Source organism: Hippichthys cyanospilos, chromosome 14 (genome assembly GCF_059441005.1).
Source record: "Hippichthys cyanospilos isolate Australia breed blue-spotted pipefish chromosome 14, RoL_Hcya_1.0, whole genome shotgun sequence".
NCBI lineage: Eukaryota > Metazoa > Chordata > Actinopteri > Syngnathiformes > Syngnathidae > Hippichthys > Hippichthys cyanospilos.
In genome coordinates, this window is record NC_142382.1 from 15,326,790 (window position 1) to 15,450,218 (window position 123,429).

Below are 123,429 nucleotides of genomic sequence, written 5' to 3' on the forward strand. Positions count from 1 at the left end.
AGCAGAGCTATTGATCAATATATTGATAAATATTGATCAATAAACAAAAAAAATCCTTAAAATTAGGCAGAGGGATTTATTTGAAAACCAGAGGTTGTAGCATAAGGGTAGGGATGTCACTAATGTGTTTGGTGAGTTTGGAGTCCCTAACCCAATCAACAGCAGCGCTATTGATCAATATATGGGTAATTATTGATCAATAACTATAAAAAATTCCTTAAAATTAGGCAGAGGGCTTTATTTGAAAACCAGAGGATGTAGCCTAAGGGTAAGGATGCCACTGATGTGTGTGGTGATTTTGGAGTCCCTAACCCAACCAACAGCAGAGCTATTGATCAATATATGGGTAATTATTGATCAATAATCATAAAAAAATCCTTAAAATTAGGCAGAGGGATTTATTTGAAAACCAGAGGTTGTAGCATAAGGGTAGGAATGTCACTAATGTGTTTGGTGAGTTTGGAGTCCCTAACCCAATCAACAGCAGAGCTATTGATCAATATATGGGTAATTATTGATCAATAACTATAAAAAATTCCTTAAAATTAGGCAGAGGGCTTTATTTGAAAACCAGAGGATGTAGCCTAAGGGTAAGGATGCCACTGATGTGTGTGGTGATTTTGGAGTCCCTAACCCAACCAACAGCAGAGCTATTGATCAATATATGGGTAATTATTGATCAATAATCATAAAAAACATCCTTAAAATTAGGCAGAGGGATTTTTTTGAAAACCAGAGGATGTAGCATAAGGGGAGGGGTGTCACTGATGTGTGGGGTGACTTTGGAGTCTTTAACCCAACCAAACTCAGAGCTATTGATCAATATATTGGTAAATATTGATCAGTAATCATAAAAAAATCCTTAAAATTTTGCAGAGGGATTTATTTGAAAACCAAAGAATGTAGCATAAGGCGAGGGGTGTCACTGTTGTCTGTGGTGATTTTGGAGTCCCTAACTCAACCAACAGCAGAGCTATTAATCAATATATTGGTAAATTATGGTCAATATGCATTTAAAATTAGGCAAAGGAATTTATTAGAAAACCAGCAGTTGTTGCATAATTGGGAGTACTTCATTAATGGTTGTAGTGATTTAGGAGGGTTTACCCCAACTCAAAAAGGGGAGCCACTGATTCTTTTTGAGGGTATAAATGATTAACAAGCATTTAAAATAAATCCCCCAAATTTATCAAAATAATTTATTTAAAAAACGAGTGTTGTAGTGTGATCATGAAAATGTCATGAATGCCCAGTGATTTTGGACTCCTTATATTAAACAATATTGGAGCTATAGATGAATATACAGTTTATTAATGATTTTTAAGTACACAAATTATCCAAAATTAAACAAACGCTTTTTTTATTCAAAAGCACTGTCCCAATATGATTATGTTAATGTCTTTGATTTGTTCGTTGAATTCATAATCACAAATTGTGGCGTTATTGTTTTTTTCCCCCTCCTCATCTAGTAATTTGCAGACTGTCCCTTGCGCGCTCGCCCAGCCTCTGCTGCTCATAGAGCTCAATTGCGTCTTTTCACCGAAAGAAACGGTTTAAATATTTTACAAATGTCTTTTTTTGACATTGTAGCTGGTAGTCTGTGTTACGAAGGAGGCATAAAGGCGACTTTGGTGTTTCGACGACGTTTTATCTGAGAGGTATTGATCGCGAAAGTCCGAATCTGCCAATATCTTGCCAACTTTACTTAAGTCACACACCTGACGATCATCTTCATTAGTCTAGTTCTTCTGTGCTGGTGAGAGGGCAGCTAGTTCCCGAAATATTTTTTGTCATTGCCAATGCTCTAGTGCTTTGTACGTTGTTGTTGCCGCACAAGATCTTAAGTAATTGTACACGAAAACGCCCCTAAAGCTCTAACCCAAGAAGCGATCCTATGAGGGAGTACTGTACAGTGTTGCTGTTCAGTTTAGCAACGTGCAAAGAATAGCGCGAACAAAATATAAATCAAGCGATTGAGTTAGTCGTTTGGTTTTGGTCGCCACGCAATAAAATGTGTCCTAACGTAAGGCTTACAAATTCATTTTTAAAGCGCAACAAAATTCTCGCCTTGCGCTCAACCCCCACGCGTCGAGAGCGCCGTAGCTTTAAGAAGGGAGGCGTGGTGCTGCTGTATTGACCAACCTGACAGTCCCTCTGCAGTTCACTATCATTCAGCTGAATGAGCAGCTCATTCCAAGCAGACGTCGCCACCTCCGGCTCACACTACATTTATCCGGTGACAACATTAAGGGATTATCAGCATCATCATCATCATCACACTGCAGATCAGAACCTGGTTTCTCCGTAAAGAATCGAGGCGGTAAGTATTGTATTCCATTTTACCTGGTGAACGAGCGTGAGGTGGTCGGGTTGTGATGGTGCTGCCTATCATCTCCCGGCCGTGCCTTCATCAGTTGATGTAGCAGCAATCGCTGTCGTCGGCATGGAGTTGGTACACGTTTGAGGGCTTTGTTGCAACTAAAGACTCGTTTGACAATGTTTTTACGTTTTCAAACCCCGTTCACACCACGTTTGTTTTGTTAAAAACCGGAAATGTGAGCATGGATGCCGGTACGTGACATGTCTTTGAAGCTTGTTGAGAGGATGCAGACGTTTGCTCGCTACGAGAACCGGCCGTTGAAAATAAAACGTTTTTTTTTTTCTTTCATGCCAGGGCTGGAGAACATAGCTGTTTAATACACTGGATTGTGTGCTCTTCATTAGTCACCGTGACATTCTATTCACATCAGATATGTGCTAAAATTGCAACGAGCTTCCTTTAGGCAGCTACTTATTGCATGTATGTTTTATTTCCCGGCAGAATATGCAAATATCAAAATCTGAGACTGGTACCGCCTAGCACCCATAGAGGGCACTCTACCTCCTTATTAACGGTCATGCGTGTAAGAACTGTGCAGCAATGAGTGAAGGTTGAGTAAAGTTGAGCAATCGTATCACGTCTTCCGGAGGATTGTTTTATACTAGCCTATCATTTATTGCTTTTATATTTGAATAAACGACAAATTGTGCTGAAAACACAATTTCTTGATCCACTAGAGGGCCTGCAGGCAAAAGAACGCCCAATAAATAAATACTGTAAATAAATTTGGGTAACGGATAAGTAAATTTAAAAAAAAAAACGGATAAGTGAAGACATTCCTAACATTCCTAATGTATACTCAACTTGCTTTGTCTGAACTAATACCAACTGATATAAATCGTTACAGTTCAACTATTCAATCAGTGGGTCTGCTGTTTCACGAAGTTGAGCTAATGTGCAATGAAGTTTTTTAATGCTTAGTTGAGATGAGGAAAAGTGCTGTCACTACTTTTCTCATGTTACTTACATGATAATTTACTGTGATCCATCGTTTTCTATTTATCCTCATTTTTTTTCTTTTGCATTGCGCCACAAATTCATTCAATTCTATTATAATATGGCTGAATTTCAGCTAGCCTGCAAGATAGCTAGCTAACAGACAGACAATTTATTTATCCTTGGTGGGGAAATTCAGGCCATTAGGGAGCTTTCCTAATCGCCCCATATTGTTGCGTTGTTGTCAACCTGACTGACAGACACCCTTTCTTGGGGCCCCCAAGCCATCAGCCAGCAACAGCTAGTTCGAGGCCCTATGTAGGGGATTCAAATAGTGACATGTTGTCGTTGCACTGAGCAATGCTTTGTCATTGATATGGGCCAATGTCATGGAGGGATGAGGCTGGGGGCCCCCATTTCATCTTAAGGCCCAAGACCTGGGGTACTTTCCCCGAGAGCCCTTTTGCGTTGAAGTTCTGAGATCTGGGGTTCTAATCTAGGATCTGTCCTTTTCATGCGACATTTGCAATTTCTCCCCCCACTTGCATGGGTTTTATCGTGGTACAACAGCTTTTTCCCATATTACAAAATCAAAATTTGTAGGTTAAGTAAAGACTAGATTTTTACAACTAAAATGATGCGTTCATGATATCTGCGGTTGCTGTTTACTTATTTGCAGGCCTCAATAGCTCTTAAAACTCAATCTGTAACTCAAAGAGGATGGGGAGGTATGGAGCCATTTAATCCTACTGAACATCTGGCAGTGATGCTGCAATGTGTCCTCTTACTCAGCTGACCAGGCTTTATAAGCAGTGCACATCGCCAAGCACACATTTGTCCCCTCCTCCCCATGGTCTGCCCCCTCCTCCTCCACACACAGCTTTCAGTCAGCATCTGCCACATTCTGCCTTATTTGTTGCTCACGAGCACCATACTAAGACCCGGTGATCCGCTGATATGTGCTAAGGCTGGAAAATGTCACGACACAGAAATGACTTTTTTTGTTTGTAATGCGGTAGTACTATTAGACGAGTCACCAAACACCACAGGTTTGTATTAGTGGACCCTGATGAGGGTGGATTTATTGGGGAGCTTTTGTTCTTGTTGGATATATGTATAATAAGTAGAATCAATTTCAAAAGTAAGGTTGTTCTTAAATTTTTTAATGAACAGATTTCTAAATTTCAATCTTGATCGCCTGAAGTTGAATGCTTGTAAATGAGATTTTCTCGTTAATTCTATCTTTTAGCTCCTCTAGATGTTTATAGGTTTGTACTCTTAAAACTCCATGCCATTTAAGGAATTCAAATTAATAACCCACAGTTGTAAGGATATATTTTGTGTGTGTGTGTTTTTAATTGTACTGCAGAATAGGAATATCACTGTTTTCTCACTAAATCTGTTCATGTGTGCATGTAAGCCACGTGAATATTTCAAGCTTTTAAACTATAAAAGCATACTATGAAAAAGGGGGCTTGCCTTCCAGTTCATCTGAAGCAGCTGTTACAGCAGTTTGGCAGGAGGTTTTTTTTTTTTACATCCAATGTTTTGATTAGCTAGCGCAATCCTCTTCCAGCTACCTGTGCGTTTCCGAAGGAATAGAGGAAAGAAAAATAAGTCTGGTCCAAGAGTAACAAAGCCCCTTGGCTGACATTTGCTGCTTCTGGCTGTACCCTTTCTGACTGAGAAGGATATAGAGAATTGGGTTGTGTTTATATTGCTGGGGGTAGAAAGATGACTTTTGGAGCCTTGCTCAGGTGACACGGTGGCATACATTAGCAGGTAACCAAGCAGTCTGCGCTTGACACTGGAGTGTGCAAAAGTATAAGCTTTTCTGCCACAATGCAGTGAGGGGTGGCACAGACTCATTTTTCAGCCATCTTTACGCAAAGTGGAGTAGTTCACTTCACCTTGGTTTTGGTCTTCAGGTACGATCAAGCCTGTGCGACATGAGCTAATCTGTTGATGATACTTAGAGATTCAAGAGTTTTATTGTCATATGCATAGTAGCGCCACACAATTAAATTCTTATTCTGTTCACTTCCCTGAGTAGACTAACATTCCTCAAAACAGCAAATAAGAAAGTAGGCAATTAAAAAGAAAAGTTCAAAGGCAATGAGGGCAGTGACAATGAAGCCATGTGATAATACTTCTTCACCAAATCGATCAGTTCTATCTTCCCATAAGAGAAGGATGACAAAACAACAGTATAGTACAAACAGGGTTGCCACTGGGCAGTCCAGTATAATTCAATTTACAATGCCCCTGTTTGGATTGGTAATCCTGATCAGTCTTATGTTTACTGCACTGTGTAGGCTTGGTGGGGCTGTTTTGGCTACTTCAGTTATGCGGACAGCATGACATGTAAACAGCAAGACCACCTGTAAAGACAAGTGTATATTTCTGTTGTAATCCATTTTATTATTGTTAATATAAAAAATAGGATTATTATATATTGACCAGCCCTATTAAATGTGTGTGTCATTAACATGTCACAGCACGTGGCTGCCTCCTCATGCTAATCACTGCTTCAGCCTGCTTTTCCTCTACAGTATGTAGTGGCATTGCAGACTGCTTGTATGCTTACTACAATTCCTGGCATACGGTTTAAGAAAGAGGTCTGGGAGTAATTAGCTGTTAAGGCATAATCTTATTCCAGACACCGCATGTTGTGTCTGTTAAAAGTGATCCCCCTACCCCCAATGCTCGCTAAAGCCCTCTCCTCTCAGTCCTTAGTCATAGATGGTGATGTTCCTGTCCAAACCTAACCCTTAAAACCCTGACTTGAGTATGTACAAAGATATAGAACACTGGATTTTGCTGAGCTTTAGTTTTGAAGCATGAGGCAACCATATTTTTGGCTTCATGAAGTACATTCCCATAATGTGCATTTGACCTTCCAACTATCTGAAGAGGAGTACATAATTTATGTCCTATTGCAAAATAGTCTGACCCAGCTGTCATGCAATAAGATTCACATTGAGGACCACAATGTAGATAGATCACAAGAAGCGACATAATGAAAAAGCATTTTCAATATCTTATGTTCAATTTTAGTGTATTATCAAAAACGTGTTGTTGTTTTTTTCTTTCATTTTTTTAATGAGAAGAGGTTAGAATAAATATACAGCTTCAACTACCAATAAAAGATTCACTGTCTAAAAAATGTTTGACCAAAACAGGCTAAAAAAAACACATTTTAGTCCTCTCTCATCTATTTTTACCAATTATATCAATTAGATCATTTCTTGTCATCAAACTGTTTTTGGATGAATGTCACTCTCAGAAAAGATGTTTTCTTTCACACACAAGTCATGGCCGTGTTGTGGATTGTGAGAGAGCACAGGAATGCATATGCGTACGGTATGTATAGATCGTGTCATGGTATCGAGTCCTGTCATCTTTTATTGGCAAAACATACTTCCATAACCAAAATGAAAATTTTGCTTTCATCAGTACACAAAAAAAACCCTACCACATCCAAATGTAAAAACATTTTGGGGAACATAGGCCTTTTTTATTTGTAGTGTTTCTAGAATTATTTTCACAATAGAAAAATAAACCAAAAATAAAAATAAGCCGATAGAACGGGCACCTAATAATGTACTGCTGCTCTTCTTGAGACTAGGCCTTGCTCCAAAAAGTGTGAGAGCCTTACTGTGCTCTCACACCTGTGTGCAGAGTTTCCTGAACAAACTTTGAACTGGTAGTGCCCCAATCCTGCCGCTAAATCATCTCTAGGAGACTCAATTGAACCGCTTCCCATGAATATTCTTGATTATGTAAATGGTGATGCATTTGATCCAATTTGTCAAGCCTACTCAGTCTGGATTGACCTGTAGAGATTGCCGATGGGTAGAGGGCTGCAATAGGTTCTGGTCTCTTTCTTCTAGACAGTTGTAAAGCTCTTGTTTGCACATACATACCTGACTTTGAGAGGAAGTGCGGCTCAACAGAAATGTGTCATAGGGCAACCTCTTGGCATTAGATGAGAATGTGGCCCAACCAGCTCTGAAGTTCATTCATAACATTTGTCATATGCCTGTTGTTGAATTGAGAAGCATTCTTTAGAATTTGTGATCCATTACGAAGGAGTCTTACCGGAATATGAACTCTTATCGCGCTTAATTTTTTTTGACCCTCAGTCTTCATTTGATTTCTTCTGAGTTCCTTCTTATTCTAGATGAGGTAAAACAATTTCTTGACTGTGACTGTGATTTAAAATCCAATTTATGCTATCATGGACAGAGACTTTGTTATGTGTTCTTTGTCATTCATGGCATTTCATTGTTAGCCATAGCACAGGCCTTTGTAGCTGCAGTAACAGGTTGGGAACAGGTGCACACCAAGTAATCATGTTTGTGGACTTCAGTTATGTGTTCACCACCATCCTCCCTGAACTCTCAGAGATTCCAGATCAATGTATCTTCTACTAGCTGCCAGTGGATCCACAACAAAATCAATGCAGGCCTTCTCAAGAATGTGTCCTCTGCCAACTGTTCTTCTAATTCAGACATGACTGCACTTCAATGCAACCAATTGTCAAACTTCTGAAGTTTTCAGATGACACCACAGTTGTCTGTCTCATCAAAGACGGCGACGAGTCTGCACATCGACAACAAGTCTGGTGGCACGTTCAACACTGTCGAGATGATAGTGGAATGACATAAACATTCTTCACAACAGCTTCCCCCCATGCTGTACAACAGCCCTGTGTCGACGGTCAAGACTAAATTCTTGGGAATTATAGACCCCAGGACTTGAAGTGGGAGACCAATATCAACTCCGTCCCCAAAAAGGCCTACTAAATGACATACTTCTTGTAGAGGCCTGGCCTACTACAGGGGCTGCTGATGTATTACTGCCAATACATGAAACAAATCTGACTGCAATGGACAATAAGGACTGGCCATGATCTTTGATACTCCTTTACCCAGTTTTGAGGCATTGCACGCTTAAACAACCAAGATTAAGGCTGTCTAAACTCTCATGGAACCACCACAGAAGGCTCTCCAGCACGTTCCCTAATGTAGGCTTTCTGCAATTATGAACACTGAAACCAGAAGACATTCCAAACACTTCTATTATTATTAACCCCCTAAACACGTCACGTGCCGATTTTACATTTGCTATATGACAGTATTACTGTATTCGTTATTGTACCTTCAGCATTCTGAATGTTTGCCAAATTGTTGTGCTCAAGGACTCTATTGTTTGCTGCACACATGTTGTCATAGTTGCCGCACTCTTGGTCACTTCATTTTGCCCTTTACTCTCAATATTATCGACATAGCTGTCATTGTTGGGACTGCTAAATCACCAAACCTCTGTACCTACTGTTTTAGTTGTAATACTCGAGTGACTGAAATGATCAGAGGCAAATTTCTTTAGTTTTTACATACAAAGATTAATAAATCGGATTCTGGTACTGGTAAATTGATTTCCATGTTTTGAGGAATTATTTTGGAGACTGCTTGTTGTAATTTGCATAGTATTAGTGATGATTAGGGCTTGCCAAAAGTATGTTGATATTCAACAGTCATTGCGATTTTAATCATTGAACCCAACAAACTTTTAAAGGTTTGAAAATAAATCCTGTGTAAAATTTTTTAACACTGATAATGTCTGTTGATTTTTTTAATCTGTTTTAAGGTAAACATGCATAGCTTGTGCATAACTTGCCTAAACGTCACAATGAACTTAATTTTTCCTTATCTTTTATGATTCTATACTGTAGGTTTCAATCTTTATTTATTTTCAAGTGTTGAGGCAAAGGGTGGTAGGAAAATGGCTGGTGCTGAATGAATTAAGTTAATATTTTACCAGCCTTGTTCCCAGCCTTGGTTCACTTAACCTTACACACTTTTTCAACCCCCTGCAGTTTACATGTGTTGTTGAGATTCTAAGTCTCCTTGCATTCAGTTTCCATCAGTAGGCTGCAGGATGATGGTTGAGAGGAGAGTGTCCAGTAATAGACCTCCTGCCTCCTTATACTGAGCTAATAATAGTCCATACTAAAGAGAAAGCACCACATTGGTTCTGTCAGATGAAGCAAGAGAACAGATTGGCTGGTGGAGGTGATTGTGGGGCTCCATTTGGGACATGTGCGCTTGAGCACAAAGCAGCTCTTTCACTTGGGATCTGGAGCACATATGGAATAGTTTATCAAAACTCCATAACGTCAACCCCACAGTGCTCTCCTGCCAACAGGTTCCCCTTCACCTACAGATCTCAAATTCGGCGTGCTGCTGAACTGAGCTCGTAGTGTTGAATTGGGCAGTGTACATGCACTCCTGCTTACTTTTCAGATGAGAAATATATTTGATTTTGAGGTCAACCCAAACTAATAATATTTTAAAGAGAAAAATGGGCCTACAACATGACATTTTTTACTTTGCACAGTGTAATATGTGCATATACTGTATATTACATTTGACACATTGACAATTTAATTTCTTATTGAATATAACTTTTAGCCTACATATTTCTAACCAGGGAGTAAAACGCCTTGTTTGCAGAGACCACACCTCTTACCCTGTGGCTGCCGCGCCTCCTTTGTGACGTTATTCAGTGCCAGGGGGCCATGAAAGATGAGTTCTTCCATCATCCAGACAGCTCATTCTCACAAGGCTCGCAGCTGACGGAGACTATTCGAACAGTGTGAATAACTGACGAAGTGTAAAATGGCATCAATACACCACTCTCACTAACATGCGTTTCTCCTATCAAATCAGTCCCCGCGGGAAACCAATAAGCATAACAATAGTTTAGACTGTCGGTGAATTATTTACTACTACTATTACTTAGAAATGCATCAATGACGTAAAATAACACTTATGGGACTGTTAGAGTGTGAGAAATCGACATTGGAACATGGTTAAAAGCTCCAAAAAGTTTACTTTTCAGGTGATGGCCCCTTTAATGCTCCAGTTTGATGCTGGTCTGTATTTACAAGTTATTTTGATAGATGTGCTTATATTTATTTATTTTACATGTAATTAGAACCTGTTTTCAAAGTGGACCTTTCCTGAGTAATGAACTTCACTTTGAAATTCAACATTTGTACTGTCGATACTTTTAGGAGCATGCATTTTGCATTACTGCCAATTACATTTGGCGCCTGATAACTATTGTAATTATTGTTATCCGGCTTTATATGTTTGCTCTGTGTCGAACGATTGGAAACCTATTTTAACTCTAACACTATGTGCCTCTATGACATCAGCTTGAAAAATTGTCCGCTAAACTGCACAGCTGGGTGTAGATAACAGCCCAGCATTGATGTTTATTTCTTGTCTTTCTGCATTCCTGCTTCATATTTATAATATCCAGCATGGGGGGATGAGGAGGGGGGTGTTACATCCATAAAAGGAAGTTTGAAGACTTTCGTTGACCCACTGGAAACAAGGCATGCATATCAAATTTTTCTCTCAAGATGTAATCTTACAGCAGTCAAAATGCAGAAATTAGGCTCTTATACACCTTATAGTCCCACTTCACACCCATTAATACAGAGTCATTGAGCAATGTGTTGGGTTCTGCAATTAGATTCCATGGGTTAGCTAAACTCTGCCACTACTTTGGCTCAGCTTCAAAATTTTAATGACAACATGGTAGGATAGGATATTTCAAAATCAAAACAAAATTTTGCTTGACTGCCAATTATAATCCATCAAGGAGATGTTCAACTCACCGTCTGTTTAATTATTATTTTTATTATTATTGCATGACTAAGCCTGAAATCTGCAACATTTAATGTCTGATAAATGATAGCCTAGTTTTATGCAGCTAATTTGCCAAAACGAAAATCTGTGCATGACCACTTTTGGTGTCGCTAAGAATGTTTGACAAGTTTTCAATTAGAAATTACACAATCAAAAAATAAAGTGTATCATGTAATGTAAATGTAATTCATGAATACTTGTTTGTAAAATTCATAGAAAATCACCAATGTTTTACCTCTTGTAAGCTATTTGCAAAACAGGCTGGTGGGCTACTCATGTGATATTTGGGGGTTACCTGGTGCCAGCGGGCACCACGTTGGTGACCCCCGAATGTTTAATGACATCGAGAAAGCATATCTGGCCAAATTTAAAATGAAAGTTCAGTCAACACAACCAGCTTGAGACAGCAATATTAAGCTATAACATCTTACTTTTAATTAATATATTATTTACTTACTTTACAGCACCAAGTAAACACTGCAAATAAGGAACTGATGCGACAGAAAACTTTTCTGTAAAGTAATGGTGCACCTCAAAATTTTGATAAAACATGATAAAGCACATCAAATGTATGCAAGGTCTATTTTTAATGTTTGCGTCCAACTAATTTTTTAAGTTACCCTAATAGTACATACCATCACCCTATTCATTTTGCACAGTTTACATAAAGCAGCAAGCAGTCTGACTGAGCATGAACCCGTTTGTTCCGTGTTATTGTAACTGTCAGATCTTCATTCCACTCCCTTCCGTTCTTCCTCCTTGGTCCTTTTTGCTGGCCTGCATGAATCTGTTTGTGTTTTTGATTGTGGGAAAATTTCCAGACACTCGTGAGAGTCCCCTGCTCTCAGGACCGTCTTTTCCCGGGAGGCCCCTTTGGCTTACAGAGACAGAGTCCCATCACTGCTCTGGGACCTTTCTCCTAGCAACCCATAGTGATAGCACAACTGGCAGAATTCTTTTTTGTTTGTTTGTTTGTTTGTTTTTTGTGGCCAATCACTTTCACTTGCTTCACTAACAAAAATGCAATTTTTTTTTCGGACAAACGAGATAAATTATGCCTCAACAATGCAGTAAAAGGTTTTGACATAAAAAAACAAATAACAATCCCTTTTTAATAATCACCTCAGTTGGTGATACCCAATGCAACCTGGGTTGTTATTGTGACATACTGTTTGGGAATTTGCCACACTTTTTTGGGGGGAGCAAGAGTGGACTAATCATTAAAAGAAAGTATCTCACCCACAGCTGGATTTTGAATCGGAAGTAAAAATCAGTGTAAAAATGTAAAAAGTACGCAATTTATTACATTTCTTTGAGTTGAATAGTTTATGGGTAGAGATCGACAATTTGCTTTTTTTCAGGCCCGGGGGGGCGGGATTATTCTCCTGGCCATATATGACTTTTACCACTGATTGGCTCTGGCTCCTGCGCGACGAACCAATCAGATGTGACTGGTGACACTACAGGAGCGAGGCTCTACTACACAGTCAGCGAAGTGCATGATCAGAGACACATAAAGATGAAGTTTATCATCTGTAAGATAATTAAAAATAGTCGATGCTGATATGCAACAATATGGCGGTATCAACTCTGATGATCTGCCAATAATTGGTCTATCCAAGTGTAGATGCATCTCACTTGCTAATATTATTTACAACCAAGCATTTTTTCTTAGATTGACTTTGTTTGAGCAATTTTAGGATATTAACTGTCAGGCTTACACGCCACATTTATTAAAGTAATATGATTATGTATAGTTTAAAGCTCGATTGTCGGATAAAAACCACTGCCAGTTACCTTTACTGTGCTCTACTGGCACGTGCCCAAATACTAATGCATCATTAGCTTTAACTGTCATCTCATTGTGTTTGAGCAATGAGATGGATGAGTGAACGCAGGTGGAGATCTCAAAAATGATGACGAACGGCTCTGTCTTTTGGCTATCGAGTAACAAAACAGATGAACATGGATCTGAATGCTGGACCTGAGCCATGGATCCTTCATCACTCGTACTTTTTTTTTTCCTCTCCAAGAGCTTCTTTTGACCAAGTGAAGGACCGTGTGGTTGGAAACAGCTAAAGCATTCACAGGCCGTATGAATAGAAGCCTGTCTCTAGAGAGCCTTTCTAAAATGGGTTCTTTTGCTTTTATCCTTTTGGAGAGGCAGATTGATCTCACACAGGCTCACTTCAAATGGACTGTTGAAAGGGAAGGTGTTTATTTGTACAGCATTATAACGCACCATTTACCAGTTTTAGCATCTGTTGGTGTTCATCATTTCTAACCACCATAAGGCCATTCTCTTTGCCTTATTTTCATGTGCAATAGAGCCTCTAACCATTGCTTGATTCCTCTCATTGCTTGTTGGCTTTGAGCTCCTCTTCCTTCTTCAGTCAATCTCAAATAATATTTTGATGTAGATTTTACATCCTGTTTTCATTTAAAAGCTTTTGTAGATAAAAGGAAAGTCAGAGCAAGGAAGCCTGTTAAAACAGTTTGTAGACATCAGGTGAACCTTGGCAATGTCCCCAAAGTTACTTAGAACCCCCTCTTTTGCTCATGAAAGAAGTCTGTTTGATTTGTGTTGTCTCCCCCTCAACTGTCCTTGAAATAATATAAGCGAGAAACTATTTGCTGTTGGAATTCAGGAAGTATGTGGGTAAATAAACACCAGTAGCAAATCGAGCACACAGAAATGACCCAACCATGTCTTGTCTTGGAAAAAAGGTAATAGGATATTTGTGGTCAATTTCTTAATTGTCTGTAAATGGTCATTTAGGATCATTAGGATCAGCGTTGGGCAAGTTACTTCAAAACTGTAATGCATTACTTATTGCCGCCATTTCAAAGTAATTAGTTACATTACAATGTTACTTTATTTGAAATGGAAGGCATTACACTACTACTGCGTTAGTATTATATTACTTCCACCAACGGAACTGGAGGGGGGCACCTCTAGGTTAACAATACATTGTAATGCATTGCATTACTCTCATTTGTACTAAATAAAATATTAAAATTTTTGTTGTGTGTAATGCATCACACTTGCGTGTTACAGCAAAAAGTAATGCATTACAGTAATAATATTATTTTTGGAATGCATTACTCCCAAAACTGATTAGGATTAAAGGCCCACAGCGCCATCCATAGTCCATGTCTGAATTTTGTTTGTTTTTTGTGGATAAGAGCTTCTCTATGCTAATGTGGTGGTGGCAATGGTTGCTGTTGCCTTTTGCTAATAAGGTTTTACGTCATCTAGAAAATTCCCTGTACCAGTGTAGCTAAAACAGCAAGCTTTGCATGTGTGCTGAGAAGTGCATTCTGCCAAAAATGGGATGATAGTGAGATGACTAATCCATGGGCCACTGTGTGCCAAACCATCTGAATCAGTGTAAGCCTGAAAGCTCCAAGAGGTGAATTTTTGGGGGGGGTCACTTCACCCCAAATAATCCATCTCTTGGAGCTTTGAAGCATGCACCAAGTCATTGAGATGGTTAATATTTTGTAAAGCTGTCCCAACCAAATACCATCACATTGTGTGGCAGCCGCATAGATTAGCAGTGCCATGTTGCATGAGCAGGCTGAAAGATATTTGGATTGTTGGAGAAAGCCGAAACGGATGAGAGACAGTGCAGTGGCAGGGATGTGCGCACTTGACCACATTTGTTTTAATTCATGCAAGCAAGGGGGGTTGGCTGAGCTGTATTAGGACAGACTACACCACCATTACAGACATTAATGCAACTTTTTTAAACATTCCCCCTTAAGAACCACTGCACAAACCAGTCAGTGACCCTTGCTACAGTACATGTTATTAAACATGTTATTAAGTCTTAAAGTCAAAATATCTAAGATTTAGCAACAATTGTGCACCAAAAATTCAATTCATTCATTAAAAAAAACGACAAATTCCAATTACTTTTTCATATAATCATAGGTTTCATGATCGATAATTATATTACACTAGTTACACCGAAGCTGACATGTTTTGTGAAAAGTCTTGTGAACTGTAGTCTCTCTAAGACACCGTAGTGTGCGTGCTTTGCAGACACCACTTGATGTTGATAAATCTTACACATTGTCCCTACACAGACTGAATGGAATTTATTCGATGAGAATCAATCAAGATTTTCTAGTTGGAGTGAGTTGCCTATTCATTTAAGTCCTTAAAATGACAAGTTATTTGCTATACCTCCAATAAGCTTCTTACTTGACAGTGAGCAATATACATTAAAAGGAAAACGAGATGAGAGCAAAAACACAATGACATTTTCACAATTTCGGTAATTCCTGAGGCATATTTGTTGTGAAAATAATCAAATACTTTTTCAAAATAAATCCAAATTGGACTCAACTGCTTGTATTTATTTTATATTTGTTGGATCAGCACAATGTGTATTGGTCTTGTATCTGCTGCCAGGTTGCCTTGGTAACAGATTGCAGACCTAGGAACGTTTTTTTGTGGAATACTGGATTGCAGTAGGACATTTAATGCATTCTTTATCCTGCTATTCCACCCAAACTCTTGCCCTGGTCCATGCAACAGAATGGAAGAAAAAGCTGTTTTTTTTTTTCCTCATTGTGCATGCTTACATGGAAGCAATGTTGATAGGAGTTTTGAATATTAGACACTGATCATAAATCTGCTACTTAGTGGTGTTTAATGCATTGCCATGCTCAAGAATCCATTTCAACTTATCCATTTCAAATTATTTTCTATTATACTGCATGCCTAACAGGCCTTAAGGTACAAGGAGACTAAATTTCCTTTATGAATTTGAGGAATTTTTAATATGTGTGTCTCTACTTTTCGTCAGTTCCTGCAATGTATGAGCAAAACAAAATAATGCATGCCTAACTGAGTTACAGTCTTCTAATTGGCACTTGCATGTGCTTACATATCCAGCCTAGTTTGGTCTGTTGGTTCAAACATTACATTCAATGAAACTAAATTGAGGTTAGTCTTGGTCGCCTTAAGGAGAGTTCTTTGATTTCTGCTGATGGATCCTTCTATTTCCAAATTCCACCCCTCCTTTCACCATTGAGGTAATGATTGATCATGACTATGAAAATAGCTGCTGACTTGGGTTTAACGATGAAAAATGTCTTCAAGAAAGGCCTCTACATCATAAAGTGCACCCGTGTTGGGTTTTATGATCATTATCGTGTCAACTCGCACTATTGTCTCGGGAAGGGAACAATGTCAAACATACGGAGGATGAGGAAGGAAACCTAGACACAAGAAAGAAAAGTGTGTTGGAGTGGGAAGTGGTGGTGTGTTGACCCACATTTTTGTTGCACCATGCAATGGGACAACAATAGTGTAGGCCTGAGCATTTAATTTAAATAGAATGTAATTGGGACCAGCTGGTGATTGTTTCAGCGAAATCATTTCTTTTTAGTCCTTTTGTTTTCATGTTCCTACTGTGATAAGGAATATAACATCAAAACATGTCTTGATATGACTAAACTAGGGTGTAATAAAAGGAGTATAGGTGTTACTTTTGCCTCCCTAGTAGAAATGTTTATGTGCAAGGGTTCTAATTCTGAATTGTGTAGTGCAAACTATATAAACAGTGACTTATAGTCTTATTGCTGTTTTCAAATTTGATATGGTAAACTTCCACATTGATTGAATTGATAGTATTAGCTGATCCCCTTGTAGATTCCTAAAAATTGAAATGATCTGATGTGGTCTGATTGCTTCCTCTTACTGTCTAGCATTTTAGAAATTCTTGTCCAGGAAGCATTGGCTTTAGTACAGCGTTGTTAAAAACACTTGCCTGTTGCCAGGACAAGAGCTCCGTGACTGAAGTGGATTTTGAGTGGAAAATTTCATCTTTGAGACAAAGGGCATTTTTAAAACAAACAAAAATCTAAAGTTTAACTGTTCTCAAGATTATCTTGATGAGGGGCCCTGGTTTTCCACCCCAGGCCTTCAATTACATCATAATTATTCCTAAATTAACATGCCTCATGATAAACTCATAATGATACCAGGGCTTGAGAATCCACACATATACATTTCCCTTAATACGTATATGCTAATCAAACAGCATTTACTATCCAGAGAATTTAAAATCCATAATTCTTAGTATTTTTGATATTGAATTGTTACCATTGAGTTAATAACTTAATTATTCAAACACGTTTTAAAAACACAAATGTTAGCCTTCTCCAATGTGGCACAGTGCCTTATTGTTTGAATATAAATTCTGTGCGTTTAAGGTCCATCATAACGTCTTTTTCTATGGACATAATGGAGGCTAATGCTGAAAGCCACGTTTGTCATGTTTCTGGCACAGGTTTTAAAGTGTACCTCTGGAGCTGGAGACTGAACTTTTATTCTTTTGGTTAATGCTGAATGCAATACCCTTTGCTGATCAAAACAGCTGTCTAGAGCAAGTTGTCTTTTACCAAGAGACAACCAGTAAAAGCAGTGAAAGCCACATGATCCACTTTTGCAAAGATAATAAAAAATGGATGCTGATGAACAGAATCTGACAGAGTGCTCCTTCATGTTAGAAGCTTGCAAATCAGATTGACGAATAGCATGGCTGACCCCTCTTGCCATGTATGACAGCTGCTTAAACTCTGTGTGGTTGTTAGGAACGCAAGACACGTGGGCCTGACTAATTGGTATGGGTCAAAGTTTAACTGGGTTTTGACCCTTTCAGTTGCTGGAGTTTTTGGACTTGCCATGTTTAGGTGTTTTCTCAGAGATGTGCAGATGTTGCTTATATTGGAATTGCAAAAAGTCAAGTATTTCTTAAACATTCTTGCTTTCAACGAAAATGTCCTCCCATCACTTGCATCTGTAGTCTCTGGTAATACAACCTTGACTCTTCTGACAGCTCGGTCTGTGTTCAATGGCAACATTGAGTTCATAGAGTTCATAGCCTCATACACTAGGCTAAAGGTGAAGGAAAAGGTCACAAAACTGTGAGCACAGTCTTGCACCTGTTCACTGGGGACCTACTTTAGCCAGGCAGATGATTCCCAGATGTTCTTGTGGCAGCTATTACTATGTGCAAGGAGCGAGTGGAATAAGACTACTGTATTTCTTGTCTGATATTTAGAACGGCATTCTTCAGACATGCTTCACCATACATGAACAAATGCAATACTTTGGAGAGGTTTAAACCTTTTTTTGATTCACAGCATTGTAAAGGAACAATTTACACCTGGATAGGTCCTGATGGAGAGTTTAAAATATTTTCGGGGTTCACTTTCCAGTCATCCCCTCAAATGGTTTGCGCTTCATTCTTTGACCAGAGGGATAAATGTCAACACTGAAAAGTAGTGACTGCTGTACAGCTGAAGTTGCACTTTGCAGATAGCTGTTCCCTTGTTGCCACTTAGAATAGCAAGTGGAATATGAAAACCATATTTTCAAGTGGAAGCATCTGGAAAAAGAACAAGACCCATTCACCTTGGGTTTGCCAGCAGTTCATTTTTTTAGTGTTGTCCAGTCAGCTTCCATCATTTAAATTTGCTCACCTGAATTCTGGTGTTTAAAGAAGCCCCTCATTTGGTATGTAAAAGGACTGTTTACTTTTTTTAAGCCGGCACACAATGAAACCTTGTGTACAACTACAGTTTTGTTTGCTTTTTGTTTTAGCTTATTGCTGAACATACATAATTTGAATCCATGAACTATAACAAACATTGTGCATCCATATAAGGATGTTAGATTGAATATACCACTGATATTATTGCCCCCTTGCCTACCAAAAACCATTTTATATGGGTGATCAGTTAATAGGCCTATAGATTATTCCCTGGTCTGCACAAATTTGCAAGATAATGGTTAACGTCCTGCACTATAAAAATAAATTGTTGGTATGATTTAAACCAACATTGTGGGTTATTTGTATGACTATCAAGGTAAATTAAATCGTTACTGTTCAAGACCACAAAAATGGCATGTCTGCAACAATTAGCATTGCAAGGTGAATGAAATTTTCAACACTTTTAATAGACTATAATTTGTCACAAAATACACACACACACACACACACACACACACACACACACACACACACACACACACACACACACACACATCTTGACTGACCACTCTTATAGATTTTGTAAACAAATATAAAATTCACCAGAATGTGACTCACAAGGTTATAGGTCAATCGATGACATCAGTGATTTTCATGGAGACACCATGAGTCAATCGAAGGAAACGTTGTATCACAGCGAGAAGATGACGACATTTAGCTAGCATAAGTTCAGGCAGACAGCAGAGGTACTGTGGAGCAAGCAGCTGGCTGACCTCTGACCCTGTCCAGTCTGCATCAGGACAAAAACACAGACCATCAGCACTTTTACAAAAGACAAAAAGGCAGTCCAGTGTGAGCTGGCCAGTACATGGCTTGAATAAATGCCTGTTTACGCTGAGTTAATGTGGCATAAAAACGGGTATTTGTGTTGGATGTAGAATGGGTGCAGAGCAAATTGGCCAGAAGGAAGATGGAGAAAGGTTATAAAGGCAGCAAAACATCAGCAGGAATTTTGATATAAACTCCGTAGTACAGTAACTGCAATTATATTGTGCTTTTTGGTTGTTTTCCTTTGTAAGGATTTTTGAAAGATGGGATTTCCATATTGTAATCTAGAATGAGAACAAAGAATAAAACATGGTCATTTGCCATGTTGGCACCACTCTGACCCTAACCTCCATTGGGGAGATTGTGTCCACTGCCAAGTTTATATCAAGTTTGTGTATAGTTTTTCATCCAGGCGCTCGGCTTAGACTCTAGCAGTGCATTTTTTTACCGAACTGACTGACAGTCAACCTGACAGCTTCTCACTGCACACCTCTGTGTTTGGGTTAGAACGTGGCTTATGCGATGAAACTGGTTGTCAGTCAGTTACAGTATTTGCCATGCAATCTAATTTTACGAGGGTCGACCCAAAAGTCCTTCCGTTTAAAGTAATTACACAACGAACACTGCAGGATTACCACAGTAAAGCTCATATCCTTGGGTCACACATCATGATCATGTGGACATACAAATAAGGATGAACTGACAATTTTCTTTAGTGAAAGATACTCTTGTTCAACTGGAGAGAAGAATCTTTTACCAGCAATGACACTATTTGTTGATTTTTGCATTGACTAGCAAAATTATTTTACAAAACGGTGTTAGGATTGATCACATATTTGGAGATTTCCTTTTTTCCCTTTTAAGGATAAGCATATTATCCTTGAGGAGATTCTAGACGCTTAATTACAATTGTGATGAAGTGCAATGTGGGGGAATTTTTGCATCTTGGTGAGCTGAAATCCAAAGGGCTCATAGCCTGCATTCAAACGTAACTGGCCAGCAACTTGTGTTTTTGTCTTGCTGACTCGCATGATTGATATTGCATCAGACAGTTGATTTTGCAGGCAAGGTGATGTATTTTATTTCAGGATGACCCATGCACTCGCAACAATGACAACTTTCTATTTGGCAACCTCATGCAACCCTGATCATATTGGCCAGTGCAAAGTGAATTTGACGTGACCTCCATTATCACCGCAAGCTACTGCGTCACAAAGATGACACCTGTCACCTGACCCCTGATTGCATGGAGTTACAGGAACATCATCAACCTCTTGTCTGATTAGACTTCAGGGAATTCTCTTTTCTTGTGAGTGATATGTTGTTCCTAATAAAATGCAATTGGTCATGTTGGCTTATGTGATTTTGAGTGTGTGCCAGGATTGAGATGCCATGTCAGGAAGAGGGATTTCCTTTTGGTGTTGTGAAGGCCCACCCACCAACTACAGGCCGTTTAATAAGGGAATGGGAAGCGTGGAGATGAATTGTGGGTGTAGGTGTAGTAGGCCATTGGCTCTAAAAGGTCATTTCCTGTTTATATGGGGATAAGAGGCTATAGAAAATGGATGGATGGATTTTTGACTCTCACACCAGACACAAGTGCACATACCATATGCTGTGTGATATATAATGTAAATGTCTTTTCCTGAGAACATTTGTATCATCCATGCAGTCACAGCCGAGGTGCTCATTGCTCCACTCAGTATGTTAACTGACGAGTTATAATTAGAAACTGAAATGACTAGATTTATCAGTCTGGGACAAAAATAATATTTTTAAAGTCCAGTTTTAAGCTAGCCAGTAAGCAGCGGTATGGTGTAAGAGCACTTCTCAATTCAGCCTTTACCATACTGGGACTTTTGATGACATATTATATTCATAAGATATATGAGTATGTATATGCGTTTAAGACACGAGGTGGTTAAAATGCATTCAAACTTTTCAAACTCAAGCAGGATAATTTATTAATTAGTTTAAAGCCATCTATCCGTTATCCAAGCCGCTTAGCCTCACGAGGTTCACGGGCATGCTGAAGCCTGTCGAGCAGTCATCGGGGTGAAGGTGGGGTTCACCTTGAATTGGTTACCAGCCAATTGTAGGGCGTACAAAAAAACATTTATTATTTCTTCATTATCACCTATTATTTAGTGTATATCCATCCATCATCTTAACAGCTTATCCTCACAAGGGTAACAGGAAACACACAAACAACCATTTACACACATATAATCACACATACGGACACTAGAGTGTCCAATATCAATGTGGGAGGAAACTGAAGTACCTGGAGAAAACCCACGCAAGGACAGGGAAAAACATCTAATCTGCAAAAGATAGCTGAAAACAAAAAGTGCTTCCTAGATGGTGTCACAACTTGTAGTTAGACTGTTTTTTTTTCATGGCCAGTGTAAAACAGAGAAACTGGAAAAATCTCAGCACCGGTTCAGAAAGGGTGACAAGGAAGCTTGTGGTTCAGGGCGTGGAAATATTTTCCCCCTCATATGCATGTACACTGGAAAAATCATAATATTACCTCATGAAATTTGCATGACTTATGGCATGTACTGTACTTTCTGCGGTCACTGTCAAATGGGTTAAATTTAGATTTCGAGTTTACATCTTTGTAATGGAAGTGAATCGCAATAACTGTATATGAATCTGCATATGGTTGTTGCAAAAAGGATGCAATACCAAAAATGGGAAATGATTATTGAGAGACCCATGGTGAGAGTGGGAGCTGGAAATGGGGGCGGGACAGAGAAGAAGCAGGGACGATGTCAGCAACTCAGCTCTCAGCTCTGTCAGCTGAGTGCCACATCTAAACTCAGAGGTTCAGTGAGGGAAAGCAGACTCAACACAGCAGTTTTGTCCAGAAGTCAAAGTGGAACCTAGAAATGTCTTGGAAATTCGACGCAAAGCTACAAAAGACAAAAAAAGCAGGAGTAACGGATGACCAACCAGTGATGATGTAGAATCTATAAGCCTTTTTTTTTCTTCATGATTCCATGTTAACAGGAATAATATATCTCTCGAAATTTGAAACGGGTGAGTGAGATACTTGATATTGACCTTTTTGAACTCAGTCGGTCATTGTGACTAATCGCTGTTGTAGTGCTGTTCATTCAGTAGGAGATTGCCAACGCTAAGGGCTACAGATGTCAAAACCTACGTTCTGTTTGTATTGCATCTCACTAATTATTCCAGTGAGGAAAAACTGACTGATGATATATTCAGCCATTATACAAATGCCTTTCAAGTAATAAAATCCTGCCTTTTTATGTTGCTGTGTTTAGAGGTGTGTGTAGCCTGGAGGTCATAAACAGTAGCAGTTGCACAGTAGTGAAACATGCATGTTCTTTATGTTGCACTCTCTCTCCAGAGGTGTTGACATATGAGTGCATTTACCTACGTGTGTGGTTGTGTTTGAAACCACAACGCTTTTATGGCTAACAGACTTCCATTTTCAGACAAGGTTATTTATATGGCCAGTGCTGTACAAAAGTAATTTAATTTTCACGTCTTGTTGTATAATAGAAGCAAGTAAAGGTCATTTAACTCCTTGAAACAATTAGTCTTTGTGACGTCAACTTAATAGTAATTTCAGTAAAAATGTTTCTGATCTCCTAATAATGACAAAACTACTAGAAAAAACATTTTCCTAATCCATTTAAATATTTATTAAACACTGATTCTTATGAACCATCATGAGTCCAATTTTACTATTTGAGGGGTCCGTTTGACAGTCTGCCACCCTCAGTTGTCAGTTAAACCATATAAACTATTGTTGCTACCAGAATCTATCAAATCCTACCCAGTATCACACAGCACAGTTCAACTTGTAAAAATCTGCTCTTGCTTTCACACTTGTTTTCCATGTTGAGTCCTTCCATGTTTCCCAAGGGTACCCAGTATACTCTACAATGGAAGTCGTGTTCACCAACATCAACAACACACTCAATGCTACCTCAATGTAAGATATTTTCAAGCGCATTTCGCAATTGCCTTCCCCAGTCAGGTTGTCATCTTAGTGCTAAAACCTCATTCTGTGTCAAATGCAGGCTGCTGAAAGTTTTATGCATCAGCACTCCAAATTTCCACACGTGAAACTGGTTATGGATACCCTTTGTAAGGTTTTCCTTAGTCTGATATTTTATGGATGGAAAACATTCCATACAGACACCTCAGGGGTTTTTTTCAGTTTACTTTTTTTTTTTTTTTTAACTATTGCTTTTACTAAAGCCTGGAAGTTGTACACATTTTACATATATAAAACAATACATGGCAGAAACAAACACTCTTGTAATTGATTGTTTGAAATAGTTTTTCAGATTCAACGAAAACATAAGTGCCAGTCACAAAGTCCTATGTCTTGTCCTCGTTACATGTTTGCTATATGATCAAGATAATATGAACATTTAAGCATTTGTTCTCTATTTTTGCTTGTTTTGCATGGGTTAAGCAAAGTGACAACGTCTAAAAGGTTCAACATGTTGAGAAAGGTTCACTTGAAGTTGATGACTCACGTTGAATACATACTCTGCTTTATCCCCTGCTGCCGTCAGCACTCTTGGGTCTTTTTCATATTTTATTGAGCATTATTGATGTATGAAGTGCTCTCTCAGAATTAGTTGGGAGTGAAACAGTCACTTAGCTACTGTGAGACACTGCTGTTGACTGACTGCTTAACAACCTTTTCATCAGAAGAGCTTAAACAATATTATTACTGTATGTCTGAAAAGCTACTTAATATTACTATCAGGTCAACTGATTGTGATTACCATCATGTTATATTTAACATAAAGTGATATGGATGATATGTACAGAACCAAACTCTGGGATGCTGGAAGAAATGATGCAGGCCCCTTCTGTCCTCTATGATCCCAATGTTGACTGCGACTATTGTACCAGTGACACACTTTCTGGGGCTGATGATGTGTAAGCATATCTCTTCTTTACAGTGCCTCAATTCAGTGTTATGTTACATTGGGCTATTTAAGAAACTGCTGGTCACCTCATCGGGTTTACCCCTATTTATGTGCCTATAATTGTCCTAGTAGAGAATTCCAGACATTACCCAGAAGGCCCTTGTACTCTGTGTTGCAGCTGTTGACCTCACACAAGCGATATTAATAGCCTGAATACAGAGTATATGGGAGTCTTCATTTCATGACGTGGAATAACACCGTTGTTTTTTTATGGAGGGCAAAGATCTTAGCAAGATGAGCAAGCTAATTTGTAAGGGAGAATGATTTAAAAATTGCAAGTTTCAGTCATAGTAAAAAAAGTAAAATGTGTAAGGTCAAAATTTGTAATGTATTTTCATTACATAGATTTTTTTTTTCTGAGGTCACTGATAAGTAGTTCATTTGCTTGACTTCCATGAAGGCAGAAAGGGTTCAGTTCCTACTGAGTCATTGGTTGTCAGTTTCTAAATGTGTCCCGTTGTTGATGAGCCACCAGGCTTCGGATTAGGTGGCATAGGAAAGGAATGGATGGATGGATGATTTCTATGTTGTTTGGCAGCAAGCTCAAAGGCTGTTTTTAAAGAACCTTAACTGGCAAGGGTTGTATAATTCTAGAGTTTAAACTTTAGGAAAAAAAAAATGCCAACAATTACATTTCATGAGCCTCCGGAATGTCGTGAATGTCGTGTCGTAATTCGGTTAATCTGGTTTGAATTATGAGCATTGATGTCAGTTGCAAAGATACAAGACAAAGAGTTCTGTTCATGAAGGCTTTTAACAGCTGTAGTGTTGGTTCATGTAAACCTCTGTTTTTCAACATGTGGATGAACTCAAGAATAATGATTATAAAACACAAGCTGAAGAGAGTGAACAGAAATGAACTATTTGCCAAAAGTGAAAATTCTTAACACAAGTTGATGGCTGTCAAACATTCACACAATCTTTCAACGTGCACGTGTGTTTTGTTGGTACAGCTTGTCAGTGGGTTTGAGCCACTGAAAGACTTTCCTGTAATCAGGTTCTTCAAACTGCAACTGTTCAAGCGAAGGGTCGTAATTCTGTTTTCAGCACATCAAAGCAAAACATCGAAAATGCACAACGCCGCAAATCCTTCTGCTTCATGTGGTGTATGCGATCATGACCACTCCACACACCAGGAAATTACTTCTTTTTCATGAATCAACCCCAAATGAAAGTACTATTAAAGACATCCCTTTAGGATTCAAAACATATCCACCCTCTTTTTTTTTTCCCAGTGGTTTGGTATGGAAATGTTCTTTTTATTAGTGAAGTGGGTTACAGTGCCCCTTGGCCCTGTTAAAATCAGCAGTGCTTGTTTGTTTTCATGTAGGCTTGAAGCCAACAAGACCTCAGAGAATTCTCAAAAGTTGGCTGTGAAACAGATGGGTAAAAGGGCATATTTGATGCTAACAGCAAATCCCAGTTTGCAGAGAGTTTACTCGTTTGTAAAAATAAATCTTTTTGAAACTAGGCAATATTCACATTTATTTAGCTTGAAGAAGTGTGTTAAATCAAATGGAACATGGCCTTGTGAACAGAAGTCTAGGTCGCTCATCGCGGGTACATGTGACTGATTTGGTACCACCAACTAACCACCAAAAAAACCATGCTTTTTGTGACCCACAAATTTGACACTCTGAATATTAGATACACTGCAGTCCAATATCATTTTGGAATACATACATGTAGCAAATTATGATTGAATCCCTTCTTTACTCTTACAACCCGGTGACACTATTGGAGGACATAGCTTCCAGATGAACAGCTGAACAGGTTTTCAGCTGTCTCATCTTCATACGTGCCCATATCTGATTGCAGAGGAAGCAATTGAAAGAGGCACTGTGATTAAGATGGTTACAAAGAATGGCAAAGAGGGGGGCTTGGGGTGGCTTAAGGAAAGGGTGGATTTCCGATCCTGCAAACTTCCTGGAAGATGCACGTAGGCACAAGATCGGCAAAGATGACACTTCTTTGATATGAAGCCTTTAAGATTAGTGTATTGTTTATGAAACGCTGTTGCTTGGCACAATGGTGATTCAATTTCCTATTAAATATGAGTTATTTTGGTGGCTATTTAGTAATCCCTCAATATCGAAGTTCGAATTTTTTGGCTTCACAACATCACAGTTTTATCAGTCCTCATTAACAGCAAAAAACGAGGGATCACTGTGTTTTAACCCAGAAGTAGGACTCCTGTCTCCTTTAAATCCTGTCTTTCAACTGTGCAGCTGCCACACTTCTGTCATGAAATAATCTCAGTGCACCGTTGGCTACTAGTTCAACGAGGGCCTGTGTTGAGTCTACATAGGCAGTACGGAGGCAGTGCTCAGTGACGTTAACAACGTTAGCAGGATGAGGACCTTTGCATTTTCTCTGATTAGGAGGGGAACCTACTGAGAGCGCACCAATGGGCAATAAGGCTATGATGGAGGAAAACATCATTTTAGGAATGTTTTGGGTGATGAATGAAAAAACATGAGTAAAAAGTCCAAAAAGTTGAATGTTGCCTGATACAGCCCCTTTAAACTTTTCCCTTTGCTTCACATAATGGAGTTAGTTTAAAAAGCAATAATACACAATTTCAAATGCACAGATAATTATAAACTTGATGAGGTTTCAGAATTGAATGTCCAAGCCAAGACCTCAGTTCCATTGTTTCGGCCCATGTGAGAAAGCCACTTAGAGAGTAGATTCTCATTAAATCATCGCAGCTTCCAACTTGAACTCCAGATCGAGCACAGGAATGCACTGCTTATAAATATACTGTGAAATATTGTTGGCTCTTCCGCCATCAGCTGGACATTTGTTCTTTAAGGCTGTAGCTCCTGGCTTACCACTGAGATCCGTACCAGAATAGTTGGGTGATGTCACCTCCGAGCAATTTGAGTGCACTCATTGCTGTCTCGTTTTGCATGTTTACATTCTTTTGGTCTTTGGTGATGCTTTTCTTTTGCTGCTAAATCACACCGTTGCCATCATACATTTAATATATGTATGTGCAATTGACAAGAAAAAAAGAAATGCAACTTGTTCGTCTTGGTTCCGGTGGCCCTGCAGTACTATAACTGATCTTTGCACAAAATGACCTCTGACCACAGTAAGGTTACACTAATGTTGTTTCCCAAATGGCTTGAATCAGTAGTCGTGGGTGGGCTACAGGTCCCCCTGAGAGAATGAGTTCTCTGTGTCTAAGGTGATTTGGCTTAGGGTCAATTGCTTTGTAAAGGGATCAAAAATTGAGGCTTGGGCCATTAGTCATTGGACAGACAAGCGGACACAAGGGATGGAATTTTGGTGAGGGCATGTCTGGGACACTAGAATCTAATGGGTATTGCTCACATTGCTCCAGTAAGCTACAGTTTGTTAGTTTTGCTTCAGGACATAGTGAGTATGAAAATGTTTTCCTCTGTGATCCTTATTTTTATTTTCTGCCAGTGGGTTGAACGTGTTGCAGATAAGACATGAAGGAAAACATGCCATCCATTAATAAAAACGTATTGTTGATTTCTCACCTGCAGAAGTTATTGTATCTACCCTACCGTTGTTAACTTTGCATACATAAATCATGAAGTAAGCTATGATGGCAATATACTGTTCATTGCCTTTAGAAAGTATTCAGACGGTTGTACTTTTTCCATGTTTTTATTTCATTTTTTTAAAGAACTATTTCCTGTAAATATTCCACATGCAACACTCCATATTGAAAATATGAAGCTTGTTTTTTAAAAAATACTTATCAGTATGTATTTAGAAAATAATACTGAAAAAAGATTATACTGTATACACTTTACATATTGTACGTATTCAAAGACATTGCCATAAAGCTCAAAATTGAGTTCAGGTGCATCCTGTTTCCACTTGGTACCCTCGAGATGTTTCCTCATAATTAAATGAGACTGCCTGCAGTAAAGAGAATTATTTGCACATATTTTGTAAGAGCATAAACTGATCCACAGTATTTTAGGTCCCACATTTACGCATGCTTGTAAAAGCGCAAACCAATCTTGAAGTCAACTGAGTTGTTTTTCAACCTCAGAGAAATAGAGTTCACTTAAAACTGAGTCATCATTTTTTCATTCATTATTTGATGGTTCCAATTAACATTTGTAAATTTTGGGACTCAACAGTTTCTGAGAGATGCCCGCCCTTCAAAACTCACCCATCTGCAATTCTTTGAGCACTAGCATTTCTCTGCAGAAATATGAGAACTTCCAACACATCAACTAACCTGAAGCAATTCACTAATCAGGCCTGAATCGTGGCACGGAAACAGATCGTCTGTCCGGGAAAATCCAGAATTTTTCCCGAAATTCCTTGTGTCCACACATGCCCTGGTCAACAGAAATACTCCATGTGGAAAAATACTGGATGCAAAATCTCGTCATATGCACTACCTGTTGAAAGTTTGGAAACCCCTTCAAATTCAAATGGTCTGAAACATATTAAGATGTTAAAAAAATGTAAGCAATTATTCACACTTGACAATGGTGTGAACTGAAACTCGGTACAGGTCATAAGTTCATTCACATCATGAAGCTGATTGAGAAAATATCTTGCAAATCTGTTATCTGGACAAAAGGTGCCTACTTTGACGAAACTAAAGTGCTATATAAAGCATATGTTTTGATTAAAATTGTTTATAAATAATTCCATCAATATTTCTTCATCATGCCCATGCCTGAATTTTACTCTACAATTAAAGAACTTATTTTTTTAACCCTTTCATGTACAATTCTTCTTTTTTTTTTTTTTTTAATAAAACTTAATGACATATACTGTATTACTTGTTTATAAGTCTAGGAAAATTAGCTAAAAAAAAAATCCCACTTCCATATGTTATGTTACAGGCCCTGGGATTTTTTTTGTTATAATAATAATCATAATAATAATATAAACGTGTCAGAGAAGTGAAAATGATCACCAGAAGCTTACAATACATAGTAATCAATGTGATCTTTATTGACACACATGTATACAACATATTATCAATATATTTCCGCAGTACTAGATCTTTAAGTCGTAAGTTGTAATACACAACTTACCTTGTTGCCACTCACCGCATCACTGGGTTGTTGTGTATGGAAAAGTTGTTAAATGCCACTAGAATTTTTAGATAGCTGTGTAATGAACCGCTGGGATGACATTTCATGTTATTGCTACCATTCCTATACCCACTGCGACTTTTTTGAAAAGCTGTCGGATGCATTGTCCCAACAGGAGTTTAAGGATTAAATAAGGAGTAAAAAAATAATTTGATGCGGATCGTTCCCAAACTTTTGACTGGCCAGGATTTAAGGAAAAAGATCTGCCATGCAAGAAAGCATGTCTATAGCCAGCTATATTATGCGCATATTATATGGAATAAAACCTTATACATTTAATGCTGGAATTACCTAAGAGAAAAAAATTGATTCTCTTTGTGTTATTTACTATCCCTAAACTGTATGACTTAATAGTCGATGTTTTACACCACGTGGAAACTGTCGGGTCATACACAATTTGATTGGGATTAGCGACGGTGTAAAGATGAAAAATGGAGAAGTAAGCAAGCCGTGTCTTAATTGAGGAGCATGTTGTGACAAATGTTGTTCGAGGAGATGCAATGAAGCATATTTGCTTCAATTTAAGTCTATGTTTGCAATTAGGCATGAGAACAAAACCAGGAGTTTGATGTATAACTGCACAGCATTTTGGAGGGGCTTATTGGATGTTGGTATGTGTTGAGCCACAAACATTTAATTGATTGATCCATGCATGGATATACACCGCTTCTAACTTGCTCTTCCACACATAAACCCAATTTCAGAAACACGCTCTCACTCACTCTCGTCACTGCTGCTCCCTCCTCCTGCACTGACCTACTTCCAGGCACAGGGGACCATGCAGAGAGTTAGTGGGCTGAATGAGAAGTGGCAGCAGTATCTCCCTTTAAAGCTCCCTCCCTCCTTCCATCACCTTCCTCTCATCACTCTCCGGCTATGCTTGGCTACGGTCCAGACCGAGACTCAGAGTTGCAGGCTGGCTCGTCGCTCTGTTTCAGGGCTCATGGTGTGTGAGTATGCAAGATGTGCTCACTTCTGAGCCTCCAGTGGGAGTGTGTGATTTTTGAATGTGCGAACATGTGACTGTATAGCTGTATGCGCACCATGCAGCATGAGCGAGGAGTTCATCAAAGTGCTTCTGTGGTTTTGCGCTTGCCACAGGAGTGTGTGAATATGTGTCTGCAGAGAATCTGACACACACATGCACGCACACATGCACATTAAAATGTCTCCAATTAGCACTAGGTTTTTGAAAGCCAATGGCTGACTTTTTCAATATATATATATATATATATATATATATATATATATATATATATATATATATATATATATATATATATATATATATATATATATGCCTGTTGTCATTGAACACAGCAATTGAGTTCAACTTTAAAGCTTAAAGCTCAACATTCTTTTGTGTACTTAAGTCAGAAAAGGTGCATGGCTGTGCACTCTTCTGGCTGTACACATTCTCAGATCCATTGAAGTCAGTCATTTATGCACCCAGTGGCTGTAATAAGTCCTGTGCTCAACCAGGTTGACACATAGTAATGCATGTTAAGTTTGTATATGGTTAATCGGCCACCATACTCTGATTTCTATATTAAAGGTGGACTATAGGTTTAAAATGCATACAGAGTGATTTTCAAAACCAACTTGAAAATTTGCTCGATTATTTACAGACATCCTTAGAATATGATGAATTGTTGAGCTGGGATCCCCATGGTGGCAGGCACAATTCTTAACCTGAAACCTTGGTAGTTGAGAAATCTACAGAGGTTTCAAGGCGCATGTAGGCATTTCACATGACTCCATGTGACGAGTGTGAGGCTCATTTTTCCAGAAATATGCTATTCCTTGCACATCTCAGTATTCTCAGGCTGAGTCGCTAGGTGCCAGTCATGGTTTCTGAGCAGATGTTTAACTTTAGTTCTGGTCTGTAGCAACTTTATCAATGCTATTGAGATCACTATATTGATATTCTGCACGACAGTTGTTTTTTGGCAGAAAAAAACGAGTTTTACTTTCACCCACTGAATTAACCAGCTTGTTTTATTCTTTTGGAGATGGTCACACGCTGTAGCGTAGCAATAAAAGCCTACACCGTGGCCATAAAATATTTTATATGTTTTGAATAATTGTCAGAGTACGCTTTAGTTTTGTGTAATAGCGACCGTACCTTATAAGACCTTTATTTGACTGATTTCTCAGTTTGGACAGTCGGATCACCATTTATTAAGAGATGTGGATAGGAAAAAAAGAAAAAAGTAGTAGCATCATCTCTATAAGCAGATACTCAAAAGGGATGTCATGTTTGCTCTGTGTGTTGAGCTATAAGTAGTGCATAAAAAGAAAAGACTTCTTAATAAGATGCCTCACTGACCAACCAGAACAGGTGCATCAGTTAGCGATGGCCAGTGCTTGCTTGGCTCATGTATCAGTGAAAATTTATGTACGGGACTTTGTATGCTACTATGGCTGTTATTAAAGTGCTCTATGTATTAGGTTGAGTTGACTTGACAAGTCTATGAAATGTAAACATTATAAACATTGAAGGATGTCATTGGAGGTCACCGCAGAAGGAAGTCTCTGCTGTCGAAAAACATGGTTGGAAATTTTTACTTAATAAAAATGTATTTTCCACTGCACTTTTGTTTGGATGGATGAAAACACACAATGTTGTGTGGTACCACAAAAAAAGCCCACAATTATCAAACACATTCCTTTAGAAACTGAATTTCACAGAGAGTCTATAGAATTACTTTAGTTTCAAAAGAAATTTGTCCAGTGGAGTTGTTGTGAATCATCAAAACAATGACAAAGTCATGAGTGTGCATCATAATGCATATTATATTCCTGTTTATGTACAGTATGCTCTGTATATAGATTCTGCTGTGTATATATTTGTCCCCGGCCTACTTTGCCTCGGGTGGAAGCAGGCCCGCAGGATTGTTGAGTGAGGACTGATCGCAAATAGGACTTTGGAGGAGTAATAACACGCACGCACGACCATCTATGCACCACTGCAAATGAGAATGTCGTTGTTTTGGTTTGTGTCATTTCTTTTTGCCAGGGGCTCCCAACAGTTAATTATACGTTTATGCTAGGGGTAAAAAAGAAACACTTATCAGTACTTATTAATTTTGTGAATATGATCCAAACAAGTCACCCGTTTCTTCATTTTAAATAATGGTTATTGTTTTTTCTTAGACTACTGATTTTCTGTTTTTTTTTTTTTTTTTTTTTTAAAGACTTCCAATGTTTGTGTTTGCCTTTGCTATATTAAGTAATAAAAAAGACAGACCCTTAGAGTAACATCTTTATCTGATCTGTGGTGTGGTAATTGAATTAATTTCAATTCAACTATATTAACTTATTCAATCAGTGCCAGGAAACTGAAAGCATAACCCCATTATAGATTGAAATGATAAGCAATGTCGAGGAGGTGCATCGGTTTGTAAATGATTTTATTTTAGCTAATTTCTTTCAGTTGTGTTCACAGTTGATACCAAGCACAGACCAGTCCAACCAAAGGTAAAGCTTGTCGTAATTGGGAATTTAGGAATTTAACACCATCGCAATTCACAGGACCTTCGTCTCTATTGCAATGAGATTGAATTGCAGTTCAGTACTATGTTTGATAATGATCATAGAGAAAAGGAAAGGAAATGAATTTCAAATAAGCAGCCCAAAAGTGACATGTTGTTGAAATGAGGGAGAAAAACAATTTATTTAAAGCAGTGCACAGCTCTGCTGCCGCCTACACAAGGCACATGCAAGGAATCAGGAAAAACAGATGAGCAATGTTTAAAGGCCACATTTCAAATGTTTTTTTTTCCCTTTTCTCTATTTCCCCTTGAAGCGCATGTTGAAAGCCTAGCACAATGATAAAAAATTTACCACCTAGTTATTTTTAGACAACGAAATGAGAACGCCTCTGCACTGAGAATGTGCGAGAGAAATGGCAAGGAGTTGTTCTCAGTAAAATGGGCTAGTTTCTTATATAAATTGAAGTAATACTATTTCTTGTCACAAACATATTAAAGTAAAACTCAAAACTCATACCCTTACTTCTGTATAATCATTTAAAAAAATGCATCAAATGTTAGAGTATAGTATTATTCTTTTACTGTTTTTCCCCCCCAAACAGTACTGACATCAGTGTTCCATTTTCAACCTAAAATAAAACCTCTTGGTCCAACATTTCTGCTAGATTACTTTTAATACCTTTACATAACAGCCTGCAGGTCCCTTTGGTCACAAAATGGTGGTAAACTGTTGCCATTTGTGAAATGAAGTGGGTGTAATATGCGGTTGTGTGTGTGCGAAAAAACGTATAACGCAGTGTAAACTGTGCACTGCTCCTTCATTCAGTGACCACCCATATACTTTTTGTTGCACTGAGGAAATCCTCTCGGGTTGATGTGTCCTATTCATTGCTTGACTCCTAGTGCAGTGTAGTCATTCACTACTGTACACACGCACACACACTCACACACATTGTCTGCTCTATTGAAGAGTGAAAGGGCACTGTTAGGGCAGCTCAGTGTCGGAACAACGACTCATAGACACACTGTTGAGTCGCGATTGTACCTCACAGACAAGCGCTATCTTTGTTGAAATGACACTGAAAGCTGCACATATTATCCCGGTCCCTGCTTTCTTTGTTGTCACGTTGCACTGATCTTTGCCCACATCTTAGATAAACTGGAGAAAATTAACGACATTTAGAAGGCAGCAGTTATGCTTTGCTTTGCTAGTTTAGTTTAAATGAGGAGTTAAAACGTTTTTTTTCCTTTCCACTGGTTAAGGATGGTCGTGAGTAAGACCTGTTGACATATTTCAGGGTATGTTTACATAAGAAAACAAACATTTTGTTAGTTTTTTATTGAGTTAAAATGCAAACATACAATCTTGTATTATAGTCTTTGTGTGTTACTTCTTCCTACTCATTTTTGATTGTACATTTCATCCATATTTTATTTTTTGTTTATTTTTTCTGCTTAGTTTTTTTTTTTTTTTTTAGCTCACATTTTTTAAATACAGACTAGTATAAAGTACCTGCTCGGCCTCTAGTTGTCAGTTTAAAAAAAAAAAAAATGTTCGGTTTTCCTCCCAGAGCTGATGTTTTGATCCTGGTATGTCAGATACAGTATGTTTGGACTTATAAATGGTCTGTAAATGATTTATGTACTAACAACAGTATGTCGACCTTGCTTAAAAGGTGATATAAGAACAAATGTTGTAGTTCACCATTATTGTTTTGACTGTAACCTTATTGTGCCCAGACTTGAAACTTTGCACACAATTTCACACTTTTGTTTTCATTAAGATAACATAGTTCACCTTGATCCCATTAGAATTTGTTTCAAAATTCCACGACGTTACGTAACTTAACCTCATCGGTAAACTACTAGAATTTGGCTCTTGGTTTACTTTGTTGTGATCAATTGCATTATCGCGTGGAACATGCTTGCCCTGTATTTTATGTAGTTCATGTATTTTATGAAGCCACAAGTCTTTTAATTATGTAGGGGTGATTTCTAATTCTCTGTTTTTTTGTTGTTCTTTCAGATCATGCCCCCTAGATAGCAGCCTTGTTCTCTTCATTCCCCCCCTGCTCCCTTCCTAAATATTTCGGCTTCAACTCCTCCACTGCCACGTGTGTTAGTGCAGCCACCATGCCCCCCAGGAAGAGGACAAGGGCGGGCCTGGGGTTCCTGTGCTGCTTCGGCAGCAGTGAGCCCCTGGAAATCAACCTAAAGGACAGTGTGCCCTTGCAACTACTGGAATTCAGTGCCCCCATGCCACCCGCTGAGGAGCTGCATGCTCGTTTCTCAGAGCTGGTGGTAAGTGTCAACCTTCATATTTTTGGCATCCCAATGACCAAAATGGTTTTGATGTAGATGTAGTATTAGGTTTCAAGAAGTGTTCGTTTTGGTGGTTCATCACCAGGGTAGATGTTGATGTTGGTCTCATGAGTCCAAATGCCTTTGTTACAAATGTTTTGTGGTTCATTTCAACACTCTTTGCAGATTGTTGACAGTCTGTTCCGAAACACAAACGCTCATCTGTGAAGCATGTTGGAAGTAAAGTCACAATATGGACTTGCATGGCTGCTTCTGGAATGGTGTCACTACTCTTTATTGGAATAACTCGTGATGGTACCCACAGAATAAGTTCTGAAGTCCACAGTCTTTTTTTTTTTTTTTTTTTTTGTAGCATTTTACAGAAATATGCGTCCAAACTAATGGTGAGAAGCTTCCTCATGCAATAAGATTATGACCAACTCAAACTCGACACAACAAATGACCTAATCAGTAGGCAAATATGAAAGGTCTTAGATGGGCCAAGTCAATCACCAGACCTTTAACTAATAGACCATGCATTTTACATTGAAAAGAGGAGCCTGAAGGGAGAATTCAACAGGTCACAGGCTTGATGCAGTTATTTTGAGTAACTGCTTTGCCACGAAATATTAAATGTAGCTGAATCGGTTGATGTTTGTACCAAAGCAACCTGGTTTGGAAGAATCCTAAATTGTCAACTGTTTTATGTCTTTGGGTTAATTTCTACTTGCCTAGATCTAAGCTATTTATTTATTGTCTTTCTTCAACTATCCCAGTTTCCAAATACTGTACGGTTTCAGATTCTTTGCTACGAGAGCGTTCTTGGCACATTCAAGTCTTTGTCTTGGAATGCTAAACTTCACCACCAATAGGATAGATTACTGCAGCTGTCCAGATCAATTCAGGGGAAGCTGAGGAGAGAGAAATTCCTTTTAGATTACAAAATACTTCAGTGTTATCAAAGCAGAGGTTTCCCAGAGGTTATTCTTCCAAGCAGTTATTTGAAAAAGTGTTTGTGTTTTTACGTGTTCAGGGGGTCATTCATTCAAAGTCTCATTATGAATGAATTACATTTGACTTAGAAGGGTATATCTGACATGTCCAGTTTGCCCTTTACAGTATATGGCAGAAATGTCCCCATGCTCGAGGATCTGCTGCTTATTTTGAAGTAAATATTATATCTTCAGCTTCCGTTGATGAGCCTGACATGGATGCCTGGGAGGAACAGCCATCAAAACAGTGGGAGTTGATTTCAAAACCTCTCGCAACATTGTGACCCTTGAGGAAAAAAGAAAGTATTTGCTACTCTCCCATCCCATTGGATCAGGTCCTTTAAACATATTGTGAATAGATTGTTCTTGAGATGGATGGATTGGTATTTTGTTTTTTACAAACTCCGATGTTCAATGTTCGGGGTCATGTCTCTGTTTCGTCTTTGAGAAGCATCACAGCATTGAATACAGCAGTTCAAGGTTATGATTTTTCATGCAAGAGAGGTGGAAAAATATGTTCCTGTTAGATGATTACTCACTGTGACAGCTTGATTCATATTTGCTTAGACTGGATGACCAATACACAAAATGCTTCTACCTGACAATGGTAATCTGGATAAGTCATTGGCCTTCCCCATCTGCTTTCGTGATCCTGCTGCCGCCAACATGACACATTTGACCACTTCTTAACAACCTGTACAGCAAGAATATAGATTGACTAGTCACGAGCTTGACAATAACATTTGTAACACAAGAAGTGTGCTTTGCATCATGGGGCAAAATTAAGACACATAATAGCGTGTTTCCTTGGCAACAACGGTGGGGGATTATTGCTATGAAAGACTCTCTTGAGGAGGTGAATAAGACTGAATGGAGCCTCTGGAGTGGGAGCGACAGATCTGGGCCAACTGTAGGAGTAAACCACCTTCAGAGTTCTCGCATCCATAATGGGATCTTCCACTGGGTCCAGAGGCAGCACGCTCAGCTCACGCTCCCCATGCATGGAAAAGGCTTGCACTGTGCTGTCAAAAATTATATTGCCAAGAAACTGACAGAAAAATGTCATGTCCTCCTGAGAACCAGCTTATTCGTGTGCTTTCTCCTTTTCCATGTTGTCGCAGCAAGACATAAAAGTTCATTGCATCCCACAAACAAAAAAAAAAAACCATGAGACATCATTGGAAAGGTCAGGATGTCCTCAATTGAGCACAATAGGACTTAGTAGGGTAGCTAGAATGATTAACAGATGCCCACATTGGTGGACACAAATGAATAGGCTGGGTCTCAGGAGGATATAAGTATCATATTAACATGGAAAGAATTCTCTTTGAAATTTGCTTTTTGTCATTCATTTAACTATCGTCCCAGAATGATAGTTATGATTGCACACTTATCTTTTTGGAGAGTGAATGTACGCTGCTAACCTTATAAAACCTAATTTAATCTTTGCAAAGAAAAAGGCTGGCTTGAAATTTATCAAGTTAATAAAGCCAATCCAAAAAGCTCTGCTACTGCTGCTCCTCGCACATTATAATTTATTAATTTCCGAATGACTGACTTGGAATTATCCCAATCGGGAGGCACTTGAGAATTTTTTCCACTCAACACTTGAGATGGAATGGTACAGAGGCTGTGTTTATGTAATTTATTCATTTTCTAGTCAATCCAAGCTCTGCTACTCATACTATCGCACACAAATTCATACCCTCATGGCCGGCGCTCAAGGACATTTCAGAATGGGCCCTCAAATTATACAGTGATCCATCTCCGTCCCTCATTCTGTTTCAATTGTATTGACTTGAAGTCATAAGTGAAGTTTGACAGGGCTTAACCAATGCCACACATATCCTTGATTATGACCTTATCAAGTATTATTGTTTTATTATTCAGCAAATCATAATTAACTCGGTCATATTCTCACTTGGCACTTCATTAAGATGAGATAAATAGACTTTGCATGAATGACAACCAAGTGTGTGGTTGTTGGGAACAACTATGCTGGTAAGACGAGGCTTTTTGTGGAAATGTCGGCATAGCATTACAATGTCATCAATTTTGACGGTGCCTCCATGTGAATTCAGATGTCACAAGAGAAGCAGACATTTTCAGCTTGTAGATGTCCATGGGTGATTTAAAAAAAAAAAAAAAAGTGCATTGGAAGAGAAGCAATGACTTGAACCTCTTAAGTGGAAGACTTTCATAGTTTTAAAAGTTGGATTTCACACAATGTTAAATGTGAAAATTGTGAGAACAAATGTCACAAGGCGTACTCTAGTGTACAGTACATACAGTACAGTACAACATAGAATGTTTTTTTTTTAACAATTTTATGACTGATGATTAAATGTATTGGCTAACGACTGCAGTGTTAAAAAATTAGTTTCAACATGGAATGGCTTACATAATGCTATTGCTATTACCTTCTGTGGAGGGAACATTTGTTTCAACAAATCCCAACAAAATGCAGCAGAGTGTGTTCAAAGTTAGCCTTTCTACTGCATTTATTTCTAATGACAGAAAAATAGTTTTTTTGTCTATTCCTTATAATTTTGGTTGCTCATTTTGGGCATTTGATCATGAAGTGAAAAAATAATGCCCCATCTTTCACCTCATGACAAGCAATGTTATTGAAAATAAATAAATAATAAAAACATAAATAAATAATAAATAATACATGTATAAATATATAAATAAATAAATAATTTTACATTGTTAAGCTTTTGTTTTCTTTTCTTCAACTCTATGATTTCTATAACAGGAGGCCTCATTGTTTTCTGCTATATTTTGTAATTTTGGAGAACGTCTGAGTGTGAGCCAAACAGACAAGGCATTGGTCCAGCTTTCTTCTGTCAGTTTTGGGAAACTGTTGGCACTATTGAACTTTCAGTCAGTGGGGCATCATGTAGTTGAGCGGTGTCTTTGATTGATGGCTTTAGTGTAGTGCACGTCCTGGGATGCCACCTCTTTTCTCCGACATGCATTAAGTTTTCTGTCTGACTTTTCAACATGAAAGCTTGAACATATTTTTTATGTGAATAGAGTGAAACCATTCAATGGAAGTGGCCAAGCCCTGTTTGAACTTTTGGAGAGAGGCATAAGAAAGCAATGACTAGATGTTCGATGACTCACAGAGACTGGATTCTTTGACTCCTGTCTGAGGCACTGCAAGACCCAAGCTTTGTGAAAGGGAAGTACGTAATGCCATTTAAGCTATTTTGACTGAGAAAGAGAAGGTAATGGATCACGTTTTTGCATTTAGTTCCCCTTTAGTTAATTGTTAATTGATTTTATTTCGGAAAAAAGATTACATTGCTCACCATATTAAAAAAAAATGTGAAAGTGAAATTGAAATTTTTGTACCTTCAAAATTGAGTCTTAATTTACATTAAGTATTTACGAAAAGTGACAGCTTCCTGTGATTCCCCCTGAGGCCTCATATGACCTCCTGATATCTGCCCTGTTTTTCACCAGGCTTCCTGTCTTGCTCCAGATGGTTGCAAGGGCGTACTGTATATGCTCATGGCACTCTTGTAAAACTTGATTCAAGCCACCTTTTAAATAATGGTTAATAGTCACTCCCTCCAGGCAGGATGTCATTCTTGGACCACACAATTCCCATTTAGGTGGAGTCTGACACATTCAAAGTCAGTGGTCAGACAGTAATAACCCAACTCCCTTTTCTATCCCACGCATTCACACTCAGTCATCATCTTTTCTTCCGGTGGACATATTTTTTTTCTGATGTTTTATGTACTTTGTCAGTTTCCTCCATTTTATGCACTTTGTTTCCGCATTTCTTGCAGTTAACACCTTTCTACCTTCTCCCTGTGGTCTTCATTATCCTTTCAAGAGGCCGTGAGGATAAAAAGAAATGGCTTTCTCAATATATTTTTCCCCCAAATGTACTTGCATTTTATTGGCATTCTTCTAGAGCTGTGCAGATCGATCCAAGTATCGATAGAATTAATCCTAAAATCGATATCAGCATTGCATCGATACCAAAGTTAATATTGATCCATTTTATTTATTTATTTCGGTTTCTCGTGGGCCCCTCACGCAATGCCTTTCTAGGTTATATGTATGTTTTGGAGTAGTTTTTTTTATTTTTTTTTTTATGAATGTAATATTTTATGAATATATGAGTACTTGATGTCTGACTCAGGAATGTTGGAATCAGGAACACTGGCACCAGATTTTACTTGGTCATTGATTGATACCAAAATCTTCAGCGGAGCTCTAGATTCCTCCTGCTCTTCCCTTGCGCAATATGGTCTTCTTGAATATTTTATGAACATATGCATCAGACATTTATCATCTCCCTGCCTTTATATATCCCGCCATATATAACATAATTAGCCTCAATGTCTTCTTGTCAATAATCTCTTATAGTTTTGCTGCGCATCATACCCACTACTCACTGCCCTATAACAGTTCAATATTGGCTTTAGTCATTTGTTTTTCCATTTTAATCACTTGGTTACAAATATCCTTGTTTAGCACATAACTTACATACATGCATAACATACTTGTGTCTTGATTCATTCAGCATCCATAATGTACTTATATCTTGAAGCCTCAAATCCACAACACAGCAAGAGCCACCAGTTGCTTTCTGCACAGTGCCTCCTTTGCCTCATTCTTCTTTCAGATTGTCTCTGTTTTCATTATTATTTGGCACATTTGAGAAGCCCAAAGCAGGAAATTGAATGATAAGGCATGTCCATCAATCTGCTGCACACATGAACACCGTGACACCCGTTTTAATTTGTAACAATATGTGATAGGCTGTTGAAAATATGAAAGAAGGTCTCAGTATCCTAAGGTATGCATGTTCCCCTTTTGAGCAGCAGGTGTAACAATATTAGCTTTGGTTTATATGAATTCCCAACTGGAGTATGTTGGCGGAGATGTACGGGGGCACGGGTTCTTGCACAACCAAGGTGGAATGTTGTTTAGTTTGGTTTGGAGTTTTGATTGTGGACTTCAGGTTTTGTGGTATTGTTATAGGTTTGTAAGGAAAGGGCATGTGATTCAGATGTACAAGAGAGATTGAGGTAGAGGAAAAGGATGGACGGTTTCATAACATAAAACAAATCCCACATCATCAGTGCTCTAGGTTTTCACCATCAGATGAACACAATGTTTGTATGTGTGTGATGCTCTAGTATAGACATTCAGAAACAGTAGTGTGCACAAAGCAAGTCTTTTTGAATCAAATGTAATTCCTCTATCCAGTTTACGAGAAAGGACAAACCATTCACTGAAATAATCCATTGGAGAGAGAGAGACTGGCTAGTTTTTTAGTTTAGTTTTTTAGTTTACTTTAAATCATCAATGTTTTAATCATAAAATAAACACTGGAATGAAACCCCCTATCCCACTGAAGGGTCTGTGAAGGTGGCAGTAACATTTTCTAAACTTCCTTGCAAGAAGAGCAATGCCTGGCGACCTTTGCCGACCTTGAACAAACCCTGGTGGAGATCAAAAGAGCCCCGCACATCATTAAGTGTTTGTGGTGGAACATTTAATATTGTCATCGTCTTACAAAAATGTAAGTAGTAAATACATTAGGCATGTTGAATTATGACATACATTGCTTCATTTTGAAATATGGAATAGTCTTAAAAAAAAAAAAAAAAAAAAAAAAAAAATCACTTACTTATTCCTCTTTAGAAAATAAGGACCGGTAAATATAAACATACTTTACACACATGGCCTTTACTCATGTGTACTCACTGCATCCGAAATGTTTTGACAAAAGCTATCACATCTAAAAAAAAAATCTAGGCTGCCACTCGTGTCTACTCGTGGCAGGCATTCTGTGGCGCACTACCTCTGCCCTTTTCTAGCTTCCGTCTCCCCTCCATCCCTCTGTGTGACTTGTTTTGTGCCTTCTCTAGAGCTAAAACCCCACTTACAATGCTGCTAAAATGCTATGATGATGCACTCTACAGAAGTGTAAGTGTTGGGAGGGGGTGGAGCCATTTGCTGGTGGATGGGTATTTGCTAAGTCTCGAGTCCCATCGTTCACAGTGAAGAGTCATTCAAGACATGATGCGTTCATGAATGTCACATTTTTACACTGTGTTCCCCAACTTGACGGTAATGTAACACACTTGTACGTAAAAGGATAAATACTGTAAGTTGTTTTAGTGTATAAAAATGCAGAAGCCCTCACAGCCTGCCCTGCTGCTCCCCTTCTGTTTTCCTCTACTGCTACTCTGCAATTTAAACTAGTCAGTCATTTAAGTGTTACGTAAAACCCTTAAGTAAACATAAACATCCCCTAAAATGCCAAATCCTGCATTCCGCAGATGCTTAAATCCTGTTTTTCCATTGCGTACACCCTTCTTTCACATTCCCTATCTCTCTTCATGTCAGACGTTAAATTGAAAGGCCTGAGGCATAGTGCCGGGTAGAGGGAAGTAGCAGAGAGATCAACTTTTGGGCTCAGCTCCCATCTGGTTCAAATCCAAGGGTCTTATTCCCACAGATTTCCCCAGAAGCTCACAGTATCTGGTCTTCTAAATAGCTGCAGCTTGGACAGCAGGGCTTTGACCCGGGGAAGAGGCGTCAAGACTTCTGAGACGAGCTGACTTTTCAGACTTGATTTCTTCGCCACAGAATGTGGGGAGCAGTTTGTGATTTAAATTAAATCAGGAAATATTGAACGGAGGGAGGACCTGAGCTTTTCCTCTTTATTGTGCCGAGTACAGACCCTGGGAGGACCAGCTTGGGGTTATAGTCACAGTTGGTCAGTGAAATGATGCCATTGAGATGAAAACTGCTTGGACCTATGATTCTAAACCTCCTTTGTGTTTTCTGTCTGTATTACACGTCCTTGAAGGGTACACCATTCAGATGGTTCCTTTTTATGTTATTCAAAACTCACTATAATTGGTTCTGGTATTGAAAGCACTGGATGAGAGATGATGTCACTTTTTAACATGTCAGGCTCTCCATGTGCACCTCATCCACTTCGTTCAGCTCAATGGATTAAATTTAAAAAAAAAAAAAAAACTTGTGAAGCTGCTGGGCTGGCTTCAAGGGGCCCCCCACCCCGGGCACTGTTGGCCATCTTCTCTCTCAGCAGACCTTGGGGGTCGCGGTACTTATGGTTGACGTCATGGTACTAAAACTATTATGATATTAGTTTCAAGCTTGAGCACAAATCCCTGGTTCCAAAGCATCTTATCTGTTTTTTTTTTGTCCATCACTTTTGTTTTATTCATTGTGTTCCTCTTTGTCCAGTAAGGCATTTCTTGTTCTGTCTCCTGTTCCAGATTTAGCTATCCCCCTCTCAGATACTTTACTTTTCCTCTTTGGCAAACATAGACTCATTTCATGGGCTCATATGCATATCAAAAGGAGCAGGAGGTTCCTTGTACACAGCAGAGGAATTGAGCAAAGCAACAGAGTGAATTTAAATGCTCTTCTCTAGTCTGAGAGTGTTGGGAAATCACGTCACCCTGCAAAATTGATGCATTTGTTGTTTCACAGCTATTGCTAAAATTAATAGGTTACCTGATTTGCATGATTGTCTGTCTTTATACAATAGACGGATTTACCAGAATGGATCACTATAAATGAGTAACATATGTAAAACAAATAAATAAATGTGTGTTGTTGCAGGATGAATTGGATTTGACTGATAAGAATAGAGAGGCCATGTTCGCTTTGCCCGATGAGAAGAAATGGCAGATATACTGCAGTAAAAAGAAGGTAAGCAATGATTTTTTTTCCCCCCTAAATTCTCTGGCTGTCCTTATTGTGTTGACTGGCTGCCTTTTCCCACAATGCCTCTCTGTCAGCTGAATGTTATTGAAGGGGCAGCTTTAACCCAAGCCAATTTTAAATCAACTCAGCCACACATTCAGGCCCAAACCCAACTTCTCATTTTTGCTTTGGTATAAACATTTTCAATCTTCGACGTCCGTAGGCTGCATATAGTACTTAATGCACAACATTTACCAGCTTGCAAATATTTTATCTGGAAAATATTATGTACAGTAGGGCATGTTCTATGTCTGCTGCGCTGCTATAACGTAATCAGCATATGCTGAGCGCCACGAAAAAGTTCTGGTTAGGCCTCTATTTAACCCCAGTTCCCTCGCCAAAAACACTCCCCCATTTGCCTAATATCCCCTTCGCAAAAACTCCAGCCTCATTTTGTGGTCAAATATTCAGCAGGAAATGACATTTTGCATGGAGAAAAAGTGTAATTCAGCCGCTCATTCATTCAATAGAAAATTAATTAGATGATCTTAAGTCTTCCTTTTAGCCAAGGTTTTTGGCTGGGAAATAATTTTAGAGTCGAACCCCTCCTTTCTCTGTCTCCAGCCTGAAGGGGAAGAGTAAACACATGCAGGCTTGTGGGTGGGGAGGTGCAGTGTTTAGTTACTATAAGGAAGAAACCAATTTGTGGCCTGTTCAAATCCCATGCTGGAAGTTTCCTGGGTTACAATTAATTAATCATTAAGCAGGGGCACAATTTCTTGGCAAAGGGCTTTGTGACATGTGTTTTATATTTATCATGATTGGCTTATATTGGTGCTGAATATCAAAATGCAATAGCTTTCAACAGGAACTAACTTACAGTATTTCTCCCGGTACAAGTAAAGTCCCCCCCCCCCCCCCCCCCCCCCCCTCATTTTCAACCCCCATATTCGGGGGTAGACCTAACAACTCAAAACCAGACAGTGCATCATCACATATCTGTGTTTGAATAACATCTATTTGGATGTGAAATAAGTAATATGTCATTTACAAGGCTTAAAATGATTATACATACCTCTAATTTGATATAGTGTGCATCCGTTTTAGCGTGTTTGCACTTTCAAATGTATTTTCGTTAAGTGCCGTCTTATTGCCTTCTTGTTGTCAATAACGACACTGCATGGATCATTTTTCCGGCGGACTTTGACCCATAATGAAAAGGACAAGACAGCTTGACGTGTTCGTTCAAGAAAAAAATGCGAGAGCAGTGGCATGGGACGCGTGGATGTCAGCAGTTGGTGGGAGAAACACAGCGAAGAAAAACTGATCCACACTCTGATGTCGCCACAGTGTTATTTGGGTAAAGAAGCTTCAGCAAAGCATTTCTGAAGACCTCCATTTCAAACAAATTGGATGGGTGCAAAGATGACTACCCGTGGAAGAGTAACAAGAATGTTTGCACAAATGACAAGCAAGAAGGAGAGGATGTCCGGGATTTAAATGGGAGGAACAATTTAGCGTGTCAGATACGTAGTGAATCTGATGACTTTTATCATTTTTCAATTTATATTCAGCTGTGTCAAAAAAGCAAAGCATTGAAACTTCAAATCGTTTTTTTTGATGCAATATTAGTTTCAGGATTTGCACATACATTGTCTCGCACTTTATCGTTTACGCCTCCCCCATTTCCACAACAGTATGTTAATCATTTACAATGAAGAAATGCATCTAAAAGCACAGTAATTTAATCATTTTAATGACACACACCTTGTGTTTTAATTGGACAGCCATGATATTTCTAACCGCTAAAGTCAGGGGTAGACTTATACTCGTGTTTTTGTAAAATTCATCCAATTGAAGTGGAAAAAAAAAGGGGGGGGGGGGGTCGACTTATGCACAAAGTCGACTTGCACATGGAGAAATACGGTAAGTTAATGATAAATGCTATCTTGGTTTACAGTTCAATACCACTAGACAACTCATCAATATCTTACCGTTTTGGCCTGGTTCGGGTGTTTTGCCAGTGTACTAGAAAAATTTGTATCTCCTTTTTCTTGCAACTTGGCGGCTGTTAAATCAATTTACAAAAATGTTCCAACTTCCTCTTGCTAAATTTTTCCACATAACTGTTGTAATATGCTCATGCACTAATCATTGGTCTCTAGTGCATTCAATGTGTGTGTGTGTGTGTGTGTGTGTGTGTGTGTATATATATATATATATATATATATATATACACACACACACATTGTCACAACAGGATTAATGCCTGGACTAAGGAAAATAAATATATAAATAAATAAATAAAAACGATGGTGGCGCAGGATCTACATACTAATGAGATGAAACAATGTAGCAAGACCGGATTAAGCTGGGTTGTCTGGTCACCCCATTTTATATGTGTAGTTTTATTCTATGTAACTACACATTACATTTCATTAGGTTTGGATGTTGGGAGTACCAACATTTCTAATGTGGGTCATGAGCTGAAAAAGTTTCCTCTACGGTGAACCAACTGCACACATTCAGATCATTAAGCACATAGTATTCCATTGATAAAGTATACTGTATACAATGTACTGTACTACCAAAACGTATCTCTGATGCAATCAGTTTTATTTCTTCCCAATTTTACAGAGGTTGAAATAATTTCCCATATTCAGTAGAAGAAGTAGAAGAAACAAACAACAACAAAACCCAACAGTGTCCAGATTACAAAACAGAGTCAACAATGTCAGAAAGTTGGAGAAAGACCTAAACTACTTCATTCATGGATGGAGGCAATCTTGGATAATACCTCACTTGTCTTTGGGTGCCTTTGCAGCCAGGAGACCATGCATACTGTGTGCAGAGTCTCACAAATTTGAAGTGTTGTACAGCACATTTTATAGGTTGTTTAGCCAAGCAGACAACACAGTAGTGCCCTGTCTTCTGTGGAATTATATCGTGGTAGCGATTTGAACATAGAGACCGCAAAATATTGCTCATTCGCTCCTGTCTGACAAACACTAGTTCCCTTGTGTTGCTCTGCTTAGTTGTCAGTTGTTGTGGTTGAATCACACAGTGAGAGAGGGACAAAATAACTTTTACTCACCTGCAAAACAAACTAATAGCTAATGTTGCTACCCTCAAGGAATGTTTCATTGCTGTCAAGTTAAATGCAATTTATTCCAAATCTGGTGGTTTGCATGTTTTCACATACACAGGCCAAATAAAGGTTTCTTTGTGGCTGCAGAGCTGTCTTCATAAAACAATATAAGCCTTAATATCAGTGCGCATTCATGTTCATAATTTACTGGATGACTTTTCAATCGTTTCCCCGATTAACAGCGAAGTCATAAAGATTTCAACGTGGCATTAGCATGTCTCTCAAGTCTGGTTCTTCGTAAGTGTTTGGATAGAAATACAAGTGAGCTTTTTTTAGTAGTATAACAGAACAACAATAACAGTCTTGACATAACAAAGATGAATTAGCTTAATAACAAATATCAAGTACCAGAACAGGGATCATGGCTCAATATGGCAAATGGTGCATTGAAGATGAACTTAAATAAATACACGGTAGATGGCACATACTGTAAGTAGAAGTATATTACTACTACTATATAGTAACTACTACTAACTAATTATAATAAATTGCTAAGATTAGTGACACAAGCTGTGATGCTGAAGTCTTACTTCTTTGAATGTGAGTCCACATACCTGACATAATTCCTGGTCTTTTTCACTTAAAATTGCTTTGTGAGGCTGGTCCATAGGTGTTCCAGCAATGCTGTTTCATTCTAACACACAAAGGAACATTTTAATGATTCATTTAGACCACTTTGGCAGCATCTTTTCATCTTGATCTCTCAAAAAATTCAATATGTTTTTAATAATATCGTGTTTGGCAAACAGACATGTTTGTCAACAACCATTGAATCATATGCCTTGGCCAGAAAAGTGTCCCTGCCTGATTAGTTAGCTAGCTCTGATCAGTGAAATATCTATAAACATGGCGGTCAAAGACACTTTATCACTATTAAATGTTGCTAATTTGGAAACTATAAATTTTGACATTGATTGTGGAGTCTTTTGTTAGTACCTAAAATCCAGGAGCCTCTGTGTAGAGATTATTATTACTGATACTCATTCAGGCTTTGGAGCCTATTAGCATCTGTAATTCTCATTATCACTGCTCTGATGCACAACTTTGCAATGTATAATAGTATCGTTAGTATTTTGGGAAAAGACCATTTTGTCGTTCAACTCTATTGCAAATTCCAATACAAGTGGAAATCTACATACTGTTTTTATGGTACTACTTTTATCATGCTTTTTTTTATATTAGATTTGAAATGGCAAGTGTTACATAATTTCCACAAACTCAATATCCTCTCCATTTCCTGTGTTTTTAGGTGAGATTTTATATCCTAGCTTCCGTGGATAAATATCCCCCGTGGAGATATTGACTGTTTTGAATGCTGGGCAGGAACATGTTGTAGTGGCACCTAAGAATGGAGAACATGCAACACGTATATTGAATAATGCCTTAATATTTTAAGTGTTATTACAGAGTATTGTGTTGATTTAGATATGTAGCAAATCCACTAAATGAAAAAAAGAGTCACTTTTCATCAGGAAAAAAATGTTTTATTCTGTTTATTTATTTTTTATTTATTTTATTTATTCTGTTTTTTTTTTCTCCATCCTTTATTCTCTGTAGTAGATTAATCAATTTCTTACTAACTGCATTGATCTCATTTCTGAGATTGTGCAGTGATGCCATCTACAGGTAGCTTTGCATCAGTATAGTTGTTTTTCTAGTTTTAAATTTACCGGTAACCAGCATTAGACACTTCCCCACCAATCGCCATTGAAAAATGTAATTCCCAAGTGTACTTGTGCAATGGCAATGAGTCTAATCAGACTGTATTCTTGCGTTGGGATGGGCCTTCTGTTTTATGCAAATGTGGAGCATAGCTTTTGTTACCATGGCAACAGCGGGCAGTGTCATGACTTGACTTCTACTCACCGATTTTCTCTCTTTTCCAATCCTTCGAGTAATTGCTTTTTCATAAAAGCAGCTAGCAGCAAATGAGGTCACTTTTGTTTTCCATGTGTTTTTATTGGACTCGTCCGGAAACGGTGATTTCTTTGAAAGCAGGAGATTCATTGCAGCAAGTAGCTGTGCTCATTGTCTGATTTACCAATAGGCCTAACTAGGACTGCACTCCAGAGACAAAACCATGTACACACAAAGAATTTTAAAAGTCCACTTTTCAAAGTATGTCCCTTTGGAGAGTACTGTAAGCAGCCCAGGTTTAGAATCCAGACATTGATGTGTGTCCTGCCTCCTCCCTGTTGAACTGCCTTTTCCTAGCATTCAAAGTCAAGTCAAGTACATTTTAGAGCCAAATAAACAGAGCTCAAATGGCACTTCAAAGGCTTTTGGATTCAACTGTAGATTACAGAATATTTGCGATCTCTACAGTCCCACTGTTCTGAAAACATTGACTTTAAAAGGTACATTATGTGTACGTAAGACTTTTATATTCTGTGAACTCTATCATTATTGTAAGAACAACATGAAGTTGAGTGACTTGTTATATAACCAAAAGGGATCTGAAATGTGTAATTTCCTCTAATCTTGCAACCGGCCCTACTTGAAAATCCAATCATCTGATACATGCACAGTACAATATTTGTCAACTCTAGCTTCAGTTAACTATTTCTGTCTTCCACAGTAAGCAGTGCACCCATTAAAATGTTGCATGAAGGAGAATATTTTATAGAATAGCAAAACTTCATAGCCTGCTGGGGATTCTTGTCCACCTCTGCTCCAACTTTGACTATAAATTGCATTTAATGTCTCCAGATATGTGGAATGCACACTGTTTTGTGACTGAGTTTCTGCCATTGAATAATGGGCCTGCTTTTCCTTTGTCTGAGTATTAAGCCCGGAAAACACTAAATATAACTGGATGTTTTTTGTTTTTGTTTTTTTTTTAATTACGACAAAATATATTTGATCCAACATTTATTCACAATGTGACTCATAAATGCAAGAATTAGTCAACAAATAATCAATTCAAATAATCAAAAATAAAGATTCATGTTTTGATAATCGATTAATTCTTTCAATATCTTTTTTTTTAGTATTCTAAGTCCTCAGAATTTTAGCTGGTCATAAAGTAAATATTCTCCAATCACTGTCATCCTCCAAGCATGTATTATCATTGTTCAATTAAAAAAAAAAAAAAAAAAAAGTGATTTGAATTTCGAAAACACGAATAACATTTATCACTACTTTGCAATACTTTACTATCCATTCCCAAAAGCAAACCCCCCCATATTTTTTTTGTTTGAGGAACCTACCTTCTGTTATTTGCTGACAAATTATTGTTGGAGCTTAAAAAAAAAGTGTTAAAGATTTGAATAATGTCTCTTTTCAAAAAAGGTTTGAAGCAAAACATTTTTTCAAATGAAATGCATCAATTAATCGACAAAATAAGCAACAAATTAATCAATTATTAAAATATTCTCTGCTGCAGCCCTGCTACCTCTTGTGCGTTTCTTTTTTGTAAATAAATAAAATTGAAATGTACTCAGAGAAATACGGCATATCAAATTCACTCATTTAAAAGCGTAACTGTCTTGAGTCACAAAGCAGTGTATAATAATTATAAATGATAAATACGTTTTTCATTCATCGACTGAAAGCACAAGCAATGATTTCTTTTTCTTTCCCCACTCACTTTCACAATTCCCCAAATGTGACTCTACTGAATTTCTCCGTTTTTATTGACGTGCAAAGCCTGTCAAGAATAACAGTGTTGTACCAATGTTCCTAGCCTAAGCTAAGCAAGACCAGATGTAAATGAGGAACATGGCCTCTGGTTTTCTCACTAGCTGCAATTGGCCAGGACAAATTGATCACATACACATCAATGTTTTGAAAAGCCGTGCAACAATAATGTTTGAGCCTGAAATTTTTGTGACCCAGATACAATGGTGTTGGTTTTATTGTTTTTTTTTTTCTTCAGAAATAAAGCCTAAATGTGTTTGCATGTGTGCGTGTGCATTTGTGTGTGTGTGTGTGTGTGTTTGTGTGTGTATGTCTGCTGATGTTTGTCTGTGTGAGGAATAATCCAGTATAATTCTTTAAAGTCCCAACAACAACAGAATAATCGGCATGTTTTGACATGAATGCAAAAAAAAAAAAACTTTCTTCCTATGTGTAACCTCCTCAAAGTAGATGACACCAAAATTCTTAGCGACCTACCGAATGTCGAGCTGTTAGTAGTTAATATCTCTCTTGAGCAGATTTTTGGTCCAATGCATAGCAGGCATCAATCCTAGGTGGAACTTTATGAGATGATTTGATGTATTAGTTTGGTTTTTCTTTCCATTTTCAAACATACAAGTCAATGTTTGACAGGTTTTTTATATGTCCCTGGACAGGAGCAAGAGGATCCAAACAAGCTGGCTACAAGCTGGCCAGACTACTACATTGACCGAATCAACTCCATGGCTGCTGTAAGTCTCACTTCTTGTCAATGAAATTCCTAAATAAATTTTATTCCTGATAAATCCCAGCTGGCCCACTGAATCTTCAGTTTCTTCCATGTCTAAGTATGGGACGAAAAGGTTACATTTTCTTTCTGAGGTGGTTTTGGTTTGCCCTTGCTGACGACATGTCCAAATTCCATCAGTGCGACCCCAACATTCTCCCACACTGTGATGACAAACTGGCCAGTATTGCACGCAACAGTCAGTGGGAATGGCTGTCGGAGACATGGAGGGATGCCAACTGCTCATTATTTCTAGCCGTGAATTTTTCGGGCTGCAAACGAAAACAAGTAGTCAGCCATGCTCCTTGTATTATTTTAAGGACAACTGCTGCAATAGTTGTTGTCTCATTGTGCACTAGAACACTGACCAATTTGAGTATCAGCTGGACGTTATGTGAATAGACTCACTACAAAAAGATGAGAGAATAAAACATTCATTTTTTTATATACCGGATTACATAGACTATAAATTGTGTCATAGTGTTGTGTCAAGTTGATTTTTGGGGGGCAGCATTTTACATATTTTACAGAACCTGAAACCAAGGGCGGTAGAGCACACGCTTCAGAGTACTACAAAGAGGAGCCCGGTGCAGGAAACAGTTCTAACATGAGCTTCTCCAAGCTGGTGACTGTTTCATAACATAAAAAAAAATGCTGTTCATTGAGACGAGTGTGTCACCAGTTTACACGCAAGCTAACAACTAGACAACTGCAAGTTCTGTTTTTCTTTTTACTATAGATTCAAAGTGTCTAAACTAAATTAGAATTCCACATCACATCTTGGCTAAAGCACAGTCCAATATATATACGTATATTCTAATAATGCAGCTTACTGACCGTAGCGATAGTGAGGCCAACTGTGGCCATCTTAACGTTGTTGACATTTAGATTGCTAAGTGGCTATGAATGGCTGTTCCAAACAGTAACATTTGCTGTGAGAGGCTCTTATTAGCCCCTACAAGGATGACAAGGAAAACAGTGTTTTCACAATAAAAATGAATTGCCAGTAATAGTGGTGACTAATTGGCATTGTTAGTCCATTTGTAAGTCAATGGGCCAACAGTAGAATCCTTTTTGGGTGTTCTACCTCCACATCTTTGTTTTAGCTGTATACTATCCGCTGCAGTTAACTTTACATCACTATGGACTTGTTTTTCTAGTGTATTTTTCTGCTACTTCTGTTTTAGCAGTTGTTGAATACTTTTGGTGCAGTACCACTACCTTCTTTAACATGCTAGTAAGAAGGTGGCCACCAAGTCACATCTGAGTAGAAAATGTAGGGCCCAGCCAAACTATGAAAATTAAAAAAAAACAAAAAAAAAAAAACCTGTGTCCAAAAGTCTGAAAAAATATGGGCAAACACACTATATTATAAAAAATAGTCAGAAACAAATCCTCCAACTCAATTTTAAATAAAAATGTGCATTTTCAATTTGTACATCAAGTCACTCATCGCAACTCTGCACCTTTTCATTCCCTTCCGCGATTTATTTTTAGTCTAGACTCTAGAGTATTTTAGTTAAAATAGTCAGAAACAAATCCTCCAACTCAATTTTAAATAAAAAATTTCATTTTCAAGTTGTACATCAAATCACTCATCACAACTCTGCACCATTTCATTCCTTTCCGCAATTTATTTTTTATTCACTATCCTTATTTCCTTCTCTGCAATACTCCTTGCAGCGCCTTGACAAGAAAGTGTTGAAATAATTCAAAGTTGATTTGTTTGACAGTGATTTCATGTCTTGGCTTCCATTGGAGCACACCAGGGAGAACTTTCCTTCCACAGTAGCCGAGTTATTGGATGAGGTCATTTTTGCTTTGTGGCCTGACAAGATGACCGAACTACCCGGCGTCATGGTGTTCATTCATGAAATCGTGTCACAATCACATCCCTGAAATCATTATTGGCCACTGACTGACAAATGTTTTGTCGTAACTCTGACAAGTGCTTCTGGTAGTTTCCCTGTTGCATAAAAGTTTGTGTTTAGCATCAGATCTCCCACTTTGCAAAAGACCCTGAAAGTGGGAAAAAATGTCTATTAATGTTACCCGTAGCTCAAATTTGCTAGCATTGTGTTCGCACATCAATTGCAAAAATTAACCAAAATTTAATTGTTTTTATCTCAATTTGTCTTTACATTAGTTGTAACAATTGATTATTTCACTGATCGATTAATCTGTCAATTATTTTTCTTAATTGATTGATTTGAATTCGAAGCAGCATAATTTAAATTCTATTGCTTATAAAAAAAAAACCATGACATTATGTCAAACTTACCATGCAGAAAATACACAAACATAAATATATTGTGATTCACTTATTGTCTAGGGCTGTAATATATCGGAAAATGGGCGAAACAATAATTTTCCCTAGTAAAAAATAATTTTATTTTGATTCAACACAAACATCATAAGTCTACATTTATTGAGGACTACAGAAATCGAATATTGCCTTTTGAAAAGCTAAAATGTTGAGGATTTTTGACTATTTTAAATAGAAAAGGCATCCAATAATCAAAAACAATTAGATTAACTGTATAATCAATTAGATGTGAAACAAAAGGTGCTACACTAGTATACGGACTGTTGAAATACAGTATGAATCTAAATTTTCCTCTGGCTTGGTTCAGTTAAACTCTATTGAAATGTGAATGCTTGATGAGCAACGGTAAAATGAACATTAACTGATTGTGCTGATCAAACCAGCGTTGAATTGAAAGTGGAAAGTACAGGGACATACCAAATGTCCAACAGTAAATATCACATAGGATTCTGAACTACATTTTTGAAAACATTGTTTTGGTCCAGGTCACTGAACTTCGACCAAAGTGTTGATCCTAGTTTTGACGAGCATGATCACAGTTGTAGAAGAGCACAGTCTTGCAGAAAGCCACGGCCCATATTTGAAAGAATTTTTATTCCAAAAAACAAAAATGGAATTGATCAATGGGCTTTTCAACCAAGACATGCAGTTGCCTTAAATGGTTACTTGGAATCTACAGACAGCGGATATATTTTTTACACATACATGGTTCGAATTAAGAATTTGATTAGTTGTGCTCATTGCTCAGTCAGTGAATGAAGCATTGACGCTGAAGGGCATCATTCTGACTCAAAGTGGGGTATTTTCACAAGTACTCATTCAGACGAATATCCTCTGCTGATATACCAACTGGTTTCAATAATAACCCCATGTGCATACTGGAGCGAGGTCAGAATGAGCTTACAAATAACAGATGTAGAGTTGCTTGGCAAGACTTTTACACAGGGTGAATTTAGCATGCAGTTAGTCTCCCCAACATTTGTGTGTCCAACTTCCCGTTGACTCACAAGGCTTCTTTTGCCAGCGCTCCTTGGCTTTGAGTGTTTCCAGCATCTGGACGTAGTGCTAAGTCGACACAATGGTTGTTTTGACTGAGCGGCTTCTTGATTAAACATTCACACATTGGACACGAGTAGTAGTATTCAAACATGTGGAGACTCTTCTTAGCTAGGCGGCTATTGTTAAGGCATGCAGGTACCGGGATGTCTTTTCTTTCTGGGGAATATTTATACCCACCACACATCTAGATGTCCTATTAAAGGAGAATGTTCAAGCAAACAGAGTTCTCTTTTAAATAAATATCTCCTCAGACAATTAATAAGCAACCGCTGTGACATGCTTGCTGGTAAAACCTGCTCTTGAACCCTAACACTTGGCGTAGAACTTCAAGGGGAAAAACGCCACCGATTAAACAGAAGTCCTTGTGGTCCCGTTGAATGTCAGCAGAGCAGCGGTTTGATGATGTTATGTCAAAATGTCTCCACACCACCACAGGCCGAGGAGGGATTTTTCTTTTCTATTTTCTGCCATAGTGATTTCAGCTATTAGCATTGCTCAGCTGGATTTTCCAACATTAAGGCAAGCTGGTGGGCTCCTGTTGTTTAAAACATCTTGCAAAAGAGAGACTGTTTGTGTGCTGTTTCAGTCAAACCCAAATTCTAAATGATTCACCAGATCCTAATCTGCTGTTTTTCCATTTTCTCACCAGATGCAGACACTATTTGCATTTGATGAGGAGGAAATGGAAATGAGAAACAAGGTGGTGGAAGATCTGAAGACAGCGCTTCGGACTCAGCCAATGAGGTAACTTAAGGGCGAATTCTCTCCTATGTAGACACTAAATGAACAAACTCGTGGCATACGCTTCTCTAAGTGATCTAGATACTAAGCGATGCAGCTTTACCATATATACTGTGGTTGCCTGCATATTTGTGGTTTGGCACCCACAGATCCACTTTTTCACAGATTGCTACATTTTGCAATCTTGGGGGTAGCAAGCTATTGGTAGGGTAACCTCTTCATTCAAGAGTTTTTTTTTTCAAAAGATAAAAAATCTGATTTATATATATTTTTTTCAATGCAATTATACTGAGGGTAAATTATTTGAGTATTGCCGTCCTGCAAATGCAATAGATTACTGTAATGTAATGTGTTGGTTCAAAATAGCGTAATGAGTATCATAAATGATTATTATTTGATTATCTATGAATTATTATGTGTTTATATGAGACTGGTTAAATACTTTATTTAGGTGTTATTTATTGATCACAGTGATCCCCTGTCCCTCAAAACGGGCTTCAGCACCTGTTCGGTCGCAGTTTTCTGAGAATGGAGGTATTAAAACATCCAAATATGCAAACTGCCTCCCTTCCCCTATCAGCAGCTGCTCCATTACTGTCTTTCAACTTGGGCCAGTCGAATGATGCATTGGTCTGGAACCAAGCTGTGTGTTGTCTTTTCGGTGCACTCGTATAGCGTGACAAATACTTGGAGTTGACTTCGCGTCTGGGTCACGTCTGGGTTGTGCATGGCTATGCGGTGTTCATGAAACAAGTTCAAGTATTTAGAGAGTGACTTTTCACATGTGTGTCACCAAATTGACCTTCATGAATATTAAATCCATCATTGCATTATTCATGTTCTTCTGAAGGATTAACATTGCAAAATAAAGTAGACTTAATAGTACAGTGTGCTATTTTATTTAATTTTTTTTTTTTTTTTTGGGGGGGGGGGGGGGGGCATTGAGTATGTAACAGCCATAGTACACTTTTACTTCAAAGTTAACCTACATAACTACTGTATGTTAGCAAAGTGGCTGGGTAGCTGGCTTAAAGCAATCAATTCAACCAGTTGAATATTTTTTAAAATGTAATAATTATGGAATTTAATACCCCCACGTAATCCACATCATCATCAAAGAGCTTAGTTATTTAGTCACTAAATATGTTGCAGCAGCCTCTTTGGGGAAAATTTAATCAGTTTGTCATTTTGTAAACTTCAGTGTGACTGAAAACTAACAAATATACTTGTTGTCAAATTGAATACATTGATGAATAAAAAGGGCATGCTTGTTTGGCTTAATTTTTTTTGTTTTTGTTTTTGTTTTTTTTGTTTCCACAAACATTTGCAATGGGGGTTCTTGGAAAATGTACTTTCCATTAAAGAGTCATTGACTCCAAAAAGTTTGAGAACCTCTGCTTTAAAAGAATCACCCATGTCATCAAGTTTGAATTGAGTTGAATTGCTAGAGTTGTTTTTCCTATTTTTGTGTTTGATAACTTTTGAATTTGAAGCTGTTTCCAGCTTTCGACTACTATTTTTTCTTTTGCAAGATAACAGATGAGATTTTTTATTCCCTAATTTTACAGGCCTCAAACAAAATTGTATTGTTATTTTTGTATGAATTATAATTGTGCCTGTGACTGCGATTATTCTTTGCGTCTTTACTGAGTAGGTCATTCCCATTTTATGCTCAGCGTTGTTGTGGGTTTCCAGAGAATTAATATTGAGAGAAATGATGTGTTGTTTGATGAAAACTTTATGATTGAGATAATGTGGGATGTGCTGCAGTGTGTGTGAGTCAGAAGCTTATTGATACCCAGGGGCTTTCATTTTCAAAAGGTTTTACCCTTAATGTTGTCTCTGATCATGTTTGACAGGGATTGTGTCAAATATCACCGAGGACTTAATCTCACACATTGATAGCAGTATGTTCATTCTGTTTGTACATTCGTTTAATTTGTGGCTATGCTTGGTTACTGCCAAGATTGGCTGTCGTCCCTTTGGCGTTTTAGAACAGCAGCTGCTTTATGGCGTGACAAGGCTCTCCTGTGCCCTCAGACCTCTTTTTGCTTGGTCATAGACCAAATACGCTTGGGCGTGCTGGGAGCCAGGTGGCAATAACAGAAGTAAAATTGCTGGAAACTGCCACTTCAAAAACTCAACAGCTGGACACAAGCACGTCAGACTTGTTTTTTAACTCACCCCACCACCATAACATCAGATTTTTTTGGGCAAGTGGACAGCTTGCATGCGTGTTCACTGTTGCTTTTCTGCTGTGCTGTGCCTAAAACAATAATTTGGTATAACTGGATATAATTTTTAGACCAAATTAATGATTTACATCTGCTAGGATGGAGGGGAAAAAAAGCTCATCTGTGAAGAGAAGATATTCAACAGAAGATCAGGAAAGTCTTTCATATTAACATATGCTTTCACCATTTTCATACTTTCTACAAATCATTTACCATTCACAAAATCATTGGTCAATAACTCTTCCTCTGACATGAATCGCATCAGTTTGAATGGGACTCCATGATCTAATTACTATCCAGAGAAGTAGCAGGAAATGGTGATGAATAGGACACACCAGAGACTAGTTAAACATTACTAGTCAAGCATGATGCTGTAAACGGCAAGGGAAAATGAAAGGCTTCCACCTGAGGCCAACCTGGAGATGGTGGGGGGAAAATAAAACACTTTGCATTAAAAAGGCAAGGCTAATCTGTTTTACCACAACAAATCATACCTAAAATGTACCACTTAAGTAGAGGTAGAATTAGGCATACACATGTCATGTTCCTCACTGTCATTTCTTTGGCAAAATAATGAGAACACAATGTGAAATAAAAGCTTATTTTCTAGAAATTATAACGGCCTTTCTCAGAAATTACTGTAGTAGTCAGTCAATGGTTCTTGTCTGGCAGAGCATCACAGTGACCTCAGTGTGTTTTCCAGTACAGCTTCTTCGTCTCCAAACTTTTCAAGAGTGACTCTGTTGACATTGATTTCGGCAATTAGCTGCTATTCTGAATGGTTCCACTTCATAAAGAGTGGGTCAATAACCAATTTTCACATGATGTGTTACTGTGTAATGTGCATTAGATGTGGAACAGAAGCGCCACATTTTTAGGACTTCAATGGCGTCATTATGACAGAGGACATATTTTCCACACCTTGTTTACATGACAAGTGAGATAAGCTCTCATGATTAGTTTTGATTGACACTGCACTATGAGGTATGGATTTGGTATTCCTTAGTTTGTAATACAGTTGTATTGTGTTAAGTATGCCGACTCTTGTTGTCTTCATTAAATCAGTTTTTCAGTATTGGTCAAGTATAGACCTGAACAGATGCGCGGGACTTCAGGCGTACCTAAATTTGTGTCCAACCAGTTAAAAAAAAAAAAAAAAATCAACCTTAAGTATCCTCTTTTGGATCATAGGTGAAATCTATTACCACAAAGAAATAACTTATTATTAATACGTTTTTTCCACTAAAAAATAATCAATTTAAAGTGTCAGACCTGTTCTAAAAAATATAAATGAATAAACAATTGTCCACAGAAAAATATTAAACATAAAGCATCCTGTTTTGGGGTTAGAGTAGAGATCTGTTCACTAAAATAATTAACTTAATTATTAATAAATATTTGTCCACCAAAATAATCAACTAATTATGAATAAATATTTGTTCTCAGAAAAATATTAAACAAAGTGTCCTGTTTTGGGATTAAAATAGAGATCTCTTCACAAAAATAAATCATTAACTTAATTATTGACAGTTGTCCCCCCCCTAAAAAAAAAAAAAAAAAATCAACATAGTGTCAGACCTGTTTTCAAAAAGAAATAATGAATAAATATTTGTTCACAGAAAAATATTCAACTTCAAATGTCCTTTTTTAGGATCATAGTAAAGATGTGTTCACAAAAATAAATCATTAACTTGACAGGTAACAAGAAGTGACACATGACACGTTGGGTCAAACCATTCTAGTAAGGGGGAGAATCTTGAGTTTTTATAATAATGAAATTGAATAACCTACTGAACATAATTTTTGTTTTATGAACTTATTTCCTGAAATAAAAAATCAGTAATTATTTTTAAAGGATTTCTGCATGTTTGTTTGCTCTATTTAAAATCTTGAGTACTCCCTGACATTCGAAGTACCCCCATTTGAGAACCACTATAGTAGACTATATTGGCACACACACTAAATTAATGTACATGCAATTTTTCTTCAAACCATCTCTCAAACTCATTCAAACGATATCAATATTTCCAACATTTCTATAGCTTTACCCTACTTATACCTGATTCCTTATACTGTTTTTAAACCTCTTTTTGACCACACTTTTTCCAGTTCCGTTTCATTCCTTAACCGTTCAACATTCACGCCCTCAACAGAAAGATACCTTTGCTGAGTGTTTGTTGTCATTTTTGGACTTTTTGTCAACTCTTGTATCCTTTAAGTCATCGCAATTCTCTCTAGTTTCAAACAGCTTCTGAGTATGTGACAAAGTAGGTTATTGTGTACTTGGTATGAAATTTGATTTGGATATTGGGTTGGTTGATCAAATAAACCAACACATTCTTAGTCAACACATCATCATTCTTCTCTCATCTAAAATAAATAAATGTAGTGATGTATTGATTGTGACACATTGTAGATTATTCTCTCCATAGTGGCATTTCCTGTTATGATAAGCCCGTGCTAGTTGGACATTCTTGGCAAAAGTTGACATCCTATGATTTAGGCATGAGCGATTGAGGCATGTTAATACAGGCTCTTGTGAGAATTAAACATTTCTTTCGCATGCATTCGCTTTGGTGGTTATTTTCTGGGACCGTTTTGCTGCATTTGTCACAAGTTGTCTGGGAATCAGCACAGGAAACAAAAATGAATGCAATCTAAAGTCTATCAAGCCATTCTTGGTGAAATGTGCTGCGCTGTGTCAAAAAGGCTGCTCTCAGCTGAAAGTCATTGGTCCAAACAAGATAATGACCCAAAACAAACAGCTTAAACACTTGAGAATGGCACAAACAAAACATTGGACTATTATTATTGTTATTATTGTTATTATTATTGTGAAGTGACCTTTAATGAGTGGTTTATTTAAATAGTATCTAACAATTGCACTTGCAGTTTTGTCCCCTTTTTTGACGCGGGCGGAGTCCAGTCAGAAATCCAGCAGTCCATCATAGTGATTCATATGAAACCAATTAAAAATGTGTTAACAAAGCGCAATTTTTTTGTTCATAGACCTTTTGTGAATCATTGACATCATTTGAGGAGCAATTTTTCGAATTTTGTTAATAATTTGTGGCAGATTTTTCCCAGGGACCTCAAGCAATGTTGTTATTATTATTATTATTATTATTATTATTATTATTATAACAAAACACAACAGTGTCCATATGCACAATTTTTTTTATGAGATTATGAGATTTTTTTTATGAAAATACTCAGTGCAAAAATGATATTTCAAATAAAGATGAGCAATAAATGCGTGGGTTTTTTGTTTCTTTTATGTTTACTTTTGTGTTATTTGGTGTAAAGCTACTCAGCCTGTTTCTGGGGGTTAGTATATAATAATAAAAATAATAACATTTTCCTAATGCTTTTCAAGTGTGCTGTCATTTTTGCCATGTATCATTACATTCCAAGTTATGTTGCCTTTTTTTTCTTGTGAATGTGAGTGTATGTGTGTGCATGTCTGCAAGAGTGCGTCATTGGCTTAGCTTCGGGAGTGTTTAGCGCTGCCTGAGTGCATCCCTTTGGCAGGGCTTGGTTCTTTGAATTGAAGACAATCCCGGTGAGTTTTCAAGTATGCAGCGGTTGTTCCCTTTTAAAAGAGAGAACGAGTAGTCCGTAAGCCACTTGAGAATAAATGTTAAGGCACCGTATGGAGGCTGAAAAGTCAGTGAAGTTTCATTGCTAACTTTAGAGAGAGAGCGAAATCTCTGCTCTGTATACTGCAGTACATCATGTAAAAAAAGTCCAGCTGAATTGCTTTCACCTGTTTGAGCTTCCAGAAACAGCTCTTCACCTGGCTCCTCAGCTTCATTTCTTTTTTTTGATCAGTATAAATAATATCCTTCTGAGGTGGTCTTATAATACTTAGACAGAAATATGGCTAATACAATACTTGGCCTCTTCTCTGGCTTCACTTGTGCACTGGAAGAGGTTGCAGAATGCGTTCCACCTTGTGACTGCTATACCGTGTCTAATACTGTATGGTGTATTTATTTATAGTTGGAGAATGCAGCTCCTGAGGGGAATAAAAAACACAGAAGCACTTTGTTTGCCGGTGGATTGTGTGAGCCAACTGTATTGTCAAATTGTTTTATTTCTATGAAGAATTTGTTGCTCATGTCAGGTAAAGTGTGTGCTCCATCTGGAACAGTTGATGATTAAGTAAAAAAAAAAAAAAAAAAAAAACATATGGCCTCAATAGAGGTGCGATATTAATTTCCATGTTTTCCAGGTTTTGCATGGCTATAAAAAGTTGAAATGTGGAAGAGGTTGCTCTGTGTCCTTTTGACAATGTTAAAGCGGCATAACCACCCCCATCTCCGTTTTCCCCTTCCAGTGTCTGTCTTCTTTCTCAACTCCTTGCAAGCCAGTTGCCGTTTGAAATTATTCATCATGACCATCAGGAATTTGACATTATAGGAAGTTCATGGATGTGGCAACTGGCATCGCTCCATGTTGACACATCCTTTCTGTCATTCACCCTGTCAGCTTGATGTTAAAAGCTCGCTGCTCTTCTATTTAGATTGGTTAATGAGACGTGTCTCTCAATATACTTGGTGTAAAACATTTACATAAAAAAGAGCATACACAGCTCTGGTGAAATGTAGACGATTCTATCTTTTGGTAACGAATCGATGGGCTGGTGTGACTTTCTTTTAGTCCAAATACAATCTGGAGGGTGGGTGGGATTCATTCATGTGCAGACATACTAATAAAGTGTGATAATTGGATTCTGGTCATGTGACTTTTTGTTCCTTGTTCATTTATATCGATTAAAAATGCCTTCAAGGAACTAATAAAGGGTTGGTTTTCATCAGGGATAGATTACCGGCGATTGTGCTCAATGGTGGCATCTGTCATTCGTGGAAATCTTGATCGCCTAAAAATTGGAAGCAAGTATTTTTGTACATACAGTATGCTTGTAATACCTAACAATGCAGGGTTAGCCTTTTCTTGAGGGCGGGGAAAAACAATACATTTAAAGACGTTGTTTTGATGTTGCCCAAAGCCTTTCGGAATAGTATACAGTGATTCAGACCTAATTTTAATTGAATTATAAATGTTTTTGTCAGTCTATGAATCCTTTATGACTGTTTGAAATGTCAAGGTAATGTCTGCCCACAAGTTATTAAGTCAAGTGGAGAAAGAGTGTTGTCGTTGCCTCCCACTTTGCCATCAGTGATGTTGATGAGGAGGAGGAAGATAATGCGGCAGACCCTGATGTCATTAAAGAAGTTCATAATTATCATAAAGGTTCATAATGTACTGTATATAATGTCATACAACTTGTATAAATATGAGTTTATATCAGTAGTTTTATTAAAACTGATGTTTCTATGTGGAATATGTTCTTTTCACAAAATAGATGTTTTTGGTGTACTGTATATTGTACATATACACTTAATGGATTTTATTTAGCCCTATGGTTATGTGCAAGACATATGAAAGTTTTAAAAATTTTGAAAAAAGAAATAAACTTCGGTTTTGTCTAATAACACTTCAGTTATTTTTTTGGTGTGCGTGTATGTGTCCAGTAAAGAGTTAATCACACCTAATTAAAAGAGAAGCAGTAATACAAGTGTAACCGTGGCATTAAGATGATGTCACAGAAACAAAACCCACATCTATTTCTGTTACCACAGTTTTGCCGATAGTGCTTACAAACAACATTGCAAAGAAGTGTGAAGGGCTTTTTTTCTTTTGTTAATGTGGATTTTCAGTAGGAGTAGAACTGATTATACTAAAAGTCAACAAGAAGCTTAAGTAATTAGTGTCCTTGGTTTAATGTCACTTTATCTCTACAAATCAGGAGCCTATAATACTTAGCATTATTTGACAGACATGCATGAATTTCCTTAGTCAAAGTCTTTTATAATCTGTCTTTGGTAGTTTTGTGGTCAAATTAATGAATGAAGCTCATAAGGTTTATTTGAAAAAAGTGCCAGCTTTTGCATAGCCTAATGCTCAGAAATTTTTGTCCTCGCCCTTCTCAGGTTTGTGACGCGCTTCATCGAGCTGGACGGCCTCACCTGCCTCCTCAACTTTCTGCGCAGCATGGACTACGAGACCTCGGAGAGCCGCGTCCACACCTCTGTCATCGGGTGCATCAAGGCTCTCATGAACAACTCTCAAGGTCGAGCGCACGTGCTCGCTCACCCGCAGAGTATCAACACCATCTCGCAGAGTCTGCGAACGGAAAACATAAAGACCAAAGTGGCCGTCCTGGAGATCCTTGGAGCAGTGTGCCTGGTCCCCGATGGGCACAAGAAGGTGTTGCAGGCCATGGCTCACTACCAAAAATATGCAGCTGAGAGGACTCGTTTTCAGGTGAGGAAAACCCACAAAAATACGTAATTCTCTTTTACTATCTTTTAGTTCACACATACTGGCATTGCTCGTTTTAGCTCTAAAAACTGTTGGGTCCCCAGGGCTCGCAACACTAAAACACTACGAGTCCCAACGTCCCAAAAAATGTGCAATAAAAAGGACAACGTAATTCTAAGGTTCAAACTGCATTTTCAAGACGTGAGCAAAACCCCAAAACGGTTATTAACAATGTCACAGTAAAATTTATGACAATAGAATGAATTTACATGTAGCCTCTGTCATCATCATCTTCATATCGTAACCATATAAGAGACCATTTTGGTAGAAAAGTCTACCTTTTAGTTTCAGCGTGTCTGTTTTGCTCCTCTTCTCGAGCTTCTGAAGCGTTTTGTTATCATCTCTTTACTTTCTGGCTCATTGTTACCTGATTGTGTATTATTTGACTTGTTACTGAGACCAATAAAAAAAAATGCAGTTTACTTTGATTTGGGCCTAAAGATGGCACTTTTTAGAAGGCATTTTAGAAGAGTCTTTGTGAAGACAAACCTGTGCAATTCTTCTGTGAAATAGATTTAAATAGTTTAAATATTTGGCCCACAACTTGATGATAGGGAAATACATTTTTTCTCCTGAAGGTAGACCATTTAAGAACCAGTGCACCATCCAGAGTAGAGATGTCAAACGTGTTTAAGTTGCAGGCTGCATGGAGGATAATTCTGTTCCCAAGTAGGCCAAACTAATAAAATCATTTCAACATTCCATAACAAATGATGCTCACTTGATTTCTTTCTTAGGTTTTAGTTTGACATTAAATAGTTAATGCATTTTCTTGTTGCCCTTTAATATTACTTATTTTAGTAATTACTTTTTGATGCCGCTTCTCTGGATGTTTGGACCTTAGATAACGTAGCTGGGTGAGCACATCTAGACTTCACAAGGCCAGGATGATATTGTGCTTCAGCATTTATAAGGACAGAGTCAACACATTACATATTACTCGTTCCCCCTGGCTGTGTGTTAAATCGTCTCACCTTGAGCTAAATTAACACCAAAGAAACAAGTGATTCACCACTGATAAAGAATTGTGATGTTCTAATATTTCAATCACTCAGAAGTATGTCTGATTGTTAGTTTAGGACTGGGTCTGTGGAGGGTTTGTGACCTCTTGTGTTCGCTTATCTTGCCACTGTTATTTTAACACGCACCGGGTATGATTTATGGATACTTCATTCATGGCAAAGCAACTTTATTTATATAGCACATTTCCTAAACAACTCATTGTGCTTCACTTGTTGAAACCTCCCAACTTATAAAATTGTTTCATCAATCAAACAGGAGAACTAAGACATGCACGGAGCAAAAGAAACAAACTTTTACTAGAAAGACTGTAGCATAAATTTGATTTTAAAAATGCTGAAAAGAGGAGGGGGCAAAGGTGTGTTATTGGTTTGTAGTTTTAGCATAGTTTTCGATCTGGATTTAAAAACCTTTATACTGTATTTGGATCTCACACCACTTCTGATGGCAGTTTATCCCATTTGTGTGCGGCCCAACAGCTAAATGCCTCTTCACAATTGGCTTTGAAACCTTGGCTCCACTAATGGACTTTAATCTGCACATTTCCGATATATGTTATATTCAATGAGCGTTACCTAAAAATATTCAGGACCCAACAATTTAGTGATTCGTAAATCATTAGCAGAATTTGAATTCCAATTTCACAACCGACTTGAAACCAGTGTAAAACCTTTACCTATGGGTCTTTTTGTATCATTTGTTTATTCTTATTTGAACAACATTTGTAACCAAGGTCTTATTTGTTTGCAGACGTTGCTGAACGAGCTGGACAGGAGTACGGGACGATACAGAGACGAGGTCAACTTGAAGACTGCTATTATGTCCTTCATCAATGCTGTGCTCAATGCTGGAGCAGGAGAGGTCAGCTCCTAAACATGCTGTACACATTAGACCCAACGCTGTCAACCAATCACATTTTTTAATGCAGTATAAGTTAGCAAAGATGTTGAAATATTTTTGAGCTCTGGCCCCTTTTCAATGAGATCGCATCCTTTTGTGGATATTGACCTTGCGCTGATCCCATCTGGAGTGCACATAGTTACTCCCTAATCAATGACAATTTGATCTATGGGGTCTTCTGGCACTGGCATTAATCTCTCTGAAATGCACTCCCCCGTCACTCAACATTGTGATTTGCTTATTGTGACTTGACGGTCGAGCCTTGTGGCGCAGAGTGATGTACGAGCAGATTTTGAAAAACTTAGAGCTTTTTTCATTTGCATCCGAGGCGGAGGTGTCGTTTCAAAGCGTGTGCACTGTAAAGAATTTGAGGCAAAAACCCCTCTTGAGTCAAAAATAGGGATTTTTTTTTAAAGAAGTAATAAATGATACAAGTCATTTGTAAGTCATTGGGATTGATCCAGCTAAGACCCTACATTTGAAAAGAAGTACATTCTTTCGGGACTCATAATGGGATCCTTCTCTGAAAGACCTGATACCTTAACCATATGTTCTGTACCTAAAAATCATGTTAATCAAACAAAATCTGCCAAAGTCACACAGTCTAACCAGTGATCTGAATCTTGTGTATTGTTGTTAATGTCGCATTCCACCATCTGCTTTTTTTTTTTTTTTTTTATCTGCAGGACAACCTTGAGTTTCGCCTCCACCTGAGGTATGAATTCTTGATGTTGGGCATCCAACCAGTTATTGACAAGCTTCGAGAGCATGAAAATGCCACTCTTGATCGGTGAGTGGCAACCAAACAGGACAAAGGGGAACATACCAGGAACATTATGATAACATTCTGCATATTTATTTAATAGGCATTTGGACTTTTTTGAGATGGTACGCAATGAGGATGACTCTGAATTGGCCAAAAGGTTTGACATGGTAAGGAAAGCAGAATAATGTTGTCTGATTGGGATGTTTTGACAATAATGTAAGAGTTGTTCTCTCAACAGACCCATGTAGACACCAAAAGTGCTAGTGCCATGTTTGAGCTGGTTAAGAAGAAGTTGAGCCACTCTGATGCCTACCCACACCTCCTCTCCATCCTCCAGCACTGCCTGCAGATGCCCTGTGAGTTGTTACATGGTAGCAAGTATGATAAATTGATATGACAAATTGGGTTAAGTGTTTGATCTATGGTTAGCATCAACGGTTGCTTATTAAAATGAGAAAACATACACACATTAATTCACAGACACCATTTTGTAGTCCCTGCATTGTGAGTTTCAAGGAAATTTTTAATTATATTTACTACATATTTACTATATTTACTACACATTTACTAGTACTGCCGTTTCTTAATTAATGTGAGAAATCATCAACATGATCAGTATTTTCACCTAAATTGACATACTATTGATGATAACAAATTCGTCATTTCAGAAGGGTGTATTAAACTAGTAGCCCTTCCTATTACTAAGTAGCAAAGAAGTAGCTCTCACTTTCAAAAAGGTTTGTGATCCCTGCCCTAAACAATCATCTCTAAATGTGAAACAATATGCTATTGTTGTTCTCACTTCACATTCAGATAAGCGTGGCGGGAGCAGCATGCATCACTGGCAGCTTCTCGACAGGATCCTCCAGCAGATAGTCCTGCAGGATGACAAAGGGGAGGACCCCGACCTTTCCCCTCTGGACAACTTCAATGTTAAAAACATCATTCGCATGTAAGTGAAATGCAATATGCTAGTGTCTTCCTCACAGCGGCATAAATATAAAACAGTCACTTCTCCTATTACTTGTACATGCCAGGCGCTCCTTTCCAAAAAGTCCGAGAATGAATTTCCTCAGGGAAGTGAGGCAAAGTGAAGGTGGCAGCAGGGGGTCCTGGGCGAAACCTGAGGAAGCGGAGCTTTGTTCGTGAATTGGCACGAAAGAGGAAACCTGAGATCAAAGGGAAATTACACTAATCGTATTAGTCAGGCAGGCCTGCCAAGTGAGCCATGTTTAGGTACGGCCTCGCTAACCACTTGGCTTCATGTCAGTAGTTTTGTTCGTGTACTTACTTTCGGTGTTTACTTTTAGTCTTCATGGAATCTCTCTTAGAGCATTATCCGAACACTCAGCGCAGTTTGTTTTACCAGCCTTTATGGACCGCACTTAAGTAAGAGGCGATATTTGAGGAATGCACTGTAGAAGGTGCTGAAATAGATATGAAATTCTCATTCAATCCCCAAGAAGTACCTTGGTTGGTCAAGACTCAATCCTACACGTATATATATATGTCTTCGCATAGTCCAAACATTCAATCCCAGGTACTTATTATTTTACTGTAAAGATGGGTCTGCAAATTGCTGGCACTGAATACATTGACCTTGCTGAAATGTTTTTTGCAAACTTTGTGACTATAATTGTGACCATCGGTTTAACTGGAGCAGTGCTTGTGACGTGAAACTTTGTTTGAAACTTAGCTGTGTTGAGAGGAGAATCAATATTAACTGTAAAATATGTGTTTTAAGATAAATGTAGGGCTGCCATTTTCACACTCAAATATTCTATCGAATAATTAGATACATTTTTATTTCACATGCAAGTATTTTAAAAATATGTATTTTGGACTGTTTACTAAGCAGATATTATTAGTATTATTTAATGATTAAGATTCTGTTGATTTCATAAAGGACGACAAATCTTTTTGAATAATCACTCATGAGAGGCAGAGATCAGAGGATTTGAACAATTTTAAGTTAAAATGGGTCCAAACACTTTGATTAAAATGGTTTTGGATTAATTTGATAATCGAGTAGTTGCATATAATCAAATTGGATTTTGACAGCTCTATTTTCAAGTTCTCAATGAAACGTATGACAGTGGGATTGTTGATGATGTAACACGACCTTGAATCACAATGGAATGCAAGCATCTCACGTAGCGCTACAATAGGAACATGAACTTACAGCAGTTACAGTATTTCTGAAAATCTACGATGTGTGTTCAGTCTCGGCAATCAACAAAACATAAAACATGTATTGTGGTCAATCTTGCCCCATCTGCTCCAACCGCTGTACATACATTAAGTCACTATTTCTGGTCTAGGAGAACACTTGAGCGTAATTCTTTCCAGTAGCGCACAGACAGCGAATATGGACGCCGCATCCAAGCTCAGCCATTCATTAAAAGATGTAGTGGATCCATCAGCAGGAAGCGAAGCGATCCCTCCTGCCAAAGTCTTGTTGTGCTTCCATAAATGTTCTTAAAAGTAAATTATACCTGGAAAAGTGATTCATAAACTGAGCTTTCCACATGAGGTTGGCACAGTGCCACAGGCCCCCGTAGTTGATGGGTGAAAACATGTGTGTTGTGCCGCTGTGGTTTTGGGGAAGGAGATGGGGGGTGGAGAGGTTAAATCAACGTAGAGCCATTCATCCTCTGTGGTCACCATGATGACATGTGACCCGCACCTCAACATGGGTCTTTTTTTTCCACTGCGTTGTCAAGGTGCTCAACAATGTAGTGTTTGTTTTTTGGAGGGTGTGGGATGTTCAAAACCAAGGTCCTACATATTTTTAGAAAATGTAAATCCACTAAAGAAGAAGCAACTTTCTGTTGAATGTACATCTGTCTTGATATAAATAATGATATATTATGCTCACAGCATAAAGTATTTGGTTGGTGTGCGCTAGTTATAATAAACGACTGGATAATAACTTGCATTTTTTGTAATTTGTAGATTTGTAGATGTTTTTATTCATATAGTGACAATTTTTTTATATTCTCTCAACTACAGCCAAAGCTCCTCGCGATACTCAAGGTTTTACTCCAATTTTTGTCCCTTCAAACTTAAGAGCTTTTTGCTTCCCTTTTCTGTGCATTTTTAAAATTATTTTCAACCCCATAAACGTATCCTATGCCCACGCTTTTACCAGACTGTTTTATTATTTTCAATTTTCTAATTTACTAATTTAAAAAAAAAAGCCTTAACTGATTAAAATCCTGATTTTTTTTTTCCTTTTTTTTTTTTAAACTCTAATGTACTGGGCAGCCCAGCCTGCAGCAACCTAGTCAAAGCTGGGCAAATAATTCCTTCACACATGTATTGATTATCATTAAACACAGTGGAAATTACATACGGCAAATAACAAAATGTCCTAGCTTGGCTCAGTTTGATTGCATTGGGCTCCCAGTTCTCCTGTGAATCAATTCTGACTGCATCATTGCATGGTTGCTCATTTTGGTTATGCTGCTTCACAGGCTGGTCAATGAGAATGAGGTGAAACAGTGGAGGGATCAGGCCGAGAAATTCCGAAAAGGTAAGATGCATGTATGATGATGTTTTGTCAGTATGCGTAGCTGTACTTGTAACTTGGTTTGTCCTGCTGCTCCTCTGATCAGATCATGCCGAACTGCTCGGCAAACTGGAGAGGAAGGAGCGAGAGTGCGAGACCAAGACCCAGGAAAAAGAGGACATGATGAAGACTCTGAACAAGATGAAGGATAAACTCCAGCGCGAGGGTGTTGAACTGCGCTCAGCCAGGGAGCAAGTCCTGGATCTATCAACACGCATCAATGACTGTATTTCGGTATGAAGTCCTGTTTTTTTCATTTATTTATGTATTTTTTTACTAGAAGAAAATCATTTTAGGCATCATTCCTTTTTGTCAGCACTCTGCAACATTTCCTTCGGGTGTTATAATTCAGCTGGACTCCCCACAGTTTTAGCCCTACTACAGTACTCTGGTATGGATGAGGCAAAGCACACTGCTTTCAATTACATGGCAATTTTTTTTCCCCCTTATTTTCAAACCCCATATTTGGGGGGACTTATCACCGCATAACTCAAAGCATACCAATTTTTTCTTCACATCTGCATTTGAATAATATTCATTCGAATGTGACAAAAGTAATACCATGTGATTTACAAGGCTTAAAAATGATTACATATACTGTACCTTTTAATTCACTGTAGTCATCATCTGTTTTAGAACTTTGCACAGAACATCATAAAAATGTACTTTTGTCAAGCGTCGCCTAATTACTTCTTTGTGTATATTTTTTTTTCGTAAACTTTGACGCATTATGAAAAAGAAAAGACGGCTTGACTTGTATCCTTCGGCCTTTGGATAGAGGGGGAAACAGTGAAGGCAAATTTCCACGCTCTGATCTCACAAGTCGTCACTTGGTTAAAGAAAGCTAGGGATAATGGCTCAAGATGATCTGCAAATCATCTCCGAAAACCTCAATTTCAAACAAATTGGAAGGGTCCGAAGATGACTACCCGCGGAAGAATTTGTTTGAACAATTGACGAGGAGATAGGAGAGGACATCCGTGTCTTAAATGGGAGGAGTTATTTGGCATGTCAAATAGTGATGATGACTTTTAGGGCTTTTTGACAAATTAATGTTCAGCTATGTCAAAAGAAGAAAGCATTGAAACTTCAAATATTTGTTGCAACATTAGTTTCAGCCATGATCTATGTAAATCAAGGATAGACTCAAGTTTTTGTCAAAATTCACCCAAATGGAAGTAAAAAAGGCAGGAGTCGACTTTTAAGCAAGGTTAATATGTCGTTGAAATTAAACCCAGATATCATTTGCCGATCTATGCTCTTCTCTACGAATGCGTGGAGTAAACAACAGCTCTTTTGAACATATTTTTAAGTACAGTGGGCCCCCGTTTTATGAGGTTGGGCTCATAAGGCGAATTTGGCATATGGCGGGCAATCCAAACCTATGTTAATTAGCTAATGTGTTTAGAACCCCAAGTAAAAACATCAAAATTGTACATACATTTTAAAAATTGGTACCAAATTAGTGCTATGTATATATAATACACATGTATACAATAGCTTCGTATTTGTTGATTATCTTCAGCTTTGTTTCCATATAAATCATCATCTTCTCTCTTTGACATCACTAGCAATCTTGGGAAACATGGCTAACCCATTTCATTTGAATTAAGCAGTAAAATGCACTACAAATACGGTTTTGTAACCACTCGCGATAGAACAAAGCATTACTATTTAGCCATTTTGAAACAAGTGAGGCTGACCAATGGCAGACAAGCATCTCTGTCATGTGACTGCAACAGAAAATAAGTGCAATTACCTAAAAACGCCTGATGGAGACAAAACAACACAAATACAGCCAACCCCCTAAAGTCATGACAGTTGTTTTTGTCGCAAAGCTGGGAAAATATCGTAAAGCGGGGAAGAAAAAACTCAGTATTCCATATCGCTACATAAAAAAAGGTAGGCCAGGGACGCTGTAACACGGGGGTCCACCGTATGTTAAAAAATACTTAGAAGTATGTAGAATGTATTTGCAAATGCATTTGAATGTACTTTAGGGCTAAACTCTCAAAACACTGCCCATTCGCAAGTTAAAAAAAAAACAAGTTTTATTTTTTCAACTTGGCCAACCATATACTAGGTGTTAAAAAATTAAGTAAACATTTATTACTTATTGTTATGTTTTGTTTTGTTTTTTTATTATGTATGTTTGGCATTTTTCCTATAATGATATTGGATATGTGCCTGTGTAAATGAATACCCTTACCCTGCGGCAGTATTGGGGGAAAATGGTATGGTCTCAACATTTAGAAATTATGTGAATGTGTAAAAGTTGAACTTTGCGTATGCCTGGTTTGTGTTACAATCCTAATGCATACCATTTGGTGAAAATTCAGACCTTATTTCAGAAGCTTGTTCGTTCAACAGTACAGGTCAAGGTGATTCAGTATCATTCAGTATATTCAGTATATTCAGTATATATTGGTTGCCATTTACCAATACTGTACTTAAGTCCCTAAGTCCCTAATTCATTGTCCTTGCCAACATAGTTAAAATGACTGTGTAGCTGTCAATGCTAGTGACTATGTCAACATATTCATGACCAGCTCAGTAAAAATGGATTTTTGACATCTATCCCCATCAGTGGCAGTGAATGGTTTCAATGGGTTGAATTGTAATTAATTAGTAATAGGTCATGTCATGTGACACAAATAACTTTTGCTTGTATTCCCCACAGGTGGGCAACGTATCTTTCCCTCCACCTCCTCCTCCCCCAGGGGCTCCCGTGGCTCCACCACTACCACCACCACCACCGCCAATGACGGGTGGCTTTCCTCCACCACCTCCTCCCCTTCCCTTCAGCTGCCCACCTCCACCGCCGCCACCCCCTCCACCTGGCGCTCCACCTCCTCCACCAGGTGCCCCTCCCGTTTTTGGAATCCCGCCTCCCCCTATTCCTTCCTCTTTTAATTCGGCAAGCACGCTGCGCTCCAAGTCCATCCCTCAGCCGTCGCATCCGCTGAAATCGTTCAACTGGGCTAAGCTAGGAGAGGTGAGACTTGTCAGGCAACACGTCAGTTTTTAAAAAGTGGCACTATTTATTGTTATTTTGTGTTTTACTTAACACATTCAATGTCAGACAATAGTTTTACCATTTTTGATAGTCCAGACTTTCAAAACCAGAGACTTAAATGTATTTTTTTTTTAAGTTTTTGGTTAATGGAAGGTCTAAACATTGCTGGTACAAAATACACAAATAAATAATAAAGTAACTACTCTAGGTAATTACGTAAGTTCATAAGTAATCAATCACTTCAGTGCCTCAAGCACTTTAATAGCTCAAGTACCGAATTAATCAAATACTTTAGTGCGTCAGCACCTACAGTAAGCAATTACTTTAGTGCTTAAATTAATTGAGTACTTTAGTAGCTTAAGCAACTAAATACTTTAATATTCAACTACTTATAAGTAATTGTTTACCTAAATAATATATTGTAAGGGACTTAATTGCGTTCTTGCTTAATTATTACCACTAATCAAGTATTATGTTAAATAATTGATTAGATTAGTACTTAATTCATTTAGTAGACATTTTTAGACCCTGTTATAGCCAAAGATGAAAAATAACTGAAAAATAATAAGAAATGTAAATACGTAGACATTTTAATGTCTGAACTTATTGGAAAAAAAAAAGAAAAAACTATGTCTTTGCGAGTCATTGAGTTAAACAGTGTTATTAACCATAACATAAAATTGTGGCAAACACTAATGGTCCTTACTCGTTTGGCTATAGGTGGGTCTAAAAATGGCTGGTACTAAATAAGTTAAGTATTAAAGTAAGTTGGTAATTATAGGTACTAAAGTAATTTAATTACCTTAGCACTTAATTGCTTAAAATAAAATCAAACAGTTTGGCATTTAATTATTTAAATTACTCTATTACTTTAGTACTTTAGGAATTGTTATTGATTACTTAAGTATGTAATTATGTAATGTTTACTAAAGTAAACAATTCAGCAATCAGTCACTTTGGCATTTAATTACTTACATTAACCAATTACTTCCATATTTATCAAAAGTTATTGATTGCTTAATCACTCAATTACATAGTAATTGAATACCTTAGTACTTAACCCATTTAGTACCTGCCATTTTTAGACGCTCTTTTGGCCAAACACTTGAAAAATTGGAAAGTAATGTAAAATATTACCTGGGATTGAATGTCAAGACTCAAAAAATGAATGAAATGAAAAAAAAAAATGTCTTTGTGAATGAAGGAGTTAAACTATGGTATCAACCAATACAAAACTCTAAATGGCTTTTATTTGTTTGCTTTCATCAGCATATGATCAATGGCACTATCTGGAATGATATTGATGACCTGAAAGCTTTCAAGATCCTTGACCTCAAGGACATCGAGAAGATGTTTTCTGCCTATCAGAGACAGCAGGTTTGTATTTTAAACCCAACATGATTAAATGTATGTAATGACGTGCGTGGTCATGTTGTGCAGTCCTAGATCGAGATAGTTATGAGCCTGTCATAACAAAGTTCCATTGATACTGCTAATTCTGCTTGACGATTTAACTTGTGTGACACTGCCAAGGGCCCAGCTGAAAGACACATTGTAGATTCGGAGCAGACAGACTGCAATCGTGGAACTTAAGCACATTTGTGAAAGCACTACAGTTGGCCTCTTGATATCCTCTTGGCTCAGCGGAGACATTGGCCTACACAAAGATTTAAGTTCCAATTTTTCCTTTAAGTACCATTCTTTTATCTACAAACTACAGTACATTAAACCCGACACTTGATTACAGTAGGTGTGGCTGCACAATGTATAATATGTATGTATTGAATAGATTATATTGGCAAGTTCAGGATTATTATTAGTGTATTGGGCAGTTTAATTGGATACATGTTCTTGTTTTGGACCTCATTTAATTATACAGTACAAGATATTGGGCGCCCATTTACAATTCATAATAATGACAATTAAACAATATTTTCCTCACTGCAAGGCTTAAATTTTCCGACAGCTTGCCCACACGGGCGACCTAAACTTATTTTAAAGGCTCATGAGTCATTGGAAATTGGTGAGTGATGTATTTACTTGCATTTATTAATACAAAGCAAGTTATTATAACCAACTCCAAATTTATTTTGGGCAAAGCAATGATCTTAATTGTTATGACATTTTGGTTTCATTGAATTCATCAGAGCAATGTTGGTGTTGCTGACTTCACAAGCTGGACATGTGCCCTGCAAAGATTTATTTCACGGGCAGTACTCATTTGTCATTTTCCTGTGTTTTCCATGTCAAATCAGGTGTTTGATGATTCAATCAAGAGTATGTCATAACAAACATGGTGTTATGGAGAAAAAGAGTAGCCCTTTGACGTATTATATATTTTTTTGCTCTGAGCGGGCTTCTCAGCTTGCGCTTGTAGTGTGCACAGTTGAAGTTCTCTGCTCTATAAGCCAACACTGTGTCGCTGCTTCAAGTGCTAATCTTTGCATGTGTTTTGTGTCTTTGCGCTCTCTGGTTGCCCGGGCAGGACCTGCTCACTAACCAATCATTCAAACAGGTGAGTTCAAGGCTTCTTTAAGACACTCTTTGCTACCTTCAGTGTAAACTAGCTCATTCTCTTCTTGCAAAGCAGGTGGCCACAAAATGCTTTTATTTTGTCCTTGTCTATTATTTGTTTCTGATTAGAACAAAAAGCCTATTTAGGTTTAAGTAATTATAATATAATAATAAAAATATAATAATATAAAAAGGTTTAAGTAATTGTCCACTCATTATTCAGACTACTGGTCCTTAAGTAATATGCATCAGGTTAGGGCTGCACAATTAATCAAAATTTAATCATGTTCACGATATAGGCTGCCGTGATTAATTAAGCTGATACTCGGCGATATTAACATTTAAAAAGTCGGCGATACATGTCAAATCAAGCACTTTGTTATTCTACCGCCAGGGGACAATGTTTCCCGCACGTTTTCATGACAAAAGCTTCTGCTCTTCTCATCCTACTATATTATTTACCAGTGTGAAATGGGGTTGAGTTTCTCACCTAATTCCTAACATATACAGTGCTAGCTGTTAATTGAGACCCATCTTGAAAAAAAAAAAAAAAAGATACATTTGGTTTGAAATGACCGAAAATGACATTTTGACTGCTAATTGATTTAAATTTGCTTAAAAGTAGACAATGTGCTTGGTTCTACGTAGGCTTCATTATTTTCATTGGTTTTTCACTTGGTTATTCACTTTATTTATTTGAGTTTATTATTATTATTTGTAAGTATCAAGCCTTGTTTATATACTGCTTATTTAAAAAAGGGCAATAAATAGAGATGTTTGACAAAACATGATGGATCATCATGATTTCAATATTGACCAAAACAATCGTGATTATAATTTTGGCCATAATGGTGTAGCCCCACATCAGGTATAAGAAACTATTCGTCGCTTATGATATTGTTGCTCGTGAATCCACAATGGTGAAAAAAAACAATGTTTATGAACATACAGTACTAGCTGTATCGCGAATTGGATAATAATGTGAGTGGCTCTAAACCAGCATCCATTGATGATACAGCAAGATTTTTGTGCAGTGAAAACATATTTGCCCCCTTCCTGATTTCTGTGTTTTTTGCATATTTTTTCACAGCGGTTTCATTTCTTCACATATTTTAATATCACTGATAAAACCCAACAGTATATAACATAGTTTCTAAAGTATGACTTTATTTAGCAAGGGTGGGGAAAAATGCAAACCTATCTGAACCTATGTGGAAAGCATAATTCTGCAAGAGTGGCCCAAAATTACTCCACAGCATTGAGAAAGACTCATCACCAATTATCGCAAACATTTGATTTCAGATATTGCTGCCAATTTGCTATTCGGTTCAGGGGCCAATTAATTTTTCACATAGGGTCAGATAGGTTTGTAAATAGTCACCCCCATGGTACATAAAATCATTCATTTAATTCAATGTATTTAATAGTTTGTCTCAGTGGGATATTAACGTTGGTTTGAGAGGGGTGGCGTTGAGTACAAAAATAAGCAATAAATTATTTAAATATTTGCAAATATATTCAATATTAAATATTTGCAATAATGCAAATATTTTTTTGCAGTACTCTACTTATAGAAACCACCACCACACCCTTTGTGGGTGGTGGAGCACAATGTTTAAACTCCTCACTGCTACTTAAAATTGTAAATATGCTTCTTTCCCCCAGTTAACAGCTTTTAGCAGGCAATATAATCTTAAGTCCCAACAAAGACGACTTTGGCAATGCAGTGAAAATAGACATGTTTCAGTGCCAACTGTTATTTGTTGTGAGCCTATAGAAATTGAAGCAAGCATAGGAAGATGACATTTTCTTTGCAAATGGTATCTCAATTATATGTGCATCACACCCAACAATCTTGAGGACACTTTTGAGCAAATAGGAACCCATCAAACACCAAAAATAGCCTGTTTGACATTGATGTGGAATACATGTGTAAGGCTGACAAAAATGTCTTGACTCACCTCAATTTAGTTTAAACGATGTATCCTGCTTCATGTGCATCTCAAAATGCGGCTAGTTAGAATATTTTTAACACATTTCTGTGTATGTAAGTCAAGCGCCTACATCGGTTCATTGGATACGTATGCTTTGCTGGTTTATAGCAATTAAGGATGATAATTTTTGCGAACTTAATTTAATGTATTTGGCGAGACTGCAGTCTTGTTTTGCACTGAACAGATCTTTGATATTCTATGTCTTTTTTTTGTATGCTCCAATTGAACACACTGTTGATATTTAAAATAGGTCACATTTTCTTTGAGCGCATTAAAAATGTTGCAGATGTTGGGAATGAAGAGATCTTGTGTCATATGCAAAAGTTGTCTATGAGCCAACAACCATTAATCTCTTTCATTGCCTTTTGTTTGTGCAGAAGGAGTCTGGTTCTATGGATGACATCTATGTAAGCACGCGGAAAGTCAAGGAGCTATCAGTCATTGATGGCCGACGCGCGCAGAACTGTGTCATCCTCCTTTCAAAGTATGTGACATCAGGCCATCAGCAAACCTTATTGGCATTTCTATGACATATAGCATTTGGGTCAAAGGTCAGAGTGACGTGCAAAATCCCTTGTCTGTGTTAAATGGACCATAGCAACCATCTGTCATTCTTTGCAATCTATGTGTGTGTGTGTGTGTGTGTATGTATATATATATATATATATATATAATATGTGGGGGGTAATTAACAAGACTAAGTTTCCTCGAGTCCCGTTCCATTTAAATGGGGATCAATTCTCCTCATTGAAGGGCTGCTCAGCAAAATATTTTCCACTTGTATAGCACTGCACTTCCTCAAACCCCTTTGGAGTCTTTGATCAATGACCCCTCTCGCTTTCCAGATCAATAAACATACGCTTCCTGGAGTCTGTCTTGGTCCAAGGAATCTGCAGACGTTCCCTTGATACAATAGCGTGTCAATATTGCATGGGCCAGGGGTTCAAACCTGACCCAAAATAAGGTCAGCGGTTAGTCAATAAGGCTTTAATGTGCAGACTGACAATACTGATATTGATCACAACACAGAACACTTAACACAGCCCAGGGGCGCTGAGGACAGCTGGCAGTGGTCCTGGGACTGACACAGGCATGTTCAGCGTTAATCAAAGGATTAATAATTGCACTGTGGAAGGTGGTGACAGTAACTCAATGCGGAGTGGGGGAAAGCTCTCTGATAAGAGAAATCCTGGCTGAAGTGACCACCAACCATCAATAAAGTCAACACTGTCGATACCCGAAAACATGAACATTTGTGTCATTGGTGTTAACATTACTAGACATGCTGCAATTTTTGCATTTTGTTTGGCGTTATTTGGTCACTCCAGGAATTGTGAACTACACAAAATATGATCTGTGTTTAAATGTTTTGACATTTGGGTTTTGATTGGCAGGTACCTTGTAAATTTACGATTCACATTATGCCATGATTAACCATATATTTTTCTTTTTTTGAAGATTAAAAATGAGCAATGAGGAGATCAAGAGGGCAATCTTAGAGATGGATGAGCGAGAAGAGTTGGCCAAAGATATGCTGGAGCAGGTGAGCTTGGACCGCATACAGGAGGATGTATTTCAGATTCATGGTTTGTACTTATGTGACCAGACAGGGGTTCATTTTTACGCTAAATGTTTTTTTGGAAGGAATACTTTTATTGCTTTATAGTCAGCCTGTTTTACTACTTTTCTTCCATGGAACCGATTGTGATGTTATTTCTGAAGAACAGCTCAGTGAAGTACTAAAGTCATAAACAGAGTTGATTTTGGCACAGATATCAAATCCACCAACAAATCTGCACCATGCCACTGCTACAGATAAACAAAATAAAATTTTAATGGTGTAGATAAGAGGTGACATTGATTCCTTTGTTGAATATGCACTATTTAAAAATTCTGCCGACCCTGAATAATGCATTCACTCACTGTTGCATATGTGTGCATGTTTGTTTTTAGTTGCTGAAGTTTGTCCCAGAGAAGAGTGACATTGACCTCCTGGAGGAGCATAAACATGAGCTGGAGCGTATGGCCCGAGCGGATCGCTTCCTGTTTGAAATGAGCAGGTCTACAACTTTGTTACAATGCTTTGTATCCTGAACAAGACTTGAACTGTAGATTTTCCTGTGTCCTTTGAAAGGTTTGGTTACTGCATAAAAATGGATTGAGAACAAACTGTGGCCCCTTTCGTGTTTGTAGAGCAGGCAAGACTGCGTTGATATGATGAAAACTTTACTTAGTTTCTTTTGTGCACTCTTATCCTGCCCATTGTATTTGGGCGCAGCTGTTTCATTTTTATATAGTCTCCCATTGAATGTTGCCAAATCACTCTTACCCACTTCCTTAGCTTAAAACTAATTAGACCAAGTAAATGATTGACCTTTCAACTCCCATCTGTTGACTTTTTCTTCCTTTTCTCTCTTTAGAATTGACCACTATCAGCAGAGACTGCAGGCACTGTTCTTTAAGAAGAAGTTTGCTGAGCGCCTTGCTGAAACCAAGCCAAAAGTGGAAGGTGAAACTTGTGTACATCTGTATTCATTGGATACTGAATAGATTCGTTTTTGTTTTAAAATAGACTCAAGCTATCAGGATGCAGTGTTGCATTTTTTCTTTAAGGGGAACTCAAGTAAACAATTTTCTTGACAATAAAATGTTCAATGCGGCCAATTGAAAATGACATCTGTGAAATGGCTATTGCTTAATTCATTCTCCACAAACTCAACATTCATAAGAATACAACACTTAGACAAGTGGGGCTGTATGGAACATAATAGAGGTGTCAATTACACTGTCGCTGTATAATATTAAACACATGGTGCATTCAAATGCAGTCATCTGCAATAAACCTGGGCTTTATATCAATCTATAAAAGCTGACATATATCAAAAAGAATGAGGGAGGAAGTACTTTGATAGTTTACTTAATTACAATATATGTTCCATCTAACATGTTTACAGTAATTAATCAAATAACATATTTTCAAACTTCCTTCTCGTGGTTGGTACGTCAATGAATCAAAATCTAGAGTTGCAATTATAGGCCTAATGTTGTTATACACACACACATATATCGTCATTCTGTCTTGCAAAGGAGACTAGTGTTAATCAGTTATACTTTCCACAGAAATCATTGTCAATTAAATACTTTAGAAAATCATTCTAAATAAAAAAATCATCATAAAATCAGGCTCAAATCTATTCGTAAAATAGATTCGGACCCCCAGAACATATCATTTTAAAAGAAATATTTGACTTCATTTCCCCTTTAAATAACCTAACTTAAGCAGCTGTGAAGTCGGATGTTTCACTTGGATTGCTTTTCTGCGCAAATGTAGCAGAAGATTCCACTTATTAGTGCCTGTTTTTCGGGCAAGCTGCTAATATAATTGTGTAAAAATGTCACTCATCATTAGCATCGACACACTGTGGGTCCAGGAGCTTGTGTGTGCATGGGTTACTGAGGGCGTCCTTTGCAAGTGGGCCTGCAGGTTACCACGGATGATGTTTTGGAAAGCTGGCCCTTGTTGAGAGGGAAAAGCCTTTGCTCGTAAACACGCAGCTCAGCTCAAAGACCTGAAGTGGGGGAAAAAGTTCTTCCAATGAGGTCCACAGTCACGTGCGCTCGCATGCTTGTTATTTTTTTAGCCGATAGTTTAATTGTGTGCGCTGCAGCATTTGTTGTCGAATGAGATCAAATAGAATGTATCTTGTGACGTTTGTGGGCTTGAGGACTGGAAAGAAAACAGAAGCCTAATCCTGCAAGGATTGGGTCGGGATCCAAGCCTCTTGAAATCTTTGTTGTTGGATCCAAATGTTCCCAAACCGCACATACTAAGTTTTCAATCATGTTGCGTTGTGTTACCCCAGATGAGGCAATTTTCTGGACCACCCAACGTGTTTAATACGAGAATTTTCAGCCGACAGGACAAAGTTCATCCAGGCTGTTGTGCATCATACCAAACATTATTGTGAGCAGAGACCGAAGAATGATTCTCATGCGCCGTTGTGGCACAATGACCTGGAACAGTAACAGTACAGATTGTAATGGTTTTAACATTCACACTGAGGTTTCCTCTGCGGAGAGAGGGAAGCACCTGCTCTTTGCCAGCGAAGTTTGTTCTCCCAGGGAAGGAAGCTGACAGCTCATTTTGGAGCTTTCCCTTCTTCTCCCTGCTGTCATTTATAGAAGTGGATATAGAATGACTTGATGGGCTTCCCCATTGAGCTGCCCGCTTTGTAAACGACTTCTTGATCAATCATTGTGATGGACATTGAAAATATGGAAACTGTACAGTCTAAACTGTATTAGTCTAATGGGTATAGAAAATACAGAACTATGTAGATGCGTTCTCTTGGAACACATTACATTGAGCGCACTTAATGAAGTATGAATTTCAAAGTGACATGCTTAATAAATGCTCTCTCCACCACTGGTAGGATGCTTGCCATTCACTTCTCTGCTTGGGTTTTCTCTCACAGCCATTCTGAATGCTTCCAAGGAAGTGGTCCGGAGCAAGAGGCTCACTCAGATCCTGGAAGTTGTTCTTGCCTTTGGCAACTTCATGAATAAGGGCCAGCGAGGAAATGCCTTTGGGTTCAAGGTGTCCAGCCTCAACAAGATTGCTGACACAAAGTCTAGCATCGACAGGTGAGCTCCTGAAATGAACTGGCTGGTTGTCATTTAAATGTTGGGGAAAAAAAAACACGTTACATTGTAATTAAGGTCACACGGCATTTCTAGATTAGACACCTACCGTGGCTTTAAGATTGTCACAATGCTAATCCAGTTCATTTAGCTAATGAATATTAGCAGGTGAAAGGTCAGAAAATTCCAAAGGAACAAATGGTATATCGGTAAAAGATGTTTTCTTCCGTGACCATTGCTGAATGCAGATGTGCTAATAATATAATAGTCATCAATATGTCTTAGTGATTTAAGTAGTAATCTTCAATCCAAGAATAAACAAAACAGTGAATAAGAAGTCCTTTCCAAACTTCGGACTGGAATTGTAAGGTCTGTGATCCCTCTTGCATTCTCCCAGGAACATCACCATGTTGCACTACCTGATCATGATCTTTGAAAAGAACTACCCTGACACGCTGCACATCCATCTGGACCTCAGCAGCATACCAGAAGCTGCAAAAGTCAAGTGAGTTTAATCACACAGACGTACATTGATGCAAAGGCCCTTTTTACCAAATTACTGAAGGTCCCTCAAACAGTAACAAAGAATCGTAGCCTTAAATTCGCAGGAACGTTCATGTTGTTCTCTGTGTGTTTTCTCTTTTGCTTCTCAGTTTGGCAGAGTTGGAAAAAGAGGTGCACAGTATAAAAAGTGGACTGAAGGCTCTTGAAGCAGTGAGTTTGTTGTGTTTCCCTCCCACTGGTTTTTATCATCCCTGTAATTAGGTTTTGGGGCAAGGCACAAATTAACAGCAATTTTAATGCAGTGATTGACCTAAAATAAAGCAAACATCTTATTTGGGGAGCATGCACATTTACATTTAACATGCAATTAATAAAACATGCGAAGCATAATTAGCCAATGTTTGTTTGCTTTATTTACTGTTTTTGCATCAGGAGCTGCACTATCAGCAGAACAGGACAAGGGAACGCGGAGATAAGTTTGTGGCTGTGATTGGTGACTTCATCACCGTGGCTGGATTCAGCTTCTCTGAATTGGAGGATCAGTTGGGCGAGGCCAAGGACAAGGTAACCGCTAAACCCACCGGCCGTACAGGGAAAATGTTTGCAAGTCCATGTGGGTGGCTTGAAAGGAAATCTTTAGCCAGTTGAGGTTTTGCCGATCCCTTCACATTAGCTAGGGAAGAGGAGGGATAATGGAAGACTCCACTCCCAAGGGTGAAACTATAAAACTTTCTTTGTTCGATCAGATCTCTTCTACGATGACAAGGAAACACAACGGTGAACTATTAGCTTTGGATTCTTCCTTGAGTTACTGTTCGTTTCCCCTTTCCATTTTTAGCCATCTGGGACAAAGCATTGAGTTGGCTCTTTCTGGATTGATCGATTGAAAGTTGCAGATACTAAAATGAAAACAGGACTGAAAGATTTGCAGACTTTGCACATCTTAAGGCTGACGTTTTTGCAATCAATTATTTTTAACCGCCGCCTTCATTTTCCAATGCACCCCTGATCAGTGTGTGATAGATGAGGAGGGGGAGAAGCGGCTCCAAGTTATGCTTCCTTTCCAATTCGTTATTTGTCATTGGGGGATTTTGAGGGAAAACGAGCCTGTTGGGATGTCGGTGGTGAAAAAACGGGAGCGGGACACCAGTTACAGATGGGGGAAGAAAAGAACCTCTGTTCACCGGGCCAGACTGTAAACGTGCTCAACGAAATGCACGTCCGACTGAAACTTGTCAAAATTGTTTTACTCTCCTTTGAGAGCATCAAGGTCAGTTTCGGCTCAATAGATGGTCCCCTAAAGCTGTGTATGTATGCATGTGTGTGTATGTTTGTGGCAGGGATACACAAAGAACCTCACACCCCGAATTCCAGCATTACTACATACATTTCAAAGGATTACACTTGTCCAAGGTCATTAGGGTTACTGGGACGCAGGTTTCCAGAGGACAGAAGGGATTTTCCCTCTCATCAAGAGAGATTTGTTTGGTTTATCCTTAACAGCACGTGCACACACACACAAACATACAAGACCGATTTTCCTCTTTTGAACTACTGTAAGGATTGTATGTGTACATGACATATGAATAAAATATAAATTATGGTTGCTGTGCTAAATATGGGATACAAATTGCAGGCTCGGGTTGTTAGCTCCTATAGTTGGAGTTGTAGCACTGTGAAAGCATTATTCATTCATCTGTTGAAGTGCTTCCAGGCTTTTATTATTCAAGCACTCCGATTATGCGTGTAATGTATTTTAAATTACATTCCGTGTTATTCACAGCAGCCATGAGATGAAGTTCTGGAATGCTTAGCAAATCAGAATGCATCGCGCATGTGTGCGTGTTTTAATTTTCATGTTAAATTATCTTAATCTCAGTGTAAGTGTGCACTATTATTTCGGTCAATTACACATGGATTGGAGCTCCATATAGTAGCAACAATAAAAGCAAGCCTCTTGCTGAAGCATGTTACGGTAGTGATTACTACATCTGTCTGGCGCTGGACATATTCCGCTTTCGAATCTTGAATATTGTTGGGATCATAAAATCAAGGTTTATCGAGTTCATTCATGTCATAGTTTGTGATGGCTAAAGTACGCAAAGTCTGTTGTGGAGATTTCTAAACAATGATTGCATTTTTCTCATATCCACAAGGTAGCTTCCGATTGGTTGTTCAAAAAGCTTGTGCCCTTTGTGATTTATTGATATTAGTGCATACCGATGTGCCTCTATTTAACTCTTTTGTTCCCTGGTCTTAATGAGGTGTTCCCAAGTGGAGGCACAGCTTTTGCAAGATGAGTTCAGAACCTCTGCTCCTCACAGTTCATGTTAGTGGCGGGATGAGGAGGCAACCTGGTAATCATGGAAAACATGATCGGCGTATGGGGAGGGAAGATACGAAATATACAGGATCAATGTGTGGTTTTAAAGAATACAGATCCATGTCACCTGTTATTTGGTCCATTTTCCCTTTTTGTGTATACGCATCCCCTGATTATAAACACGCCCATGTTGAGCACAGGAAACAGATTTGACCGGAAATGTAATTAGAGGAGGAAAATGATGTTTTGATTGGCATGATGACCAGCCCATAATGATAGCATGATTACATATTACTGGGAAAGTAGCCCGGTTATCACACTTCCTACTACATACAGTTCATTTGTCAATGTTTTAATGTAGTATTCGTCTATGATCTCTCAGATCTCGTAATATCCATTGGAGCCTTTTATGTAATAATCCACAAAGTGTACCCTGCACCTGAAGTTACAGGGATATTGGGAAAACTTGAGATGTTTGAACAGAGAGGAAGTGCTGCTTACATCATTGTAAATAAGGTCTTTTGAGGTCACTGAATTTTGTCAGAAGTGTTATCCGTGCACCCGAATGAATGTGGAATGACAAGCGTGTTTCTCCCTTTGCAGTTCACCAAATCGTTGAAGCACTTTGGAGAAGATGAAGGGAGGATGCAGCCCGACGAGTTCTTTGGGATTTTCGACACCTTCTTGCAGTCGTTCAGCGAGGCCCGGCAAGACCTGGAGAACATGCAGAGGCGCAAGGACGAGGAGGAGAGGCGGGCGCGCATGGAGGCCATGGTGAGACACCGCTATGCCGTCAAAATGTCATATTTGTATGAATGCTTAAGAGCAACCCCCCACCCCCCAACAACTGTCCGAAACAATTGTTTTATGTGATTCACCTTCCACATTTGTCAACCCACTCAGTCCATTCCACTTCCATTCATTGGAAATACTTTACACTTCACCGTGTTAAGAACATCTGGATACTGTTCCAAAAATTTCCGTATTCCACACATTTCACTTTCAAATTTTCTAATTTGTCATTTATACATCCCCCCCCCCCCCCCCCCCCCCCCCACATGTCTTCCCCAGTTAAAATATTTCCCATTTCAAAACAAAAATATTTAGCTCATTGAAAAGATTCTTGGGAAATATTTACCGAATTCTCTAAATTCCAAAACCCTATTTTCTACATTTCAAGTTTTGCAAAAAATTTAAATAACTACAAGAAATTATAAACTTCATATATCATCTTTTTGCAAAGATCGGATGTTATTACCTGCGCCTTCCAGTCTAGTGCAGCTTATCCATGACAAATTATCCGTGACAAAAATCGTTTTTTTTTTTTGCTCATATTTTGCGGCTGCGGCTTATACACCTACCTTACAGTCTGGAAAATACAGTAATGTTATTATTGTGCACCAATGTAATTCTAATATGTATTTACTGTTTTTGATGCATTCTTATAGTTTGTTTATTCATTTAAAGGGTTCATGAGCATTTTGGGGAGGGCTTGGAATGGTTTAGACTATTTACATGTTCTGGAAAAAGCTGCTCTATTTAGTCACGCCACAAAATTACTTCCAGAACGAATTAATTTCATAAGTACAGGTTCCACTGCATAAATATTTGATCAAAAACAGAACAAATATCATTGAAGCAATTGTTTGTCAATACACCAATGAGACTAAAATTGTATACTTTTACTAAAATGTGAGTTAATATAAGCACTGACTGCTGGCATGATTTCCACTTGGGCCTTGTTTGCAAATGTTTGCTGCCTTTTCTATTTGTAAAAAAAAGCATATGACAATTCCCCACTCTGTCCAGCTCAAAGAGCAGCGGGAGCGGGAACGGCGGTCCAAGAAGAGCGGCGCGTCAGACGAAGTCGGAGGGGAATTTGACGACCTGGTGTCGGCCCTGCGTTCGGGCGAAGTTTTTGACAAGGACCTGAACAAATTCAAACGCAACCGCAAGCGCTCCGTCAACCAGCTGGTGGAAGGCGGCGGCGGCGGCGGAGGTGGACGGGAACGAGCCGTCACAAAAGTCAACTACTAGAAAGTCAGAAAAAATGGAGGCGCCCGAAGCTCAGCCCCGATGTGGATATCTCATGGTGCGACTTGTTCAACCGTGTCCGTACACGTCCCCGAGGACGTTATGTGATCTTTTGATCCGGACACAAGGCGGGAGGGACACCTGGTGCAGACCACTGTGACACATCCTCACGTGACGTTGACCACTGTGCTTCAACCCCTCGCCATCTGCCACTTCGTGTTTTTCACCGCTTCTTCCCAATAAACTCTCAGGCTTCGTCCCCTCGTCCGGGATCACGCGCGCACAGACGAAAAGCGAGACTTACCGATTGGGAATCAAGAAAAGCTCACATCTGGAAACCATCTCGATATGGAAGATCTTCAAAACGCCAGCGAGGAATGATGCAGCTGGTGGTCACATGACCTCTTTGTTCTCATGGCCGCATCAATGTGTCAGAAGTCCACAACAATGTTCTGGCTGCAGTCGGTGCCAAAGCAAAAGAAACGTGTCCGTGTATTCAGAAAACATATTGAAATTAGGAATTTGTACGTCCATCTAAAGAGGTTTTTATGTATTCACTGCAATTCACTTGATTTTTTTAAATCAAGTGAATTTCTCCTTTTTGTTTGCCCCGTTTGCACTGCAGCTTCTTCGGTCTCACCAGCCTACGGTTTGCGTGCGTCCCCCTCCTTTGCCAACAGACATGATGAGGTCATTTGGTAATACACACTTTCAGACACTCCGCAGGCAGTTTTTCCAGGCTCGGCTGCCAGCCTAGAAAGTCCACGCTGGGAATGGGTTTCACAATGCAAAATAGACGTCAGTCTCATTTTTAACACCATCACTAACATTCTGCCTAGCTGCTATTCCATGTCTACGCTTGGTGCAATACCAGTGGCCTCTACAGATTCCTATATCATTCTTTTAAATGGTGCGCACAACAGACGATTGTCGATTTAAAAAAAAAAAAACACTATTTCATGTTTCTGCTTGTTTGTAAGTCCAAAAAAGTTTTTATAGGCGACCAATTGCTGCAAACATGGTTGGTAAAAAAACACTTTTGGAAGTAGTGATAGAAATAATTTAATATATGCATTTCTAAAAGCTTAGTAAATGTAATAAATGCTGCAATGTATGTGGTTGGCTCAGTGCAAACACTGAGTAGTTGTAGTTTGTTATGTAACCACCAGAGGGCAACATGTTCAGTAGTCATAAGGAGAATAGAGGAAACCTCAAGTGGCGAATTTGATACTGTAATGTAACATTTGGCTGTGCACAGAATGCTAAATCTTTTTATTTGGCAAAAACGTGACCATCCTCAGTACTCCAAGTCAACATAAAAACTTTTTTTTTTGCCACCCAACAGTTTTAAAAGCCGCATCCAGTCGATAAAAGAATAACAGTTCAGAACAGCAATTCTGCTTCCTACTTCACGCCCTGCACTTGACTCAATCCATCATAAAGTTTTCTTATGAGAGAAGAGAATGTTAGTTTCTAAAGTTCCTTGCTTGTGTTATCCTTTGTGTCAGCTTCTTTTGACCACGTTCACCTTGAAGTGCCTGTGACCCTTGTTTGTGCACAAGTACCTTCCTCTTTCTGTGTGGTGCTGCTAACAGATGTACAGATATGCTGGTAAAAAAAAAAAAGAAAAAACTGCAGCTGGTATAGGTCATATCTAAAGCATTGGGGACTGCTTGCGTTCCCATGCAGTAAATAATAATAAGCAGCTATGTAGCTGAATCCCTAGACAGTTAAAATGCACTTGTGTTCTAAAATGAGTCTTAAGAAAGGAAGTATAAGGGGAGGTTTCGTCTCCCAGCACTCCCATTTATTTTGCTCTTTTAGCTTTTTCACAGTTGTGCTCAAACTGAATGCGGTGTCTTGTTTTGTCCCTGAATTCAGCACCACTTAACCAGCATCTTCTGTATATTTGACTTCCCCCCCCCCCCCCCCCCCCCCCCCCCCCCCCCCCGCTACTCTTTTATCTTTACAGTTAATTAGTATATCAACCTATGGCAGAACTTTTCTCAACTCCTAATCCGGAGATTTAACCTCACATTTTAGGGCAAAGTATTTACTGCGACCTCGTCAGTATTATTACATGTGTCTTTTGTATCACGTTTGGGTGTTTATTATAGGCCATTGACTGGCTGATTTTGGAGTGTAAAACATGGAAGTCAAGAATAATGACATTAGTAGCTTTTTTGATGCACTTTTACTACGGGACATTTCCATTTGCAATGTTTTGAGGGGTTACTTCTTTGAACTGCGAAGGGTGCTGCAAAAAAAGTGTTGTAAAAAGAGGAAAGGCGCAAGTGGACTGGTACTCCGGCTGGGCCGCTGGAAAAATGAGGGATGAGAGACAGGATTGTGGAGGACACAGGCCGGACATGTCGGTGTCATTGGTTCTGGCATGTTAAAAACAAAGAAAAAGAAAATATCGGGGAAATGTTTAGTTTTTTTGTACCAACATGCACTTGGCATCAAGCTGCATGCCCAAAGAAGTGTGCACACAGTGTGATGTATTGAATTTAATCTTTGAATAGGAAAGTTGCTTGCGCTATTAAAAAGAAAAAAAAAATAATTGAAAAGAAAAAAAGAAAAAAAAAAGAAGCCGTTCTTAAAGTTATACATCACTTTGTACTGCCTGAGAAATGTTGCACCCACTTTTGGAGGCTGTATAATTGTGAGGTGTCAGTATTTTATATTGTTGAGAATAAAGTACCCTTCACATAAAAATGTACAGTTGGACAAAAAAGAAAGAAAGAAAAAAAAAGAACCTTTTGTACACCATTCTTGATGTTTGAACTAAAACACCATTAAATCTTGGAGGAATGTTGCATTTTCCTGTAAATTGTACCTCTATTTATTTGCCTTATTCAGTTTGCTATATTTTGTATGTACACAGCATTATGAAAAAAAGATATATTAAAACTATGATTAATAAACTAAAGTTGGTGTAAGGTGGATAATTTTGAGACTTGTGTAAGAATTAACATATATTTTTTTTTATTTCTATAATTTTATTTTTGTTTTGTATTTTCCTCACCCTGTGTCTTTTGTAGGGTTACAATAAACCTTGTCCCTTGCAATCAATGTTTGTTCTTCCTTAAGGTTTAAGGCGAACTGAGAGGGGTCAGGGGTCGACAACCTTCAATACTCAAAGCACCATTATGACCATCTCCCAAAGTGTTTTGACATATGAGGATATCACTGCAGAGAAAAATATCTATGTATTAACGTATACAGTAATATGATTACTATTATTCGTTAATACATTTATATTTTTGTACTATTTTTTTAAACTAATCCTCATATTAGTGAAATACAGAAGAGAACATTTTCCATCTGCAGTCACCCAAACATGAGAACCAATATGCCATCTTATTTTCAGTAATATATTGCATGTCTGCTATTATTTTCAGGGCTATATTTCAGTTTGTGTAAAATACATTTTGGAATAAAATAACAGCCATATATTTACAATGCCAGCCAAATGTTTGGAAAATTGCAATCCTCTGAAACACAATCAGTGGCAAAAACATTTTTTAAAAACTTGACTGTGTCCAATAGAGTAATATTTTACTTGGCTAAAAAGCAACACAGGCTTAATTTTTACAATTACATTTAGAAAACCAATAAATTACTGTAATTTAAATTTATTTTAAATTTATTGATTTTCAAAGTCACCAAGAGCCACAGCAAAAGGATGATTTAGATATATATATATATATATATATATATATATATATATATATATATATATATATATATGTGTGTGTGTGCCTATCCCAGCTGTCTCCAGGCAGTAGGCGGGGGACACCCTGAACTGGTTGCCAGCCAATCATAGGGCACACAAAGGCGACAACCATTCACGCACCCAATCACACCGAAGGACAATTTATTATGTCCAAGGTTTTTAAATATCCATCCACCCATTTTCTTAGCTGCTTTATGACAAGATTTTTGTCGGAAGGTGTTTGTCCGAAGCCTGACGATAGCTGTTGGAATTGTTGATAATTCCCCTCGTCTTGTCCTTAGTTCCAATTTCCAGCTGAAGAAAAGAAGCGCCAAACTGTAGTTATGCTTTCACAACTGAAAACACACAATTGAAATCTAAATGCATGTGGAAAAAAAAGGTGTCAAAACCCAAATAAGGCAAGTGAGATTCAAAACCCTGACATCTTGATTGTGAGGCAGGGGTGCTAACCACTCGGTCTTCTGCATTCATTGTTTTGTCCTTTTGTCCTGTGGGATAACATCCTGCACCTTCCTGTGAGTTTTTGGCCTAATCTGATGACACAGCAGCGTCCATGAGCAAAATTTGGCAGTCCTTGATCACCAACATGACCATAGGTATTGCTGATGTCGCTTTTCTCCTAAATGGACACAATGAATTAAATGCATTGTGACTTTGAGACAAAATGAAGGGCATAGCCTTCAAGCGCAAATAATAAACTGGTACAAGAACGCCGATGCAGTCTTCTCACATTGTTGTCGTGGCAAGCTGTAAACGTTGAAATACTGTCAGGTTCGTCAATATTTGGACACATGCACACAATTTGCAGCATTGCATCTCCAACACCGCAAACGATTTGAAATGAAACAATCAAGATGTGCTTTTAAGTGCAGACTGAGATTTAATTTGAGGATATTTACAATTTGATCAAGTGAAGCATATGGGAATTACAGCACATTTTAGATGAGTGCTCCACCTTTTCAGCCACCAAAAGCAATTGCACTAACTAAAACAATTGTAAATCAAGTTGTCACTTTTCAATACTTTGTTGCAAAACCTTTGGAATTAAGGAGAGGCTAAAGTCTTGAAACCACGCCACGGGCATCACCAGATGCCTGGTTTTCATCTGGTCGTCTGTCGGGCCTCTGTTGCAGCTGTTCTTCAATTGCCGAATTTTCCTTTCAGTTTTGTCCTCAGTAAACGAATCGTATGTGAAAATTCAGGTCAGGCGTTAGCCATTGCATAACATTTACTTCCTTGTCTTTTAAAAGCTTGTTCAGGTCTAGCCGATTTGCGATTTGCTGTCTTCGTGGCTCACAACAGTTTGCCCAATCAAGGAGATGGGGGGGGGGGGGGGGTGTCTTTGTGATCAAGTCAACAATTAAGAGACGACTTTGGCAGAAAAAGTACACGTTTCTCCACAAAGTGAAAACCTTTAGCAAGCGTCAAAACACATGAAGGCCAGATTAGAGTTTGCCATGACACAGCTACAGTAAAAGATTCATTGTAGTTCTGGAAAAATATTTAATGGACAGGTGAGTCATGTAAATAAACATGTCTGGAAAGTGAAAACTATCAAGAAAGAATTGCTCAAGATGCATTGCAAAGCATTCACAATCACAAACACACCAAAGGGCAATTTAGAGTGTTGAATATACCCACCTGGCATTTTTTTTTTTTTTTTTTTTTTTTTTTAGGAATGTGGGTGCAAACTGGAGCACCCGGAGAACACACACACAGGCACAGGGAGAACATGCAAACTCCACACAGGAAGGCCGGAGCCTGGAATCGAATCAGCGACCTCCAAACTTTGAGACATACGTCTCCCACTGTGCCATCCATCACATTCATTTGCTGATTATTGATCTGAAAAGCCACCTGTCTTCTTTTGTTTCTGGTAGAAGTTTGAGAATTTATTGAAGATGTTGGTAATGGGCAAAGCCACAATAAGCAGCCCAGAGAGAATGCAGAGTGTTCCTATGAGCTTCCCAGCAAGAGTAACAGGAAACGTGTCGCCGTAGCCCACCGTTGTCATGCTAATGGTCGCCCACCACCAGCCAATGGGGATAGTGTGCAGCTCGGACTCCATGGACTCCTTCTCTACAAAGTACATGAGGGTGGAGAAGGTAGAGATTCCCACTAACAAGAAAAGCCCCAGGAGCCCCACCTCACGGCCGCTGTGTCGCAACGTGGCCCCGAGCGAGCGGAGGCCAGCCGAGTGGCGGGCCAGTTTCAGGATGCGGAACAGTCGCATGAGTTTTAAGATCTGCATTACTTTGCCTACGTTCTCCAACTCTGAGTTGTCATCTTGGGCCACTGGGCCTAAATCCCAAGCTAATGTCACGTAAAAAGGCGTGACGGACAATAAGTCGATAATGTTGAGAGGGCTGCGCAAGAACTTCTTGGCTGATGGCGCCACCATCAAACGGAGGAGAAACTCTGCGGAAAATAGCAGGACACAAAGGTTCTCGAGGAACGCCAGCCCTGGATGGTCAACCTCTCTGTCGTTGTGGTCCATCTGACGGAAGGCTGGCATGCTGTGGACACACATGGCCACTATGGAGACCAGAGCCACACTCAGAGATGCGAGGGCCATCACTTTGGCCGAAATGGAGTAGGATGGATTCTCAAGGCGGAGCCAAATGTTCCGACGGACGTCCGCGCACCAGGTGCTGTCGAACAAATCCACTTCAGACGTCTCCTCAGCAGATGAGTCTTGGAGTTTGACGCTCCCCTCATCAGAGTCCATGTCCTGAGTCTGATCCAGGAGTTCTTGGAATTTCTCACAACAGCACACGTCCAGATGACCGTCCTTGATGCCCCAATACTCGATCTCTTGGCAGAAGGACAGCACGCACAATCCGTCCACCAGGTGCATTTTACCCGTCTGGTAAAAATTGAGGACGTAGCAGAAGAAAAGTGGATTGCGGTCAAAATAATACTCCATTTCAGCGGCAACAAAGTCATCGCAGAGCTTCAGGATGTCTTCTAAGGAGCTACAACACAGAAGACGTGCCAGGCGAGTGTGGGGGAAGCGTTTGACAACGCAGCGCTCCATTCTCTGCCTGAAACCGCCAACGTTCACGATGATGAAGCAATCATCGGGGGCAGGTCTGCGAAGGATCTGCCCGTACACCATCGTGCAATACAAGATGCTTTCTTGTTCTGCCTCTCAGGGGACTGCTTGCCTACACACACGCGCGCGCACACACAAATTAGTGTACCTCTTGCATGTCCTACTTTGTCATCCAATCCCACTGACATGCTTTAAGTGAACATTTGGTTTTCTGTGACCACCTGTCAAGCTAACTAGTTCAAGCACTCCGACACAGTATGTTAATCAAACCAAGAGCTGAACCAACAATTATGCCGTGATGTGTTGATAATAATACTGTACAGCTATTATTCGAACAATGCGCAGTGGTGTGAAACTACAGTGTAACACGCACTTTTTTTTTTATTGTACTGAGCATAATGGCTTTGAAAAACCAAATTGGCCACTGCACAAACATTGTGACGTCCCAGAGTTGCAAAAGAGAATTCCTTCTAAATGCACCATTTATTTCATTGCTTTTTGTATGTGGTTACATTTTCAATGAGTACGTGTGATAATCCATCGTATCATTTGACTCATCTACTTTAAGCCATCAATATCATTTGTAAAGTGCTATTTAATGCATGTCTGGTAAAACAAAATCATTGTGAAAAAAACTTATTTCAAATTGAATGGCTCTGTTGCACTAATTTGGTCAAACGAGGGACGTGCAAAAAGGAACTTTTGAGTTATTTGTTATATTAAATCATGTTTACATGTTTACAAATCAGTTTCATTTTGTCCCAGTTCCACCTTTAATAGACAAAAAATGTCCGTGTTGCATAATTTTGTGCTTGAGGGTTGAAATATCAAGTGTGTAATGACCCTGATATTTCAAAGTCTACATTCAAAACCGGTACTTCTTTACTACAGAAATGTGCAAAGAAGGCATGTTGCAGTGTTTCATCAATGGACACCTATGCACGCGCAAGAACATTCTCATACAAGGATTAGGTTACCAGACAGCAAAAACACTCATATTGCAGGAAACGGGGTTCCAAGGTCAGATTTTAAACAGGTCTGCTGTCAAAAGCACAAATGAGAAACCATAACTATCACAGTGCTTTTAATCTAATCATTTTAAACATCAATATTGAGAAGTGCCAAATACGCCATCCAACTCAAAACATAAAAGTCCAGTCATCTCTGTATCGAAGTAGACGTGAGAAAAATGATTGCTTACCCGTGCATGCTTAAGGTGCAAGTGTCCTCTGCAGGTTTACTTTGGTGATGAGGATGTTTGTGCTCACCGCCAACCCCAAGCACTAGTCAAGTATCTATTACACATGACTCATGCGCAGGGGCGCAGCCATCAAGTCAGAAGAGGGTGTGCGTGTGTGTTGGTATAGTGTGTATCCGTGTGTGCGTGGGGGGTGTAGGCGGAGGTGGGGACAAACTTTATGGAGTGTTTTTGATCTGGCGTGACTCATTCAATGAAATGTCACAATCCAGATACACAATGACCCGAAGCATTGTGCAAAAGCAACCATCCAGCCATCTATTTTCTAGAGCCACTTGTCCTCACCAGGGCCGCAGGCTTGCTGGTGCCTATCCCAGCTGATTTGGGGCAGTTGGCGGGGGACACCCTCAACCGGTTTCAGGGCACACATAGACGAACAACCATTCACGCACCCAATCACACCTTAGGACGATTTAGTGTGTCCAATACACCTCCCATGCACGGTAATATTATAGAAGGCACATCCACAATGGTTGCATCATTATTTTATTACTTTTCGGTTTCGATCCATAATAAGGATTTTTTTTTTTGGTATTAAATACAATGTTGCCATTGTCCCCAATTTTATGGCCCGTTTATATAATTCTATTCTATTAATTGAACAGTGACTTTTTGGAGAGAATGTGCAGTGCCTTTCAAGCCAGGAGATGGCAGGCAAGGACCGTGTGAGACAAATGTTGCACTGTTTATGACGCAGCCGTTACAGCCACGAGGACTTAGAAATCAGCGGTTTTTCTAATTTCTTCTTATTTCGTAATCGCATTGAAGTAGTTCTAGATATACATTTATTTTCTGTAGAAAATAGCTGCCAAAGCATTTCAATCCTTGAAATCGTAATATCCAGCTTTGATATCAAATTACATTTAGACTACATTACTGTATTAATATTCGGTGTGCTTGCCTGATATAATTATTCCTGCCTTGCATTTTGTGTAGTGAGGATCAAAGTTAACTTCCGTGTACAGATTGAAGCCAACCGTCCTAAAAGGTTTAGAAAAACAAACAAAAAAGCTTGGCTTTGAAGCTATATTTGTAGAATATGAAGAGCCCATTGCTTGGTGATGACAATTATTATATACAGTACATGCAAATCACTCATATTTTTCCTTTCAATACATATGAAATTGCTTCAGTTGAAACGTTTCTTATGACACAAGAAAGTAAGCATCTTATAGCCTCTATTCCTACACGCATGTAAATTGTTCCTTTGTGTGGTGTAATGCCTGCAATACAAAAATATAATTTCCTCTATAGGATGAACATTTGGTATACACTACTTTTAAAATATGAAAAGAACTTCAGCTCACACGACTATGACAAAGTGGGCAGTTGTTGTATTTGCTGATCTCGTTGCTTTGAGCGCAGTGCTTGCATACATTGCACATCCACAACTGGTAATCCTGGATGGGCAGACCACTCACTATGCAGGTGGGTAACTTTTTCGCTGTCCTGGAAAGAGAGAGTGGGGTGGAAAAAAAAGGTGTGAGAATGGTGCAGAACAGCTGGCGAGAGTCTGCAAATTGTCACGTACAGTTAGTCAGTAGAGTAACAAAAGGAAACTGATGTAATGATAATGATTTCAAGAAACGTTTTCTCCACAAACATAAGGTAAAAAGTAGGACTTGAACCTGTGCTTTCCTCACCCTTCTGATGCAGTGTCGAGCTCCAGCGCGCGGCTGTCCTTTGGCACGTGCTTGGTGAAGATCTCCAAGGCCAGGTCCTCATAGAGCAGTCGCTGCTCCGGGTCCACACTCTCCAGGGCCTCCAGCTTGATGAAGGCCTGAGAGCACGTGCCGAAGGCCCGACAGGCCGAGGAGCAGATGGCGAGGAGTGAGTAGATCTCCACCGCAGGGATGATGTCTTCATATTCGCGGAGATGAAGGGCTGGAAACAGAGCGCAAACAATAACTATGCCACTGTACTTATTTATTTTATTCCAGTTCCTATAGTTGGCCCAAAAAGATACATCTCCATCTTGTCCTTTGTGTGAAGACTTTGCCATTGTACCCCAATGGTGACAGTTGGAATAGCACTACTTTTTGCATTATCCAAGCAAGGCATTATGGGATATGTGACTGGATATTGGTGAGGATGGGTTACTGAAGGTAAATTAAATCATTACACTATACGGTTACTATCGGTAGGTTGGGGATCGGATTTAGGGAAGGACACCGGTCTCCACTACCACTACTATCTTAAGTAATACCACTAGTATCTTAAGTAATGATCAGTCATAATTTCACACATGTAAAATGACCTATGTGGTCTAAGTTGGAGGACAGCCTCCTTTTTCTCCCCAGGTGTGAACAAATGATATAGACCAGGAGTTTCCCAAGTATGTGTTTATTTCTCTTGTTGCTTTTTTTTACTCTACTACTAAATAATCTTCTACATAAAATAAAATATGAACCAAGAGAGGACACTTTTTAAAATCAAACAATCTAAAAAAAGGTTCGATGTTACAGCACTACAAAGGGTTTATTTTTCCATCTAAAAGAGTGAAAAATATAAATGCATTTGAATGCACCACGCAATGTTTTAGCGGTCCGATTAATACCACCTGCTCTGTCACCAATAAGACTAAGATGATTGTTTTGTGTCATGCTGTTTAATTTGCTTTGCATATTTTGACTTACAGTTCATGAAATTAGTTTTAGCCTATTCATGAGCACAAGGAATAATGCGCTACTTTCTTGCCTTTTTGTCAGTGTGTAGCTGTCACTGAAAAATGTATGCACTTCCCAGAGAGTGTTTTGATTGATGGTTGTTTACCTGTGTGCATGGCATTCTCTGTGTAGCCTTCATACAGCTGCCTTTGGGCCAGCAGGAAGAAGTGATATGCCTCTGCACCTCGCCATGCGTTGTCCAGAACACGATTGTCCGAAGAGGTGGTGTCTTCCTCAAGAAGTCCGGCAAGGGCAAATGTTGCCTGATAAAAAGAGATGAGAAAAGGTGGGACTTTTTTTTTTTAAATCAAATGAGAGCACGAAAGGACTCTGACTGAATTGTATGTATTATCTACCTCTGACTTCTTCCCTTTCGCTTTACTCTGTTGTAAAGTCTTTTTCTGTTCGTGATGGTTTTCCACCAGCCGAGCAGCCAGCACATACAGCTTCTTCACGCGCAGCGGGCGAGTTCGTTTTTTGGCTTCCTCATCCGCTATCTAGTAACAATTCCCGCGGAGGCATGATTGAGAAACGGATACAATAAAATTGCATTGGGCGGCTTCTGGATTTTATAAAACATTCCGCTCATCCATCCATTCTGTGAAATGACAATCCTCACTAGGTCATGCGTGACACCAATGCATCAATGCATTGTACTATTGGCTCCAAAGAAACAAATACCTTTTTCCATCAATGACACAGGCACGTCGACACATACAGTACAAGTGACATACCTTAAACATGAGTTTGGCCGCATCCAGAAAATGGTGAGCCTTCTGATACAATTCCACCGCCTCTAGTATTTTGTTCTTTTCAAGAAGATGCGAAGCATACTTGGACAGGAGAGGTTTAATCTCCTTCATGTTGTGGGTTCTAGCAAGTTCCACCGCTTTGTTCCACTGATGTATGGGAAAGAATATGAAATAACACACGAGATGGAAAGGGCACCCGATGGGGGATTAGACATGACCGCTACTGCGCAAATTTGACTCCATTTAACAATACGTATATATATTTTTTAAAGTTGCAGCACTTAGAGTTAAAGGCCAAGATTTCATTTATAGTCACACTTCATTGATCAAATGTTGCACTGTAGCAGCAAAGTGCAAGAGGAGCATTCACACAGCCAAGCTAAAATATCACTCACCAAGCGGACATATGTGGGAGGACAGGAAGGTGCCCCAGTGGGCGTCTCTCACCTGGTTCAGATGGACACACGTGTCAACAGCGGCCTTGGCCTGGTTGCATTTAAGGTAGGCATTCACAGCTTGTTCGCACATGCCCACGGTGGTAAACATCTGCCCAATCTCCTACAGCATGAGAGTGGGAAGCGTCAGTAGCTGAGTCGCTATCAGTCCAGATACTTGGAGGCAGTGCGGTTTGGAAGTAGCTCTGAGCAAGTCTGTCCTTCATGCTCGACTTACCGGCAAAAGTTTATGGTTTTCTGGTAACGAATTGGTCAACTTCTCAAGGTTATCGTAGTCCTCCAACATGTAGTAGCATTCTGCCAACTTCTCCTGGTGCCGACCTTGAAGGTAGTACTGCACTGCGTTGACCCTCAAAGAGCAAGAAGCGAGGCTTAGAACCTGAACGGGTACTGTTGACAAACTCTCTGGACAGTTTATATTGCATTTTACACAACCTCCCACCTTCACCGGAACTAGGATTGAATAAAACAGGGATTTGTGCACATTGTGCACAAATCCCTGTTAATCACCCCTGTAAATCAAAAAAAGAATGATTTAAAATTTCCTAGTACCACTTCTGTCGGTCAACAAAGTAGTCTCCTATTGCATTGTAGGCTTGCTCCAGGAGAGCATCATCACAATCCCCAGAGCCAGTTTTAAGCAGCTGGAGCACCCTGAACCAGTCTCCCAATTTCATCCGAAGGCTAATGGCCAGGTCCCTGGGAAATTACAGTATGCAACAACCTTAAAGAAAGAAAACAAAAAATCTGTCTTGCTCCAACAACCAGTAGTCCAAGCGTAGTGTACCTGCGGTCCATGTCCAAGTACATGCGCTCGGCTTCCTCAAACCTGCTGAAGTAAGCTGCCACCTCTGCCTGTTTCATGGGCTCACTCTGCAGGTTCCCCAAGCGCTTGACAAACTCGATGCCCTGGTTGTCTTTGCAGCGGACAAAAGCTTGCTCAGCAGTCTTCAAGTCCAGTTGTTGGAGGGATGCCTCAGCGAGAAGACGCCTGGCACGCCGGTAAAAGACAGAGGAAACGTTTAATAGCTATTCAGTTTTTAGCGTATTCTTGAATGTATTCATTTATGTTTCTATGTGGTTGTTTAGATATCAGCAATTCTGAAAAGCAAGCTGTCAAGCAAGTCATCAATCATGTATATATATTTAAGTACCTTTTACATTTACTCCAAGTTATTAATATATTTACCAGAGTCTTGGATGTGGATTGTCCTCAATGAACTGCAAAGCATCTGTGATTCCCACTTTTTCAATTAGAGCACGGCTGTCTCTCAAAGAACGGATTTCAAAGTTGATGAGATTGTCTTTATTAGGCCTCTCTGGGTCCTGAATAGCACCGATTCAAATACAAAACATCTCTGATAAGGTTTTTAAGTCCAGTTATTCTTACCACTAATGAAGTAAGAGCATAAAAGTATACAGTAAGTTCAAGGAAGTCGAGACGTGCACGTGGATTCCATACTTGTAAAACTTCTGATTTAGGCAAATTAAGGAGCAAAAGAATTGCTTGATTTTTTTTATTTTTACCTTCATGATTTCATCAAGCAGGACAGATTTGATTTCAAGATCCTCAAAGCTGCAGATATATCCAGATGTTTGGATGGGTTCCTGGGCACCCAAATGACATCATATACAGATAACATGGAAAACCATTAGCAAGACCACAGTAGGCATTCAAAGTGTAGAGAATCATATCATATTGGGCCAGTAGAGCCATGTACTAGAATGAGATAAATATATATTTTTTTGTTTTTTCATTCTGGACATCAAAATGTTATTCAAGTAATGGTAACACACCCAAGAAACATTTAAGCAGATGATTTATTTCCAAACTACTCCTGTGCAAAATGTTTTGACAAAAACTTATGTATACTGCTTTTAATGCAGTTTTAATACTAGCTAAAAATTCATAGCCTGTGCACAGGTATAGCTATCATAGCTTGTGCGTAACTTGCTGAAAGGCCACAATGAAGTAGTTAGTAACTACAATAAACACATCGGGATTCTCAACAAATCCCTCACGAACTAATCTGCCTCCTACTGCATGCATAAACAATATCTTGCACTGAAGATGTTGTCTTACATTATATTATTCTGCACTACATTATTAACACCATTGTCTTTGTTTGTTGTTTATTGCTATTTATTTATTGCTCGATTGTGGAATGTAATCTGCTGCTCTTTCATTGTGTGGTAGAACTACACATATGACAATAAATCTCTTGAATCTTGAATCTAGTGCAAAACCTCCATTTCATGATTTAGCTCGTTTTAAAATTGTTGATTTTTAAAATGATGAATTAATCAAATTCGTTTGATTTATTTCCCAGCCCTAACTAGATCCATATACATTATTCGATGCAATCGGCCAAGAGAGTAATGACAATAGGAAAAATATATCAATCGAATATAGTGAAACAAAATAACTACATATCTACTGACTTCTCACTATTATTCACATTGTTAAGGACCATATACTGACAAATATAGTGTAAAAATGTAAAAAGACAGAAAAAAATGATGGTATTTCAGTGAATATTAGAACAATCACAAAGGGGCTCCAAAAACTACTGAATAAGTCATTTTTACATATTTTAATTCCATTTAAAATCGGAAGTGGTACTTAACAATAATGTACTAACCTCTGGGTCAAGATTTCTGAAAACATACATCCTGGTCTTTTCCATCATGGCAAAAAGATCAGGATTGTCCTTTGCCCACTTCATGTCCCAAACATCCTTGCGTTCAAGTTTAGGGGGATCCCCAATTGATGCCTGACTGCTGTTGGCATCACCTGAGGGTGCGTGAGTTTCCATGTCCAACAATGTAAGTACGCCTGAGATGTCAATAATGGCCAGCCGACTGAAGGAAATGAAGAATCAAACATTCAGCCACCAGTCTAAACAAAACCACATATTTCGAGTGATGCACAGCAACTGCAGTATAATCAGAGCTTGCCTAGAGTTGCAGTTTAACGAGAGATGATGGGCCCTGTTCATAGTGTATTTCTGGATGAGGACGACATTTGGCAGGCTATATCTGTGGATACTACCCGATTCACGACCCTAGAACATAGAAACAAAGATTACTGATTCATATTATATTTTAAAATGCACTTTAACATTTACAGGTGAGCTTAATTGTACCTTCGCCAAAGTTTTGAAGGAAGTCAAACAGTTCAAAATTGACGACTCAATAACTCATCAAGTTGCTGGTCTCTAACTCAAAGATCAACAACAAAACTCAGAACGTGTTGAAAATTTCCATCAACATCTATGCCTTTCTGTGATTCCTCCAGTGTCCTTGAAGTTTCTGCATATGACGATTACGCTTGGTGACTCGCTAAACTGAATTGCTACCTTCCTCTGAGAACATCTTGTTTTGAATTTAATCAAATGTTCTTCCTGGCCTTACGTCGTCAAAAACTAAACAGCATGATGACAAGAGCTGTTTGAATAACAATTCTAGTTCAACCAGGAAATATATTGGTCGACATGGATGAAATTTAGCCGTCGTCAAGGGGTTGGATGATTTGAGCAAAACATAGTGAAACGTTGACAATTGGACATGAGAATTCAGAGGTAAAGAGAAGGTCAAACTAAGCTGAACTGTAAAGGTTATAGAGAATTCTAGGGTCCTACTGAAATGATGTCGCTAATTTTCTGAGTAGTGGATGCTCTATTAATTATGATTGCATGAACTGTGGCAAAATCCGAGATGTACCTACCACAATTAGTGTATTGTCTGTTGCTGTGATACAACAGATTGGATCTCTAGTTGCCTTGAATCAAACAAACAAGATCACAATTATGTACATTAGACAGACTTTTCAACTTTTTGTTCCACCAGTGTATTCGGTGAACAAATATTTCAAACGGAGACTTTTTTTTTTTTTTTTAAGAACAATTGGTTGTTGATGAATGAGGCTTAGCGTGACCTACTGTGAAGGCTTTGGCAAAGTCCTCTCCATTGTCATTGACTCCAGTTGGACTGCTGTCAATGTGATAGACCCTACAAAGACAGGAAGTGAGAGCAACTCAGACGGTTGCACTGAGGTGACTTTTAGCCCCTGCTGTCTGGAGTCTCTGTGGGAGTGGATGCAGATGAATGAATTCTATTCAGATTTCAGACACTGACTCCCAGACTTGAGATGTGTGGTTATCTTGCCTCCCTGTAACTTTCCATGACTGGCTTGGTGTGTACTGTCAGTCTTGGCATGAATGTACTGGGTAAACTTTAGGCTATCCTGTCAAGATACACCTTAACTGTGCTGCAACAAAAAATAATAATAGATTCATAATCTCACCTTTCCCTTCCCTCTTTCTTAGTTCTGGTTACTTGGTTGATCTCCAAGGCAGTCAATTTGTTTGCCACTCTGTACTGCCACAAGTAGAAGGCCTCTTTAGATGCAGCAATCACATGCGTCCTGGTCATGGTGACAAACAATGGCCCTAACCAAGGAAATAGTAAGAATAAGCAGGCGGTTTGAATTGCATGTGGAAGTATTTGTTTAGCTGGTGTATATTTGAGCCCTAACCCTGCCAAAAAAAAAAAAAAGAAGATGCCTCACGGACAGATGACCAGATTCTCTTGTTGACCTTGGATGCTTCAAGCCTATTTTAGACGACAACCTTTCAAATCTGCAGACTTTGAACTATTTTGGCTTGGGCTCATCAGCAAACTGTCAGCTGTGCCATGCAGAAACGGAATGTTGAATATTTGGGATGTCTTAAGACGCCTACAGCTCACTTGTCTATTGGCCACAGACTGCTGTGAGCTTGTGAGAGTTGTGACCGTGGGAGGCATGAGACACGAAGCGCTGCCCACTACTTTTCCATATGCAAGGTGTGAGCTCTAACATTGACTTGATGTCATTAATCAACATCCTTTTAGAATTTTAAGTTATAAAACATAGTGTGAAATTAGAACTCACATATGTCGATGTACTTTGAGTCCAATGGAGTCCCAATTGAGTTGCACAGGATCAGTACGTACTAAAAAAAAAAAAGAATGGTTATTACAGGTTAGTTTGGAGATGCTAACTCTGCACATCTATTTTTTATTTAAGAACCTTTGCTTTTAATTAACGTGGCATTACCTTTGCATGACTCCCAGACTCTGACTCAGCATTTGCCTGCATGCCAAAGAATAAGCAAAAGCCGCTTAAGAATATAGAGTGCTCGACATAAATGAGTACAATCCAACAGATTAGCAAGACAACATTTCCTTTCAGAATCAGTATTTGCTATGGCATGTTCTAAAACAAAATCTGACCGCTAATGTAAGCCATTGACTCAAAATGACAACAAAACTGCTCCCCGAATCATCACACTTTGGTCATTTTGGAATGCAGAATGTGAATGAAGCTGTACCTGCGGCTGGGTGTCATCAGCCTTGCTAGCCAGGGTGCAGAAGTCCCCTGAAGTGGTGATGGACATGAGGCTCTTCACATACTTGACAAATTTTTCATTGTTTTTCGTATCCCAGAAGATCACACAGTAATCTTGGCGCTCTGGCTTTGTGAAAGCGTACACTACTGTGCTGCAACAGTAACCCCACTGATGAGACAAAATAAAGAGATGCTTAGTTTTAACTTCGCTTTGAGATTGCGCAACGCCAAGAAGTCTAAGCCCAGACATCCTGATGAGCAACGTACAGAACGAAACATCGACAACATTTCATTCACATTATTTAGTTTAACACTTTCGCTCCCGTTGGGACAATGCGTCCCACAGCTTTTCAAAAAACGGCAGTGGGTATAGGAATCCCAGCAATAACATGAAATGGTATCCCAGTGGTTCATTACACACCTATCGACAGATTCAAGTGGCATTTGGCAACTTTTCTATTCACAACAAGCCAGCGCTGGGTTCGCTGTCAACAAAGTAACTTGTGTTGTACAATTTCTTGTGAATTAACGATCTAGTACTGCAGAAATATATTGATAATATGTGCTATATATGTGTTACTATTAAACTGATTATAATGTATTGCAGGCGTTTGGTGATCATTTCCATTGCTCTGGCACGTTTATATTATTATTATTATTATTATTATTATTATTATTAAATACAGATGGGACAAAAAAATCCCATGGTCTGTGACCTAATCTATGGAAGTGGGATTTTTTTTTTTTAACTACATTTACAAGTATACTAGACTTATAAACAAGTACTATATCTATGGAATCTATGGAAGTGGGATTTTTTTTTAACTACATTTACAAGTATACTAGACTTATAAACAAGTACTATATATCATAAGTTTTATTTAAAAAATAAATTTAAAAAAAATGGGTAGTGAAAGGGATAAAGTGCTGTTGTTTACCTTGTAATCTGGTCTGATATTAGCAAAATAGATGTAGGAATCGACAGCCAGACTGATTCTCAGGCCTCCTCCTTCCCAGGCAATTCCTGTCATCTGTTTTCCAGGGACTTTCAGCGTTCTCAGGTGCTGTGTAGAATTTTTATTCGAGCATATTTAAAAATATAACATGAAACTGCCCACTTAATATAAACCGACAGCAATGTCGGCTGCATAACTTCATTTTTATAATGGACAATTTATAACTTATTAACAACTATGATACTAAACACTTAAATGAACTGCAATATTGAATAATATATTGTTTTCACTGATAGTTTTCAGGGATGAGGTTATATAACAATTAAAGACATAAAACATAATTTCAAGTTAAAGTTATTATTAACCTTCAACACTTCTACAAAACTCAAAGCAACGTAAAACTAACGTGAGTTCAAACTACAACAGAGGTATCATTACTTCCATTTAGGGAAGCAATGTGACAAGTGGATGCCATCTTTGTGGAATTTTCTAAGAAACATGGCATGAGCACTTCAAATGCTTTGGAGCAAGTGTCTGGACAACAGAAACTTGATGCACACAGTGTCTACGTTAAGTCCACTTCTTCCTATCCTTTCCCTTTGTCGCAGTAAGCCACTTGCTCGGTACCTTTGGTATCATTTCCAATAAAAGTCATTGACATTGATTATGTCTAAAAAGTCACTGGCATTGAAAATGTCTAAAATGACACAAAAAAATTAACATGTTGCCCTCACCTCTCCAAAAGGTGTATAAAACTGCACTACATTGATTTCTACATCTGAATTCAAAGCTTTGAGCGAACCAGCCACAGCCAGTACGCTACCACAATGGTTCCACTGAATACTGACCACATTCATCATTGTGTCAATACACACTGGATCTGCAGAAGAAAACAAAATGTAGCATAGTTTATTATCACGAGTGTTAGAAAAGTGTGGAAAATCTTTGCAGTTTTGGGCTTGGCTGTCTTACTTTCATCTGTCTCATAGCGCATAATCTGACATCTTCCATTTTGAAAACAGATAGCAAGGCACGGGCAGTCAGGTTCTACGTAACCGCCTGTTCCTGAGTACCAATGGATTCCTGCTATCCTGATGGCTCCTGTCACATTAGTTAGGCAGCTGATTATCAATTTCATCTGAAAAAAAATCCACATTTACTATTAACGACTTCCGCTGACAGAGTTGATTATTTTCATCTTTTGCGTAGTGTGTCAACATCAACAAAAATAAAGACCAGCGCAATATGTTGTTTGACCCTACTGTTTACTCTTCCTCTTGTGTTAACTAGTGAGCTGGATTCACAAGGCCATGTGAGATTACTGCTTCCACAACCATGAGTCTACTTTTACACAGAGAAATGTAAAACACTGAGTTTACAAGCTGTGATTCCTCTGTCACTACATGAATATGTCCTTCCGTTTAGTTTTTTGTTTAGTCTTTTTTTTGTTAATTCAAGTTGTTTGTTGGGTTTGTGTACTCACTATGAAATTGCCATGGTTGTCAAAAATTTGCACTTCCCCATTGGCCATGCCAAAGAGCAGGATCTTGCTATCTGGAGACCATGCCACATGTGCAAGCTGATTTCCCTTCAGCTCCTTTCCCCAAATCCGGTTACCTACAAAAAAAAAAAAGTCTTTATCCAATCTCATATTCACATGCGCACCCACACAGTAATACGCAAGTATGTGAACAAAGCAATCCCTGCTAAGTGACGCATTGAGATTTGATGTTATTGCGACTGTTCTAAAATTCAAATTTAAAAAGTGTGTAGTTCTTGTGTGCTTAGTTTTACAGTAAATTCATAGAAGAGTGTCAAAAGCATCTTAAACCATGCTCAGAAAGGGCAGTACAACATACTTTACGTTACACGCTCGCTGCACAAAGGGGTATTAAGGTTGCTTTCACAATACAGGAACTTGCAAACACACACTCATTCATTGCAAAACACAATATGTAAATGAAAAGTCAATTTCGACAGATGCGGAACCGAACTAATACACTTTGATTCATTATTCTTTTATCGTCATGAGAAGCCAAATTGGAAATCACAAATCGCAATCAATTGCCCAGCTCCATTTCTCGCAACTTCAATTCCAAATATCAAATTTACCATCTACAGATCCAACAATGACTGCCCCATCTTCGTACACAATGCATATCTTTTGGCCATCAGCATTCCAGCTCATGCTCCTTACCACCGACTTATTCCTATTATTGATCATTTCCTCGTACCATGCACCTTAGAAAAAGAAGAAATTACAACGTTGATAAATGATGACTCATTAAAATGGAATAATCAGTTCATAACGAAAAAGTGCAAGCACCTTTGTAGAGCATCCATACAATAATGAGTCCATTCTGGTCACTGGATGTTAGTTTTTCATATTGTTCATTCCATGTAACAACTTGTACCGCACCTGGAAATGTAGCAGTGAGTTGGAATGTTTTATTGATAAACATTCACACTCCACAATCTGACTTTTCTTTTCTTGATTGATAAAAGAGTCAAATATTGGCTCACCGCTGTGACCTTCCAATGTCTGGTTCACTGACAAATTACTAGGTGCAGCAAGTCCTTTAAGTTTGGCATCATCTGCTGAAAAAAAAATACTGTAAAAGGGAGCTGATTCAGCATCAACACTTTGAAAAGGCTAATTTCTTAATTGAGTCTTTCTATTGTTTCTCTATTTGGAGTGGACGAGGTGGCACCAGTTCTACTTACAGGGACTGATACAGAGGTATCCGGCAAGCACCGAAAGGCTTTTGGTGAGTTTTAAAAGATTTCTTACAGACTGTGTGAACTATTGTTTCACAAAATCGAAAATCGCAATCACATGGATCTTACATAACATTCTCAAAAACCAACGTAAACACATGTTTTATGTTGATTTGCAGCGGGCAAGTGAACAACATTGGACAAAGTGATTTTGCTATCTGACCACTCCTAAGGAAAGTTGTCCTTGCATCGCTCATCTGAGAAGTTAGGCTGGGCAAAGATAATCACTTATTGATCCTTCACAGTGGAAATTTTCACCACAGAGTAGCCATAACTCTGGTGCTGATGTGGTCTAATAAAATGTGAAACCCAGTACCGTGTCGTAGCAAATCTCGGACTTTGTTCAAGAACTAATATGATGGCAGCACTAACAGGATTTAGCAGACAATTTAAAAAGGGGCTTGATAATATAGTGCAAGTTGTTGAAAAACCACTAACATACCTGTCTGAGTTTCAAGTTTGAGCACTTTTAAGAGGCCGTCATCCCCTCCGCAGGCAATGAAGCCCCTGGCTTTGTTCCAAGAGACGCATTTCAAGTGAATACTATTGGGGATAGCGATCTAAAAGACAAAAGAGCAGTTGCATAAGTGAGTTTATTAATCAACTAATATGAGGTTTATTTCGCAGGGGGCTCACTTTCTTGCTGAGGTAGATAAACATGGTGTCCTTAATGCCTCTTTAAATCTTGTGTGTGGCAGCCCACAACAAAAAGGGAAGAAAAAAGAACACATCAATGGATGTAAGATGCATGAGAAATATTCACAGCAATTATTTAATACACCTTAAGTATTTCATACTATACACTGACTAGCCACAACTTAATTGCCACTTGTATAATATAATGACACCCAATACCAGGGCTGAGGTAATACTACTCCGTTCTAATTAAGTAGTTTAGTAGTAGTAGTAGTAGTGTTGAACAACTTGGTTATTGTTATGGTTGGATTTTTCTGCAGTCTCGAACGCGAGTTCATGCACTATAGTGATTGTTGTTTTTATCCACTCACGTGTATTTAATGGTGTTTGTAAAAGCAGACTATTCAGCATCATAGGATTTACAAGTAATATCATTGCAAGTGAGTGGCTGGACGGTGCAGATCGTAAACAAATAGCGTATATAGCACAAGAGCAAGATTTTACTGGTTTTGACAGTTTGGCATTCAGCCGGAAGAATGATCACAGAAAACTGCAGCGTATACATCGGAATATTTATAAAACCAAGGCTACGTGGAGGGAGTTAGACATGCTTGTTTCCTTTCATTTCATGATGGCAGGCGTGGGGTTTTAGCATTACTTTGCGAGCTAAGCTAGCGCGATGCAGCTAGCTGCGAAAAAAATGAGCGTTACGTCACAAAAATCATAATCCGACCAGCTTCATGTATGACGTTACTGCTAATGTATTAGAAAACAAATCATACTCAGCTGTTTTGTTGCGTTTTACGCAAGGAAGTAGCATGGAGAATGTAATCTCTTCCAGTCGCCCGTGGCAACTGTACACTGTGCAATGTAGTTCTGGTAGTTGTAGTTTTTTTTTTTTAATAGTTTGACCCTTGCTGGTACTTGTAGTCTCTTCATGAGCGTCACATGAATTTAGATACATTAGTTGTTTGGGGTTTTGGAAAAATTATGTGTTGTTGATGATATATCATTTTAAATAAAGTGCATTTATATTTGTACTAGCATAGCTGTTAATAAGTTAATACAAAATAGTTGTTGAAAATCAAAAATGAAAATGGGAGCATTTAGAATTGTTGTACTCCCACTGATGATTCAGAGATTTAAACATTGTCCAGAAGTACAATAATGGCTTGTTTGAAATTTTTCCAAAATTTTGAAGTGCAAAATGATTTAATTGTTACAGCAACGTTGCTGAAGTGATTGCAACTGTGACTGTCTTATTTCTCTCGTTCTCTTTTTTCTCTAAATTGATGTCAGAGACTCACAAGAAATACATATAATCAATGGTTTTAGAATATTTATTCAGCATGCACCAATAACATGTCCAACATTAAACAGACAGTTACTAAAATATTTCTAATATGCCATCAGTACAAAATCCTAGAATCTTCAAAGCCACTCCCACCCATGTGACAAAAGCAGACAATACAGTACTTCGAGTAAGCACACTTTGAAAAAGGTTACACAAACAGGGCTGGTGTTAAGTAAATATTCAGCCTTTCCTTGACTACAACACTAGCCATAAATAAAACAAAACTTCACTGAAATGCATTCTAAAGTTAAGGAAATGCTACAAGAAGTGCACCATACAGTATTCTGTAACTCAGCCACAGGCACGCCAACTGCATCCATCTTTCTAATGACCTTTTCTCTACAAAGAATTGCTGTAATCCACGGGGTTAGAACAATCAGCTTGTTGCTAAAACGGTGACAGTCTTATGTTCATTGATGCAGACCACCGAGAAAATACATGTTCAAGGAACAATGAATACAATGAATGACTGACTAGATATGCACATGTTTTGAATGCAAATACAGGGGTTTTAATATAAAACCAAAGTGCTATTAGTGTCTGTCATCTTTTTTGTAGGACTTAAAATAATTCCATGGGAAAGTTACAAAATGCAAAACTGTACAAAGTCTGTGCCAGTCTCGTGATGTCATCTTTGCACCTAATACTGCTGCTGGTCCTCAATCTGGTTCACACGGTCTGAAAGGTCATCAAGTGGATTAACAGTTAAGAAAGTGCAACCCAGGTGCTAGCAGAGGTAAATTGTTCCTTTTTGGTGAGTGCAGAGCTTTTTTAATACTACGTTATGTCTCAATCACATTCATTTCTTTTTATTTAGATTATAGCTTCAGTAAATTTCTTGGCGAAAAAGGATATGTCTTCTGCTCAAGTCTTGAATGGTTGACTGCACTTTTCTCTGGAATAGAATCTGAGCTTCACACTTGCAGGCATCTTGCGTTATTTCACTTCTCATTTCCTCTGAAAGAATTAGAAGGAAAAAAAGGATCAGTTATTGCTGTTGTCTTGTAACATAGTACTTCGTGCAGCAATGTAACAGAGACACACGACACAGCCCAGTTCTTTTTAAGCCTGTGCAAACAACATGGAGTTGAAAAGTCAAGAATTTTCAGCAATCGTTCCACATGTTAAAAATCATTGATAAAATTGGCAAGACACGATCATATGTCTTTGTCCATTAGATTAGGGAATTTGATGTGTTTGAAAACATGTTCATTATGCAAAGCGCTGTAGCAATATAGTGGGTATGGGTGCGGCTATTGCATGTTAATAATAATGACTTAAGACAGAGGTGTCCAAATTACAGCCCAGGGGTCATTTTTGTAGCTCGCGGCATATGCTAAAAATACATTTTGACGTGGCACGCAACGGTATTTAAAGAAAAGAACTAACAATTGTGATTTATCACATCACATTCAACAGAAAGCCTTGACATGAGTTATTTTTTTAAATAACTAAATTATATAGACAATGTGAACAATAATTCCTTACTTGATTGATTTTTATCGTGTTTAACAATAAAATGGGGAAAAAAAACAATAGAGGTTCGCGCACCTCTATTTTTCTGCATGCGACCCTTGAGGGATAAAGCCTGGACACCCCTGACTTAGATAAGACAGTTTTAAGATGGAGCTAAGCACACATGTAAGAAATCGCCAGCACAAAAAAGTTTCAACAAGTGCTAAAGTGAACCAAGCATCCTTTATGAGGTCACACCACAATATTCCTAATGTCCACTCATTTATGGAGCAGTGATAAAACATCCATAAATGACCGTTAGTGGTGTATGTTTGACGTTGGACATTGTTGTCACGGCTTCTGGCAACTGCTCACTTCTTCATGACTGCAGAATGCAAAAGGACAAACACTGTGACATTGCCTAATATTTTGCCTTTGCTGTGTGTCTTAAAAACAGAAATGTAAACCTAGGAAACAACTCTCAATATTATGAATTGCAACATTACACCATTGCAGAATACAAGCAGTAATAAACATCTTGTTAAATTAATATCTACGTGATAGTGTCCAATAGTTTGTATTGACTTTGTCGATACAAATTTTTGATAGACCTCTTGTACGTAATCAGATTGAGCAGTTTTAACAAATTCTGCGGCTAGTGAGTGCATAGCAAAGTTAAGATGGGTAACAAGATACCACTGCCTGTATTGTATGTAGTGCATGTTGAAAAAAGAAACTTTCTTACGTGAGCACGTTCTCTGATCGGCATTCAAAATATATCCCGAACGACACTTGCAAATGTACGAATCACCACTGTTCACACAAGTATGCTGGCAGTTGTGTCCAAGAGCACAAGGATCTGGACCTGGAACGAGACGCTCCAACTTCTAAGGGACTCAAGTGCTTGGTTGAGGAAACCATGTAAAGCATGAAATCCTCACTTTAGAATTGTAAGAAAAATATGACACTCTTACGTGAGCATGTTCTCTGATCAGCATTCAAAATATATCCCGAACGACACTTGCAAATATACGAATCTCCGCTGTTGACACAAATATGCTGACAGTTGTGTCCAAGAGCGCAAGCATCCGGACCTGAAAAGAGACACTCAAACTTCTAAGGAACTCAAGTGCTTGGTTGATGGGACCAGTAGAGAGTGAAATCCTCACTTTATAATTGTAAGAAAAATATGACACTCTCTTACGTGAGCATGTTCTCTGATCAGCATTTAAAATATAACCCAAACGACACTTGCAAATGTATGAATCTCCACTGTTGACACAAATATGCTGACAGTTGTGTCCAAGAGCACAAGCATCTGGACCTGAAAAGAGACGTTCCAACTTCTGAGGAACTCGTGTTCAGCTGAGGAAACCATTATAATTGAAAAAAGGGGCACTTTCTTACGTGAGCATGTTCTTTGATCAGCATTTAAGATATAACCTGAGCGACATTTGCAAATGTATGAATCACCGCTGTTGACACAAATATGCTGACAGTTGTGTCCAAGAGCACAAGCATCTGGACCTGAAAAGAGACGTTCCGACTTCTGAGGAACTCAACTGTTCAGTTGAGGAAACCATTATAATTGAAAAAAGTGGCACTTTCTTACGTGAGCATGTTCTCTGATCAGCATTTAAAATATAGCCTGAGCGACACTTGCAAATGTATGAATCTCCGCTGTTGACACAAATATGCTGACAGTTGTGTCCAAGAGCACAAGCATCTGGACCTGAAAAGAGACATTCCCAAATCTAAGGAACTCACATGCTCAGTTGAGGAAACCATTATGCCATATTTCTTCGTTTACAAGTCGACCTCATGCATGAGTCAAGCCCCCCCCCGCCTCCTTTTTTTTTTTACTTTAACTTGGGTGAGTTTTACAAAAACGCGAGTGTAATTTTTTCCCGGACTTTAGTGGTTACACATATCATGGCTGACCAATTAAAACACGTGGTGTGTCTTCTTAAAATGATGAAATTACAGAAGCTTTGGACGTATTTTTCATTGTGTATCGAATAACATACTGTTGCGGTTATGGGGAGGAGGCAATGGGGCAGAATCGAGACAAGTGCGAAGCAATGCGTGCCTGCACATAAACGCAAATGCTGAAACTAATATTGCAATAATAAAACGATTTGAAGTCGTCATCACTATCTGACATACCGAATAGCTCCTCCTACTTAAATCCCAGATGTCCTCTCCTTCCTGTTTTTCATTTGCGCAAACATCCTCATTACTCTCCTACATCTACTCTCCAGAAATGCTTTGCTGTACCCAAGTTACGACCATGGCAAGATCAGAGCATGGCTCGGTTGCTCTTCGCTGTGTTTCTCCCCCCAACTGCTTAAATCCACTCGTGCCATGCCACTGCTCTCGCATTTTTGTCTTGAACTGACAAGTCAAGCCATCTTCTCCTTTTCATAATGGATCAGAGTCTGCCAGAAAAATTATCCACGCAGCTTTGTTGTTTACAACAATGAGGCAATAAGGCGGCGCTTGATGAAAGTGCATTTGAAAGTGTAAACGCGCTAAATTGGACGCACGCTATATTGAAGCAGAGGAATACATAATCATTTTAAGCCCTGCAAATGACGTGCCATTACGTATTCAAATTAAAGTTATTCAAATACAGATGTGTGGAGAAAATTGGTCTGGTTTTGAGATAGCAGGTAAAAGTCGACTTGTATACGGAGAATTAAGGTACCGGTAATTGAAAAAAGTGGCACTTTCTTACGTGAGCATGTTCTCTGATCAGCATTTAAAATATATCCTGCGCGACACTTGCAAATGTATGAATCTCCGCTGTTGACACAAGTATGCTGGCAGTTGTGCCCGAGAGAGCAAGCATCTGGACCTGAAAAGAAAAGTTCCTACTTCTAAGGAACTCAAATACCCCAATGAAAAAACCCTGAAAAGTGTGAAATTCTCACTTCATAAGTGAAAAAAGTACAGTTTCTTACGTGAGCATGTTTTCTGATCCACATTCAGTACGTATCCTACATGACATCGGCAGTAGTAGGAATTTCCATTGTTTACACAGATGTGCTGGCAGTCATTACCTCTGGCACATGCATCTACTATTATACCTGCAACATAAATGCGTAGTGACAGTTTGGGATGGATGGAGGGATACAAATAAGCACTATGTACGGGATTTAAAAGCGGCCTAATGTCAATTTAATTTGTGCTCTCCAACCCATATCATGCTTGGAACGATTGATTTATTTTAAATTAGTGTTTTGATACATGCAGGAAACAACTGATGTACATCAATAGTGTCAAACTGATTGTTGTGAAATCAGCAGGCATTTGCTTTATAGTCATTCATTTGTCACCTTTGTCGTTATAGTCATGTATTTGTCACCTTTTGTCATTTTTACATATTTATCGCCTTTGTCGTGCCGATAGCATTCACTGATGTCGCGGCGTGCTGTGATCTATTGAGTCAGCGCCATTGTATATTAGGCTAACGTACAGTCTCTGTGTTGTTCCCTGTCATGTTTACAAATTTACCTCAAATGTTATTTTGTTATGGAAAATAGGATGCTCATCCTTCTCTAACTACATTCCTGTAAAGCAGTGCTTCTCAAATAAATTTTGCAAAGGAAAAAAAAAAGATTCTATGCCCCCCCCCCCCCCCCCCACTAGCCATGCCGACCATAAATAAGATTACTCTATCCTTTTTACTAATGACAAAAGGAAAAAGGAATATAAAAAAAAATAAAATAAAATCAACAACTGTTTACTTTTTTTATAGCCTTTATACAGGTTAAAGGGTTGTCGTCTGTAAGTCGGGGGTGTCAAAAATACTGCCTGCGGGATGGTTCCGGCTCACAAATTAAATTAATCAGGCCCGTGAGATGATTTTGGATAAAAATTTGTTGATCTATCATCCATCCAAAAATGGTCATAACACACTTTGGTGTACATTGTCAGTTGGAAAACGTTCCCATTCATCCTTGCAATCCACGTGTCTCTTATCCAGTCACTCAGTACCTTCGTTTGTTCACAGTCACAGTGTTTACCATGAGGTAACCCGAAGAATCTGCTTTTCACACCCTTTTTTACCGACGTAGTAGGCTTTCAAGCCGTCATGTCAAGCTGTTTTACTGAGTCAAGTTTTCTAAGTTTAGTTTCCGAGTGCAGTTTACGCTTTTCCACTTCCATATCCTCACTCCTTCTGGGTCCAAATTTTAGTCTTCACATGACACTGACATTAAAATCCATAAGAGTAACAGATAGTTTGTCTTTTTTTTTCCCAAAACAACTATTTACAGGAAGGCAAAGCTGAGAAGCATCTCCAAATTTGAAACAAAAAGCTCTTACGTGAACATGTCTGTTTGTCTGGATTCAATGTATATCCTGGGTGACATTTGCAGACGTAAGAATCTCCATTGTCAATACAAATGTGCTGGCATTCATGTCCAGCAGCACACGGATCCGAACCTAGAAAGAGACAATAGGTAAATGTTCCCAGTCACAAAATACCTAGGCATAAATCATATATAAAAATGTTTGAAAGGAGATGTGTGTACATACGTGAGCATGTTTTCTGGTCTGCATTCAAGACATATCCCAGTGCACATTTGCAGACATAAGAATCACCGCTGTTAACGCAAATATGTTGGCAGTCATGTCCCCGGGCACATGCGTCTAAACCTGAAAAGGGATGTTCTCACATTGTAACGAGTAAATCATCATTTGACTCAAAAGAAAGGTTTAGTAAAGACGTTAAAATATGAAGAGGCTTACGTGAACATGTTCGCTTGTCCGCGTTTAAGACATAGCCAGCAAAACACTGACAGTTGTACGAGTTACCGTTGTTGACACAGACGTGCTGGCAATTGTGCCCGCGGGCACATGCATCCACTCCTGAAAGAAAATGCCTGATTGGCTTAAAGCTAGTTCATTTCATATGTAATTTGTTTTGGCTTTAATTTAGCCACACATTGGTTGATTGATTAGTCATGCAAAATGATGATGTTGCATTGGAGATCTGTCAATTGATCACCATCTTGGATGTTAATAAAGGTAATGTTTTAAATTTCACACAGGCATTTGACATATCTCCCACTCCCCCTTACGATTCCCTCATGCCATGCAAAACCATGCAAACCCAGCAAGCAAGTACGGCTGCCACAAAAGAAGAACGACTTGCATGAGCTACAAAGTTTGAGTGCTGCTACACTTTGCAATGAGACTTTGTGTATTTTCACATTTTCATCTTTTTTTCAATGTGAGTAAATTGGTCAATTTTGAAAGTTTTTTTCCTTTTTTTCCCATTTCACATTAGTAGCACTCACTAAACTTTATATTGCTAATAAGCAGCTGGGCTGGTCAAAGCATTCATTTCATTCCATCACATAAACATAACTTGAATAGAATGAAGATGCTTACTTGAAATGTTTTATAGAGATAATGAACACTTGATGTTCATTACATTATAGATGTTTAGAGCAAAAGAATGTTTGGCACTCCGGATCAACATTTCAGATATTAATGAGCCTCAACACTCAGAAAAGAACAAATAACCATCATAACCAAACCACTTGGATCTAAAAGTAATGATAACATCATATTTAAAAAAAAATCGACTTCCTGTTTAATAAACGCACGGAATTTGGAGAAAGACTTAAATGACGAGGTATTTTATAAAAGATTAGTTTTCAAGTAAAACCTTAAGTAAACACAGATTTGGCCTTGCAGGATTAGCCATTAAGGCTGATTAAAAATGCAGCAGCCCAAGTTTGATTCCTGCACAGCTTAGCACATCAAGGTACATGAGCAGGGAATAATATGGCACGCGGCAAAATTTGCAGCTCGCTTTGCAGAGCGGCGCACAATGTGAAAACTAACAGGCAGCATCATATTAGGTTTGGACCACTTTAAAGTTCTCTAAATTGCCAGATCCACTAGTGATCTAAGCTTAGTCTTCTTCTTGACAACGGTTAGTACTTGGGCCATTGTACACAATCAATGCTATCTGCATTCAGTACAATACCATGTGTGTCAGTCAGTGAGCATTTTTGGACAATAGTCCAAATGCAAGACTGAAAGGTTTCCCTTTTAAATGAACAAACAAAGAAGAAGACTGGTGACCTTTAAATGGATTGTTGTATAATATGGCGCTGCCCATTAATAATCACTCTTTTCATGATAAAGTATAAATTTGACATACCGTGTTGTCGCTTATTGCCATTTTCAATTTTTATGCCGTCTTTCCTGCCAGTTCCTGCAATTCCTAAACCTTCTAACGAATTATCCACACTTTCCAGATCATCCTTACCACATAAGGTTTCCCTAAATTTGCCAGTGAGCTTCTCTATGACACCATACGTCTCCACATAAAAGACGTGGTCTTCGAGAGGCTGGCTGGCCATGAGGCGGAGGGACATCAGATCTGCTCTATCTACTCCCACCGCATAGATTTCTATGCCGGATGCCCGAGCTGCTGCTGATACCTCTTCCACCTGGTCCTGGGGTCTCCCATCAGTCACTATGATGGCTACTTTGGCAATGCTCATGGAGCTGGGTCGCGCCCCTGCCTCTGCTATAAAAGCCTTGTCCATGGCGGCCTTGATGGCTACACCCGTCATGGTGCCTGAAGCTAAAGGCTCAACTCGGGCCAATGCCTGTTTTAAGGCTTGCTTGTCAAAATAGGTATTCAAATAAAACTCGATCTTCACTGTGCTGGCGTAATTGACGAGGCCCACTCGGGTGGCATCTGAGCCGATCTCGAGGGTGTCCACCATGTCGATCAGGAACTCCTTGGCCTTTTCGAACTCTGCGGGACGTACGCTGCGGGAACTGTCCACAATGAAAACCAAATCTATTGGGCGGTTCTTGCAGTTGGATGATGACGTTACTGAAAAACAAATGAAGGAAAGACAGACGTTAAATCCGATCAAAACTGAGCAAGACAGTGGCAGTTCTGCATTTGGGGTAGTGGGCATAACAGATCCAATGAAGACACATTTTTCTTTCCTTCCTCTATGTACTTACTGTATATGACTGACATGGCTAATTATCATTTGGCTCGGGGGACTGTTATGAATGGACATCTAATAAATAATAATAACTAACTGCTAAAGAAAGAGTTAGAAGAGTAAAGAATTATTGCAGAGTGTTAAACTCAAGGTACGGGGGCCAGATGTGGCACACCATATCATTTTATAGTGGCATGCAAAAAGCAAATCAAGCATGTCCACTTCCATGATGCTTGCTTTATAAATAATGTTGTGTTATTATATGCATTGTCTTCTTACCAAACCCCTTACTTAACAAGGGTGTCAAACTTATTTTTATCGTGGGCCACATTGCAGTTATAGTTTCTGTCAGGGGGCCTGTATGACTGTGAAGCCAAATAAATTTTAGGTGTGCTCGTCACACATCGAATTAAATTTGAAATCTGAGACCCAGATTGAGAACAAAAAAAGGTTGGTTTCTTTGTTGTTTTTTTTCCCCCCCACAAAAAATATTGAGGACAACTTGCAAATTTGGTATTTTAATCAGAAACTCGGTGTCGAATTGGCATTTCGCGGGGCACATAAAATGATGTGGCGGACCGAAACTGTCACCCGGGCCTTCAGTTAGACACTTGTGTCTTACTACATGAACTTTAACAATCGTTGAACAAGCTATTGTTCTTGACTTGTTATTTCAAAACTGGTTGTGTTGTATACTGGACATATACTGTAATAACACTGAATGAGGAGGCAATAAAACTTTTATATGACTTCACAGTAATAACGAGCTTGACCCCCTGGTCTAAAGCATGTTTGATACCTTGAATGGTGGGACTTTTATACAGGGAAAAAAGATGACATTGCCAACCACATACAACGCACATACAGAACACGGTGAGATGCTTTCAAAGCCAAAATCAGGATTATTCAAAAGAAAGCTTTTGCAGTCAGTGTACAATAGGTCAGTTTAACAGCAACTACGAATAGACCTTCTACAGGTATATTTCAGTACCTTTGGTAGTTCTGATGGATACAGGAGAATTTGGATGCTGAGCATACAGCTGTGAAGCATGCTTTGCTGCTTTGTGTTGCAGCTGGTGATGAGTGGGCTGATAGTGATAAAACCTGGAATTAGTGCCACCAGCTTTTTAAAGAGGCAAAGGAGAGAGGAATGAGTATTAGAGCATTCAGCATCTCTGCTTTGAGTCAAGCATTGAAGATGAGACAGATGATGGAAAAGGACAGTGTAGTTAATTAACCTTTTTGTGAACATCATATAACACTGTATATGTTTTATACAGCGCAGTACACCACAAAAAGGAGCCACAGAAAAGTCATCTCAGTCATGGTTATTCATTGCTCATGCATTCACATACGCAACTCATTCTTTACCACAGAATTTGGCGAATCAAGTCAAGTGCTGTATCCCCATTTTGACAGTTTTGGACATTAAAAAAGTCCTCTGCAGCTGCTGACAAAATGGTCAGTAATTGTTATTATATCTATAACGGTCTAATCAAATATTTGGGTGAATAAAATGTCTATCTCTAGAAATAATTGAATAAATAAAATAGCTTCTCTGCAGAAATAACATCAATAAATAAAGTAATAAAAATGGGATGTGGATATTTCCTGTATTACCAAGAGTGAGAAGACATATTTCAAATACACAAAAGCTACAAAATAGTATGTCAAAAATAAAGATAAAATTAAAAAATAAAAAAATTACATAGCGTCATGCACATTGTTATGTCTGAAGTTGCAAATGTGAAACTCATCAAACTTTGCAACTTAAAATAAATCCATGAGTATCATTCCAAAAAAAAAATATGTGAAAAAAGGTGAAATAAGATGCAAATATGAAAGACATGAAAAAATAAAAATTAAAAAAACCTACTAGCTGAGATGAGATTCCGTCGTCCTTGAGGTAAGTAGTTGTTGGTACCGGCCCGTTCATCCCGCTGCGGCAAACTCAGAATTCTGTGATTAGCCTTTCGGACCTCCCGGGAAATTTCAGCGCTTCGTACTTCATCAGAGGCTTGTTCGGAAGATCTGACGTCTTCAAAACTGCCGTTTAACCTTGGGGAAACTTGTGGTGACACCTTTGCGAGGGAATGACTGCCTAAACGAGTCTGCCGGTGTTGTGGCCCAAACTGTGATCCCAGACATGCCGGGATCACAATGCTAATTAAACAGGCCAGTCCCCAAATCAATGCCATCTTGTTACCTGCTGACTTATATTTTTTAGCCTTCATTCAGCGCGGCCAAAGATGCTTGTGACCGTTTTATATGATTTTGTTCCACTGGGCGTGGACATTTCGAGCCCCAATCCAGGAGGAGGAGAAGGAGGAAGGACAAACTCCTACCACAGCTTGGAGGTGCAAGATTTAGTGCAACTAATAAGAGGGTCTAGCTTTCCTTCATTATTCCATGAGACATTATTAAAAATAAAAAAACGGGAGGTGTCTTATTGCTTCTAAATTTTAATTTTACTTTAATCTGATATCAGGATTAGCATTGCATTACGTTTCAAGGACCACAAAAGCCATAAAATGATTAATTAATCAATAAAATGTGAATTAGGCAAGGACATAGGCGACTAATATACTACGTTTTATCAAAAGTCAAAAATGCGAAATTTGCTCTAATTTGAGAGAAGAAAAAATGCGCAAAGGGTATTTCAAGAATCACAATGGAAGTCCATTAATCCGAGTAATCACACCGGGAATGTTAAACATGAGCTAATCTTGAAATCGTTTACATTATTCATAAATCATCATTAATATCGTCAGACACTGTTGTTAGCCATTTTACATTTAGATTTGAGAATGAATTAATTTCTATACAGTCAAAGTGTAAACATTGAAATATGTAAACACCACACAAGTAATTTCCCGAAATAGGACAAAAAAGAAAATTTCATTGCATCAAGTTGTAATGTGTTGTATTTTTCAACATATGAACTTGGAGAAAAAATGTTGATATATTCCTTTGTTGAATGCAAAACTTTTTGTATATAAATATAATACCTTTGATTGCTGTAGTTTAAAATGTTGAATCTGACCTCTGCTGGACGTTAGCGGTATCTTTTTTTAAATGGGGAAAAAAGCGTGTTTCTCCACTGACGTCATTTCTGCAACGGTAGCCAATTGTATGTAAGTAGAAATAATGATACTCTTGTAAAAAATAAAAACACTTAAAAAAAAAAAAAGACAGTAGGTTTAATTGGGCTGTTAGGCTGCCCAGGAATAATTTTCGGAGCCAATAACATAAAAAAAAAAAAAAAAAAAACTGTCTTCACTAATGAGGTTAATATCGATAAGAAATGTATTGCTTTCCAAAATCGATTGTGTCATCGACTTTCGTCTTAAATGCCCCCCCCCTCCCATGCTATTCCTCTTTCTTCCACTTTCTTCTTTAAATCTCTCAATCAATCAAGGTCAAACCCTTAGTGGACTTATCTACTGTGTTGTCATCTCTGCAAGATGAAAACACAATCAAGCTTATTTTGACAGAGTGAATAGAAAACAATCTATCCAGATATATGTGATAACAAAACACATCACTGTGAATAAAGTGAAGTAGGTATAAATTATGCTTTGTGAGTTCCCACAGCGGCTGCATTTACTCACAAACACATTATGTGCTAAACAATGCACTGAAAAAAAACACTTAGCGCTACACTGCATAGTATATTTTGGATAATTTTTTTTAGTTACATTAACTATCCAGTATGGATGAACAAAACAGCATTTTGCCTTCATTAACACTTTGGGAAGGGGGCATTATTTTAACATACAATATAATTGTTAAATGGTGTTAAAAGACTGAAAGATGTTAAAACGTCTTCCAATTATCTTATGAAGAAATATTTATTTTTATATATTTTGGGGGATATGAATTCATTAGATATTATTTCACTTCCACACTTCCTACTTCCTACCTCATACAAAATAAAAGGTCATGTCTGGTCTTCCATTAGCTTAGTGTTTCTCAAATAGTGGGACGGGCCCCCCTGGGGGCGCGCGAGGCGATGCCAGGGGGGTCGCGGATGATCCCTGGGAAAAGGATTTGTTTTTGTGTAATTGTGATAAAATAAGGATTTATTTTCGTTTCAAACACTTTGACGCACTCTTGTTATTTTTTTCAGTTTTAGACTAAGCTGTAACCTATATAAAAGCTGTAAAAATGGTTGAGCTGTTCGAAGTTAATTTATATTGGTTTTTCCTTTTGTTAATGTCAAATGGGATACAGGTTTAGTTATACTTAGACAATTTTTATAGATAATAATCTTATTAATAGTCAGCTCATTGAGTGTGGGGGGAGCGCAAAAATGTTTCTCTTTACTAGGTGGGACTTTTCTGTGTGAAGTGTAATTGTGATCAAATAAGGAATGGCATCTTTTTTTTTCAGGTA

The 123,429-nt window shown here is 38.5% G+C and overlaps 4 protein-coding genes across 13 annotated transcripts; 1 reads left to right on the forward strand and 3 right to left on the reverse strand.

Annotated features, from left to right (window-relative positions):
- The first annotated feature begins 2,146 nt into the window (after positions 1-2,146).
- LOC148413136 (disheveled-associated activator of morphogenesis 2-like) lies at positions 2,147-89,474 on the forward strand. Of its 3 annotated transcripts, none has more exons than XM_088433288.1 (26): positions 2,147-2,320; positions 34,987-35,261; positions 43,886-43,975; positions 51,413-51,487; positions 55,557-55,651; positions 63,879-64,212; positions 66,040-66,150; positions 66,876-66,979; positions 67,056-67,122; positions 67,194-67,311; positions 67,769-67,907; positions 70,432-70,490; positions 70,573-70,760; positions 73,207-73,521; positions 74,812-74,919; positions 76,028-76,057; positions 78,428-78,534; positions 79,509-79,593; positions 80,004-80,110; positions 80,471-80,559; positions 82,526-82,694; positions 83,089-83,196; positions 83,345-83,405; positions 83,628-83,759; positions 86,122-86,292; positions 87,328-89,474. In XM_088433288.1, the coding sequence occupies exons 2-26, from the start codon at positions 35,094-35,096 to the stop codon at positions 87,553-87,555; spliced, it is 3,258 nt and encodes a 1,085-aa protein (XP_088289414.1). In that variant the 5' UTR covers positions 2,147-2,320; positions 34,987-35,093; the 3' UTR covers positions 87,556-89,474. The 3 variants fall into 3 exon arrangements, with proteins under 3 accessions (XP_088289414.1, XP_088289417.1, XP_088289416.1); XM_088433290.1 differs by lacking the exon at positions 2,147-2,320 and adding an exon at positions 22,221-22,424; XM_088433291.1 differs by lacking the exon at positions 76,028-76,057.
- Positions 89,475-92,157: 2,683 nt separating this feature from the next.
- Positions 92,158-95,880, reverse strand: LOC148413137 (delayed-rectifier potassium channel regulatory subunit KCNS3-like). The gene has a single exon (XM_088433366.1). The coding sequence runs from the start codon at positions 94,407-94,409 to the stop codon at positions 93,129-93,131; it is 1,281 nt and encodes a 426-aa protein (XP_088289492.1). The 5' UTR covers positions 94,410-95,880; the 3' UTR covers positions 92,158-93,128.
- A 192-nt stretch (positions 95,881-96,072) lies between these two features.
- Positions 96,073-110,113, reverse strand: wdr35 (WD repeat domain 35). Of its 2 annotated transcripts, none has more exons than XM_088433365.1 (29): positions 110,019-110,113; positions 109,237-109,284; positions 109,043-109,160; positions 108,346-108,417; positions 108,149-108,241; positions 107,935-108,063; positions 107,306-107,439; positions 106,795-106,960; positions 106,557-106,702; positions 105,805-105,930; positions 104,850-105,035; positions 104,576-104,611; positions 104,411-104,471; positions 103,784-103,928; positions 103,419-103,488; positions 103,205-103,258; positions 102,436-102,542; positions 102,120-102,339; positions 101,005-101,085; positions 100,667-100,803; positions 100,265-100,468; positions 100,030-100,176; positions 99,695-99,827; positions 99,470-99,580; positions 99,005-99,169; positions 98,627-98,767; positions 98,377-98,533; positions 97,248-97,488; positions 96,073-97,053 (listed from the first exon to the last, which is right to left on the reverse strand). In XM_088433365.1, the coding sequence occupies exons 2-29, from the start codon at positions 109,258-109,260 to the stop codon at positions 96,903-96,905; spliced, it is 3,555 nt and encodes a 1,184-aa protein (XP_088289491.1). In that variant the 5' UTR covers positions 109,261-109,284; positions 110,019-110,113; the 3' UTR covers positions 96,073-96,902. The 2 variants fall into 2 exon arrangements, with proteins under 2 accessions (XP_088289491.1, XP_088289490.1); XM_088433364.1 differs by having other exon boundaries at positions 108,346-108,420.
- A 449-nt stretch (positions 110,114-110,562) lies between these two features.
- LOC148413139 (uncharacterized) lies at positions 110,563-121,267 on the reverse strand. Of its 7 annotated transcripts, none has more exons than XM_088433792.1 (15): positions 120,911-121,267; positions 120,026-120,157; positions 118,335-118,913; positions 116,801-116,920; positions 116,588-116,707; positions 116,375-116,494; positions 115,009-115,134; positions 114,783-114,902; positions 113,658-113,777; positions 113,453-113,572; positions 113,250-113,369; positions 113,020-113,139; positions 112,791-112,910; positions 111,446-111,547; positions 110,563-111,283 (listed from the first exon to the last, which is right to left on the reverse strand). In XM_088433792.1, exons 1-15 carry the CDS (start codon positions 121,230-121,232, stop codon positions 111,231-111,233), a joined length of 2,394 nt encoding a protein of 797 aa, XP_088289918.1. In that variant the 5' UTR covers positions 121,233-121,267; the 3' UTR covers positions 110,563-111,230. The 7 variants fall into 7 exon arrangements, 5 of the variants coding, with proteins under 5 accessions (XP_088289918.1, XP_088289917.1, XP_088289920.1 ...); XM_088433791.1 differs by having other exon boundaries at positions 118,227-118,913; XR_015867831.1 differs by lacking the exon at positions 110,563-111,283 and adding an exon at positions 112,362-112,430 and having other exon boundaries at positions 111,467-111,547; positions 118,227-118,913.
- Positions 121,268-123,429: the final 2,162 nt, after the last annotated feature.

What these genes read in the sequence shown, in the direction of transcription:
- LOC148413136 (XM_088433288.1), top strand. Translation starts at nt 35,094, where the DNA reads ATGCCCCCCAGGAAGAGGACAAGGGCGGGCCTGGGGTTCCTGTGCTGC. An exon ending in CTGCCTATCAGAGACAGCAG is followed by an intron (nt 74,920 to 76,027) that starts GTTTGTATTTTA and finishes TTGCCCGGGCAG; the next exon opens with GACCTGCTCACTAACCAATC. An exon ending in GGGCGCGCATGGAGGCCATG is followed by an intron (nt 86,293 to 87,327) that starts GTGAGACACCGC and finishes CACTCTGTCCAG; the next exon opens with CTCAAAGAGCAGCGGGAGCG.
- LOC148413137 (XM_088433366.1), bottom strand. Translation starts at nt 94,409, where the DNA reads ATGGTGTACGGGCAGATCCTTCGCAGACCTGCCCCCGATGATTGCTTC.
- wdr35 (XM_088433364.1), bottom strand. Translation starts at nt 109,260, where the DNA reads ATGTTTATCTACCTCAGCAAGAAA. An exon ending in CAAACTTGAAACTCAGACAG is followed by an intron (nt 108,421 to 109,042) that starts GTATGTTAGTGG and finishes TTTTTTTTTCAG; the next exon opens with CAGATGATGCCAAACTTAAA. An exon ending in CTCGACACTGCATCAGAAGG is followed by an intron (nt 97,054 to 97,247) that starts GTGAGGAAAGCA and finishes CTCTCTTTCCAG; the next exon opens with GACAGCGAAAAAGTTACCCA.
- LOC148413139 (XM_088433791.1), bottom strand. Translation starts at nt 121,232, where the DNA reads ATGGCATTGATTTGGGGACTGGCCTGTTTAATTAGCATTGTGATCCCG. An exon ending in TGATCAGAGAACATGCTCAC is followed by an intron (nt 113,778 to 114,782) that starts GTAAGAAAGTGC and finishes GTCTCTTTTCAG; the next exon opens with GTCCAGATGCTTGTGCTCTT. An exon ending in TGATCAGAGAACATGCTCAC is followed by an intron (nt 113,573 to 113,657) that starts GTAAGAAAGTGC and finishes GTCTCTTTTCAG; the next exon opens with GTCCAGATGCTTGTGCTCTT.